General features: G+C 43.6%; 1 protein-coding gene across 2 annotated transcripts; it reads left to right on the top strand.

Annotated features, from left to right (window-relative positions):
- Positions 1-29,929: 29,929 nt before the first annotated feature.
- Positions 29,930-90,268, top strand: LOC117743209 (polypeptide N-acetylgalactosaminyltransferase 10-like). Of its 2 annotated transcripts, XM_034551035.1 has the most exons (13): positions 29,930-30,202; positions 50,901-51,020; positions 52,020-52,122; positions 53,236-53,374; positions 57,528-57,694; positions 74,074-74,259; positions 74,619-74,802; positions 79,197-79,314; positions 82,656-82,763; positions 86,648-86,869; positions 87,453-87,569; positions 88,822-88,971; positions 90,046-90,268. In XM_034551035.1, the coding sequence occupies exons 1-13, from the start codon at positions 30,044-30,046 to the stop codon at positions 90,208-90,210; spliced, it is 1,938 nt and encodes a 645-aa protein (XP_034406926.1). In that variant the 5' UTR covers positions 29,930-30,043; the 3' UTR covers positions 90,211-90,268. The 2 variants fall into 2 exon arrangements, with proteins under 2 accessions (XP_034406926.1, XP_034406927.1); XM_034551036.1 differs by lacking the exon at positions 50,901-51,020 and having other exon boundaries at positions 30,044-30,202; positions 90,046-90,210.
- The last annotated feature ends 38,707 nt before the right edge of the window (positions 90,269-128,975 follow it).

Below are 128,975 nucleotides of genomic sequence, written 5' to 3'. Positions count from 1 at the left end.
CAACAAGAATCAAGCAAGTACAATTTCTTCAATAAGTCACATCAACGCACACACACACACACACACACACAATGTACGTGACACATCGTCAGCCTCCTGCGATGAAAAACATTTGTATTGGTATTTCTAAGTGAGGCTTTTGTGTTTCTCGCGACACAGATGCATCATATTCATCTGTCAAAAACTCCCAACTGAGAAGAGAATGGGCAGACGCTACGAGCTTCCTTTGTGTTCGACTAGTAAACATTTGCCCAGCTTGTTTCTCCAAAAAAGAATAGCAATAAGAATGTGGCTTTGAGTGTTTCATCTGAAACAGTTGCAGACTGTTTGCTTTTGAGCTCATGATTGACAAGAGCTAATGTCATTGTATTAGTTGCCTAGCAACGGTGAAAAGACGCTGCCAGTGCTCCTGCCTGTGCAGACTTCTCGGGAATAAAGGCCGGGTGATGCTTATCCGCCCGTCTTTCTTCTTCTTCTTCCTCTCGTCCTTCCACAGGACATCTTGTAGGTAGCAACTAATTCCCTTCAGATTAGAACATCCATCACCCCCCCCCCCCCCGCTACTTATTCACCCTCTTTCTCCGTCTCGGTGTTTCTCCCTCAGTTCCCCAGCCTCCACGGTGCTTCTCTCTAAATCAACCTCATCAATCTACTGCAACAACAAAAGTCTCCACGGATCTTCAGAGACGGTCCACGCGATGCTCCGCTGCGCCTCAGACGGCGCTCAGCTCGACGCCGGCGAAGGATTCAGACGCCGTTCAGCCCGGCGAAACGTTTCTCTGACAGATGACGGAGAGCATGTTTCAGGCCAAGGACCCTCAATTCAAGGCCCCGACCTGGGCTGTAGAAAAGCTTATCTTGTGCCAGAGGATGCTGCCAAGGGGTGCGTCACGGAGACCAGAAGAACAAAAGCACTGGATGTGTGTGGTTTCCTTTAACCATGAACACAACCACCCCCCCTGTCTCAACCAGGTAGTTTCAGATGATGAAACCAAAGCACGCTTGTGGAGTTTGATGATTAGAAAACATACACACATTGTCATTGAGGTATGACTTGTTGGCTACACGTGTAATGCAATGTTGTATCAATGCAAACAGATGAGATGATAAGCAAAAAGAAAATGTACCACATGCACGTCAAGATTCCACTTCATGAACATAAGGAGACGTAAAAAAATAAATAAAAGAGGTGTTCTTAGCCGTCAGAAAATATTTTCCATCAAACACAGCTCTACATCTTTTTAAAAATCTGAAGGAAAACAATAAAATGAGGAAAAAATCTTTTCTCAAATTGACAAGACAAATGCAGCAACAAGAGCTGCAAATATAGATAATAATATAGACAACTCCCGAACCCAATCACAGTGGAAAAGGATTACATGCTCTAAAGGGCTCAAATTAAACGTGTACAGTGCACTAGAACTGCACACAACTCCGGGGAGCGCAGAGTAAGGGGTTACATTTAGTTTCTTAAATAATCATAGGTGTGTGTGTTTTGGGCATAACATAAATCAATCACAGTGTCCATATCTTCTTCCCTCTAGAAACCAGGTGTGCCCGCACCTGGCACATTGCTATATGAATGGCAAAATATAGATTCTCTGCTGTGAAAATCTATATTTTGAAAGGCTAAATGCCAACAAATATGGAATGAAGCTGAATATTTTGGATTAAGACATGCTTTTGAATTCAAAGATTTTAAATATCTATTTTGTTTCGAATATATTTGGACTTTTGGACAACACGCTCTGGAGTTATTCAAAATGTTTGGATCACATAAAACAACACTGGGCAGCCACTACTGGAATCTAATTCCACAAATAATAATAATAATAATAATAATAATAGTTCATCTCCAACATGTGCAGAAATACTGGGTCAAGTCTGAATGAATAGACATGCCGTCTGCCAATCCTATCAACATAATTAGACTGCATATGAGCAAATTCACAGATAGAAAGTTCATTGGAGGAGGAACGCCATGCTGCGTCAATGTGTGCGTATAAATTGAAGGAAAATACATTGACTTTAAACCAGATTTTTATTGTTCAACGGCGCAATAGCTTTCTGTTGAAGAGCAATGCGCCAACGATGCGCCTGACCACACCTCATATGGAAGTGACACCTGTCGTGCCTAAACCACTTGAAATGTGGGAGGGAAAGGTCGTTTTATGTGGCGTCGTATGCCAATTGACAAGTCTGTGAAGTCATATTTACAATCCAATTCCTCTGATAATTGAGAAGCAATTATTCTCTGATATTAAATAGGGCCTTTCTTTGTCTAGTTCTTTGTGTCTCTGGTTGCACTTCCCACACATGCACCCTTACTATTTGAAAATGGCCTCTGTAAAACTCATTAGCATGCATTTCATGCAGAAAGGAGAGAGAGAGAGTTAACAAAGACTGAGTAAATGGGCAGATTGGAGGCAGAATAGTTTATCAAATGAGCTGACAATGAGAGTTTCACCCGTCAACTGAACCGGGCCTCCAGCCTCGCAGGGATCCTGTGTGGAGCTGTTCACACAAATAATGCACGTCAGAGTAATAATGAGAAGAGTTGAAATAAAAATGATTACGTTTTGCAATCTATTGGTTTCGTGTACATCGACGCGAATTGTCTGCCTTCTTTTTCGAGACGACATTGCGCTACAAAAAAAGGACCGTTAGGTTCATGCATCAAAACCACTTTGAGGCACGCAGTCCTGGGTTTGTTGGACCCGTCCACCTCTCCTCCCCCAACATAAAGGCTCTTTGTCAATATTTATTACGACGTCCCTGGCTCTGACCGTTGCATAGTCACACGGATCCGTTTAATGTGTGTGTCCACCATGAAAAAGCATTCTAATTGACTTTCCACTGGCGTTGTTTTTTTTGTGCTGAGCGACACAAAATTTGTGTCCGCGAATGCAAAACCGAGAGATTATTTTACAACCTGTGTGCATTCTGGCTCATCCATAAATCCCGGGACCCCCACTGACTCGGACAGTCACATCCTCAGTGAATTATTTCCAGTTATACTATATTTGAACAACTCTATTGTTGTTGTTTTTTTAATACACACCTTTCACTTATAATAACACACTTGTCTTAACACTCTTTGTTTGTTTGTCATATTCAATTGGGAATCTTCATATTTTCTATTTTTTTTATTTAGTCTTTTACTATTGCATGTTTATTGTCAGGCACCAATCACCAAGCCAAATCCCTTGTACTATGTAACATACTTGGTAATAAACTATTTCTGATCCTGATTATTCTACCATAAACCATACCAAAACAGAATCACCTGTCTCATACAAAACTAAATAGGAATGAACAGCCCACACAGTCACACCTGTATTAGATAAGGCCTCCAAGCTGGAGGACTGGTCCTAATTTCACTGCGGCGAGCAGAGTATCTTCTGAGGTTAAAGTGTCGAGCGCTCAGGGCGACTTCAATCTGCCCCGGTGCCGCTGGAGAGCAGGAAGCCTCGCCTCTGCCCGATCTAATCTTCAATGTAATCTACGTCCCGACTGCTTTCCCAGCACCGCCGTCTGCACCCACTGCCCGATCCTCTCGGCAGCGGGGGGGGGGGGGGAGAAAAAAAGCACAGAAATGGTGAAAGAGGCTATATTTTGTCACTTAGTGCCCGGTGGAGCAATGCTTTTAAATTCAGACTGCCTGAAACTCGTAAACTTTAATACCAAATCTCAGTGTGGTGGGGTGGGGGGGAGAGAGGTCTAACGAGAGGGGAGGTTAGCTAACTCAGGATACTTCATTTTCGGCTCCGGTGCCGTATGTTTGAAGATAAACACAAGTGGGTCGTCAACCATCGGAGCTAAAAAAGCTAAGACGCAAAAACTTTGGAGAATTTTTAAAAGTTACATTTGAAAAAAAAAATACGATTTAACGCCGACCTGTAAATATCAGCTTGCAGAAGCTTGGCACTTGTTGGAGTAAAAAAGATGAAGCATCACAGTCAGTTGGCTCAAGAATGCAAAAATATATATATATTTATTAATTCTCAACCTGTAAATCATGCTGGTCCTTCAGGTGGCTTCAGAACTCACAAGCGGACACAGAATATGTGCATGACACTTTCTAGATACCGACGCTTTAAACTATGACGCCCTGTACGTCGGTTCTGGACGCTTCAGGGAACATTCATTACATGCATAGTGTATTTAAAAAAATAAAAATAAAACTTCAGTCTTGACAGTAAGTTAGTGTTTAGGAAACAAAACCACTGAGGTAGGCTGGAAAACGACTCATCACGTCACTAAAACCACCAATGAGAGACGCAACAAAACGTCAACATCTACTTTTAGTCTTGCACACGACGTATAGATGATACATTGTATACATTGCAGTCTGTATACATTGCAGTCAATTCAAAGAACTTCACTTTAAAAATGAAGAATTGGATCTCAGGGGGACGTTGAATTTGAATTTGATGTGAAAGGGAAAACCCTCAGCTGAAGCATAAACATCCACACGGTCGTATTCAGACAAGGTCGTCTATTATCAGCAGATTAAAGCGTATTAAAAAAAGCTGGACATTTCAAAGTGAGGACAGGCAAGATATTTAGTATCTTGATTGTGACTTAATTTAGATCGCAGGGCTGCTGGAGCGACCTCAACAAAAGCGACGATTTCATTGACATAAACAGCTCGAGATTTATAAGTGTTCACAGTGGCTTTAAATTGATAGACCTTGAAACTTTAATGGATTAGTCTCACTTATCATGCTGTCTGCCGGCACTACTTACCAAGACACATGTTTATCTTTGAAAAGGAGGGGAAGTTAGCGAGCTCTGGGTAAATTATTCAGACGTGGTGGGCGCCAGAGCTTTAATGGCCGATATTCAAGGTGATGGGAATTGAATTTCTAATGAATTAGTTTGACTCGGTGCATTATGGCGGTTTATGCACGCGGATGGGTCATGCGGGGGTTATCGAGACGACGATAAATCACACGGCGCGAAGACGTTCAAGGTGAGGGCAGAGCTGCTGTCCTTCTGGGAGGAAGGAAGGGGTCGAAAACGTTGCTTTTAAAACCTCACGTACCGTACCGACTGACGCGCCGGCACCCGGCGTGCGAACCAGACTCCCCCGATGAAACATGCAACACCTGCCAGAGAGACTCAGACCAAGGAGGTGATTGAATAAACGGATGAAACGACGGAGCCCACTTTTAGCTTCTCCCTTGGCAGCAGAACGCACTACAAAAAAAAAAGCGAGGGGTTACCGCCTAGCTCACGGCTAGTAACAAAAAGGGAGGCCACACATTGATCTCACAAAACGCAACCTGTTTATTGCCACGACAACCCAAAAAAGCTCCACGCAGCACAGGACAAGGCTGGTGCAGCAGGCCCTGCTGAGTGGGAGCATCATGGAGAGAGAGCGAGACACGCCCCTTGGTGCCGCATTTTATGCCCTCTCGGAGCTCCTCCCACCAGGAAGCCTTGTTAGGCTGCAGAGTGAGAGGGTCGTCACAGAGGTCAGAGCTACAAATGTTCTCCGGAAGAAGATGAGACCTCTTTTAGAACCCGACGCCGTCTCACAATGGATCGCAACGGCACAGCCGTGTGTTGTAGCTGAAGGTCAGCCGCACCGTGTCCCGTCCTCTAAATGCACATTTGTATACATCAGTTAACGTCAGTCAAGAAACGGTGCGTGGTCCCGTTCTCTGATCGAAAAAGGTTCATTCCATTATAGCCGCCATCCATACATTTTCACACATCTCTCAAAAAGAAATGTCTTCGGTGCTGCCGTGAACAGTTTTTACAGACTAAAGGCTGAATGATGAGCCCGAAGCTACTTTGATCAATTGTTGGCCACGAAAGTGCAAAACAACCAAATGGAATGAAGAGACCATCACAAATCACTGGCTGAGAGTGTCATTTGGGCAAATGTCCATTTAAAAGTCGAACATTCCTCCACTTTTAGCTCTTGTTTTGTTCATCACCAACTCCCGAGTGAAAGATTTCTAAACGGTGACTATTCACACCTGGGCGCCAATAAGACTCTCAAACCAAGTGATCTGGCTCTTTAGTTGCTAAAAGCAATGGTCCTGCAATCCTGAAGAAATGAGGGACTGCTTGGTAACTAGTATGATTAAGTGATGAGAAATGTATATATCTGTTTTCTAGTCATCTTTCTTTATTTACGATAGTTATTCAGGTTCTATTATTGATTTAATTATGGCGACGTTGCGGATTCTTCTTCCCTCAGTAACTACTCACAACGTTGTGGACTGTTTTTTTTTTATATGGTTACCACATGTTTAATGGCGGCGTCTGCAGGTTAGGAGGACACTAAAAGCATGGAAGCGGGATGTTCAGGGATGTTCAGAAAATAAAACATTATCACAAAGTGAATTAGCGTGTTAAAATGAGGCTGCATGTGTGCGTCATCAAACAAACAAAAAGAAATGGCAAATATGGATGTGAATACTTCTGCGTTCTGTTTTCCGTTTACAGAGTTCTGGAAGGCTGTTTTTTTTTGGGGGGGGGCTATTCCAGAAAAGTGCCTATACCAATAACCCAACAATATAATTTTCCTAATTATTCAAGTGTTTTGTCGTCCGGTTTTCTGGCTTCAAATCAGGCACAATGTTGTCCACAACGACGCTCACGAGTTCAATGCAGCAGAGCAAAGAAGCCCCCTTTTTTTTTTTTTTTCTCTCAAACAAGTGCAGTTACATGGTTTCATATCAGTGCAGGAGTGCTCTCTGTTTCCAATACCCTACCGAAAACAACATCAAAAACAGAAAATCCTCAGTGCACTTTGAAAGCGTTAAATCCGTGGAGATCTGTGCCGCCGAACACCTCTCGGTCCTTTTTTTCTTCCCCTCTCCTCATTCCTTCTGTCTCTGCAGTTACAGCGGGTTGTGATGCGTCTCCCTCTACTCTCAGGGCCCCTCTGGCGACCGGTTATCAGTCATTTATTCTCTAATCTCTCCATCCAGCAGCAGCAGCAGCCTTGGTCTGGCTCCATATGGCAGAGAGCGGAGGTGGCAGCTGGCCCTTTTTATCGCAGCGTCTAACCCGGCCAGGTTACACACACACGCCGACACACACTCGGTGGAAACACCGACATGCTGGAGGAAGAACAAGCGGTGAATAGACACAAACACACACACACACACACACACGTGAAAGTATCGGAACGCATTTGGACGGTTGGAAAAGAATCAACGAGGCTCATGGTACCAATACGCGTCATGTCAGCGGGCGGAGGTTCAGATATTTACATGCAGGACATGTCCAGGACCCGTGAGTCCGAGGAGAGCTGCTCGTCAGGGTTGTTGCTTTTTCCTTTTCTTTTTTTTTGCAACTGCTCAAACGAAAAATCTCTGAAACTCGAAACGTTAAGACACAAAAGAAAACAAAAAAAAAATCACTTCCTGTGTAAAATCTTCCAAAAATAGTATTTTTGCATTACAGTTTGACACACAAATGACACATAACTGCACACGTATAAAACACATTATCTTGACGTTTTCATTCCTATCATGCTGTAAATATGGACAGTGACCAGGCATGTTTATTCTCAATATATCATATATATATATATATATATATTATAAGAGTATCAGACACAATGACTTTGATTGAAGATGATATGAACATAGTTACTGTATACGTAATACAATATTGCAAATACAGTTCTCTAACACTCCAAAATTGGCTTCCATTGATGTGCACACCTGCATCATCAGTTCAAGCTCTGATTTCCAAGTGACCTAATTTGTTACAGGTGTTTTCTCAGGTGCATTCTGGGTGCCAGTGATTGACAGTTGAGTGAGGGTGTTTCAATGCACATTTGTTTAGCAATCAACACACACACACACACACACACACACACAAGCTTTACGTTTTAAATCATGTGTCAAATGTCAATAACTTTGTGTGGTATAAAAAAATATATATATATTTCAAACTTGGTGTAAAGCCTCTTTTTTACTTTGCCTAATATGAAAATATCTCAACAACTATTTGATGAACAGCACATTTGGTGCAGACATTGAATCACTCTCACATGGAATCTCAAATAGTTTTCAGTTTTCGTCCAACAGACTTAATAAACAAAAAAATGTTCTCACATGAAAAGAAACCTTCCTATGTGACTCGATGTCGTAGGAAGTCAGACTCTCTCTCTCTCTGTGTGTGTGTGTGTGTGTGTGTGTGTGTGTGTGTGTGGGGGGGGACTGCCCACCAGGCTCCATTGTGCAATCAAATCCCTTCAAGTCAGCAGCAGCCATCTTTTTTTTTTGTGTGTCCTGTTGTCTGAGTGGAAAAGCGATTTCTGAATGAGAATTACAGCACTGAGAAAGGAGAGGACCCCGGTGACCATCGCCCCTGTTGGTGTATGATAATAATAATAATGAGGGATAATGGACGCTTAGTCTCATAGAGCCTGATGTTTTTTGTTTTTTTCCACGCCTGACCAGCAGCTGTAAAAGGGACAAAGACCAAAAAAAGACCCAGATGGAATACACAGAATCCATTAAAGCCGGTCCCTGATCTGGACCGCGGCTAAACAGGCTGCCGGACTAACGGGATGGGGGAGGGGGGGGGGGCAATCAGCGCATGCAGTGATGAAGATACAGCAGCCGTTGTCATTTCCAACTCGTCACATGTGGCCCCTCGGTCAAGACCCCTCTCCGTGTTACTAAAGTGCGTATTTATTACATAACTCGGCGGGCTTTACGTTAAATGAAGTGAAGTTAACGTTCTTGTGGCTCAGGCGACACCCGGATGCTGCTTTTACATCCTCAAAGATGTCCACATTGTACGTATAATTATGTTTATTCCTGGGAGAGGGATCCCTCTTTAGAGATTTTTTTTTTTTTTTTTTAAATCTCTCACGTTGTATGCTCCAAAAGTTCAAAAGTGCAGCGATTTACACAGCGATTGTTGTGTATTTTTTTGTTTGTTGATCTCCTTCTCAAACACACATCAGATCAGAAATAAGATTTCAATATTCATGTAAAACAAAAAAGGATAACAGTGCACCTCCAAAAATTGCAGAGATTGAGATTTCCAGAGGAGCCACAGATAACCGGGGTTATGAATAAGAGGTTTCGCCAGCAAAACGCTGCACTTCAAATCCGGTGGGAACGAGCTGCTCGAGACTCCCCGGCAGAGCAGAGGATTGCATCTTTGAACACGTTACTACTTTGTGACTAAAGCGTCCCACTTTGCGAATCACTTCAATGCCGCCGACACAGAGACCTCCATTTGCAACAATCATTTTTGTTGGAGCAGACGTCCCCATTTTCAAAAAGGGTGAATATCTCGCCGTGAAATTAAACTTTTTTCAGGAGGAGGAATTCTCTTTTTCAAACGTGATTTTTTTATGCCTCAACGTCAAACGGTTGCGGCAGCTATCTAATTACTGCCGCCCAAAACCCAAAATATAAGAAAAAAAAAAAAAAAAGAAGACATGCATGTGAAAAATGTCTTATTCATGAACTCGTTGGACGCGCCGACGTTTAACACACGTTTCTGTGCACGTTTTAGATTAGAATTCAAAGTAAGAAATGAGGTTTCCACGCTTTGGTTTGCAGGAAGACTTTTGAAGGATTCTTTTCTTCTTCAAGTCTTTAATATATACCGTGAGTTTCATATCATGTTCTGCAGGAGAGTAAAGAAAATGCTGCTCTGCTCCTCAGCCTTCCATCACTTACACACAACTGACTTTTTTTCTTCTTCTTTTTTTTTTTTTTTTACAATAATTTCTCTCTAAATGCACAAATGCACGAGCGATCCAGTGTGCAGTTTGTTCCTCGCAACAAACACACTTAATCTGCACAAATGGTGATTGTTTCCTTGTGCACGTTTAAGCACTTTATCTCATCCAATTCTCAATGTATTCCTATCTTTGTCATTCTTTTGATTGTTGTATTGTTCTCTGCGTACTGGCATTGAATAAGTTATGCTCTGCTGAAAGCCAACATTTTACAAAGTTTTTGTAACATTTTATCAATCTGCTTTTGGAAACCTTTGTTCAAGGATAAAAACTAAAAATGGCGACCTTCCTTTATGAAAACACATAAATTAGAGGTAGAATTGACTCACATTTTATTTCTCTCTCTCTGCCTCTTTCTCCCTCTCAATTTTCAATTCAATAGGCTTTATTGGCATGTATGTTGCAACAACAATATTGCCAAAGCACCAAGACATACGCAAAAAATATACAATTCATATGGATAATAATAATAATAATAATAAGACAGAGAAATAACTACAGTGAAAGAAAGCACAGTTCTGTTTCTTGGGACACAATAAAAGGCGTGTGTGTGTGTGTGTGTGAGAGAGAGAGAGAGAGAGAGAGAAAGAGATGTTAGAAAGATCAAATGGAAGGACTGTATCACACCACCAATACTCTTATGAGTATATGAATATTGAGAATAAACATGCCTGGTCACTGTCTATGTACAAAATGTCAAGATAGTGTTTTATATGTGTGCAGTTATGAATCATTTGTGTTTCAAATTGTAATGCAAAAACACTATTTTTGGAAGATTTTATAGAGTTTTCAATCAAGTGATTTTTTTTTTTTTTTGTGTCTTCATGTTTCGAGTGTCAGAGATTTTTCATTTGAGCAGTTTCAGAAAAGAAAAAGCAACAACCCTGACGAGCAGCTCTCCTCGGACTCACGGGTCCTGGACATGTCCTGCATGTAAATATTTGAACCTCCGCCCGCTGACATGACGCGTATTGGTACCATGAGCCTCGTTGATTCTTTTCCAACCGTCCAAATGCGTTCCGATACTTTCACGTGTGTGTGTGTGTGTGTGTTTGTGTCTATTCACCGCTTGTTCTTCCTCCAGCATGTCGGTGTTTCCACCGAGTGTGTGTCGGTGTATGTGTAACCTGGCCGGGTTAGACGCTGCGATAAAAGGGCCACACTGTCCCTTAGGTTGTGGCATACGGGTGCAACAAGGTGGGCTGTTTTTCCTTCTCCCAGGAGGATTCTTAGTTGAGAAGATTCTCCCAGTTCTCTGAAGCCAGAGACCTGAAACCAGAGACCTGGAGCTGAGCCGGTCCAATAACATCCGTCTTTTTTCTGTATATTTATCCAATTTTAGGAGGAAGTGCATCTCTGTCTGAACCCCACCTGTCGAACAGTGACCACATATTCTGTTTTCTTTTGGTTGCCAAGATTTCTTCTGTTGCCAATTGGTGGTCACTGATCCTGTACCTGGTCAGGATCTGTCTGTCTGTCTGTCTGTCTTTCCTATAGCCAGGTGGTCACTGAGCCTGTACCTGGTCAGGATCTGTCTGTCTGTCTGTCTTTCCTATAGCCAGGTGGTCACTGAGCCTGTACCTGGTCAGGATCTGTCTGTCTGTCTGTCTGTCTGTCTGTCTGTCTGTCTTTCCTATAGCCAGGTGGTCACTGAGCCTGTACAAGGTCTTCAAGATCTGTCTCTGCTTCTTACCCCTGACAGAAAAGAGATATTCTGCCAGTTCATAATCTCTTTTTAGGGCCAGATAACATTCTAATCTACTTTGACTTTCAGTTTCTTTTTTCCAATGTTCCAAATATGTTTCTTTGCTTTGCTTTTATAATTGCGTTTACTCTAACTGGTGTTTGGAAAGCGGTGTTGGTGTGAGACTGGTCCAGGGATTTTGCTGCATAGGAGAAGTTAGTGTCGGCACCGACTGACTCGGGAGACTCTTTTCCGGGTTCAGCGCTTGGCTTTGGAAGGCTTTAAAATTGAGGCTGTCTTGTGAATTAGTTTGAAGGTGATTACAAAAATGTAGTGCTTGTTTGTTAATGTTTATTATAAGAGGATATCTGCCTAATTCTGCCCTACATGCATTTGTTGGTGTTTTTCTTTGAACGTTGAGGATCGTTCTGCAGAATTCTGCATGTAGGACTTCAAGTGTAGCTATGGTGAGTGGACTCTCTCTCTCTCTGCCTCTCTCTCGCCCTCCCTCCCTCCCTCTCTCTCTCCCTCTCTCTCTCTGCCTCTCTCTCGCCCTCCCTCCCTCCATCAGGCATGATTAATCGGCCACAGACGGCTGTTTACACAGTCTGATGGTTTGAACAGAAGGAAGTGTCTCTGAGGCAAAAGTCAAACTCTCCGCCTCAGCAGAAAGAGAAAAGACTCCGATAAGAGGAGATGAGAGGGAAGAGTTTAACTGTCCTGGAGGGGGTGAGTTTAGTTCCACATTTTGGATTTGTCAATTGCATTTAATTGACTTTAATTTCCTCACTTAGTTTCTTCTTCAGTACTTCTCATGAGCCCAATAAACTTTTTTCCCGTTGTATATCGTATCGGCTTCGCCCTCGCTATTGGCTTTCGCCACACGCTTTCCCCCCTTCCATCCACACTTGCGACATAAACCAGCCCATGAGGAGAAAATTGCTCCCCCACCGTGTCCCCCATCTGCTTTAAAAGCGTTACATTTCGTCCCGCCAGGAAGGCCATGGAGAGAAATCTGTTTTTTTGCGCATTCCTTGGTGAAACACTTTTTGAAGAGAGTCAGCCGTGCGTTCTCCGGCACCACAATGGGATTTCGCCGCTGATGCCGCGCACCCTCTGGCATTGGAATCGATCGTGCACGCCGTCTGTCTCGCACCGCCTGCCTTCCCACCGGAGAGAAGAAAAAAGCGCTGCAACTTGACAACCAAATCCCTCATTCACACCTGAAAGTCTCATCAAACGCCTTTCGGTCCAGAATCTGTTCTCTCGAAGGGGGTTCTTGTCGCGACCTCATCAAGATCGAGAAGAACTCAAAGAACACTCTGGGACACGAACACTGGTGTCCTGATTGAAAGTCCTTTTGGTTCGTTTGGCCCGTCCACCCACCACAAGTGGTCTAACGCAGCAATCACTCGCTTATGCATTCACATTGCAGCCAGTATAGACTTCATGGCGTAAAATCACTTAGATAAAGCAATGATGGCGCTGGTATTGCACGCTAAAGGGCATACAAATTGTACAAATTATATACAATCTCATCCTTTTCAGAGTTCTAATCCCTCTCATTGAAATTGTTGTCCAATGCCAACAATTGTTACCCGTCCTCAGACTTCAGAAATAAACATTTGATCAAACAACATCTGGAAATTCTGTTCTGTTGTCTTCAAATGTTAGTCTGAATGCCGTTTCGAAGCTCTCTCCCCAGACAAATGAACAACATTATGCTGGCAAAGTAAATATTTTCATTTCTATTTTTGCTCAAATATAAAAACGGGGAAAGAAATCTATATTTTGAGGTATAAGTGCTCAAATGCAGCTTCAAAATAGATAAATTACCAAGGACATTTCTCAATGTGTTTCGTAATGGCAGCTACATGTATATTGTACAGCTTTTCTTTTTTCTTTCGTCAATGGAGATTTATGAATGAGCAATCATAGGCAGAACAAATTCAATCTTTTTGGCACTCTAGATGTGTTCCTGGTTACACACCTGTGTTGTCACTTTTTTTTAACTATTCAACAATTTAAACATTACCTTTTAATCTCCGTTTGGGGCTGCGATTTATTAATGTATGATTTTTCTTCAATGCAGTTTCCCTTGTGCTCAATCCCAGCCCCGGCATTAATATGCTAAGTGTTGACATGTTTCTGCTTGCTCGCTGACTTGGTCTTAAAATCGCTCGGCATGAGAGAGAATTATTCATCAGACACCAGTTTCTCTGACTGCTTCCTCCTGTTATACATTAACTGTTGCATCATAAGCTGTTTGTGCAGTTTATTAGAGGAGGGGGCCGTCTCCTCTGTGTCTTGCTCCTACAAAACATCTCGCAGGAGGAGGAGAAAGGAACACCCTTCAAACTGGAAAACCGATCCACATGCCCTACAAAAAAAAAAAAAAGGAATGACCGTTCACATATTTTGTAAACCACACAGAAGTGTAATTCTATTTTGTCCAGGAAGGAGAGATAAAAAAATTTTTTTAAAAAAGCAGCCGGTGCATTTCTAGTCCATTTTTAGATGAGCTCTGAGATGAGTTTATTTCATTCACGTGAACTAAGTTGAGATACAATGCAGTTCTAATCAAAGAGTACGAGCCTATCTTTAAAAAATGCAACAAATAAAGCCACTTATATGATGTCATATCTCCAGTAAAAAAGTGAGCTAAACGTAGCGATCACAGAGAAACTAACCTCCTCACCACCACCACCAATACAATGGCACAAGAAGCCTTCCTGTTATAAAGTTTCAACCCATTCAATACTATTCACGATCAATGATCTACGAGTTCCAGCTACATTATCGATAAATCTCCGTTGGGCTCTTTGTGAACACCGTGAGGAGATAATTAAACTCGCACGGCACAGCCTGATGCAGCACAATAGGCTGCGAGTGTCTGAAAATGTGATTAATGATTATGATCTCCACCCGTGGTTTTATGTGTTGCTGATGATGGGAGGACAATCTTGATTGATAGAGTATTTGTCTCTAGGCAGGAAATGGGAGTTGAGGTACTTGAACCGGGAAAGGACGCCGTGGTCCGTAAGACGTTCTTTTTCTCTTTCGTGGGATTGACTGACATTTGCAGATTATTTGCGTTTATGAGCACATTTCTTGTCGTCAAGCAGCTCCCATTTACAGGATGACATTCAGATTCCTCAAGACGGCGAGGGGGGGGAAAGTCTTTCGTGCCAAATGCCACAACTTTGCTCAATTAAAAATCACCTTTCCCACTGGGAACCATGTCCGTTATTGTTGTTCTGCGCTGTGCGTGTTGTGCCATTTATTGTATGCGTTGTCTTCTACATGCATTTTAATCAACCTGTGAAGTCAATAGCAAATTACTTCATTTGTGGACAGCAAAGATACCGAGAATGATGGCTTTGAACCCTTAATATTTACTGGGAGTGATGTGAGATGCTGAGGGGTTTTAGCATGTTGATTATTGATATCCAGCTGTCAGGGTTTTATTTTTACTGCCAGCCTTTGTGCGGTCTGACAAAGCCCAGGTTTGAATTCTTGAGTGAAGAATTGCGACATAAAGCTCATAGATTCTACGTCACCGGTGTCGGATCCCCTCGACTTCCTCCCAGCTGGGTTGCCATCGGCGTTGTCGGCGTAGCATCGTCCATCGTTTTTTTTTTTTTCTCCTGTGGGAGCTTCACGGTGCAGCAGGGAAATGTGTTCATCCATTGGGGGAAATGACGAGGTTGATTACAGTTTCACACACAGGAGAAGAAAGAAAGAGACATTTAGCCAAAACGGATCATCCGAATCAGACACAAGTCTGTTTGAACCAAATTACAAGAACATTTATCTGTGACTTCAAGGTGAGCCTTGAACACTATTTTTAAAAGGACTGACGAGAATGTTATTAATTGAAAAGGTAAAAATCGCTTGCCCATGTTGGTGTGAATTCAAATCGATGGATTACAAATACTTTAAAGTTTAAAAGTCTTCTCCTTTGTCCTTCTTGGAGGATTGCTCATGGCCCTGTCTACGAAAAATGTACACCATAATGCGTTTTTCTTATTATTAAACCTAACCAAGGAGTTTTGAGAATATTAACCACATGTTTCCAGGTGTTTTTAAACTGCCAACCGTAATGCGGGAGAGAGCATATTCCTCAAAATGAGAACAGTTTAGTCGTGGAGGAACTTATACTTGGCGGGTGGTGGAAAAACAGGAGGTTGTTGCAGTATGATGTACTTTTCCAGTTTGTCTGTATGGACAATAAAGACTTATCGGATATATATCGACATTGTGACGTCTATATGGCCTCTATACTCTAAGCCCGTTAGAACACCCTTCACACTCCCCCCCCCCACTTCGTATTGTAGTCCGGCCCCGTCTTTCTGCGACCGGTGAGATGATGAATGTTGTTGTCATTTCTCTACAGTGCTGCAGTTCTGGCAGGAGGGGAATCAAAGTGAAACCCCCAGAGACCCGTCCTGCTCTTTATATCCCTGCCACAGCGCACACACACACACACACACACACACACACACACACAGCGACCACAGCATGAGAATCCCAACGACACCTCGTTCATCATTCAGTCAAGTAAATAGAAACATTCTCTTCTCGTTTTTTTTATTATTATCACATATTAAAACTAAAAGCAAGCATCAGCAGGCCAAGTCTCTGCTTGTTTGTTCTCATTTTGTTCACTTGCTTGTGTGGTCTTTTTCACCCCACTGTCTTAATGATAAACGGTATTGACCGTCTCATCTGTTTAGGCCCTTTGCAAGAAAGCCAATAAGTGTATTTACCAAGATATCAAACTATTCATAAAGGCCCCAACACAGCCACGTAGTTATGCTGCTCGATGAGAAGTCTGGGCAGAGCTATGAATGTATGTATTTGCACAACTTCACTCCATGAACTAATGAGAATGAGAGGGTGCAGAAGACGCCCGTCAATCACTGTCTGTACACGCCCACTCTGTGCCGGGGGGGGGGGCCTTAATCCGGGATTATATGTGAAAACACCTGTGTGGGGTGTTTAGGGGATTTCAACATCTGCTGACGCCAGCGGGTGGATGTTATTCCTCTTTAAAAGGTGACCCGGCAGACTGACCCCGAGCATGCGACCGAACAATTTGGTCTCGCTCCAGACTTGTCAAAATGCCGGCGCTTTTGGATCCGGAAAACGGACGCACGAGACGTTGTCAAGCGGGCCGGCAAAACCGATGTGGGGCGAGAGGGAGTCCACAAAAGGATGGGAGGAAGGGAGCGCAGGTGGACGGGGTCGAAAACAAACCCGGGAAAAATAAACATTGACATTTTTGTCACGTGACTCGCGAGGGTCGCTCGCCAGTCAAGTCGACGCCAAACCTTTTTCTTTTTTAAACTCAGGGACTGGCAGACCAAATGTCTCACTTTTTTCTTGTTTTATTTCTTCCTCATGTGCCGCTCCCCCCCCCCCCCCCCCCCCCCCCCCCCGCCATTTCCTGTGACGGTGTTGTTGTTTGTGTTTGCTGTTGGTCTGGATTGTATTGACGGGTGTTTTGTTTGTTGTGGCGAGGGGCTGGTAGGCGGTCGGTTCTGGCTCTGACTGAGCTTCTATCATCATTCACGGACCAGAGAAGACGATAACAAGACTCAGGAGTCAAATGACGACCGGACCACCCCCACCCCCCTACACACACACACACACACACACACACACACACACACACACACACACACGTACACACACGTACACACACATGCAGGAACTGTAGAAAATGGCTCAACACACTCCAGTTGGAGACTCCTTTTTAAACTTGTGTCAGCGACACCGAGAGGTTTTTCGAGTAAATCTCAAACTATAATGCCTCGAAATCCCGCAGCGTGTCATCAGTAAACTGCACACGGTTTACAAAACCCCGGCCCGCTCTGCTTTACACCAAAGAGATGAGGAAAGAGGGAAAGATCTAACGTTGTTTATTGCAGCTTCCTCTCAGCGGCGGCGTCACTTGCTGCTGATTGTGAGGCACTTTTTCGATTTTGATGTCGAGTTGGCGGAGAAGTGTTTGTAGCCGCGGCTATTCCTACTTTTCAAATGGGAAGATGTTTGTCCTGGGAGGTCAACTAAACGGGGTTGTCGGGATGTCCCGAGCTGTGTCCAAAACATGTCCAACTGTGCTTGATTTATATCTGATATTTAGTTTAATAACAAATTAATTGTTTGGAAGTCAACATCTAACAGGAAAAGATACGGTTTGAGGAATGTTGGACTGTGTGAAATTGTTAGCGTCTTCAGAGGGATGGTTGTAACCGAAGCGCACGTCTATTGACAAGATTGGTCTATAAAATCCCAAATACGGTTTAAATGAGTTTAAACAACCTGCCTACCAACCGTGATCTCGGTGCAAAACACGACACTTATACGGTTCCATTTGGATAATTGCAGGAGGTCTGATTGCACTTTGAGCATTTTTTTTTTTGTGTGCTGTAATTGTGATGCAAGTAACATCTAGTGTGCCCCAAGAAATGTGAAAAGCATATTCTCACCACCAGCAGCAGGCAGAGCATGCAGGATTATTAGACTGGGTGCAATTACTCCTAAAAAAAAGTTTTCTGTGAGGACCATAAATGTCCACGGCGAAGTTCTTTTCTTTTCTTTTTGACAGGACTAAAGTGGCGTTTCATTGTTGCGGGCGCCAGATTAAAGGTCAGGGGTTCATTCAACCAAAATGATGAGCACTGCTTCTCAAGATGTCTTGAGCGCCAAAGCTTTGGACTGACGGAGCAACATTGCCACCATCAGCACATATGGAAAGTTCTTATCGGACTGGAGACATAATATTTCACTAGCAAATGAGAAATCCCAACGGCAGAGGGGATAAATTAGTCTTTGGTTCTCTCTCTCTCTCTCTCCGTCAGGCTCGAAAAAGGGAAGTACAATCTAAATCCCTTTTGCACTCCGGAGTTTAAATCCTCTAGGACACGTCCCGGCTCCAAAGATCGTCTTGAATATAATGCGGCGCCTTTTTATATACACCCACGGTCCTTCTCCCGCTCTCCGAGCTGGTGTGACAAGTTGAGCATTATGTGACATCTCATGGGACTCGGGGAAATGGGCCACGCTGCAAAAAAGCAATATCGCGGCCGGCTATGAACACATCACTGATAGCCGCAGACTATCGGAGCACGTAGGATGCCGAGGGGAAATGATTACGGGATCAACATTTAGAGGAAGTGTGTTTTAGCGGCATCAGTGAAGGGGGTTCGATTAAAAGTAATATAAAGAACCTACAGTTTCGGGAGTGACAAGGGAAGGAAATTAGAAAGCTGTGGCCAGCAGACATTCCCAGAGAACTTATTGAAGATGACGATGGCGTCTGGAGTGATGAAAAGGAGCGACACCGAGACGACTAATTAAACTACGGAGGAGGACGTGAAAGGAAGATAAGATATTGGCTTTCAATTTAAGTTTGAGGGATAACATTTATGTTACAATATTGCCACTTTGGTTCTTGTACTTTATCACGCGCAAAATAGTTTTTTACAGATGTATTGAAATGGCATTAAAATACCATTTCTTTGTATTATATTAATTATTACTGATAAAGCTAACTTGATAAGGCTTTGATCATAGACAAAGACTTCATACTGCAGGTCTTCAAGAAAATAAAAAAAGCAACATTAAAGCTCCAATTTCAAGCATTGAGTGATGTCCTGCCACTTTAATTATGACACGTTTCAGTCATCAAAACAAATGGCACATCTACCTTTTTGATGGGCATAGTACTCTCATATTGTTCTGCAACTTTAAAAACGTGTGATCTGCTTGTAAATCGTACTAGTTTTGTACAACCGGCCCCTGACCGCACGGCACCCTCCGGTTCTGTAGAGTGAAACGTGCATTCTCTCTAGTGGCCAGCAGGGGGCGACTGGTTGAAAAAGAAGTCTAATTTGAAAATGACTCTACTTCTCAATTGATTTATTCCCTCAGTAAACATTGTAAACATGAGTTTATGGTCTCAATCTCTAGTTTCAAATGTTCTTTTATACAGCATGATGTTCATTCTGCGTCACGCCACCGAGAAACCAAATGGGGTCACTTCCATTCACTGGTTGCAAAAAGTCAAAGCCGGCAACAGCCGCAATCCAAGATGGCGACAGCCAAAACTCCAGGCCTCAAAACGTCAGGAAGTGTGATGAATATCAAAACATGTATTATTGTTTAAAAGCAGAAACTCTAAGCTATAAGCTTCTCTTGACAAATAAAAATGTAGTCTTGTCCACAATGGGAGGAAAAAAAAAAATGAACCCATTAATTTGAATGGATTTCGATTGGTTTACTGTTGTGGAGGTGAGAGAGTTTGATGAATGTGACTTTGAAAACTTTCAATCAATATGAAAATGTATCCATAAGCTGAACCACTGGACGAAGCCTGAGGGATCTGACTATCACTCATCCCCCTTTGACTAATTATCAAATACACACATACACTCTAAACTTTCAGAAGCCGGATTAAAATACATCACCTGTGAATTGTGCAGAGAGAGAGAGAGAGAGACTAATTGGCTCTCAGAGGTCGTGACCGTGGCAGGATTCTATCGACCAACATGAAAACCTCATAGACGAGGAGATAAGGACACGCCACTCCAGCCTCACCCGCTCACTGTCGGCCAACAAGGCCGCGTCCTTGACGTGTTTGTTTGTGTGCGAGTTTGTACAGAAAGTGAAGAAAAAAGTTGTCCAACACACACACACACACACACACACGTCCATCTTACAGTCGAATAATCGACCACGGGCCGACGTTTCGGTGATGACAAAAACGTACTGCAATAAATGTCCAAATCATCCTGATAATACTTGCAGGGGTTTTCTTTTGGAAATAAAAAGCGCAAAGAATAAAGTCTCCATCGCGTCATTTTCGTCCTTTATCATTTTAAAGCTTTTTAAAAAATATTTTATACATCTGGAAATTAGGTTTCCAGTTTATCCAAAATGAGGCCTATTTGGGATGCCATTTTTAATTTAGGTCCTTTTCATACATCGTCTTCCCAGTCACTGCTGGAGGATGGCCGTGTACTAAAAAAAGCCATCTGTAGCTGCTGAATGTACATAAACGTGACTTTAAATTTGTTAAACAATAAGATAAACCAAAAGCTGACAGAAAAATAGTTATCCCTCACCACTGACACCACCGCCATTTGGCCCCGCCATAGGCCAAACTACACAGTCGACTGGACATCGCTATGATTCATACTACTGTACGTTAAATAACTACAGTGGGTCTAAATGCAAACGGCGGCGGCTCGTAGTTGTCGGGATTCAACGGGGAGCAATCACGCCGGGTTTTTATCACTCGGGGAGAAACACTAGCGCTCTACATTTGATATATCAAATACAAAGCGACGAGCATCGATATTAAGTCTGGAAACGGCCCCGGACGCCTGCCGAGCTCCTTCGCCCGTTCAAAATGCGTCGCATTAAAATGTCACCGGAGAGGCAAAGTGCAGCGAGCCCGCGTGCTCCGTTAAATCAAACGAGCTCGGCCGGTGACAGGTAACAGCGACTGGCTGTGTTTGCGTTTCATTTAAGATCAATTTGCATTCCGCTATTTGTTTAAGTGCCTGCTCTTCCTATTTAAATACGGCAGTTGATATAATATTTCTCAGTCTGACTCAAGGGCATTGATATTTATTTTTTCAGTTTTGAAGCATTACACCCGGGTTTCTCGTTGCATTAGGAGCACAGCTCAGGAGACTGAAAACCAATACTGTTGATGTGTGTTCATAATGATGCACACCGTATTCATTTAATGTGTCGTGAATAATATAGATCAGTAACATATTTATTGGATTTTAAATTATTGTGTGATTGTATATTTATGTCTAGTGGATAAGAAGAGAATTAACATTTGTAGGTTGTCAGTTTTCTGTAAATCCGTAAACCCTCAACCTTCATTTCCGCCTGCCCTGTTTAAAGGATTTTATTGAATTTTGTTGTACTAATATACTGTATATGAATGCTTGTTTGGCAAAACACAGCAATAGATAGTTTTCTCTTAGGTTTGAACACGGTTTACAAAGGGGTCCAGACCTGTGCAATTACTCTTCTGTTTTCCCACTAATGGATTGTACCTCTTAATTACTCTGAAGCAATTTTGAAAACCCCAGATAAATCACACTACTACGTAATTATGTTGACATCATCCTGTTTGACTGAATTACGGGCTAATTTAATTCAAAATGTATCGCCTAACAATATCCCCACTCTTTTTTTGTTGTTGTTGCTATTGATGCTATCACTACAACACAACAATATCAATATTAAGATCTCAATCTGCAAAACCACTGCAAATTATTTGACTTATAAGACTACACAAATTATGTGGAACCATTTCTTTATTTCAGTGACAGTCCGACCCTGCACGGCACTTGCCGTGACACGGCACTTGTTATTTCCCCCAATTCCTCTGTGGTTAGCAGCTCTCTTAATTATGCTGCCGATTCTGTTAAACAATAGACTTTCCTTGAGTGTGGCCTTATGTGGTATTATCAAGGCGTTCATTTTACTGATTTACAATTCATATTTATGCACAAAGGTGGCATTCGAGTTAAGTTAAGACGAGAATATGAAAATGTGTTCTTGCATGTGGTCCGAACTTCCCATCCGCTTCTCGGAAACCTGTCCACAAATGTTGTCCTCTTTGTTTGTTTGAGTAAACCTGCAGTTGCAATTGTGCAAAAAAATTGGAGGGATTAATTTCTGTTGACGCGTCGATAAATTTCAACGTAATCGCTTCAGAGTTCTCCGGCTCGTAAACGCCAACGCTGATAACACTGAATCAAGCGAGCTAATAACAGGCAGTCCAGATGCCGCCGGTACATCTGGACTAGCACCGTGGATGGCGCCCCGCCGCGCCGCATTGTGACCGTGGAGGCTCGGGACGGTGTACATGCTAAACTCGCCATATGGAGCAGATGTTCCAATCGAATCGGGCACTTCTACTGTGGCCTTTTTATTGCATCAATATCGAGCAGATTATATGGGCTTAATGGACAGGTGGCCACACGGCAGAGCATGTGGGAGGTTTAATATGCCCGACTGAAGGCCGCAGGCATTCTTTGAACAGTCACTCAGTCTGCTAACATTTCATATTTTCACATTGCATCAACTTGAAAAGATGAGGCCTCTTTGAAATTGTCTTTTGTATTTCAGTAATATGAGCGTTTTGACAGAACATTTGATAAAGACTGGTGGTAAAACGACTTCTTTCACTTTGGCTTTGAGATTGATTTGATTTGGAGTCTGTTCGTCTCAGTACGCTGTTAATTAACACAAATGTGTGTCGCAGAACTTTTATATTATCTATTATTTATTAAGGAACCATTTGTTGGATGAAACCACCAAAGTAGTTCAAACTATCTCCACCTCAACCGGCTACAACATGTTGCTTGCTTTTTGTAGGAGTGTGATGTTATTATGAACTCAGCCTGTAAAAACACTTAATTATAGAAAAGATGAAGAGAGATTTTTGTTTTCAAACTTCATTCTAAAAGTCTACCTGAGCTGTAGCGAACAGTGTTCTTTTGCACCAGGAATATAGCATATTACGCCGAAAAAAGGTGAATGCTGCTTTATTAAAACTTTAAAAGCTTTATTTCACCTCACCTTGCTTGTTTTCCGTGACATAAAACTATTTGGCCAAACCGTAGAACCGGACATACAGAAAAACAAACTAAGAGCAACCATCTCCAAAACAACAGGAACGAAATAATAACCAAATTTAAACAGTTCGAAGCCTGCAAGCATGGCAGCACGGAGTTGAAGTTTGCATGAATACTTCATATACATATCTGGGCCCTGGTATTTAGACCTTCAAAGAATTTAACAAACCCTGATCCCCTGACTCTAAAACCAGCCTAGAGATCTTCAAGCAATATATTGTCACGCCTGGTGAAATAATAGGAATGTTCTCGCGTTTTCTCTCTCTAAAACTTTACAATTCATCGTCTCACCGAATCCTGAGGGTCTCTCCCGAATCTTGGTATCATAAACAAGCCAATTATAGGTCTTGGTCGACATTGATACTTGCATTTGACATTAGATAAGTAAAAAGGGCTTTGAGGCCAAATATTAGTCGCAATACCACTTGGATGGTGTTGCTCAGGACTCGCAAAGAAAGAGAGAACAATCCTCCCTCGTTCTCCTCGTCTGAGTTGTGAACAAATTCAATCCGTTCGACGGCCTGCGGCCCCTGAATTATGGATGAACCTCGCGAAGTGTCGTCGGGATGCTCGATCAACGTAAATCCCCCACCGCATTCAAACTCCTCCCCAGGTCGTTGAAAAAAAAAGGGGTCGGAAAATAAATTGAGGTAATTTGCAGAGAACATCAAGGCAAAGCGTCCTGTTAGCGTGCCTTTATTCCCCCGTCGGCAGACTAATGACCGTTGTGTGCTGGAAGCCATTAGCCGTGTTCATTCCGGCATCGAGTCCCTCCTGATAACAATGAGTAAGCGTCAGTCCACTTCAGCGGCCAGTTGCCGTGACGGTACAGTCTGGGTCAGGTAAATAAAAGCCATTGATTTGCGGAAAGATGTTTTTTATGTACCATTTATCGTCGAGTGCAATTACTAAAGATTTTGAGAAGGGAGAACAAAATTACGATGCCGCTGAAGGATGGGAAAATAAAGAAATTGTGAGGCTGTATGCTTTCAACCTCCTGATGATGAGTCCCATTACCAGACCTCGGCTATTATTTACCGGGTTTTTATGTTATTGTTAGCCAAGCTGCGATAAGGCTCAATGTCAATCTGTTGGGTGGCCCGTTGACAATTGGATGTATTGAGATTCAATCGTGTTCATATATTTCTGTACAGAGGATAAGGCCAAATGAGTTTTCCTGTCCATGGACAGAATAGAAAACATCTCTTGATCTACTGGATGGATTGGCACAACATTTGGTACATGAATTCATGGTTCCCAGAGGATGTATTCTGATGATTTTGACGATCCTCTGACTTTTCCTCTTGGCTCATGATGAGGTTCACATTTGTGGGTTTGAGTAGAATGTCTTCATTGGACCATCGGGTGGATTCCCATTAAATTTCAGCACGACATTCATGACTTGTGGTAACTTTTCATCAACAGGCACCCATTACCAAACGTTTTGTCCAATCAATGTTTATCACCACATAACAGCAAAACAGGCTGTTTTCATGCAGAGTTCGTAGCTATATCCACGAATATTAATTTGACCACCGTCAGCGCCGTGTGTGAACTGAGAGGTCAATGTTGATTTATTTATAACGTCACTTGCACACACAAGTAACGAAAAATTCAGTTATTATTTTAACCCAAACCACGATATTTTTTCTAAACATAACCAAGTTATAAGAAGCATATTTTGAAAAGGCCGTATGCACTGCAGGACTTTTGATGCACGAAACGTGATATTATAGGAACCGCTGTATGAGGATAGGTTGTAAAATGCCGAGACATCGCATTGGGAAAGGGCAGAGAGAAAATTAGGTTGGCCTACTTCCAAGATTGTTGACTTGCATTAGCTACATTTTCCTTTCTTTTTTTGCAAAAAAAGAGACAAATAACTTTAATTCTTGAAATTACTGGCGTTTAATTAAGCAACATTACAGGCAAACATGACTTCTCCACAATAACTAATAACACACACACACACACACACACACGACTGGCTGACACAACTGCAAACGATACGCAGAGAAAGGCAATAAGACACAAGCGGTAAAACAAATCAACGAGTTTAACGGACCCGATCGCAACGCACAGATACATTCGCTCCTTTTTAAAACTCATTACAACTGCAGCATATAATGTGCACTGCACCCGTGTGCCGAGGGCCAGTGACCTCAATAGCTCACCTGTGATTGCACATCAGCACTGAAATGACTCCACGGTTTCAAGGAAAGCACAGAACGAGTTCAGCCTGTGCGTCGACGGCGATGATCTGATGCTTTTTTTGTTTTTTTTTACTCTGATCGTCGGCAGAGAAGAGTGATATCGCTGAGCAGTTTGTCATGAAGGATGACCCGGGACTGGAGGACATCGGGAAATGTGTCACTCGAGCTGAATTCTATGTTCTGAACTTCAAGTGATGGGGGGGGGGAGTGGGAGCTGACAGGTTGTGTAAAGGATAGAGTTACATTGTTTCGTATATCTTAAGAAAAAAATACTCACCCATACTGTACTCAACATACAGTATTGATATTGCAACATTTTATAATCTGTTTTTATGTGGCCACAAAAGCATCCCTTTCAATTAGACTTCCATTGTATGAGATGGGAGCTAATATATACAGTCATTGCTCCATGAAAAACTGCATTATCCATTTCAGCTGAAGTTTATATGGACATGTATATAAGGCTTATTATGTAAGGCTTATATAAGGCTTCAGCTGTATGACAGTAGGACAAGTCAAGTGGAAACCTTCCAAAGTCAGAATCTCTCTTTCTGATTTTGTTTCCTTTCACATGTTGTTTCTTCGCTGCGTCGCAGCGGAGGGGAGCAGCTATCTTTGGCTGCGTTCGTGGGGGGGGTACCATTACACAAAAGAACAGAAAGATCGACAGGGGATACATGTCAAGAACGAAGGAGAAGCTGCCATACGACGGCAATGCAAAGCAGTAGACTGCTTCTTCTGGGTAAAAGAGTAAAAAACAACAACAACAACAAAACATATATGGGTGGGGGACTGCCAAAATGCATGCTGACTACCAGTCAGCATGCAGAATGAGGCAGAGTTTGCACAGAATGAAAATTCCACACACAAAAAAATCTTCAGTCAGCCATGGACGACCCAGGTACGGTTTGTCAACTGGTCGAGAAAAGAGGTTAGGAGGAAGTACGTCAGGCAGGAAACATAACTAAACGACAGTTACCGCATCCAGAAGACGGGAGATGAACAGGCGTCCCTGAGGAATGACCCCGCATGGCAAAATTAAGATTGCCCGGGCAGTGAGAGTACATCTTCCGTGTCCAGTCTGCTTGAGCTCGTGTCTCTCGATGAAGGGTGTTGCTCGAACCTGCGGTTTTGGTCTTGTCTGCTAGAGAACTTCTACGACGATCTGGTGAATTCCGAAATTTTTTTTATCAAGGCCAGCGGTTTTCTAGCCGCTGTCCTCACTCGTTTTCAGAGTTTGAGCAATCCTCAGCGCTGTCTGAGGCCACATTTACACATAGCCGGGTATTTACAGAAACGAATATTTCTGCCCCTCCGTTTTCAAAAATAACGTCGTACACACAAGGTCGCCATCATAACTATGTCAAACCTGTAGTCGGCAGGATAAAGACATGCAAACCAATCAGAATTCTCAAAACCAACAACAACTACGAAAGACACGATCAACTTCCTTTTCGTTGGTAGGCAATGTACCTACGTCTTGGGAGTATAGAAAGCTGAAGAAGGACTGCTGACCTCCGTGCAGTTCTTCGCCTCTGCTCCTCGATGTTAAAAATCAGTTGTGTTTGTAAATACAAACAGGCCAAAAGGGTTTGCATTAACGCACAAATGAGCACTACCTTGACACCATCCATGATCAGTAGCCTAAGTAAACTAACTGTAAACATAGGACGTGAAGCATTTTTAGTCGCATACTGTGACGTTTGACAACCTAAAACTCCGTTTGACCTAGTTCACACGCAAACACGAAAACAGAGTTTTCAGAAATCTCCACTTTGGCCGGAATTTTTAGAAATGATCGTTTTCCGTGATAAAACCTCAGTTTTTGTGTAAATAAAAGGCCAAAACGCATGACAATATATGCGTTTTCCCATCGTGTAAACGGGGGTCTGAGATCTACCTGGTTGCCGTGGCCGGCTTTGTCTGGGGGCGCCAAAGACTATTCCATTTGTTATACCGACGTAATAAGGTTATTGTTCAATTCGAAACAAGTCTCTCCTGATTGAATTAAATGCGTGGTCCGCATGTGGTAACGATGTAGCTACGCTGGTGACGGGCGCCAGAAAACACAGAAATGGAAGTCCACCATTGTGAGTGTGAGCGAGTGATGCAAAATACAACTTGGAAGTTCCATCTGGGGGCCCAGATTGTCTTGAGACATTTAATTTTGTGTATTTTTTTGCAGAATATTTCTAATTCAATCGGGATATGCAAAAATATGCTAGCAGTCCGACTGAACAAAGGCCTTTGAGATTAACGGCGTCTTTGTGTGTCAAAGTCCAGCAAAGGGCTTTTATTCAGCTGTTAAATGAACTCGAGCACAACCCGCATGCTAAATTGGCGTTGAGTGCACGTCCGAACACGAACGCGTGTTTCAGATTGCGTGCTCGGGCTTCTCCGCCAGCGCGGTCTCTGGCCGTGTTATTCAAGAACAGGGTTTCACGTTTTCATTTCTTTTTGTGTCAAAGACACACACTCCTCGGTCTCGACTCGCATTGATTTTTTTGCCGAGCACTTTTTAAATCCATAACACTGCAGGCTGCGTGCAGACGCATACGAGCCGTGGCGGTTTAGCGCTAGCAGGCAGCAGAATACTGACGCAACCAACACTGAAGAAATGAAAAATCACCGGGGCGGAGATCAGGGCAGTTCCCTCTTGTCATTCCGGACCGTTTTTTCTACAGCAAACCGACATTGAAATTCTCATTTGTTTCCAGGGTATCGACAGTAAGTGGATGTATTAAGAAATGACATGTGATAGGTTAATCAGAAAGCTCCCTGAGCATGTCACCTATTTCTTGCCTCATTACCAGCGAATGTGTTTCTCCCTTTTCTTATCTCTGTTCACTTCAACTTTTGTCTTTCCGGGCTCATCTCCTCCACACTTGTGGACACAGTAGATCATATATTCATATATGTAAAGGAAGAGAGCTGGATACAGCGTTGGAGGCGGGGCCCCGTTCATTCAAATTGCTCATTAATTTAAGTTCACCTACCTAGTTTAGGGTTTAGATGAAATCACCCAGATCTTCCGGCCCTTAGAGCGAGTGCACTTGTGTTTACCTTTAACCCCCGTTGTTCTGTGCTTACAATATAGATGTGGTGGCTGCTTGGATTTCGCAAGACACAGTTGAGCCGCCTCCTCCTCCTCCTCCTCCTCCGGCTCCGCTGTGTGGAAGGGACAGCAGCAGAAACCTGACGGAGCAGATGGTTGTTTTGGACCTCCCTGGATCAGTAAGAACTTCTCTGCAACAACTTTGTTTCGTTGACATTTCCAAAACGCCTTGAGCGCACTGAGAATTGTGGATGTGTTGGAGTGATGTATTTTAGGAGTGCTCGGTCAAAATGGTCTTCTGAAATGTCATACGTGTTTTAATATAAGTCAAACAGGTTAATGTTCATCAAACATAGAAAGGTTTAGGGTTTTTTTTTGTTTGTCTTTATTGAAAAATGCGATTTCTCAGCAGCAGGTTTAGCATTGCACAAACCAAAATGCAAATCAACCAGGTGTTGCGACAAAAGCCACAACAATCCCTCTGCAATGTTCCAACAGGTTTTTGTACAGTTTGGATAAATGGTGCCCAACTCCCCGCTGAGTGGGAACACAACACAGTCAGCATCTGCCTTTGTGCCTTCAGACAGCTCCTGAAATGTTAAAAGAGCCCTCGTGCAATCAACTGCACAAACAGTTTCATGAAGAATTCAGGAGGAACGATTTTAAAGGCGGCAGAAGGTTAAAGAGAAGAACGCGAAGGGGCATCTTTGTGAATCTTTTGAAGTCCCTGCAGATCATATCATTTCCACGCCCATTCATTCAGATTACCTTTAATTTATCACCTATGACATATGTTGCAGGAATACTGGTTTGTTTGTTTTTCTTCCCACACATTACACCCTCTATCCATGCAGAGGTGTCACCTGTTGGGTAGTTTGGACTCCACAATGTTGGTGATGGAGTTTGCGTGGCATAAGGAAGTGACATTAATGTATGCTCATTGAACACCGCGCTATTAAATGTTTGAGAGAAAAAAATGGGATCAGGCCAAACTACCCGTATGAAAATTAAAAGTGTCATATAGGAAGACAAGATTTCAGTGACATGATAGTCTATCCAATAAGATCTGACAGCAGGAGTTGAAGGTTTGAACCTCATTTGTTAACGACAACCACGGTTTATTATATTCATGAGACAATGTCTTCAAGTGATTCAAAATAATTCAAATCAAGTCGTTTTAATATGATATCACGCTCATTTGCCATTTTCCAGTCCGACTATACCGGGTATAGCCTACAGGTGGTCATGCATCTTATTAAAACAACGTTCCTCTTATTTCCGAGGTGCATTTGAAGGCGGCACAAGTCGTAAGCCGGTCGTGTAACTTTTTTTTTGGGTGATTTTTTTGTTTCACTTTCTCTGGCTTTTCTTTCATTCCACAACTCAGATTTACATTCCTTTAAAAAAACGGATTAAGTGCCTTTTTTTACATTGGCTGAAGAACCAGCAACCTTCAGTGTGAGGAGGCGAACGTTCGCTCCCTCTAGCGGCGGAGCTCGCAGCCGGTGGAGCGTCACAGCGCCGGTGTCCCTCCCCCCCCCCCCCCTCCTCCTCCACATAGTCACACAGTCAAAGTTGTCTCTCCGCTCGGAAAAAAAAAAGCAGGGGAGGGTGCGTTCAGGGTGCTCGCTAGTTTTTCCCAACGCCGCCGCCGCTGCTTCACTCGCGCTTCCTCCCGGAGAGATGAGGCGGAAGGAGAAGAGGCTGCTGCAGTTCGCCGGGCTGCTCATAGCGGCTCTCATTTTCCTCCCCAACGTCGGGCTGTGGTCCCTCTACAGGGACCGAGTGTTCGACAACTCGCCCGTAACTGTGGACGGTCCGGGCGGCATCCCCGCGATACAGGTAGGGGAGCTCGGCCCTGGGTGGCCCCGGTCTGGCGGTGATGTCTTCTGGTGGCTATGCACCTTTTTTTTCAGGGGGAGGAAGGTTGTTGCTCTCAACGTGTACCTACGGTGTCGATAACCGCTGGGAAAATCGTTCAAATGAGTTTCTGCGGGGTTAGCAGACATTTAAAAAAAAAAGATGTGCCCCCACCACTATCCGACGTTTACATTCACATACTGTGTGTGTTGTGATTTACAAAATGGACCGTCTTTTAGTAACTGTCCAAGCATGGCAGGTCATTTAGTTACGGTGGTCAAGGGGAGGAGAGGAGAGGGGAACAGGGAGCCACGTAGCTCACCCCGGAGCTGGGCGTCGCAACAAAGTTACAATAACACCGACTCCAGGAAGTTGTCTCAAAAAGGAGCGGACGGTGCTGCGTTCAATGGTTGACATGGTTGACAGGAATTACCGGTAAAACGTGTAACCCATGGGTGGCTATTATCTTTTTGACATATGCATTGTGTATAATTGTAAGGCCTGCAACTGATGATTGTTTACGTCATCAATTCATCTGTTTGTAACTTTTTTTTTTTTTTTAGTAGGCCAAAAGTGATATGCTTTTCTTTTTGTTCAACCAACAATACAAAACTTAATGATATTCACATTTTTTTTACAATTGTCTTTTATTGTTGATACTTTATGTATCAATTGTACTTTATTGTCAAGGATTCTGTTGGCGTGTTTCATTGACACAAATTGAAAAAGTCCACCTGCAACATGTGAGCTATTCATCACACAAATGCATATGGGTCAACAAAAACTACTGCGCCAAAAAATTAAAGTGAATTTATGTGATTTTTATGCATTTTATCTTACTGCTCATCTGGTCGCTAACTTCTTCCACAGCAAAGTTTTAGTTCCAGGTTTACTCGTCTATATGAATGTTACCTTCTATTTACCATATATTCATATTGTGTTTTTCCTGGTTTCGTACAACACAAAGATAGGCGATATTCCATTTCCTATTGCTTTGCTTGAGGCGATTAAGTGGCACTTCTTTTTTAAAGCGATTTGAACTCAATTCCAAGCAGGAGAAAGAATATTTCCGCACCTGCAGGAAATAGAAGTTGTCTCTTGACGGATTTTGGAATAACTTCATATTGGTTGATGCAATGGGTTTTTAAGGTTTCTCTCATTCTTTTTTGAGGAAAACAGATGCTGTGGCTTGAATTGAATCACCAAGCCAAAGTCTTCAAATTAAATAATGGGAGGCACAAGCTGGAGCTTGGTGTGTTGTCTTCAAAACCTTCACCTAACCGGACCCCTATTTGGCAGACAATAGTAGCTCCTCTCATTCAAATGGGGCAAATCCGCTGAAAGGAAGCTTTCAGTGGCGTGTGTGTGTGTGTGTGTGTGTGTGTGTGTGTGTGTGTGTGTGTGTGTGTGTGTGTGTGTGTGTGTGTGTGTGTGTGTGTGTGTGTGTGTGTGTGTGTGTGTGTGTGTGTGTGTGTGTGTGTGTGTGTGTGTGTGTGTGTGTGTGTGTGGTGTGTGTGTGTGTGTGTGTTGTGTGTGTGTGTGTGGAAGGATTGTGGAGATTTAGTGAGTGGGACCAAGTGATAGGCATTCTGGAATAACGTTTCAAATAGCTCCGTAAACAGTTCTTGTCATCGTCAATGCATCGTTCAGTCTCTAAATGTTGACGACGACAACAAAAAACCCGCCAACTATCTTGCGGTTATCAGCAGCTCCAGGTAATTTGCAGGCCGCACGCCGGGAACGACGAAGCGTTCGGCCCGGATCGCCTCCCAAGGATTACTTCTCTGGGCTCGAGTTTGGTATTTTGATATCTTAAATGAAAAGCGATGCGCTGAATGGGATGAAAGGACACCTGCAAAGGCTTGTGGCATATTAGCTGTGACCTCCAGAGCCGTTTGGCCAGAGACAAAACGGGCTGATGTGTGAAATGAGGCCAACGTTCTGCACTAACGGAGCATTCGACCATTCGAGAACAAAAAACAGCTGTTCTCAATTCAAGGTGACAGTTGCTGATGGCTACTCATCTGTCAAACAGTCATCCTTATTTCTATTTGTTTTACATTCTCAAACTTGCATTCATTCTAATGGACATGGTCAAAGTCTATGAGAAAATGGCTCTACTTCTATCTTGATTAATTCCCAAGGTAAAACATTGTCTATGAGAAAATGACTCTACTTCTATCTTGATTAATTCTTCCGGTAAACATTATAAACAAGAGTTTCAAGTCTTCAATACAGTATGATGTTTTTAATTTCGTAAATTATAGTCCACGTCGAGCAGCCCATAAAGCAGGGTGTGCTTTAAGGCGTTGCTACCTTGTTATTGACAGATTGAGCCCTGTACAACGTCCCTATCGCGTGGCCACTCCTCGGCATTCCAAAATACGGTCACCTCAGTTCACTTGTTCGCAAACATCAAGACAGCGACGACCAAAATGCCCAAAACTTGAGACTTGCATCTTGGGAAAAAAAAAAACTGCAGTTCGCAAAAACCAAAGAGACGTTGTGCCGAATGCAACCATTTCTCATAAGCGGTCTCTGGCTACTACACGTTTCCTCCCGAAGATTAATGTCATCTCTTCTTCTGGCAGCCGCTGTACATTGTTAGCATCTCCTGCACCTTCTTCTTCCTGACAACTGATGTCTGTCACGACCTGTGCCCGACCTTTTGTTTCCTAGATATGCAGACGTAGATAAGCAGCTAGAATCCCCGACCTCAGCACAACATCGGTGCGTCTCTCTCGCTCTCTCTCTCTAAAGGGGTCGGCCCCCCCTCCCCCAGGACTGTGCTAACTCAACATTACCCAACACAGTGGCGTGGTAGTAAAGTACAAGCTGTAATCATGTGACGCAGCCTGGATGAGTATTTCCCACTGCTCTACAACAAACAGCCCCGGAGCTTCCCTGCCGTGACAGTGACAGAGAGGTAATTTGCACATTTTCTGTGTCTTAATAAGGACGCCTGTTGAAGCGGAGGTGGCTCCGCATCCTGAGCCGTCTGCTCCGGCGGCTCAGGTTAAGTGGAGGTGAGAGCAGATGAGAGCTGCGGGTGGAATGAAAACATCAAACGGGGCACGTAGTCGGGGTCTGACAGCGTTGGCTGAGATTTGTTGCCCTATTGATTTTTAAAAAATTTCAAAGAAACATGCACTAAACACGTAAGACATGGACGTGTTTTTTTATGTTTTTAATATTTTAAACGTGGCCCATCGTGATGGATGAGCCGGATGTTCTGATTTGCGTAGAAGTCAACAGCAGAGCTGCGTGATCATGGCAAAAAAAAGATCCTAACCATGATTACTTTGGTCAATATTGACAATTCTTTACCGCTCATCGACTAGACACCGCCGTGTGTAAACAACCGTGACTTTGGTGTTCAGATAAAATGATAGGTCTGATACTGTTTGACTAAGACATTTGGCAATTTTACGAATATCACAACACTCACGGTTCAGTATCATGGTTTCAGTGCCGGAGAAAATAAATTGGAGCAATTTTAAACGCTTGTTTTCTGCCTTAACAGCTGATCGATTTGTTGCCATTTTGTCCAATACATCATGTTGTTGTTGTTGTTTTGTTAGAGCAGCTGATAAACAATAATCCACATTTTTTATGTTTTTAAAGTGGTTATTTGTATAAAAACACATTTCATATGAAAAGGAAATAGAGTATTTTTATAGATGTATTATAAGCCTCTTAGAGCTAATGTTCAACAGGTCATAATCACAATTCCCTCTCGTATCTATTTTATATTGCCGTGAAAACGTCTCCCGTCAAACCCTAAATTTCACAAGATCACACTTGAACACACCCACGTTAAAATGTACCTTCTTCGCCCAACACAACTTCACCGACTGGAGCATGAACGCATCGCAGTGCAACCCGATGCCACCTCCGTACGTTACCCGTTAGCTCCGGCGCTGCTAACGTAGGCAAAGCCGATTTCAACACCGATTTGTTGTTCACAATGTTGCTTAATCTGGGATTTTCTGCAGTCTTAACTTTATTTCACACTACGGCGGTTTAACCGTGTCCCCATTCTGAACTGTTGAGGGTGTTTTGGACCCATTCAACAGAACCAGTGCAGAAAACATTGATTGGTATGTACATTTATTTATATGGGTCACCATCAATTTTTTGGGGGGAACTTGTTGGCTAACTGGATGCAATCAGCTGTGATAAAAGTCCAGTAGGAAAAAGTGTGCTCTTGAAAGGAAAGTTGGCTGAGATTCACGGCCCTGTCAAAGAAAAATGATAATCATACAGGCTTCTGTACACCGGAGGCTACATTTATGAGCCACACACCTTAGGCTGGATTACTGTACATTCATCACGCTGTGACGCACGAACAGTACGCTCCCACACACACACACACACACACACACTTACATGTACCGCTTTTAGAGCCAGTAGAAGGTCGGTCTGCAACTGTCTGGTTTTATTAATGAGCAGAGCTCAAAGTAAACAACAAGGACATCTATGTAGAGCATCTGAGGACAAGGTGAAATCCCTGCTGGAAAACATACAAATACAAAAACATACAATACAAATAAGAACCTCTTTTAATTTCTCATCTCTCCCACAGGAACCACAGCTTTCCAGGCAAAATATAGACTAAAAAATACCCCCAATCTGATTTTGAATTCCCAGGCTGTCTGCTTGTGATGTATTGCTTGCTACCCCACAGTCACAATGCAAATCAGATATTGGTTTGACCCCCTCTGTCCTCCGGGGCTCTGGAGGCCTGGAGGAAGAAAAAAAACAACAAAAAACACATTGAAAGTCTAACATTTGTCCTTTTTTGAGGCAAAATAAACAAACGCCTTTTTAATTTTGATCTATTCCAAAAAAACTTTTTTCGGAAGAACTCATGTTGGCTTTAATTAGGCTGCAAGTGCGCTCAGACATGGTTCCATGGAATAATTTGCCTTATAGCCTACATTGTTATAATAGGAAAATCCAATATTTTCCTTCTAAGGAAAGACAAACTCCACCTGTAGATATGTATATAATGTTAGTGTTCATTATGCATTAATTTGACATTTTAAAATGTTGTTGTATTGTGAGACTAAATCTTTGAGAGTTTACATGTTTCCCATCATGCAAACTGAATCCCAGGAACCGAGCCAACGTAGCCGTATGAAGTCCTCTAAGTAAGTTTAGATTGACGCTCCTTCCTGCCTCGGTGCTTCAGTGTCGAACCCCCCCCCCCCCCTGCTGAGATGAATACAAGTTCAACCCCCTCTGATTCCGTGAAAAATCGCTCTTCTCTGCTCTGTTGACATCACGGAGAGAGAGAGAGAGAGAGAGAGGGAACGATGTTTCGTGCCAAAAAAAGTCAACGCTCGGGGGAACCGCCGACGCAGTCCAGAGTGCACGGGAAGAAACAAAATTTAAATTGAGTGGATTTAAGGCCCGCCTCTTGTGGATTGCACCAGGAAAAAACACTGAGCTCTCCTCAAGGCATTTAAAAAAAAAATAAAAATGTTTTCCCAAAATTGGGAATAAACTCAGTCTGCAGTGAATTTTCTACAAGTGAAGGTGGGGGGCTCTATGCAATTAAGAGAATTGCATCAACTTCATGAATCCTGTGAGGTCGAGAGCAATTAAAGAGGCTTTGTGAGTGGGTTTAAGACAATTTAACGTGGTTTGCGATAGCAGATGAGAGAGTTCATTAGAGTTTATTGCGCAGCACTGAGCTGAATGTTAGATTTTATTTTGTGTAAATAAAAAAATAATAGTCTCAGCACTGCAAGGATGTCCTCTCAATTTAGTCTGCCAGAGTGTTAAACCTTTTGGAGAGGATTAACGTCCACGGGAGGCGAGGCGGGGGCACGGAAGTTTGTCTCGTACTTTGAGTCGCATCATACTTTTAAACCAGGCGGTACACCAACACTATATCGAGCTAGTAAGAGTCTTTTCCCAGTTTTAAAGGCTATCTAGAGTTCATTAAAGTTTTCATTTTCTGAACTTACCAGACTGGTCTTTTATCTGCCTTTACCCACTTAGTCATTGTATCCACGTTACCATAGATTATTTATCACACACACCTCACAGCTAGTAGAGATTGCACCAAAGGGATCTTTTATCTCTTTTCCCACTACAACACCTGTTTTTTTTTTATTTTTCAGTAATGATGACGATGTCAACTTGAACTGATTTTGGAAGACGAATGAATGCAGTAATTATTTATTATTCTAACACCAGAATCACAAGTTGCCGCCCCGTATATTGCGTTTAAGACATTTGCTTTTATGCTCGTGGAAGTACGACCAGACGGAAGGCGTTCAGGTGCGAAATGCAAAAGGCCGAGAAATGAGCCCCGGTCACGGGGGGGTGGGGGGGATCTTTTAGAGAGACGACAGAGGCGCTGACGAGCCGTCGTCGCCGGTACCTGGGTCTGAGCTGTGGGCGAGACCGGGGAAAAGAGATTGTTTTAAAAATCTTTTAACGTGTTAAGCCTCTGGAAACGGGGACGGGACGGGACACTGAGGGATAAAAGTAATTTGCAAAGACAAGTAGAGTACTCGCTGCAGACTTAAGTCATTGCACTTTATCACTCGAGCTGAGAGAGAGGGAGAGTGTGGGTGGATGTGTGAGGAGGCGGGGGGGGGGGTGTTAGTGAAACACCTCGGGAGAAGGAGTCAGAGCGAGCGGGTAAAAAGAGTTGTTTGTTCTCGAGCCGGCTTTAGTCGGGGAGCGTTTCCTCCCCAGGTTCCTCGCACAAGGCAAGACGTTCACTCCGCCGCTGGCTGCCGCGCAGACTGAGCGCGTGCGGGAGCTGCTCAGTATGCCTGTCGGGGATCGGCTGCCCCAGATCAGTGCGAGGAGCCAAATAAGGGACAGGTGCAGCAGACAGCCCGCGGCTACGGAAGCGAGGAGTCAGGCTTTTAATTACAGCCACGTGGGTTATGGAGCCTGCTTTTTCCATTTAAAAAAAAAAAAATAAAAAAAATCATGCTCGGATGATTAAACTAATCCCAGGATGCCAATTTGAGGCCAAGCGTTGTGCCTCACGGGGGCCGGAGCCGCGTATAATGAATACGATGCACAAGATGCTGCACAGTCACACACTGACAGTGGGCTCCAGATTAGACCTGCGTGTGCCCAAAATCTGCATTATGCATTGTCCAGCGCTGTGCACTTGAGTGGAAGTGAAGTCGCGTGCGGGAGCTCAGCAGAGCTAAGAATATGATGCTGCTATATATTTATGCCGTGGCCATCGGTTTTCAAGGCGCAGTTTCCTGAAAGTTGTACCAAAAAAAATGGCGCCCAGGCGATGTTATCGGGGCGAGATCTGGCCCGTCTTGAAACTAATCAATTCTAACAAAAAGCATATATTACAAACCTTTTGGGGTTTGAGAGATGTGGACATTTGAGAGGGGTTCAGCTGCGTTAGCGGGATTGTAGCATGCAGGTTTTTTTTGCATCTCTACTCGAATTTAGGACAAAGTCTTTTTCTGTTTTTATATCTTGACAATTCTTTTTCAAATCTGAGCGCCACACAAAACTTCCAGGTCCAACACTCGTACTTCCCATTGGCCTTCTGTCCAATGGGAAGCTTCAGAGTAATCAGACCAGGTTGTCCCAGCTCCTCCGCTGCGTCTCGTGTGCACTAAATAACCCACTCCGACCCTCTATCAGCCGCTGGGGATCTCCATGAAGTTGGATAAAAAGGTCACCTCCGGTTAACTGCCGTTATTATTACCGTTAGTCATCGGATGTATTTCTGTCTAACCGGTGGGCTAATAAATGGACCTTGACTCTGCTTCACCTGGGGGGGGGGGGGGTTTGTTGTGTTCAGGTACATTTCTGTTAGCTGGGAGAATTGCGTTGGCTTATCACTCGCTGAATAACTAAGGTTGTACTTGACCACGGTACCTGAGCCATGAGGAACTGAAAGGAGACACACGCCGGTGTCCTTTCTGCTTTTTCAGAGAGATAATTCCGTTTTTCTTCTTCCAGCGCTGTGCTTTGACGCGTGAAGTGTGCGTGTGTGTGTGTGTGTTTTACTGGCAGTCCTCGCATTTAAAGGCAGTCCACTGTGAGCTTTGTGCATATGAGATTAAAGGTGTGTGTTTGTGCGTGCAGGAGACAAAGCAGGAGGTTTTCAACCACATCGCCCGCAGCAGCGATGTGGGAAACCGCAGACGTGGCACAGTCATGATGGTGACATCAGCAAAGCTTCATGGGAGAGTAGAGGAACACTTTGGAGTGTCCAAAGCGGAGGAACCATTTGAACCATTTAACAGGTCGCTGCCTCCGTGTTGCTCCTCTCTCTCTCGCTCCGCTGTGTCTTTATAACGGCCTCTTGACCACTGAGGTGTGTTCACGTGCTCGTCGTTACCGTGGTTATTCTCTTCTTCGGGGCGGGAACCGGAATCAGTAAACCAAAGAAATCTGGGTTCCCTTTATCGGGTTCAAAGCGTCACATGGCCCGTTTAACCCATATTAAATCCTCTTGTCCTTTTTTCTTTTAGTTGTTAAATCTGCATATAAAGATGCTAGAAGCTCCTATAATTCTGCTCTGCTGCAAATGACAGTAACCAATGGCAATGTTCAGAATTGCTTCAACCTTTTCATCTTTATTTGGTAAAAAATATACCCCAAATTTGCAGGTTTTATTACCGTCTGTCAGACGAAGCAAGTTGGAGACACTACTTGTGATTGGCATTCACAGTTATTTCTGTTTTTATTAAAACAAGAAAAGAAATGGAACTGAATATAGTAGCATAGGAAGAGGAAGAACTGTAGTACTGGTCCCCGTGCAGGGGTGGCCGTTGTGGATTGGTCAAATGAGCGACGTCCCGCTTCATTCATAAAACAAGTACGTACTCTTGTATTGACATTACAAGTTAGTCTTGGCTTTCTGGCTCATAAATAGATCACATGAGAGTTATGTGCTGATGTACTTCCATGGCGCTTATGTACGAAAGTAGGAAAAAAGGACTTGTACATTCTAACAAAAGAGACAAAAAGGTGAAGTTGTGCCAGAGCCCAACTCGGTGAATCAATCGCAGGTATTAGTCGACGTCCTAATCGATGCACCAGAGCAGCAGGTCTGTCGGGACAACTTCATGCAGTCGATATCAAAATATTACCCTCACTGAAGGACACAATTTAGCTTTAATTAGCAGCAATGAGATGATTAATGAAAGCGGTATCATTACCCATGGATTTTCTGCTATCAACAACAATTCAAGAAAAGAAAAAAAGAAAGTGCAGGTGAGGAGAGCTCACTTTCTGACGAGTTTCCAGAGCGCTTACTTTAATTATTATTATTATTATTTTGTACCCTATTTTATTCCTCTCATCGCTGTCGCCCGCTTCGTTCTCCGTGACGCGCAAGGACTTCTTTTTTCATTTTGAGAATTCAGAGAGAACTTGAGAGTCTCTGAGTCTCAAAGCGCCCCTCCCCCTCCCTTTTAAAAAAAAAAATATATATTTTCAGCAATTAAGAGTGCAGCCACAGCGGCACTTCGGAACAGCTGTTTGAAGATTTACGTGCCTCCCCACCCCCGGAAGAAATTGCTGCATTTTTTGCTCCGCTAGACCGCGGCCTCTCTTATCGAGGTACTCGCAGCAACAGCAGGTGATGTCACTGTTAGTATTTATAGGGCTTTGATCATTTCAGACGCACCATATACAACTCCCCACCCACCTGTCTTTGTCTTGAAACATATTCAGGGACATCCCCCCCCTACGCCCCTCCAGCTGTGTGGGTGAAAGGTACATTCTGTGTGTTTTTTTTCTTCTTTCTCTTCTTTCGAGGCGGTAGATGATGTAATGTATGAACAGTGTAGTTTAATGTCAACTCAGCTGCTCCTCTGCCGACGGCGTTGGACGTATTGTTGCGGTTTCCTTTTGTCGCACTGGATTACGCACTGCAACTATTTTAGGTGATTCAAAATCTAGGCCTCGATTAAGCAATACAAAACACCCCGCGTTGTGATATGTTCACAATTGCAACTTTTGTTCCCTTCCTCATCTCCTTTCCTCCTTCCTCAGTTGAAGAAAACATATCCTCTCGCCCGCTGCCAGCTCACGGCTTTCGATCTCAGATGCTATCAATACCAATACCGCTATCAGTTTGTGCGTGGGCTGTGCACTCTGATGTTATTAGATTGAATTGTTCCCTGATTGCTTTTTCCGAGTCAGCACATCCGGAGCAGGGTGGTCTGTGGATACCGACACACTTCAATGAAGAGGGGAACATTTGTTCATGCATGGCCCGGCTAAATATGAACCTGGGAGCTGAGATTGACAACGTGTGGGTGGTGCAGTGCGAGGATAAAGTTATCATATTTCATAGTAGCACTTGCATGACATTTCAAAAATGTTCTTGCTCTGCATTATGATATTTAAGTGTGTGTGTGTGTATATATATAATTTTTTTTTTTGTAGCTGGTCAGCAAGCAAACCAAAATTAAAAAAAACATTTAGCCAGGAATCTTTTTTTTAGAAAAACCAATACCTCGTTACGTATATAACGTTACCGCCTGAGCTTTGAATTATACCAAGGAGTATATTTTAGGCCATAACACCTCTTGCTTGGGACGATTCAAGACATTTACCAAAGTTACTGAGAGAAATTGTACTGATGTACAATGATGGCCCTAATAGACCTGAAGTAAACACTGAAGTGAAGTTATGTCGAGTCAGACTCAATCCCATGTATATTTCTAAAGCTATTGTATAAAAAGTTAATCAAATATAAAAAAGTTTTCCCATTTCCCACATTGCATCATTTGCAGTGTTTTGCGTATGAACCTCGAGCTTTGCAGGCGGCGACTTTTCCGGTGTCTTTAAACCGCCATTAAAGCTGTATATATGTGTGTATATATGTATATATATATATATATATATATATATATATATATATATATATATGGTGGATGTCAGCCTTCTAGAAAATGTGACACACACTGCTAATTGGTGACTCACTTGCTTAGCTGAAATGTGATTTGCAGTGTAGTTGCTTTCAACTCCCGATGTGTGACTGACGTGTACATTAAGCTCATGGCGAACGCGTCACGGTGCAGGGTGTGGGGGGGGGGGGGGGGGAGATAAGTCGCGTGCAAACTGTGCTGCTAACGAAGAGGCTCGAGATGTCACCGGTGTGGATGCGTTTTTTAATTGTACTAGCAGCGGGTGCAAAACTTCACAAAGAAATCGAAAGATTAGATTACGATCGAGTGAAAGGAGTTCATTGAGTGTTGAATGTTTGAGAAGGTGAAGAAGAGCTCTCAGTAGACATCTTCATCTGTTGCTTCATATCGCACAAAGTCTAAGTCTCCCTTTTCTGGAAAAAACTAAATGTTAAAATTATTCCTTAAAAGTGCAAAGACTGACAAACTGGTTGCAGTAAACTTACAAATGTGTGTCTTTAAGCGTTCGTTCTTCTGGATTACAAAAAGCAAACCCTTTAAAAAAAAAATAATAATAATATTTAACCTTGGAGCTACCGAGCCATGCAGAGGGTGTCAGATTTATGTGCCCAAGCCCTGATGGTATAGAGTCTCCTAAATAGCTGTACCACCCCAACATAATGAAGGTCAATGAGATTAGTATTTGTCTAAATCAAAACAACTTAACAAAAACCTCAAGAGGAGCATGACTTTACAAAAAAAAGGACCGTGGGCTGGTGTTTAAAAGTTTCAAAGAGACTGAGAAGTCGTTCCAATTTTTAAAAAAAACAAAACATTTTTTTGGGATTTGTCCAACGCAAAAGCAAAGTCATTTATCTGTGGACAAAAAAAAAATCTGAAAAACAACCTCAAGGCATGAAACACGTTGGCTGAATGAAGCCTGTGAGGTGTGGCTCAAAGCGCTGAAAGGCTGGTGAATTGACCATTGAGCTCAGTTTAGCCTGTTGCGTAATGATCAGGGCGGAGTAGCTGTCGGATGACGAAACATCACTCATTACTCAAACCTGGAATCCGTGTAGCGGCAGAAATATCGCCGCCCCAGACAGCAAAGCCTGGACAAATACAAACAATCTACGTGGCTTTCATTTTAATTTTAATCTCCGCTCGGATGAGTCATTTCTGTTTCTGCTGTTGGGTCTCGCTGCTCAGGTGAAACGGCGCTCGCCATTAATCTCCCGTGCCCGGCTGCGCCGAAAACGAGCCTTGCTGGATTTACAGCACGTTATTGCGTAATTCTCTCGCATCGGACCGCTGTCAGCTGAACCCCCGAGCTTTCGTGCCGTGGCCCCCGATTGTCTCCTCGTTGACAAATGGTGCTAATTGCCTTCCAGTGGAGCTGTTGCACCCCCCGTCGCTGAGCTCATTGATTTACTCTTCCCCAAACTGACGGTGGGAAAGGAGCGGCGGTGACGGGCCTTCTGGTAAAAGCTTGGACGACAAGGCAGCCGTAGGGAGGTGTATGGAGGGATGCTAGTAGGATTAGGGCCACTGAGATAACTGATTTTTTGCTGATGGTTATGTAAGCCACATCTGTCCACCGTCACATCTGTCCACCGTCACATCTGTCCGCCGTCCCTCTCGCCTGGCGGCGCCCGGTCCTCCCACGCTGCGACGACAGGATGAGACGAGGCTCTCGAGGTCTGTGTCCAGAGAGGAAGCCGGGGAAGGGAGGCAGGGAGAGGGAGGGTGGATGAGACGAGGCTCTCGAGGTCTGTGTCCAGAGAGGAAGCCGGGGAAGGGAGGCAGGAAGAGGGGGGGTGGATGAGACGAGGCTCTCGAGGTCTGTGTCCAGAGAGGAAGCCGGGGAAGGGAGGCAGGGAGAGGGAGGGTGGATGAGACGAGGCTCTCGAGGTCTGTGTCCAGAGAGGAAGCCGGGGAAGGGAGGCAGGGAGAGGGAGGGTGGATGAGACGAGGCTCTCGAGGTCTGTGTCCAGAGAGGAAGCCGGGGAAGGGAGGCAGGGAGAGGGAGGGTGGATGAGACGAGGCTCTCGAGGTCTGTGTCCAGAGAGGAAGCCGGGGAAGGGAGGCAGGGGAGAGGGAGGGTGGATGATACGAGGCTCTCGAGGTCTGTGTCCAGAGAGGAAGCCGGGGAAGGGAGGCAGGAAGAGGGGGGGTGGATGAGACGAGGCTCTCGAGGTCCTGTGTCCAGAGAGGAAGCCGGGGAAGGGAGTGCAGGGAGAGGGAGGGTGGATGAGACCAGGCGCTCGAGGTCTGTGTCTCAGAGAGGAAGCCGGGGGAAGGGAGGCAGGAAGAGGGAGGGTGGATGAGACGAGGCTCTCGAGGTCTGTGTCCAGAGGGGAAGCCGGGGAAGGGAGGCAGGAAGAGGGAGGGTGGATGAGACGAGGCTCTCGAGGTCTGTGTCCAGAGAGGAAGCCGGGGAAGGGAGGCAGGAAGCGGGAGGGTGGATGAGACGAGGCTCTCGAGGTCTGTGTCCAGAGAGGAAGCCGGGGAAGGGAGGCAGGAAGAGGGAGGGTGGATGAGACGAGGCTCTCGAGGTCTGTGTCCAGAGAGGAAGCCGGGGAAGGGAGGCAGGGAGAGGGGGGGTGGAAACACACTCCTTACTGCCTGCTTGTCATGTAAGAAAAAAAAAACAGAGCACTTCGCTCAGATGGGTTTGGACGGAGGCCAGTGGAAGCTGTGATCATGGCAGCGGTAACACGGCTGTAAATTAGTGCTTACGCCCACGAACACATCCATCACACTAGGCCCTTTTTTAAAATTCCATCTTTAACCAAAATATCACGCCGTAATGCTGAATATGTCGCATAAAGGTGCGCCGCACATCTGTCCCAAGTTCCATGTCTGCTAGTGCTGCATTCCTCTTGTATGGCATGGAGGAAGTTGGGGATTATTGTTTTTTTCCTGGAAAAGACTGGTGTAGGTGTGGCTCGGGCTCGCTGTTTTCCCTGGAGAATAAACACCCCGCGAGGGGGTGAGACTGTTCACACAACATGAAAGTCTCCACAATTGCCAGTATTTTTCTGGTGTCTGTGTCAAGCGTCCAAGAATTAAGCACAGTCAGTTCGGGGGAACCTGCAAGAAGGCAGAGCGGCGGCCATCTGTCGTGGCCTCGGTCCAGTCCGCCGTCGGGCCGTCTGTGACCGCAGCAGAGCGACGGGTAATGACTCCTTTTCGGGGGAGATGAGCCCGCCAGGCTCCTCGTCCCGGGAGGACTCGGTGTCTCGATCTCCGCCTGGAGACCCTCGACTCCAGCGGCCAAGGAGCAGGAGATTATTTTTCTTTTCCTCTCATTTGCCCCTTTTGACTTTGCTGCTGCTTTATTATTGTTTTTTTTCCTTTTTTCTTTCCCCGTGTAGCATTTTTCGCGAAAACAACAATAACTTACAACGCCAAAAGATGATCATTTGCCAGCAGAGCACTTTGGACGCAACGCTATGATTCATCCTAGTTTTACAGTTGGATCAACAGCTTGTTTGATCTGTGACTGGTGGAGTTGGTGGAGATGGAGGAGGAGATGGTGGAGGAGGCTGGTGGTGGGAAACCGCGTCATCGTCACTCCTATTTTTAGGAAGCGAGGATCGTTAACTTGTAGCTTATGTTTCTGTGTGACGAGCAAAGGAAGGCCAGGGCCAATTGACTTGACTGTGAAGTGCTTGAGGAGAGGAGGAAGAAGGGGAGGAGGAGAGGAGCGGCCTGTGATGTGACAAACCATTGTAGTCTGACTGGTCTGACTGACTGGTCCTGAATGGCCAGCTCTGTTCTTAACAGACGCACTGCTCCGCTGGTAATACCATTACATTACATGTCATACCCACTCTCCCACTGCGCCAAAAGCATATGGGTGTATCTTCATTTATGTTTGCTTGAAGGTGCAGTGTTGCGTGAAATTCGAGCAGCTACGACTTAAGTGTCAAATGTTTTTTTTTAAAGTGACCGAGGAGGGGGGGGGGGGGGGGGGAATTTTCCATAGTCCTCTTTAGTTGATCCAGAACTAAAATGAGGCTTCAGTTAGAAACCTCGGTGTGCTTTCAGTATTTGGGAGACACTCACTTGATTTTAACTGACTATTTTCCCTCACAGCTTCCACGAGAGGAAGGACAGGGCGGGATCTCTTCATGGAAAGTATGAGCAGGAGGAAGCAAGCGATTTAACTATTCCAATGTGGGCGCGTATTGTTCTTAAAGTACACGTGAACCTTTTCTTTACGTTCTCGCCATGAAGCGCACAGAGACCGGTGAGCCTTTTCCAAAATGTCGAGGCCCTGCTTGATGGGCATTTATTTTGTGCATCCAGAGGTCGGATCCAGAGGTCGGTGCAACAAGCAGGCGTTGGCGTAAAGCCTATCGGGGGTGCTTGAGGAAATACCGTTTTGTGGTTCTGGAGCAGAACAACGAGAAGAACCTGATCCACACCTTGTATTCACCTCCATTCCTGAACCACACTTTATTCATGCCGAATGGTTGAAGGTGACAGGCAGCGGGCAAGAAAATGAAATTGTAAACTAGAGGAAGAAAATCCCCTGTATTACTCTGCAGAGCTCTTATTTCTCTCCTTCCTTTCACCAGAGACGTACGGTGATCATTCACGGGTGACAGCAGCATTACCTGGGCACTGTACCTTTTTAAAAAAAAAAAATTTTTATATAAAAGAAGCAGCGTTCTGACAACATCGTGGCAGCCGGCTCGTATTTGCACATGATTTTCTGCCTGCGGTGGCACCGTGACCTCAGTGCAGTGGGCCCGAATGCAACTGAAGACCATGTTCTGCTCCGTTCGTCTTCTTTTTTTTTTTTTTTGGCCGGACCACATGCAATGATAAAGATGGCAGAAAACATCCATTTTCTTTTACCATCAGCTTTAACGACTTTCATGCATCGGGCCGCGCAGCTGACGATGGATAGCGATGGACTTACTACGTGCAGTAAAGTTAAAGTGGAGTAGATATTCTGTAGCTTGGAATCAAAGAAAGCGTGCCAAATGGAGGAAGCGACTTTACCCGTCGGTGCTGTAATACGCAACGGCCCACAACAGCTGCCGAGGGCCTAAACCCACAGCAGCAGCAGCAGCAGCGCCGGCAATCCCGACCTATCTGACTGAACAGCAAACGTAATCTGCTGTTGGGCAGATTAACAGAAGACCACAGCAGCATGGAAATGAGGTTAGGCAGCCGGGGTTTCAGAGAGGCTCTTCTTAATCTGCAAATCCCTCCATCGAGGTCACCAGGGGTAAGAAGTGCTGGACCCCCCCCCCCCCCCTCCAAATGTCCTTATTCAGGTGTTGTCTACATTTCAGGACAGAATGTGTCGCAACGACTCCGCAGTGCCAACGCCACTTCCTTTTGTCTGAATTCAGAAGACTTAAATCAGTATGCGCTCTGACGAATGAATGGCAGGAAAATGCGAAATGTGCTCAAAACTATTCATACCGGCAGTAATGCAAATTTCCCAAAGTTGCACAATCTTTCAAAGAAAAAGTTCCAATAGAGTCACACAGGCAACTAACTTTGATTCGTGTCAAACCAGAAAAATAATACTTGTTTCTGATTGGCGAGTAGATACAATGATGTAACACCTCACCACGCGGGAAGCGTCGCCTCTGTTCTGAGGTCAGTTTGTAATGTGCACTAAACTCCAGGTGACAACAACACCTTCTGCAGTTACTACCAACCGTTTCTGTAACTTTCCGGACGGCGATCTCCCGCTTCCTGTAGTTTTTTTCACTCCTCTCTCCAGTTCCCTACTTCCTCGTTCACGGCGGAGCTATTTCTGTCACTTTTCATGTGCGCAACAGGAAGTAACGCCTTCCCGCGGTTACTCCAGTCTCAGGCCGGGTGTACTGTGCTAGATGGCATGCTCATCGGACGCTTCACTCAAAAAGGAGAGGCCTGTAACTCAAGCAGAGAACAGCTCGTCCACCTTTTTTAAAGGTCGGCCCGCCTTCAGCGAGCCTGGGCCAAAGTTGTCTTGAGGAGTCGTGGCATTTATTCACCGACGAATAAAGTATACAAATGCTCATACTCACCATCACACACACACACACGCTTTTACACCATCGACAATCTGCCACCATTTTTAGAACAATGTCATTCCCTCGCTCCTCCCCCGTTTCCGTCTTTTACGGTGGACGCATTCATGCTGCCGCCAAAGTGGTCGAACGAGACGCCGTTCAAACTAGTTCAGAGTATAAACGTGGTCTTTTTCTGAAAAGGAAACCGCTCCCTGAAATTTCGATTCCGCCTCCCACGTGTTGCGCAAAACGCGGCCGCGCATTCGTCTGCTGGACAACCCCCCCCCCCTCGGGCCGGTCTCTTTTCTTGTGAAGACAGCGACCGACGGGCTGCCCCCGTGTCTCGCTGGTTAAACAGACCGTTGAAAAAAAGGCTTCATTAAATTTAATGAGGCTTCGCACGCCAAGGTGACAGGAGTGACGTCCTCTCATCTTTCTTCCGCCGCTTCCGTGCGTCGGGGTGGAATATTTGTCCCGCTAAGATAACATTTCAGGTTTTTTTTGTTTTATTTATTTATTTATTTGTGCCTTGTCATTTTTCACGAGACATTTTTTTTTTTTCGGAGGCCTGCTCAGTTAATGAGAGTGCGTTGGTCGGGCAGAGTGGTGTCATTCCTCCCGATGGCCTATCGCTGCGTTTCTGGAATATTAATAGAGCGGAAAAGTGAAATGAGTCTGTGGCCCCCGCGGAGCCTCGGCAACCCGATGATGGTGATTAGCGGAGGCGAGGAAGATTTCTTTTCAGCTCCATTTTAGCGAGTGACCAAATACACTTGTCCAATCCTCGCGTTATTTTTACTACATCACTACGCATATTTAACTCCATTCAAAGTTGCACTGTGCAGTTTGTACCGTTTTACTTTTTTTTTACACTTTTTTTAGGGGTGCTATTTATTATTTTTTAAACCGTGAACAGACAAGATTAGCTCCTTTCATTCTTTTTTTTTTTTTTTTTTTTTAATAAATGCTTCACTGACACCATTGGTCGGTCAACGGTTCTTATGGTCCCTTAAAGGGTAATCCAACATGTATTACAAGCAACAAAACAAAAAAGAGAGACAGAAGTTTTAGTTGCAGCTCTCATTGGTGCTTTGTTTTACCCCCCTCACGGGCATTTTATGGCTTGTAGTGAAATGTCTGCCTCGGGCTGCTTCATGTCAGATCATCTGGTTATTGTTATTATCATCCAGGACTGCTCGGTGGTACGACTCTGCAGATTGTAATATCTTGGCCGTCGCCTCGATAGGGACTTAGTTTCTCTGAGTGAAATGTGTCTTCTGGAGGGGACGGCTGCTTACGCAATCATGTCCTTCGGGGATGAATTGTAATCCCTTGACTTTTAATCCGAGGCCATCGTGACTCAATACTTGCATAACTAATGATGTTCCCATCAGCCATCAGCTTGTGGTTTGGGCTTTTTATTGCTAACCAGCAACTCTTACGTTGAACGTGGTAAACATTATACCTGCTGAACATCCTAGCATGTTCATTAAGAGCATGTCCGCAGGCTGCCATTCAGTCGAATTCAGTTTGTTTTGTATAGCATCATAAATTACAAATCTGCCTCAGAGGGCTTTACAATCTGTACACATACGACATCCCTGTCCCAGGACCTCACATCGGCTCAGGAAAAACTCCCCAAAAATAACCTTTCACGGGGAAAAAAGGGAAGAAACCTTCAGGAGAGCAACAGAGGAGGATCCCTCTCCCCGGATTGACAGAAGCAATAGATGTCATGAGTACAGAATGAACAGCGTTAAAGAGTTACACACATTTAATGAATATGAAATTATGAATAATGAGTAGTAGGCATGGACCACGATCCATGTGGCTCAAAGCATCGCTGTGCCTAAAAACAGCCTCACAGAACGAAACGTAATGTTTGATGAATAAATCTGTGTAATGCAATCTCTTCTGCTTGCATTCCTCCGATTTCACGTGTTTTCATGTTCCATCTTTAATCCTTAATGTTCCTGAGTAAATGTATTGAACACACACGTGCCGTCCTCTCTTTCTTCACGCCCGCGTGTTTAACGTCACATTGCTATGAATTGTGGGTAATTCCCTTTCACAATTAGTGCAAGTTAAGTCCGGTGGCTCTCGAGGAAGTGGTGTGTTTTTACTCGTCTAACCTGTTTTTTCTGACACACCAAGCGATGCACCCCCCCCCCCCATCTGCTCCTCAAGATATTTCCATCTCTTTTCATACTCATCCTCTTTGACTGTCGGTCTGAATAACTTCCTTTAGGTTCAGCGCCCGCCCCGGTTCTGCTTCCACAAAACTAAACATGTGCACACATTAGCCGGGAAGTTTCCCTCTCTCCTTGTCTTGTTTTTCAAGGTCTCGTCGAGCGGCTAGAAAGAAGAAAAAAAAAAAAATGCCCCGGAGGAATATCATGGCGACGTGTGCTGAAATTGTAATCGGGAGGAAATGGGGCGGCACAATATCGCCTCTTTTTAAAAAAAAAATTTATTATAAATTTTGCACAGATGGACTCTTGCTGCTTGTCAGGTCCTTGTATGACACACTGAGGGCATCTGCCTGTGACAGAAATAGGGGAAGGAGAGAGGTGAGGGCAAGGCAGAGAGGAAGGGAGTGCGTAATACATTTTAATATTTGGCTCCCATCTGTGTCTTAAGCTGAGGCCAGCAAGGAGATGGAATAATAGGTCAATGCATTCAGGCCGTCGCATCGTTCAAGGATCTCCCCGTTGGGTTTTACCTTGGCAGGAAATATCTATAGTTGCATTAAATAAAAGGCTTTGGTTAAAGAGATAACAAAAAAATAGTACAGAGTTATGTTTTTAGAGTGTGGATTTTAACCGAGGTCAAATTCGGACGGTTAAACTATTCAAGCCAATGCAGTCGGCAAACTGTGTGAAAAGTTACCGCGTGAACGTGATGCTATCAACTGCACACCTTCACCTGACCTTAACTACGGTGAAACTGAGCTGAGTAGACGTGGAATATCTCCCGTTGCCAAGTTGCATGCCAGGGCTGTCCTATTTCCTGGAGTAGGGGACATTTCCGTTGCACGATGGTGAAAATGGAAATCCTAGACCTGTATTGAAGAAGACTTGAAACTAGATCAGACCACTAACTCATGTTTACAATGTTTACTGGCGTAATACATCAAGAGATGAGTAATTTTCTCATCGACTCTATAAAACCAGACCTATTTGTTTTACCTATTTTTACAACCAGAGGAGTCGCCCCCCCTGGTGGCCATTAGAGAGAAGGCACGTTTAAGGCACTTCAGAATGCTGAGGCGGAGGCTGCTGCCTTATGGAAATACAAATGAAAGATCTTGTGGTTTTTCTTTTTTTCTTTGTTAAAGTGACAATGGTATAAGTGGGATAATGCCCTTGCTCGAGGTGTCCATAATCAGGAATTAATAGCCTTCCTTATTGTCCAATAAATCCTGATAATGGACACCTACTCGGGCATAAACTCAAAACCTCAACCTCGTCTTCACTGTCAGGGTCTAAAACTCCATCACAGTCACAAACCTACCAAGAGTCCTCCAACTGAATGTGTGTATCTGTGTGTGTGTGTATATACAGTTTATTATTATTCTGTGTCACATTCCTCTCAGCCAGCCGTCTGATTAATAATTCACAATATCTCATGCAGACAGCGGTGCCAGTTGTATTTAAGTGTTTCACTAATTGTCTCCTCCCATCAAGCTAATTATTTCTCCATTGTGCTGTGATCCTGTAATTCATGACGCCGAGTCACTGAAAGTCACTCTCTGTGTGTGTGTGTGTGTGTGGATTGGCTGAGTGGGAGATGAAGCGAGCCTCCGTCGCTTGTACGCCCGAAGACGCAGCGCATTCCTCCTCCGCGGAGCCGGCGCGTCACGCCATTGATATTCTCCTCGCAGGATCGTCAGGCCATGAAATGGTGGTGAGAGCACACTTGATGTGGCTAAAGTCTCAGGCTCTCGCCATCCAACGGCGTTGTGCTGACGCTCTCTGACACGGGTGCTGAGGAGAGTAGCGGGGAAGAGGACTTGTTGCGTGCACACTGAGCGTGGGAAAAGTCGGACGCACATCTGGTCCTTGTTGGGCGACTGTGGGTCAGTGGTTAGCATGCCCGTCTTTCAATCAAGGGGTTGGCAGTTCAATCCCCGCCCTAGTCGATGTGTCCTTGAGCAAGACACTTAACCCTGCATTGCTCCCCGTAGCTGTGTCTACGGTGTATAATGTAAAGTGTCTTTGAGTATCTTGAAAAGCACTATATAAATTAAATGGATTATTATTATTATTATTATTATTATTATTGAGATCCAGCTGCAAAACTGCTGCATTCAGAAGTTCATTTCTGGCAAAGAAAGTCATTGAATATGCCTCACGTCATCGACTCCGGCGGATTTCATCATTTCCAAAAATATTATTTTAGAAATCTTGGTCGTTGGAAAAAACGGATGCTTTTAGATTTTCTTATAAGCTTATGGAATGAACTTGAAAGCATCGATAGTAAATCACAATATCCATTCAATCACATTGTATCGGTTCATTTCTTTTTATCCCTTTTATGTCGTGCATTCACAGACACTGACATTAATGAGTTTTGAGATTTAAAAAAAAAATGTATTTCATTTTTTCACAGTTCGTGAGCTCTGTTTATTGTTTTGTGGTTCGATTTTTGTCACGCCCCCCCAAAAGGTCCAGCAGTGGCGCCTTTTTCAAAATTCAAAAGCCTTGATATGCCTTGATATGCCTTTCAATGCGCAAATGATCCTCTTGGACGACGTCGATGCGTCCACACTGCACACGATCGCTCCATGGAAATCAAGTCCAATCCGTCGATTTATGGCGGGTCTTTTTCAGGCAGCGCTGTCGATCGACTGCAACCGACCTGTGGTGTGGCCCTTTCTGAAACGTGCTCGTATGTTTTCCACAGGCGGTGAACCGGTTGGGGAAGGACGCTCAGCTGGGCCGCGACAGCGTGCAGAGGAAAGACTGGCACGACCATGAGGCGATCAAACGAGACTCCTCCCGATCCGGTAGGTCCAAACCTCCTCGTAGCCCCGCCCTCTTCACCTCTGATGTATTCTTGTCAAGCATGGAGGAGAACTGCATGACACATTCATCGTGTACACACACACACACACACACAAGCTTCACGGTTATGCAAAAGACCCCGTAAACCCCTAGACGCATTTGTTATTGCCTTTCTCCTCTCGAGGGTCTTATTGCTCTCCAGCTCTGCAGCGCCGGTGTAAATCTCTGCTCGGAGTGCGTTTCCGCCGTCATAAATGCAGTTTATATCTGCTACAATCACCGCCGACTCGGTATTATTTTTTTCCGTTCCCGGGAAATCAGCCTCTATAGAAAACAGTGTAAATGAGCGTAAATGGGTTCATCCCTGAAATGAGCCCTCTAAGGCTAAAATGTTATTTTCCACACTTTTTTTTGGAAAAGGGGAAAGTAGATAATTTCCGCCTGTGATTGATGATCAAAGTTTCCCTGGATCCCCTGGTTCTCCTTTTTTAATAAATGAAACAAGATGAAACTGTACAGATATGAAAACTTTCTCAAACCGTTAATTTTATCTTGTTTCTTGTTTTTTATTTTTTATTTTTTTTGTTCCGAATGTCCAAGCTGTGGACATACAGCGTTGTAAAGTCTCATATTATCACATTTCTAACTGCAGCTTTAACCCACAACTTGACATTGCGTATCGTTCTAACACACCGTTTTATTGTGAACATCTTTTAATACGACGTGTCACTTTCTGCTCTTATTACATTTTTCTCCAACATTGAAATGGACCATGTATTCCATTCATATTGGCATTATAATGTCTTTTAAAAAAGTCTTGTGAGAATAAGCTTGGAAACGCTTGGTGGTCCGCTCTGTACATGATGGGATCTTTGTTTGAGTCTTTGATCTGTGTTCACCCTCGAGAGCAAAAACCACCTCCTCCTCCTCCTCCTCTTCTTCTTTCTCTTTCAAATCACGCTGGGAATCTTTTTTGTCTCTCTTCCTTTTTGTCTCTAAAATGAAAGTCAAAGACAATGTTCTGAAGGGTGTGCAGGCTTTTGATAACCGGAACGGATACACTGAGGTGTCGCGCGTCCTCCTCATGAATGTTTTTTTTTTTTTTTTTACTTCAGGGAACGGCGAACAGGGGAAAGCGTTCCCGCTGACAGATGCTGACAGGGTGGACCAGGCCTACAGGGAGAACGGCTTCAACATCTACGTCAGCGACCGGATCTCCCTCAACCGCTCCCTGCCGGACATCCGCCATCCAAAGTGAGTCGTGTGTGTGTGTGTGTGTGTGTGTTTGTTTAGGGAGGGAGAGGGAACATGTCTAGATACACAGGTTTGGCCAAAGAACGAAGCTTTGGACACTTCACATGGTGGAAATGTTTGAAATTGGACCGAACGGACTCAAACATCACTGCACTCCTTCAGGGTTCCTGCAAGTGCACGAGTCTGCAGAGTCACAGGTGCACTCGCGTATTAGAGCGCAACTATGATGACTCTGGCCTGCTTGTTAAGTTAGAAGGCATCGCTCATTTTCAGATTTGCAAGAACTTTCATTAATGCTTTTAGGGAGATGTTGAATCACTGGTTTATTCTATCTGAGAATGTCAGGCTGAAACAGAGGAGTTTGATGATTGACTAAATATTGATGAATTTACTTCAATAAAGCTACAAAAAAAGTTGTTCTAATTAATTTTTTTTTCCGAAGTTTGATATTACGAAGCAATAAATGAGAAAAGCCGTTTAGTTTTAGTCCCGGGACTTTTCGACGAACTAAAAGGCTCCTTTAGCCCATTGTGGTCTGTTCCCATGGCGATATGGTTGCTGCTTGGTGTGCCTGCCTTTTTCATCTGAAAATCAAAAAAATGTGTATATAGATAAATATAATAAATTGTAAATAAAAATAATAAATGTGTGTATAGATAAAAATGTGTGTGTGTGTGTATATATACATATATATATATATATATATATATATATACACACATATATATATACATATATATATATGTATATATATATATATCGTTTTTGTGGACTGTGCAATGATGACCATTCACACAGAAACCACAACCCCAAAAAAAGCACTTCCTTTTTAGAATTTCCGTCAAAGTGCCCAGTAACATCAGTCAAAACCGCCGTTCTCCCACAAATAAATGAATGTCCTGCATTTGTACGAGCAGTTTCATCTGAATAGGGTGGGGGGGGGGGGGTTCAGAGGGTTTTTATTCCAGCCAAAGACTGCAGTGGGTTATCTCAGAGATTGGCACTCCATCAACCTGAGAGAGAGGGGGGGGAATAAATTAATTAATCCCCTGGTGCAGCCTTTGGTTGAATTGAAAACCTGCAGACTCCCAGCACTTTGCGACAGATGGTTGTTGTTCCCCAAAAAATAAGGTTGATTATTGGACAAGAGGCCAGCCTGATTGCAGGACCGGCCTGGGAAATCTTTTTCTTTCTTTCTTTTTTTTCTTTTCTTCCAGGAGACAGGAAGTCAAATAGCAGAAACAATTTAGAGTTTTCTAAACGCACGTATTTTATTATGTTATGGTTCGACTACGCTAAAAGGACGTCTTCTGTGAAGAGCAAAGAGCCTTTTTAGAATCGTCTTCAAAGCCGTAAACGTGGACGTGAAATGGACCCGGCTGCTGTCTCAGATGTTCCAGAACAATAAGAGTGACGAGGGCGGCGGTTTTCAAGGAAGGGGAGCAGGACGCCCACTAGTCGGAGGATCGGCGGTTCAATACGAGTTTACATTAGAGTCTCGTGGGCAGGTTGGCACCTCGCATGCCTCCGTCCATCACTGTACCGTATGAATGTGCGTGGGTGAATGTAGACGTCCAGGCTAAAGCGCTTTGAGGCGCTGAATCAATACAGCACATTGTATTCTGTGCATTGAAAACCACTTGCAGGCAAAAAGGACTGTGTGCAAAGCGCTGAAAGCAAATGGTCGGTGTCTTTGACTCCTAAAAAGACAGCTATGCCTTTTTTATATGGCATCAAAAGCACCAAGTATGACAAAAAGAGAGGCGATTTAAGTAATTGTGTCACCTTTGCCAGCAGTGACGGGACGCCGGTGGCCAATAAGAACGATTCTAGCTCCGACACCAAACCCCCACCCACCCCCTCCCCCCAAGCTTATAGCATTGTTTACACCTTTTGAGTTTTTCCACACTGAGTCGGTCCAAACTCATTACAACGAGCGCTGTTTGGAACAATGGTTCCAATTAACAACCTGCCCCGCTCTATTCTCAGGAGACGAGTCACATGACGACACCCATGTACTTTTTAAACCGTGTTCTCGACAGCAATTATCAGTGTCATTGACATCCCCCCCCCCACCCACCCCCATATGTGCCAAGGTGTGAAGAACTGATAGGTGTGTGTGTGTGTCTGTGTGTGTCACCGGAGCCGAGGGAGTTGTTTTCAATGAGTTGATGCGATGTTCATTGTACTCTATTCATTTTGATGTTGCATGTGTAGAGATGGACATTTAGAGGGAAGGTGAGGAGGTCACCAGAGACATCGGGGGAATCATCTTCTCGGGTTACCAAAGTCAGCTTCCACTAGTGTTGCTATGTGCTGTGACGCTGCTGGTTCACCTCCCGAAAGGTCTGAGTGCAGCACCGTGTTCAACAGCAGGCTGTGGAGACGCCGTGAGCCACACGGACCTGTGGCTGCAGCACAGGCTGCTGCCGGTTTCTTCCAGCTCTCCTCTGACTCATTAAAGAACAAAACGCCCGAGTGTCCCCTGGTGCAGCGTTTGCCGAGCTCGGCAACGCTATAAATATCGCCCGCTAAACCGATTCGGACCCCGCTGAACCCCATTCGTCACAGATCCGCCTTCAGCGCTCTGCCGCTACCTTCCTCTTGACCCCGGCGTCGCTTTCATAATAATAGATAGATGTATTTTTTCTCCTCCCAAGGTCTCCCCGGAACAACACTTCATGTTCTTTTGCTTTTTTTTTTTTTTTCATATTTATAAGCGTTCGATGACCTGACGAGGCCATCGAACGCTTTTTTTCCTCTCTCCACCCTGCGGTCGTCCCAGCAACCCTTCGCACAACATGCGCTGCAGCACATTATTGTCATACATTAACCCCCAGGAGCCGATCATTTTGTGCGCTCCGAGATTTAAATGAGACTTTTGTGATTTCCACATGCCTTCTGGACAGCGGCGTTTATTTGTCTTCTTCTCGTTATCTCGTTCGAGATTCGGGGGTCGAGCGACGGTTATTGGTGCGTTCATCATTACGCTTGGAGAACCCAGAAGAGCACGGACGAGAGACATTAGAACATTTGCTGAGGCTGCTTATCTTCCCGATTGAGCGACTGTATGTAGAACTTTGCAAAGAAATCCGGATCGATATAGTGTGGAGGTGGAGGTGGATGGTGGTGGTGTTCTGTTTGCGGTCTGCGTTTTGAATCGTGCTGAAAGTGAAACACAATTTCACATTACCAAATACTGTAAGATAAGGAAGTCTAGAAAGAAAACTGCCTCACTTATTAGCAGTCAATAGACACACTGAGAGCCTTTGCTTTGTGATTGTGTTGCGTAACACTTGTTAGACATGTCTTATGCAACATATCGACGTTTCCTTTAGAATCCAAGTCGGGTTCATTTGACCGTGTGTGTGTGTGTGTGTGTGTGTGTGTGTGTGTGTGTGTGCAAACGAGGAGTTTTTGAGATTAAGGACAAGGACATTATATAATAATAGTCCTTAATAAGGTTTACTTTTCTTTTTATTTCATTTTTAAGCATGCGTTGGGTTTTCAATTGAAAAAGCAGAGACAGACAGGGGCTGTGGGTGGGGGGGGGCAGGCAGGCAGGGAGGCAGGTGTGTCTGTTTGATTGGTCAAAGTGACAGCAGAGCGACGGGTGTCTGACAACCGGGTGTCACACCAGTCGTCAGTGGCCTCAGACCTCCCAGCGGCATCCATCCATCCGTTCATCCATTTCACTCTCAATCAAGAGAGAGAGAGAGAGAGAGAGAGAGAGAGAGAGAATATTAATGTCTCTACAGATTCCTCCCTCGACTTCTCAGAGAGAAAAGAGGTGGAAGGCTGGCCAGCAGGTGGTTTGCTTCATTACGTCTTATTAAAAGAGCAACACATTGTTCGGGGTTTGGCCGGTTGAGAGCACCGGTGGAGAGAAAGGGCAATTAGCATTTGGAAATCTGAATATTAAGAAAAAACATAGCATCAGTACAGCTGTGGCACATCCATCCTGACATGCCGTATGAAAATACGTTGAAATTGTGATCTGTTGCTGATTAATAAATGATGTCGGAGAGTGTGAACGTGTACCAAATTTCATAAGAACAAATCCAATAGTGGGGCCGGGCAATATATTATATATGAATATTTAGATTTCCTCATTCATCTTCACGTTGTTTCGCGTGTGTGTGTGTCTGTGCAGCTGCAAACTGAAGCTGTATGCAGACAAGCTGCCCAACACCAGCGTCATCATCCCGTTCCACAACGAGGGCTGGTCGTCGCTGCTGAGGACCGTTCACAGCGTGCTCAACCGCTCGCCCCCACAGCTCATCGCCGAGATCATCCTGGTCGACGACTTCAGCGACAAAGGTACAGAGGACACACACCTGACCTGCGCACACACACACACACACACACACACACACACACACACACAAGTCTAGGTGTGTGTGTCATGGGCAAACGTTGCTGATTTTGCCCATGACTTGGCCTCTAACTTCAGTTTGTTATTGCCCACTGACCCTCCCAAATAAATAAAGACGAAGATGTGAAGATGGACAATAAAATGGACAACAGAGTGAAGATGCGATACGTTGGCATTCAGAAGAACTCGCAGGTGGTTTTGAAAATGGTCTGAATAACTGCAGGACACGACTTCCTCTCACACACTGATGCTGTCGGTTAGAGTGGTGGTGGAGTTGTGGAGCAGTTACTGTAGTACAGCTGTATTTGGCTGCTGATGAAGCCAATAAAACACACATTCAGAGTATCTGTCCGATTTACAGAGTGCATCTACAAAATGCACATTTCCCACAAAATGGTCACTTTAAAAAAAAACAACATATTCTCCTCCTTTTAATCTTTGACTGTAGATTAGTTTTCAATACGTGGACGCTGGTGTTTGGAGCTAAAGGCTGCGGCAACCTCCGAACACATGGTGGGGATGGTGATGATGAGGGCGTCTGGTGACCCCGTCCAGCAATAGTGAGGTCAGCGAGAGAATAATCCACCCTCCGGTGCGGATTGGCGTTCTCACACGGGCGGTTTAATCAGTCCGTTAATGCGCCGCTTTGAACCCTTGCATAATAAATCGGGGGGGGGGGGGACAAGTGCAATATTATGCCGGGGTCTAAGCGGAGGCGGGGTTAGGAGATATGCATCATTAAGCCTGGATCATATAGCCACTGTGTGATGCATAACTTCCCGCTCACTTCTCCATTTCCATACATATTAAATATTCCACTAAAGATATTTGAAGAGAGGGTGGGGGATGAATATTTTTATATCAGACATCTAGAGGTGAAAATAGTATCTCAACTCTCAAAAGGATCTCATCATATCCTCAAATGTCACACAGCAGCGTTTGAGATGTATATATTTTTTGCATTCTAGTGTCATTTGCATCACTGTACGGCCTCATGCGATGGCGTGGCCCCTCTAGTGGGAGGCTGCGGATTCATCAATATATCTGCCCCGCCGCCTACAGGTTGCCTTCAGATGTCCTTTAGGTTGTTTTCAGGTTAGCCTCCAGGTTGCATTCAGGTGGCCTCCAGGTCGCCTCCAGGTGGCCTCCAGGTTGCCTTCAGGTGGCCTCCAAGTTGCCTTCAGGTGGCTTCTAGGTGGCCTCCAGGTTGCATTCAGGTGACCTCCAGGTTGCATTCAGGTGGCCTCCAGGTTGCATTCAGGTGGCCTCTAGGTGGCCTCCAGTTTGCATTCAGGTGGCCTCCAGGTTGCCTCTAGGTGGCCTCCAGGTTGCATTCAGGTGGCCTCTAGGTGGCCTCCAGTTTGCATTCAGGTGGCCTCCAGGTTGCATTCAGGTGGCCTCTAGGTGGCCTCCAGTTTGCATTCAGATGGCCTCCAGGTTGCATTCAGGTGGCCTCCAGGTTGCATTCAGGTGGCCTCTAGGTGGCCTCCAGTTTGCATTCAGGTGGCCTCCAGGTTGCCTCTAGGTGGCCTCCAGGTTGCCTCTAGGTGGCCTCCAGGTTGCATTCAGATGGCCTCTAGGTGGCCTCCAGTTTGCATTCAGGTGGCCTCCAGGTTGCATTCAGGTGGCCTCCAGGCTGCAATCAGGTGGCCTCCAGGTTGCATTCAGGTGGCCTTTAGGTGGCCTCCAGGTTGCATTCAGGATGCCTTTAGGTGGCCTCCAGGTTGCATTCAGGTGGCCTCTAGGTGGCCTCCAGTTTGTATTCAGGTGGCCTCCAGGTTGCATTCAGGCTGCCTCTAGGTGGCCTCTAGGTGGCCTCCAGTTTGCATTCGGGTGGCCTCCAGATGGCTTCATGAACTGAAGGAGAAGCTTGCAGCCGTGGGCAACGGATTTCTACTAAGCGGATGAAAAATGGATGTAACCGCAACCAGTGTTTGATTGAAATAGTTTAAGCATTATTGCCTTATTTTGTTTATTTTTTCTCTCTCTTGTTGACAAAGTCACCAAAGTGGTTCTGAGAGGTTCTCATATTCTGCCATTACTACGTTTCCATTTGAAAATGCATATCTTGTTACGTGGCCTTAGAGCACCGAGGACGGGGGTTCGCTACTTGATACGGTCTTGGCAGTCACAAGACGTGTCCTCCTCTGATTTGTCGCGCCCCGTGTCACATGACCGCGTCGTCGGTCCGAGAAATCTCCGGTCCCTCTTTTCACCGTTGCTCGTTCTTCCTCCTGCGGCGCGTAAGAAAATCGTGCGTGCGTGTGTGCTTGTGTGTGTGTGTGTGTGTGTGTGTGTGTGTGTGTGTGTGTGTGTGTGTGTGTGTGTGTGTGTGTGTGTGTGTGTGTGTGTGTGTGTGTGTGTGTGTGTGTGTGTGTGTGTGTGTGTGTGTGTGTGTGTGTGTGTGTGTGGTGTGTGTGTGTGTGTGTGTGTGTGTGTGTGTGTGTGTGTGGGTGGGTGGGTGTGGCAACTGTGGGCCAGTGATTAGCATGTCCGTCTTTCAATCAGGGGGTTGGCAGTTCAATCCCCGCCCTAGTCGATGTGTCCTTGAGCAAGACACTTAACCCTGCGTTGCTCCCCGTAGATGTGTCTACGGTCTATAATGTAACATGTAAAGTGTCTTTGAGTATCTTAAAAAGCGCTATATAAATTAAACGGATTATTATTAATAATATATATATTATATATATATATATTATAATAATAATAATTATTATTAATAATATATATATTATAATAATAATAATCCATTTGATACCACGGCCGTGGTAATGTTTGCTTCTCCTCTCACTCGGGTGCCAAAACACACCCAATGGCCGCCGTCAAAACCCACTCCGTCACTTGTCTTGATGACGACGACAACAACAACCTCTCTGATCTTAACCGCCGACACGAAGAATATAAACAATTTATTAGATGCTTCTTTTTTTTTTCTTTCTCCGAGTACAGGTTTCTTTTTTTTCCCCCCCGACGTGCTAATTAGCACCCGGTTTCGAAGTCGTGTAATTATAGCCTCTCTGCAGCGCGGTGTTGCAGGGAACAGCCTCTTCTCTCCTCTTTTTGAAATCATAATTAAAAAAAGCTATTCCTATTTGACTCAAAGACTAACCGATGATTTATATTTGCCCGGATGCTTCGGTACGCGTTCTTGAATTTGAAGTTCAGTGTTTTAATGAAGGAGGAAACTTTCCTCCTTTTTTTTGAGTTCTGCAAACTCTTTCTTTTCTTTCTCGTTTCAAGCCGTTTCACCTTCGACCGCGGTCTGAGTTTGAGCTGCGAGGCGCGCTGGCGGTGTCAGTCGGGGTTTCCGCTGCGCGGCGAGGATCATCAGATTCAAGGCGGGGGTCAGATGGCTTTCATCGGCCGTCTCTATATTTGTTTGCTCCTCACTGTGCCCGGCTTTCTCTAAATCTTTTTCACTTCACAGGCTCCGGTACGCACCGTTCTAAAAAAGTCTGCTTCTGACAGCTGCTGATTGATCCGGCCGTTAAATAAATAAATACAAATAAGGTCCCTTCAGAAGTTCTAGAGAAGGAGACTGGGTGTAAGAAATGGCATTCTGCAATGTAATGGACACATAGTTGTGTACCGGTGGTTATGAGTAGGAAGTGTTCAAGAGGGCGTCAATGTCCAAAAATGCGTCTTGTTTTGAAATCATGTTTTCCTATTAGGGGAAACCCTGTTTCCAATATGTTCAAATAACATGTCATTTACTTATAGTGCATATAAACGCCCCCACAGACGACGACGACAGGGGTGCAACGTCGTCACGGAAATTGGAAACTTAAACATGGTACATTTAGCTCTTCACAATATTTGCATTCGCCAAATTACACAATCTGTCGGATTGCACCTCCACACAATTTTTTCTGCACAAGCTGTTCGCCGTCAAAATGAGAAAAAGCGCACCTGTGAGTGATGATTCCTGTTTCACCCACATACGTACGTGTGTGTGTGTGTGTGTGTGTGCGATCACAAACTGAGGCAACATCAAGCAATATTTACATCCATATTCACCTGCTTTTTTTCAATAAGTATCCCCTTGTTAATGTGAAATGATCTCATCTCTCTCTCTCTCTCTCTCTCTCTCTCCTTCTCTCCTCCTCTATTGCCGCGACAGTTCATTCAGGCAGAACACTGACTCACGGAAAACATGCAAACACTGAAACCCGCTGTCTTTATCTCCTCGCCCCATCTTCCTCAATGTCTCCTTTTCTTTCCCCTCCTCTTATCTTTACTTTTCCTTCACGTCTCTAATCTCTTCTTTGTTTCTTCCCGTCTCCTTTTTGTTGAGTTTTCTTGATGTCTCTTTATCTTCAGAGCCTCTGTCTATTTCTTGACGTCCATCGTGGTATTTTTTTTGCAGTTTCTGTGCAATTTTAATTGTGGTCTTGATCTTTTTTTCGTGCGCCTTTCTTTTATATTTTACTTTTCATTTATCTTCACCTACTTTCTGTTTTCCTTGACTTCCATTTCAGATTTGTCTATTCCTCTTCTCTCTTCTTCACGGCTGACTGTCGTGACATCGTGACATCTATTTAATTCATTAACCTTTTTCACTCAACGTCCGTTATCGATTTCTCTTCCGTCTTTCCCTTTTTCTTCAAAGATCTGATCACAAAAGTTGCGAGTTACCTCATTAGTCGCGTCCCTCATTTTGTCACACTTGGGCTGCCATACATGTTAAATGCGAGTGTGATATCCGTCTCCAGGGATCAGGTGCTATTGACTGTGGAAACTTCACCCAGTGGAAGATTGTTGACAACAGTAAATGTCAGGTTTCTGTGTCGGCGCCTCAATCGAAGAGCAACTGTTATTTAGTTTTTATTTCTATTCCCACTGACATTTAAAAAATCATAAAGACAGAAATCCCCCCCCACAGTCGCCTCAATAGGAAATAATGTCATACACCCACGGCACCTGCTGGGTTCAGAATGAGGAAAACAAAATCCCTGCTGTCTCTATGATTTGTATTGCTCATATATGTTGCTTGTGGTCCAAATATGAATAATTTGTTCTTCTCCGGATGAAACGAAGCGCCATCAGCTGATGTCGGTCGCCAAGTGGAGCAGCGCGGAGAGTATCATGAGCTTTTTTAAAAATCCAGACCTGAATCTATATGGCAATTGGGAGCCGAACCATTTCGAACAATGAATTCCCTTTTCTTTTATAGATGGAAAAAAATAAATCTACCACATTGTAAGTGTGTTAAATTACTAAACACACTGTGAAATAGCTTCTTTACTTCCCTAAAGCTGCAATTTGAATATTTGTGTATTGACGATGGATGTAATGTGACGTGAAAGGAACCCACAGAGATGCAGTTCCCCTCAGATCTGTGGAGCAGTTTAGCAACTTGACTAAAAGTTTTATTTTTGCACCCCGCAACGTAACTGTTGTGGTTCATGCTGACCAACCTACCACGGCTATTTGAGTGTTTTATTTCTCGGCTGGTGGTCTGATTATCAGGCCGGAGCAGGATGAGGTCGCCGTTCAAAATTCACTGTATTTCAGAAAGTTTAATTTTGACAAAGTAAATAAACTATTCATATTTTGACAGCTTAAGGAAGAGTTGCAACACTTTAACTCATGGTTTCAACCCCAGATAAATAAGGAAATGCATAAATTGTGTTTGAAATATGTATATATGAATATGAATGTGTATATATATATATATATATATATATATATATATATAATATGTTTATATATATATTGTATGTTTATATATATCATATGTTTATATATATATATTAATATGAATATATATATATTATAATGTGTGTTTATATATATATATATTATATTTATACTATTATGTTTATAATATATATATATATATATATATATATATATTATTATATATACATATTTATACTATTATGTAAATATATATAAACATATTATAATATATATATTTGTTATTCTTTCGGTATTGTAATGGTACCACCTACTGTACTTTTGATTTGAAATATTCTGCATAAAGCAGCCAGATCGCGGGGGGGGGGTCACACTGATGGACTGTAATCAGCTGGTCGGTCGTGGCACACTAGGCAGCATGTAAACGTGTCCCACAAATGTCAGTTGTGTTCGCTCAGATTCTCTTCAACACACTGTCTGCCTGTGACATGCCGGCCCACAGAGCAAGTTTCCTCCGCTGTCGTCTGCCAGCGGCTGTCAACCAAACGCATAAATCGCCCCTCATGGCCAACGCAGACTAACCAGAGCATGTCGGATATTTCTGGACGAATGTTTCTACTTTTTAATAGAATGCATTCAAAGCAACATTAATGTTGACTTCAAAGTAAGCATTGGCTCTCCTCATGTTGCACCATGCTTTTTGACTGGAAACGCGTGTTTATTTGAGAAAAAAGAAAAAAACTAACGTGAATGAAACCGGCCTCGTTTTTGATCGCTTTCAAAGCCGGTATCTGTACGTGCTAATAAATAAATAAAAACACCCCTTCCAGAGCTGTGGTGGTGTGCGGCCTGCAGCCAAACTGAAAGTTCTTTTTTGTAGTAGAGATCTGTGGCCAGAGAGTCCCTACGGCCAACAATAAAACAGTCCTGCTACTCCTGCCACATGCTGACCTACGGTACACAGAAGCTCTCTTACCCCCCCCCAAAACGTTTCTTAGTTTACAGTCGAGCTGCCATTGTCGGTATGTCGCCATCTTGTACGTTTTTTTTTAAAAGGCCGCCAGCTGTAGGCTTCAATAACCATTTCTTAGTCATTGTCGGCAAGTCGCCATCTTGAACGTTTTTTTAAAAGGCCGCCAGCTGTAGGCTTCAATAACCGTTTCTTAGTCATTGTCGGCAAGTCGCCATCTTGAACGTTTTTTTAAAAGGCCGCCTGCTGTAGGCTTCAATAACCATTTCTTGGTCATTGTCGGCAAGTCGCCATCTTGAACGTTTTTTTAAAAGGCCGCCTGCTGTAGGCTTCAATAACCATTTCTTGGTCATTGTCGGCAAGTCGCCATCTTGTACGTTTTTTAAAAGGCCGCTTGCTGTAGGCTTCAATAACCATTTCTTAGTCATTGTCGGCAAGTCGCCATCTTGTACGTTTTTTAAAAGGCCGCTTGCTGTAGGCTTCAATAACCATTTCTTAGTCATTGTCGGCAAGTCGCCATCTTGTACGTTTTTTAAAAGGCCGCTTGCTGTAGGCTTCGACAATCTCGGCTGTGAGTTTTTACCAACACAGCACCACGTTTATCGTTGTGTCCCCGTGTAACAGTCGTGCATTGAGGAGATCTGTGCAGCTCTGCTTGGACAGCCTGGAGGAGTTATCAATGTCGTTGACTCATCAGACAGTATTGCTATCATTAATGTCACTAAAGATTCCTAAAATACCAAGAAAAAAAAAAGCTTCATATTTTCCTCTCTGGCATGTTATTGGACGTCTTGTCGCATGTGTTTGTTTGTGTTTTCAACTAGTAATTAGTTCTGTGTACTTGGTTGCCAATGGAATGAATGGGCACGAGAGAAATTAAGCAATCGAGACGCATGAAACAACATTCAGAGTGGGGTGAAAAGCAGAGGTTAGGAGCTTTTAAAGGGTTTTGATGTTTTTACGTCATCATTCCAATCATGTAAACTTAACTCAAATCCACTGCTTAAGTGAATGCACTTAGTCATCTGTGCTGATAAGACCCCATGAAGTCATAATGGCATTACTGTGCGAGAGGAGCGGGGGGGGGGGGGGGGGGGGGAGGGGGGCTCTGAATATCAAATACTAACCACTTAAGGGTTTAAAAGTTGTCTCGCTGGAGTTATTGCAGGGACATCAATGTGTTGAGGGATTTGCTCGGGGGGGGGGGGGTGAATAGCTGTTTATATAGTTGGCGTCAAGTCCAACTTTGACACATGGAGCTGTGCCGTCGACCAAGAGCGCGCTATGTTGACACCGCTGACCTTTACCCAAAAACAGAGGAGGCTCTTTGGAGCTCATAAGCTTTGCAGCACCGTCAACCTTTATTGACCCACACACACTGTTTTCACACCGCATGGGATGTCACAAATGCATCTTTGGCTTCAACTAAAGCCACCGACAGTTAGCCGTTAGCTCGTAAGGGGGAGCAGCTCACCGACTCGCCTTGCGAGCTGGAAGTAGTCCCTACATCACCGAATCTCCTGCAATTACACATCTGGTGAGGACCAGCGGGGGATTTCTGCTGCCCCCATTTTCTCTTTCACTTGCCATGGCATGATATATTCGATATCAATACAGGAAAATGAATATGTGTACTTCATGTTGTGGTTATGTTTCGGGGCGTTTTTTGTTCCCGTCACATTTTACTCTCTTTGGCCTCATTTTTCGCTGCTGTTTTTTAAGTCATGCACAATCATGGCTGAAGAACTCAAACATGTCCTTTTGGTGCAGTATAATAATTCAGTTATTTTATCCGGAATTGTGAAGAAATAAATGTATTTATCATCTCTATATATCTGACATTTTTGTGTAAACATGAGGCTGTAAAACATGAGGCTGCATGTTTGAAACTATTTACATATTTACAACCTTCTATGTCTTCTCGTCTTCTGCAATTCCGTTTTTGTCACATGACATTTGTTTAAGGCGAGTAAATCATGGCTTGCGATAAAAAGTGCAGAATTAAAAAAACGTTTACCGTCTCTGGTTTATTTACAAATCATATCCAGTGATATGGACCTTTTTATGCAACGGACTAAACTGGTTGCTGGGCGACAGAGAGCCGGATGACCCGAGCACAGAGCCACCACTGAAAACCAGTTGCACCCACTAAACCTGCCTTCGACTGCATGGGGGGGGTGGGGGTGGGGGGACAGGCTGAGAGGGAGGCGGGGCTGCTGACTGTGAGGGGAGGTCAGCTCACTCTTCATTAGGCCGTAATTGAATTTCCGCAGGCCCGCGCGGGGAGTAGGATGTTCAACCCTCTTGCTCCCCTGCAGGGGAATCTTGGCTCACTCTTCCCAACCTCCCCGATATACTTTCAAGGTCAGCTCAGCTGACGGGCTACTTTCTCCACGGACGTCTCCGCCTCGCCATCTGTCATCTGCATGTCTGAGCATGTAAGGCGACACGGGGTGCACGCGGCGCCACGTGATGCCGCTGGAAAGAGGGGCGAGATACGAGGAGAGTGCAGCTGACACGCTTTGTGGCAGTGACTCAACGGCGGTACCGCTGACCAAGCAAACCGGGAAGGTCGTTCATCAACGTCCCCCACCCCCCCCAAAAAAAAAAACAGTCATCAGAAACTCTGCTGCCTCAATTCAAAATGTAAAACGTCTCGTTTCATTATTTTTATTTTATTATTATTTTTTTTCAATATTTTCTAATTGGTCGTTTGATTTCTGACAGACGTAACGGATGGAATAATAGTGAAGGAAAGCTTCGTGTTACATTTAGTTTTCTTTTGTATTCATTCATCTGTCCAAAGCTCGTCTATGAGGTGCGTTCAAGTTGAGAATGACTTCTTTTCTTTCTTTTAATGTGCAACGTCTCCTGTTGGAACCTCATTCTACAGACATGACCGATTGGATTTGTTCATTCGCCGAGCAACGTCGCAATATTTTATTACATTGTAACGAGATAGTCGTTTTATTTCTGATGGTGAAAAAGAAAAGATTGAACTTGTTTTGTTTTTTTCTCTTCCCTTTTTAATTGGAGTGTACTTTTGAGATGATAGCTGTTCTCCGAGGAGGCTGACTTCATTAGCACCTGTAAGTGTCCAGGCATGTTATCGGAGAGGGAGAGATTGGGGGAGACGGGCACATTGGGTGTGGGTGGGGGGGGGGGGGGACTCTTCTTTGGCGACATTTTCTCGTCAGAAAATAATTCAGATAGTGAGATGTTATCCGACGTCCCGCCTCCCCTTTCCGACTCCAAAGTCATTGTCTCCCACGTACAGGAGCAACCTCTCGGCGTTGGACGTATTGTTATTATTATTGTTTCCGTTTCAATTGAAGTTTAAAATGAGAATAGGAATCTGCCCCCCAAGGAGCGTCGTTAGCGCCTGTGATAGTGGAAGTAACTGGCACCCTGCCAGCCTAATGGGGCCACTCTTAGTGCCAAAAACAATCATAAGCGCACGTTAACCATTAGGCACAAGTACGAAAGAAAAGGGGCAGGAAACAAGCGATGATGGGGGAAGCGGCCAATGAGAGACGGGGGTGGTGTTCGAGATAAAGACTTAATATCGTGTTAATACCCCCGCCCCCCCTCCCCCTGAGGGTTCTGCTTTTCAGGAGGAGGAGGCCGATGTTTTAGTAATCCGACCACACCGAGTGCCACGATTGATGACGGCTATGAGGATGGGCTTTAATGCACACCGAGCCGCACTTCTATTTCCTCTCTCTATTGCAGATGGTTTGGAAATCTCAATGAAGCTTTCTAGCATCAAAGATATGGTTATCACACAAATCCGTCTACAGCCATAAAGATACTGTAGGGCGGCTAAAGTCCAGAGGTAGAATCTCTTCGAAGTACAATAAGAGAAGAGTCTTTAACTTAGATAATCCAAAGCACGTGGAGAGGAGCACTTACATTCTTTACAGGAAGTCCCGAAACAGAATCTAAATCAGGAACGACTGATAGATAGATCCATATATAAGAGTTTCTGTTTGCTTTGAGTTCCTCAGAATTGGGGTCGGAACCACATGCTGGGGTTACAGGGTTGGAAGTACATCATCATTTCTTCATAACCCATTGATAACGACTTGATATCTCTTGTTATTATGGGGCCGCTTGGTATTTTGAAAACCTAAAACATTTTTTTTCCTTCTTTTTTTCTTCTCGCCCTCGCATAACAGAAGCTCGACGCCAGCATGTGTGAGGAAATTGGAAGTCGCGGGTCTGAGCCGGCAGGCTGCTGTTCAGACTCTGACGATGACTCTCAAGTACTAACAATCCCCACAGGGATATTTTTACAGCGGTACGAGTGCGGCTCGTCAGGATGAGGTTCTGGGGATTTAGAGTGAACACAACATCAGTGCTGCTGTGTTAACAGTGACTCTCTCTCCCTTTCTGTTACTGTTCTGTCTTTATGAAGTCGGTCTGTCTCTGTTGTATCGCTTCGCTTCATTTTGGGAATGTTACCCTTTTATTATCTGCAGGCAAATAGAAAACTCTTCTGAGCACCCGGCATTGAGCTTGAGTTTATCTTTCTATTGTGCACAACTATACATAGTTTGACATCCTTATGCCACTTTAACACTGGGCCCACAAGCAGTTTGAATTCAGGAATCCGATCCCTTATGAAACCTCATACGACCTTTACGACCTTATGGCAGCATTGGAAAGCAAATTGGCTTGTCTTGCACAGGGAATAATATCTATAAACCGATTTAAGCGTTCGTTCATACGTAGAATATGTAGGCGACGGGACACGATGTTGGCATCCTGGTGTCCGTTTGAAGTCCGAGAATTCATACGCAGCGGCCCTGAGAGCGCTGTGAGAGCGCTGGTCGTGCTGTGAAGTCGTGAAAACCGTCCGTCCCGCTATCGTCATTTTACGTCGTGAAGGCAAACTGCACATCTGTAAAGCATGTCTTTTCATCGCCTGAGTGGCTATTTAAGCTGCGTGCATATTTGTGTGACTGGAGAAGAGGAAGAGTGTGCTTTCAAACCCCCCATCCCCACCCCTCCCCAGACCGGCTTATATCATCACAGACTCTCCCTCGGCTTCCTTTTCTTTTTCTTTTCTTTTTTCTGTTGCAACAAAGCCGCTTCAAAAAAAATCCAGAGTCTGGCACGCGGCAAAAAGGCAGGACGTTCTGATGGAGTTCACGGCAGCAGCTGAACATTTTGGGGGAATAAATTAGCAGCTTTGCTCTTTGGTGTCGTGCCAAGACTTCTGGGAAGTAATCCAGCACCTCGGAAAGACAAGATTCGGATGCCATATTGGATCCGCCATAATTTGAGGTTAATTGAATTGAAAATCCCCCTCCGCCTCACCTAAAATGAATAAATAAATGCAAGTCTCCAGTAGGGGATGAAGAACTGTCCGTGTGACAGAAAATATAGCAGGTGTTTGATTATTCACGCCACCTGGTTTGGTGTTTGTGACTGAGTTCTAATGAACGAAGGAAAGATGCAACGCGTTCCCGAAGTAGAAACGGATGGAGGGGCGGCGAATGTTTCCGGTGTTCGGGTCGACGAGGTCCGCGACGGCGACCCGAGCATCGACGTCGTCTCCGCCCTCATCGTGTCCCGGACTTCACATTCTAATAATGACTAATGTGTTTGCGGACGTCGGCCTGCTCTCATTACGGTGATTTATGGCCCCGCCAATTTTTCCGTCAACCAGATGAGAGCCGTATTCCAATTTTATTCAGGTCAAATTAAGCCCCCCCACCCCCCCCCCCCCCCCCCCCCCCACCCCTGAATGTGCTGTACATACAATACAAATGTTCTTTGTTTAATCTCGCTGGCTGTCATTAGGAAGGTTATGTAAGAACCCTCCCATGTAGGGCAAGAGTGGAGTCTGAATCAATCTCCGACTGGTTAATAGCCACTGGGCTGATTTATTGTCGTATTATGAAGGTGAAGGCTCGCCCGTTCCTCCAAAGGTGGCACCGACCCTACGGAGGCCCTCAGCCTCCGCTTCAGTGTCAAAACCCTGCAGCACATATTTATTCTGGGATGAGTTTAATATAGAATAATTAGACCTTAGTTTTACAGGTGAATGAATTACTTTTTTAATTACATGTGACAAATTAAACGGGCAACAAAAATATGATTATGACTACGATAATACGGTGTAGATAGGTGTGCGTAAGCTAATTTCTTTAATTAAGTAGAATAAAGATTCAAAGCAAAAGCAAATTGAGCCGGCAGAAACAAACGACAACGTATAACACAGCCTATACTGTGGGCCGGTTTCCAACAGGATGTTTAAACACACCGTGCGGTCAGACAGTATAAAGAATACATCCTAATATTCTACCTTACCGTGGATTTGAACAGAGTTTTTTTTTTTTATATTTGCACAAAATGATGTTATAGTGTCTTGTGAACCAGTTTATGTCGTGTTTACAATATAACTTGGAATTTGGGGATGATTGAAGGCCGACACGTGTAACTTGGTTAATTTGAGACCGGACCTCTTCAGGCCGGCTGCAACCCACACGGGGTCCTTCAGGATTAACCAGCAGTGAATCAGAATCATGTGTGCACGTACGCTCTCGTCGTACATACATATTTAAATTCCAAATGACAGGATAAATATAAAAAGACATTAAAGACAACAGAGTAGTAACATGACAAAAGATGATCAAAAACAACAACATGTATGTACAATGTAAAAACAACAACAGTGACAATGAATTGGGGATGTGGTTCAGAAAGTGCAGAAAGTGGACCTAACAGTTTGATAGGCAGCACTCCTCACTCTGGTCTTGATTACTGCCATAATAATAATAATGTCAGATCTCATAGAGTCAGATCTGGTCTTGCCCAAACACTCTGTCTGGGACTGCCTTGTCCAGGGTAGTAATGGTGGGTTTTGGTGCTGTTGTGGTTTTAATCAGGCTCGTTTAAAAAAAAAAAAAAAAAAAAAAAAAAATGGCAGGTGAGCGAAGGGAAATAAGGATGGAGGAAGAGATCTGAGGACCTGCCGGCCTTTGTTTGTTTTTGTCTCAGCTGTCCGTCGGAATCGGGAGTTTCTCTCCGAGAGGCAGACGCTGCCAAACGGCATCAAAACAGGCCAAGGAAGAGCTGAGTGACGGAGAGGAGATGGAGAGAAAGAAGATGGAGAGGAAGAACAAGGGAGGGACATGAAGGAAAGCCAGAATGAAGCGGGAAGGAAACAACAGAGTGCACCGAGATAAAGTCTGTCTTTCATTGTAACAGCTGCGACGGTTTGAAAGGACCGTCGCATTTTCCTCCATCCTCTCCTCTGATATTCAGAATCCAATTAGGTGGTTGTGTTGGAGGGGGAGGGAGGGGGGTTGCTCGGTGACAGTGGCCCATTTGTAAGACATGCAATCAATGAGGAACACCAACAGAAGGGATATTGTATTAATGTCTGTCTGTATTCTGCAAATAATGGTCCTTTTTATTGTGAGGCCCTACACACTCTGTGTGTGTGTGTGTGTGTGTGTGTGTGTGTGTGTGTGTGTGTGTGTGTGTGTGTGTGTGTGTGTGTGTGTGTGTGTGTGTGTGTGTGTGTGTGTGTGTGTGTGTGTGTGTGTGTGTGTGTGTGTGTGTGTGTGTGTGTTTAAAAGCAGATGCAGAAATCCTAAAATACACGATTGGGCTGCTGCTAGTGTATGGTCGTGTGCGTGGGCGTGTGATCTGGTATTTTTTTGTCTAGAAGAACAATTTGCTACAAATTTTCCTGCACGAGTTAGTTGGACGGAGTAAATGTATGACGTCTTCGCCAGAACGCCATGTCGGCATCTAAAAGCAACAACGGATTGGAGAACGCTGCTGCTTCCCGTCGTGACTTTGAAGTAGCTCCATTGGTTTGAAAAATAAGGGTGGGTTTATTTTTATCAATATGATCAATAGTATAACCGAGCACTGCATGTATTGTGCTCAAGCGTGTCGCGCCGGGTATCCAAACGGGTTCTCACCGAAGGCCTGAATCTCTATTCTGAATTGTTTGCTTACAAAGACAGAGTTTTTCAAGGGTTCTTTCTTAGACTAATGGTTCCATTTCAAAAGCCTTTTTCATCAAAGGAGTCCTCCAGGGATCGTTCAGAGCACGGGTGTTCAAAGATCCTGCCAGCCCACTCATCCAAAAACTGTGATTGTGAACCATGATTGTTGGGGGTTTCGCTGCACCGCATCAGCACCGGCCCTTGAGGAGCCTCATGAGGACCAGTGATGCTGGAAATGGTTCCCAGGGCACCAGGCTAAACTGTGAAACCAAAGGTTAGAAGTACTCGTAGAACCCCCTGCGGAGGTTCTGGTTAGCGCTTTTAGAAAGGTGGAAAGGTTATGGATAGAACCTAAAGAGAAGGTTCTGGGTGGAACAATTACATAAGGGTCCTCTGGAGAACCTTTCAGAGGGGGTTCTGGGTTGAACTGTTCCCAGATGGTTCTTGGGTTATAGATTGAAACCCTCTTTAAGGATTACTGGTGGAACATTTATTAAAGGCTCCACGAGGAACCAAACAGGATTCTTTTATGGGCACCAGACTTTTTTATTAAATATTTAGTTTATTGCCGATGCGATAACCTCAGTTTTGAAACTGACTTTAAAGTGTAAATGATGACCTTTTTAATGATTAATCCCCCAAATCATAATAGTCATAATAATTTAGTGCTAATACCACTTCTGGCGTCGGGTAAACTCAAGCAGCTGGACCAGGGTAGAGGATCTGTTTCACGCGGTTTCTCTGTGACGGTTGACGACGTCAGACAACGAATGAAAGACGGCCTCCAGTCCGGCTTCCAATTTCTTTATTATTGACCTGTCAGAACTGACTTGATGTTTTGAGCAGAAAGATGTACAGGCTCCATTAGGGGAAGGATTGATTTCTTTCAAAGGCAGCTCATAGGAGAGGTTGGAGACGTATGGACAACCGTCCCTTTGATGGATTAATACATTCGCTCAGTTTTTTCGGCTCAACCTTTCTCTCTGTATCTCGATATTTTGTCACCTTCCAGTGTATCTGCTGTTTCTGCAGAAGGAGCGGGACATTTATCGGTTCCTGCAGTCGGAGAAAGACTTTGAATCACTTTTTAATCTGAACCGACGACCAAGAGTTTTGAAATAGTGTAATAAAAATGAAAAATGTACTCACTGACAATAAAGTGACCAGACAGAATTCATAATACCCTCATGTGGCATTATGAATTCTGTCTGGTGAAACGATCGTCAGCATCACTGCAACAGTTTTTTTTGTTTTTTTTAAGCAAAGGGCTTTATGACCACACATGTTAGAAAAGGGCTAATATAATGTCATTCCACACGGTTGGATTCTTTCTCTTTAGGGTAACATGCTGTCTAATGACTTCAGTAAAGATGTATATGAAAAGAATAAAGTCTAAGTGCAGAAAAGTAAGTGATTTTGTTCCCCCCAGTCTGGGTGAGAGTGGGTTGTGGGCCTACAGGGACACATTTCGGTCTGGAGCATGTGGCATTGGCAGATGTCTGGTTTGATGGCGGCTGATAATGGGTTAGTTTTCGTTGGATCTCCTTTTGTCAGAGAGCGTGGAAGGTTTTTTTGTGTGCCATTTTGGGGACAACTTACTGAAGAGCTGTCCTTTCATCTAACCGCGGGCCCCCAATTTACCCGATGAGCCCATTGTGCTCTTTCGGTGACGGTCGAAAACCATTTCGTAACATTCGGATGCGAGCGCCACTCTGATCGTCTCCCCGCCTCCATCTCTGTGCAGAGCACTTGAAAGTGGCCCTCGAGGAGTACATGGTGAGGTTGCCCAAGGTTCGCATCCTGAGGACCAAGAAGAGGGAGGGGCTGATCAGGACTCGGCTGCTGGGCGCCCGCGCCGCCAAAGGAGAGGTCATCACCTTCCTGGACTCCCACTGCGAGTCCAACGTCAACTGGCTGCCTCCGCTGCTGGGTGAGGAACACGAAAGCACGCGACTCATCAGCACTACATGTCCACAATAGCCCATTAACATGAATCCTTATTGTGAGCGTGTGATGATTGGCCAAATTTGCCTCATTTTGCAAAAACAAAAACGATATAAATGATATATTGCACGTACAAGAAAACAAATCTGATATTCATCTGTCGCCTTCATACCTTGCTGGGTGAAGGAAAATCTGCTGTTGATAATGTAGGAAAACATGTCTGTTTGTTCAGTCGGCCTTTTGGAAGTTTACACGTTTTGCATTCATCTGCCACCTTTGAAGACACGCCCATCGATTTGTCATTGACTGTCTCCCAACCCGTCTGCCTGCGTCTGTGTCTCTCAGACCGAATCGCCCAGAACAGGAAGACCATCGTGTGTCCGATGATCGACGTCATCGACCACGACAACTTTGGCTACGAGACGCAGGCGGGGGACGCCATGCGAGGGGCGTTCGACTGGGAAATGTACTACAAACGGATCCCCATCCCTCCGGAGCTGCAGAAGGATGACCCCAGCGAACCCTTCGAGTGAGTGCAGCTCTTTTCTTTCTTTTTTGTTGACATTTTTCACTTTTGCTCCAGGATTTTACCCCCGATTGTCTAAATTGTGTTTCCACATTCATACACACATCGACTGTTACACCTGCGTGCTGCAATGGCGGGGCTGCAGTTTGGGGCTTAGTAGTCTCCAAAGCATTAGACTACATTGACGCTTGTCTCCTTTTTGGCCTTCGGTCCACACTGAGCTGGCTATTTAAAAGTGACCTCCAAAACATTAGTGTGGACGCAAGAGGTTTTCGGATTGATCCGCCTTAGTGTGGATGTAATCTGCATTTGTTCTCTTATTCCTCTTTGGGGAGAAGAATAATGTCAACTGGCGTATTGTTCAGATCAGTCATCGTAAGACGGTGATACAAAACATATTGACTTATTGATTGTGTGTAATGATGTCGAGCAAACTTCCTTTTTAATTGGATAGAAGTGAAAGCATCTGTCGTTGGGGTTATTGGAAATGTGTTAATATTGACTGAGAGTGAAAGTTCTGTCTTGACCTAGAAAAACAGTAGTTTGATTTAAGCAAGGCGACGGGATGCAGTCAAAGGTTCATGTGTTCATAATGAAGTGTTTACACTGCTCCGCTAGCTGGAGGAGAAACTCTATTACGGCATTTGCAAAATGCCAAACTGCTGTCTCAAATGTGCGGATTTGCTCCTTTTCGCTGTTTCATATCATTGTTAAATGCTTATTAGGGGCTTGGGTCTATTGTTTTATTTTGTCATCTTGGGGGAATTGTGATTTGAGTTCACAGTTTGACATTCGAGAGAGATTAACTGGTAATAAGCATAACCACGAACTCTAACATTCTTACATCGCAAACAGGACCAATGGCTTCCTTGACAAGCAGCACTTTTATGGCAGGTAACCTTTAAGTAATGGAAGCCAGAATAAATAAACTATACCCAGAGACACATTTTGCCATTTGTAAGGGTCCCAAAAAAACACACTCCATTTGTGAGCCCGGGGGGGATTAGTTAGACAACGTGTCTCTCTTGTCTGGACGCCAAAGACTATGTGGGTGTCCTGGGAAATAGGTATCATCAGGCGGGGCCAGGCTGTGCTGCACGGAGATAAGAGACTAAAGAAGAAGAAATGAGCTGCAGAACAATCAGAATCAATCCTCATTTTGTGAATTAGTCTGCTCCTCTTTGCCCAATGAAATGACCTTCATCAGTGCAAATCCAATTTGAGTCGCAAAGATTTTCATTTTCATTCTGATGGACATTGACGCAGCGGAGAGAGAGGCACGGTGGGACGGCTAAATCCATCTCGGAGGTGTGTGTGTGTGTGTGTGTGTGTGTGTGTGTGTGTGTCTCATGCCTCTGTCACTGTCTCTTTTGTCAGTGCCCTCACCTCTCTCTCTCTCTCTCTCTCTCTCTCTCTCTCTCTCTCTCTCCGTCTTTTTCTTTTCTTTTCGCCGTGTCTCTCGCTCTCTCTCTCTCGTCCCTCCTCCGGGCTTCAATGTTTCATTTAGCAATAAGCTGCAAGGTGAAGAGACTGAAATAGAGAATATCAACTGGAGCATTTCTAATGAGTCTAAATTGTGAGTTGAAATGTTCACGGTGCATTGAGTTAAACCGTATTATCCTTCAGTGGACTAACACAGTCACTCAGGAAGACCAGCGGGGATTGTGTGTCCAGCTGGAGAAGGAATACCTGCTCCTGGCAAATGTTGTCAGAACATAAGCAGACCTACTACAATGTTGGCAAAGTAGCATTGCCAGATATTTTTATTTATGAACAAATAAATAAGTGATGAGGAGTGCAAATCTAACCAGACATTAAATCCCCCACCCAAAAAATATTTCAGTAAAGAAATTATTTCCTTTTTCTTAACCTTTAAAAAAATAACAATAAATGCCAAACTGTACAGTGTATCCGTTAAATAATGGCATATTAATCTAATATAACATAAATTCCACTGGCTGAAAGTAGAAGTCCGCAGTTGTACTTTCCAAATTCAGTTTCACAATGTGATTCCAAAGTGATTTCCTTCCCTGAAAGCCTAACATCAAAATGGTTAAGGAGGTAATTGCAGACACTACGAGCTACGAGATAGGTGAATGGGAGGATGGATGGATGAATGGGAGGATGGATGGAAAGATCGATGGATGAAAAGACAGGTGAACGGGAGGATGGATGGATGGAAAGATTGATGGATGGATGGAAAGATCGATGGATGGATGAATGGGAGGATGGATGGAAAGATCGATGGATGAAAAGACAGGTGAACGGGAGGATGGATGGAAAGATTGATGGATGAATGAAGAACCGATGGAAGGAGAGATGGATAGATGGATGGATGAAAGACAGGTGAACGGATGGATGGAAAGATTGATGAAGGACAGATGAAAAAGATAAATGGATCGATGGATGGAGAGATAGATTGAACGAGATCTAGCATATTTGTATAAATTCCATGAAATGCCTTCCAGCAAAACAATGTTTCCCCAAAAAAGCAGTTCTTGAACATCAGCTAAACAAAGCAGTTGCTTAGCAACGGAGCTGAACCAACAGCAGTAGGATTGCTGACTTTGGGTCAGTTTACTGCCATTTAAATGAAGTATCTTGCAGCTGGAGAGGTGAGGCCCCCTGGATGTGAACAGCAGCACATTACAAACTACCGCTCTCCTTCATTGCTGAAGTATATATCACACTATTATATAAAGAATATGTCAAAAGTGATAATATATCAAATTGGTGTCCACAGCAATTATTTGTTGTTTTTTTAATATTTAAATGAGCTGATAATCATTACAAACATGATTAATATGAATAAAAGTCAACAACAATATTGTGCATTCCTGTAGAATTAATCAACGTCATTAATACCCTCTCTGCTTTACAGATTGTCAGGTCAATTTCCTATAAATCTTAAACGAATAAATATATCAACTGAAGGAAATGAATCCGGCTGAGGCTTCGGGTGACATTATTCCAATAACACGTTGAGTAATAGAATAAGTATTTTTCCGTGATAAAGGGGAAAGTAAATACTAAAATGAATACACAAGATTGTCTCTTATATCAAATAAACAATGACTGGTTCGAAAACATCTAAATGTTCAATATCACTATTAAAAATTGAAATTCAGCCCTGTTAGCTGTAGAAGCTAAGCTAGCAAGACTTGTCAAAGCTAATTAGAGGTCAGTAATTACCCCCCGTCCGCCACCTCTGCTAATTACTGCTGTGTCAAGTGAAAACAGCAGCTTTCATAATCATATGCTTCCACTGTGATGAATTCTGGTGTTTTTGTTTCAACGTGTCACTCTTTTTCTCTACTTTTTTTTGTGCGTTTGAAAGCCGGCGTAAGCTGCCGGCGTCACGTGACGGTGATTAATGTCCACGTGGTCGTTCGCAGATTATAAAAGTCTCGAGGCAGAAGAAAAAAAACATCCAGTAATAATATTTAACCTTCATATGTAACAGCGGTTCAGGGACGTTAATCGGCAAACATTTGTAGCCTGCGGCTGCTGGTGATTTAGGCAGAAACTGGTTTGAATAATCCTCATGTTCACCAGCTTCAGCGCCATTTATTTTGATTTTGCTTCACACAACTCCATGAACTGGGTAACTTTTTAAATGTGACTATTCCCCCGTGGACAAATGTCCCATTTGGATTTTTGCAAGAATATCGAATAAGCAAGAAACACAAATACACATCCGGATCTTCCTTTTGCATTATTCCTCTCCTCACTGTTCTCTGTCTATTCTGACAGTCCAACATACAGTCTCTGTCCCTGGCACTATATTTACTTTACCGTTTTCATTTTGCCTGAAGAAAGAAAAAAACACAATGCAAAAAAAAATAAAATAAAAGTATTGTGAAATGCAGCATGTTCACAACTTTCTACATCTAAATCCCCACAATGCAATATGTCACATAACTGCCGGCGATGACGCACGTGTCTGAAATGTTGATGTACTGTTTACTATGAAGTGAACTGTTGAGTTTGTAATTGTACAATGAGAACACACACACACACCCACACACAGCCACCTGATAAGAATTAGTTGGTCAAACATAACATAACTCCACAATTGATATGCCACATATGACAATTTCACACGATCGTCAATAGAATCAAATGATGAAGGGATGAGACGTTGGACACATAAGGATGTACATTCCCCCCTAAAAAATAGTTTGGCAGAGGAACAAACCTTACTTATATATATATATACATATATAAATACAGTTTGTGTCTGCTTGTGTCTTAGTTTTCTTATGAAATCTTAGAAATGAGATAAAAAGATGGCGAGAGGAGCGCTCCACTAAAAGGCGAAACAGTTTGGTTTTCTTGTTCCTTTTGTGTGCCCGGTTGAGTTGGGGCGTGACCGTGTGATCCTCGCTGTCCCGCAGGTCTCCGGTGATGGCGGGTGGACTGTTTGCTGTGGACAGGAAGTGGTTCTGGGAGCTGGGAGGATACGACACGGGGCTGGAGATCTGGGGAGGAGAACAGTACGAGATCTCCTTCAAGGTAAATACCACCTCCTCATATAGGTAATAGTCAGTCTGTATAATTGTACTTGATGTTATACTATTATTGGATACATATGTAAACTATAATGAGCACTATGAACTATGGGTTCTTTGGTTAGAAAGCAATATTTAAATTTGGTGAACTTTCTTTATTGTAAGTTCCCTATGGGACAGTTGACTTTGATTCATTTATTGATTAGATTTCTATCACCATCTGCTGTGTGTTAAATAGTTTTTATTTGAATTGGCACATGCTCTTATATCTTATACGTACGTCCTGGTTTCTTCCAGAGCTCCTTCTAGTTCACGAGCAACTCCTCATTTAGAGCCAAGATGCATCTGAACGCGTCTATATTGTGACACTGTGTTGTTGCTTTTTAAGGAGGGAAGGAGGGTGCGTTCTGCGTGTTTCTCCTAATGATTCATTTGTTTATCCGCAGCTATTCAACTAAATAGCTGCAGAAAAAAACCCACAAATAATGTTGAGCCCATGAGACGTTCCTCATTACGGTTTCCGCTCTTGTTTCAGTCGTTTGAGCTGAACATACTGCGCAGCATGGAGGACTCTCTACATTAATCATACTCAGAATACCATATTAAATCATGCTTTTGTCTGGTGCTTCAGCATGAATTATTCTACCGCGTAGCCGTAACCGCCCGCGACTCTGCCAGCATGTTAAGAATGAGTCTCCCCGCCTGATGCCTCCGTCAGCGCTCTCTGGACGGACAAAAACGGCCCGTCACAATAATTTAATTCAGGTTTGAAGGAGTAAGGACTTGTGTCGTCTCACTCAATTAGGCACAAAAGGCCACTGGCGGGTAATTTGATTTGATTAGACGTTTGTATTATATTCACCTTCTGCTGCGTCGTCATAGTAATGCATTTGCGTTGTGTTACTCTGTCTTGCTAATTGCCTCCGGCAAGGAGGCTATGCGCCAGGATGACGGAAGAACAACTGGATTGTCATGAAACTTGGGTAGAAGGGTGTCGCGTGGACCAAGGAAGAACCTTCTACATTTTGGATTCTCCCGTTACCGTTCACGTACATGACGTTAAGAGTCTGGGCCGGGTCGGACGACACAAGCAAATATGGACGTGTCTTGAGACGAAATGGTGGCAGTGCTAGCTGCTAGCTGCTAATAGCGTCCACAGTGCTGACAGAGCACACGGTGTCAACCTGAGGGGGAACTGGGAACTACGCTTCCGGGCCGAGTGAAGCCGATGCGAAAGTGTCTTAAACCGTCAATTATCTCTCCTGGTCAGCAGGGGGCGACTCCTCTGGTTGTATAGAAGTCTATGAGAAAATGACTCTACTTCTCTCTTGATTTATTCCACCAGTAAACATGGCTTCAATCTCTAGTTTCAAGTCTTCTTCAATACAGCATGATGTTCATTTAGTAAATTATGGTCCATTTATAGTCAAATAGACCATAAAGCAAGGCGGGCTTACTTTGATTGACAGGTGGCTGACGCTACCAGAATATGGTCGCTTCCCTTCAACGGTTGCAAAAAGCTAACGTGGCGACGGCCGTAATCCAAGATAGCGACGGTCAAATTGCCGGACTCAAGGCTTCAAAACGGCAGTCCACAAAAAAAAAAAATGGGTGACATCACCATGACAACGTCCACTTCTTCCACGCAGTCTACGTGGCAGGCTGATATCAGCGGTAACTGCCATATGAGCGCAGTGCAGGCAGTCAGAAAAAAGTCAGATTAAACACGCCTACGCAAATGAGTCGAATACTGTCTTGCACCATTTTCATTGCATTTAATAACGGTGTGCATAACGTTGTAATTGTGTTTTTAAAAGAGATGTAATGCCGTCCCGTGCCGTGGTGACGTAGTTTTCCGAGTTTGAAGTGAGCCGATTGTGGCGGCTGTGTGTTTCGACGCGAGCGATGAGACTTTCAATTTAATCCGACCGGCGCTGAACTCAAACTCCGGAGCTCGCCTGCAGCGAGGCGGCCCTGTTATTAGGCTCAAGTGTTTCGGTCTGGGATGAAGACGATGGGAGGGATCGACGCAGCGGGTCAGAGCTTCCCCTACAGCGAGATGTGGAGAAGGGTGGATTCAATCTGTTATCCAAACTCGACAAGGAGTAATGGAATTGAAACGGAAGCCAGCTGATGTCCACTCTGGGCGATCGGGAAGGGGAGTGTTGCAGAATAACAACAGACTGACGGGAAATTAGTCCAAAAGGAAAGTCCATCGGGGGAACGAACAACATTTCCCTCGCGTTATCGACCCGCTGAGCTCCTGGCGGCCGGTCTACGTCCATCATCGGACACCCTGAAAAGAGACGGCCAAAGTCTCCAGCCTTGAGAAATGTAGATTATATCGAAAGCGGTTCTTTCCCAACTGGAACTGAGAGATTCTGGTCACGACAGGAGTCGGAGTGGCATAGCGAGGTGAGGGGAGCTTGTGGAGGACGGTGTGCTGCACAGGTGGCGAGATGGGTCAAGGTACGAATACGAAGAACCCAGAACACAAGCCTTGTGCTTCACAGTAAAAACATTGGATATGGTTCTCTCGCATAATAGAGAATACTGCACAATGAGTTGAAAAGGGGGTCAAATTGGTGATTTCCACCGACAGTTTTCAACGATTACTATTATTTGATAAAAAGCAAGACTCAGCTGTGTCACACTTTCAATGATGTCTGCAGTGCAAATGTGTATTTAATGTTTTTTTTATTTATCTCTAACACACTTTTGCTGTGTGACCTTCTGTTCACGATTATAAAGTAAAATCTGTCTTTGAACACGTCCACACTCACACACTCTGTGGAGTTATGAAGCGGCGCTGCCTTTCAGAAGTAAGCGTAACAAATCCAATTTCAGTCTTTGTCATCTAGCTGAACGTGATTGACTCGTTCCCTTTGATGCATTTTCCACAAACACGTGCACTTTGGAGTCATTTTTCCATCAAAGAAGATAACATCTGATAACATCTGCAATCCGTCAAGCTTTTTCTTTATTTAATCTAACCCAACATAACATCGATCCGGTCTTTAACACGGGGTCTGACTGTACCGTCTCTACTCTGACGGTACGCATTGCTTCATGTCCCTCCGCCATCCTCCCACTCCTCCCACTCCTCCCACTCCTCCCACTCCTCCCCTTTCTTTACATCCTGACCTTGTTCGCTCCGCATTGCTGTTTCCCTCACAACGTCTTCCCACGCTTCGCCTTTTTCTTTGTTTCATCTTCTCTGGATTTGTTGACTTCGTCTGATATTCACACGGTTCACTCTCACAAACGCCAGATTTGACCTGACATTGTCTCTTTTTTAATCACTGCCTAATCTATCTCTCTCTCTCTCTCTCTCTCTCTCTGTAGGTGTGGATGTGTGGCGGCCGGATGGAGGACACCCCTTGCTCCAGGGTAGGGCACATCTACAGGAAGTACGTCCCCTACAAAGTTCCCGGTGGGGTCAGCCTGGCCAGGGTGAGTCCTCGGCTCGTTTTATAGCGTGTTAATGTGGACACAAGGACGCCCAAAGGTGTCTGGGTTGTTGCCTTTGTTTCATGCTTTGTTGCAAAATATCTCAGCGAAAATGTTTTCCATTGAATGCGTCGAGGCAAGCAGCAATTAGCAGATTCTCTTTTTTTTCGTTCTGATGGTCGGAAATTAAAGTAGTTCCTAATCTGATCCGTGAATAGCGATGCCCGTGGATCCGCCTGAGAAGAATGGGCGCGTTTTGAGTCTTTTCAAATGTTTTGGCTACCTGAAGCGCCACTTACAAGACTTATAGATCAAAACCCAGTTGAGACTGAAAGGAAACCAAACTAGCACTGCATGGATGCACTCGCTCATTAATACATAACATCATAAATTGTAGATCAGGCAAAGTTATTTTACGGCTGCTCGTGATTCGATAACTTGGTGTCTTTTGGCTTTTTGTTTCCATCGACTTTACACAGCGGATTCTGAACCTTAGGCCCGCCCCTTATCTTTGCTTCAGCCTATCGGCACAAGGCTCCATCAGCCGTCTGCTGTCTGACTTTGCATTGTGGGTACAAATCAAACCCCCGTGTCCTCAATATATATACGACTTACAGTTCTCAAATGGCGAGCTCGAGATTCTTTTCATTCAACGTGAGCGTCAACACTCGACACCGCGAGAGGAATACAAAACAGAAAAGCTGAACATTATTCATTATGCATGACTCAGTTTGACACCTGGCTCTGTTTGTCTTGGCTGAATGTGTAATTAAACCTCGTGGTCTCTGTTTTCGCCTCGTCGGACTGACCATTAGCCCTCGCTGAGGCTGCGCTGAATGCTGATGGCGAACAGGCAGACGGATTAATAATAACGGCATACTTCCCCCTCCCCTGAGACCGTGAGGAATTATGAAAAGTCCCCTGCGTCCTTCCCTTTTTAAAAAGTGGACCTTTTTCCTTTGAACGTATTGTTTTAGTTGAGGGCCGTGTTTGTTGGGCATCAGTCACGAATGGATGAGACGGCACCGAACAACAGACGGACACCGTCAACGCATATATGTTGAGGCCTTTAGCAGCTGAAGAGCCAGAAACAGACATTCATATAAAATAGCCACGAATACGACCAAAGGAATAATGAAGGCGCTCCGTCACCTCTGGATGTGTCACGACAAATCTAAATGATGACATCATGGCAACAGATTTTTAACAGACGGGTTGAAAGACATGGATGATCCCCAGGGACTACTTTTCAAGGAACTAAAAAGGTTCCTTCTGCCCTTTTGTTGTCGGCCTGGGTTTCCATAGCGATCTACGGACCTGTGAAGATGAGGCAAATTGCTCCGCCGACGTATGGCAAAGCAACATGAAACGGATTGAGCGCTTCAAAAGGTTTCTGGTCCCAGCGGAGTCGTATTATGGAACATGTAGGAGCGGGTGCTTTTGAAGGTGGTGCTCAATCGGATTTATTGCTCAGGTCCTTTTTTTTTTTTTTCTTCTTCTTCTTCTTCTTTTTTTAATTTGGCCATTATCAGTTTCCAGTGATAACTGGTCCCAGTCCTGAAATGACCCCGAACAAAGACGTCACACTGTCAAACGAAAAGTAATCCAGTGAAGTGGTTTTGGTGGAAGCCGAGGAGTTGTGGGATCGGAGTGAACATCGAGAGTGACGGGTCGCATGAAAAGGTTGGGGGGAAAAAAGCTGCCCTCATATGGGACCACGTGTGGAAGTGGCACAAAAGATGAGATGCCTTGTGATTTGTGTTAAAAAAAAAACCCGATCAGAGTCGCGTATGCACCAAAATAATCATCCGCCTGCAGTGTGAATGAAGCCGAATAGTCCGTATTTTGTTGTCCGCTGCATTGACTTTAAGTCTATGCTGTTGTTTTTAAAAAAGAACTGCCCCACAGCTTTATGGGTATTCTGTCGTACTTTTCAAAGAGGTTGGTTAGTGTTAGATTTGGTGATGGTGCACCGTGGTCCAACGTCCTTTGCCTGAGGTGAATAAAACCCATGTATACATGTTTTTCTCAGTGCTGCTTCCATATCAAGATATCAACTGTAGATTTTGTGGGCATTTTTCATCCATTTAACTGTTTCATGGCAAGAAAAACATATATAAATAAATTATACATTCTTTCACTGAGTGTGCATGAAGGTCATTACACAACAAAGGCCCTCCAGACACATTCACATTGTGTGTGCGTGTGAGAGAGTGTTCCACATCTGTGAGCTAAGGAAGGAAGTACACTTCACCTGGGGAGCCCACTTTTGGCTTCAGGCAATGAGCACGGCTACAGAGTGTGTGTGTGTGTGTGAGAGAATGTGTATTCGTAGCTGGAGGGATTTTTCTTTCCCTTTTTTTTGCACAACTCATATTGATACTTTCCTGGGAGGCTCGCTGAACCTGTATTCTCATTCATTCCAACATCCATACCTCCAAGGCTGCGACCATCTGTATTCTCAGACACGCTCCTCAGGGGCCGACCCAGGCTCCGTCTTTATTTTTTAATTTTTTAAACCGCTCTGCACCTAAAAAAAAGAAGCTTCCGATGGATGGATTTCCCATTTCCTCGAGTGTAAATCTTTCATGTTTGCAATTGTCTGAGCTTAAAGGGCCGGTTAGAAGCTGTCTGCCCTGCAGTCATCATTGTTTACAGTTTCAGCCACCTGCTCATCATTTTTATTTAATATTTATTTGTTTGTTTTATTCCACTCAATTTAATTCCGAAATTAGATGCTTTCATAATCTTTCGCACACATTTTGGCCGACATAATATAAACGCAGTCATAAAAAGGCCCTGAAAGATGAAAGAAGAGACAAAAAAGTGCATTTGAGATACAAAGCTGATGCGAAGTGATACTGCTTCTATAAAAAAAAAAAAAGAAAGAAGAAATTCTGTATCTTCTTCCTCCAACACTCTATTGGAACTTTATGACGAATACACGGGAGTGAAATATCACGTCAAACACACACAGGATGTTACACACGTTTTCCGAGTGGTGCAGGAAAGACCAGGGATTCGGCTTGAACAATGCTTTTCTGTGTTTCCTCGCTCCGGTCCGACAAACCGGTCTCGGGGGTTTGCATCCCGCTCAAAATGAAGCAAACTCCTCGTCCTGATCGCCGTTTCAAGAGATGTAATAGGTCAGAGGGAAAGGAGGCCAAGAGACTTTTGTCTTTCAAGAAGCAGCCCTGTACATTAGCAAGTAATTGAGTTCTGGACCGAGGCGGCTTTCATGACCGGAGACAAGTTGACTTTGTTTTCTCTTTTTATTTTTTTTTCTCCTTCATCCCTCGCCTCCCGGGACCCGATGACGGATGCTGCGTGACGACCGGCCCTTTGATCGTGTTGTTGTGTCGGATGAGTTCAAGCATCAAGGGGCGGCGGGATGACGCCTTCGTCTGTGCTGCGTGATGTCCGGCAGCCCGGAGATGTGCTAACATGACAATTACATTTAGCGTCAGCACTCATTGGCATTCGTACCACATATTAACATAAGTAGAGAGGAGGAGTATCATGACTAAGATATCCTCCACGTGACTCTGACACTGTTGGTTTCAGGAGGGCTTTCTAATGCTGTCAAACTGGTTTTCTACAACATCTTTTATAGAGAGTTCACTACTCTACAAAAGTTCTACTTCGCCAAACAATTTTGTTCTTATTTTAGGACTGAATGAGCCGGATCGCTACGAAGATATTTTGGTCTACGTCTGTGACCCCAGTAAACCAGAACCTGTAGTCCCCCGTTCATTCTTTCTTTCCTAGCAGTCGTGGGAACGTTGCCGCTGTGACGTTTGCACTGCAGAGTCCGTTGTTTGTAGTTTGTCTTTTTAAAATAACGTGCGTTTTAACAAACCGGCTTCCCCCCACCCCTCTGATTTCAGAACCTGAAACGCGTGGCGGAGGTGTGGATGGATGAGTACGCCGAATACATCTACCAGCGCCGGCCCGAGTACCGCCACCTGTCCGCGGGGGACATGACGGCCCAGAAGGAGCTGAGGAACCGGCTCAACTGCATGGACTTCAAGTGGTTCATGAGCAAGGTGGCCTGGGATCTGCCCAAGCACTACCCTCCGGTGGAGCCTCCGGCCGCCGCGTGGGGGGAGGTACGTACGGTCGGTTCCTCAAACACAAGACTAAACAGTGGGGGGGCTCAAGCGCCTCTTTCTCTCTCGACTCCCTTTTTTTAAATGTCGTTTTTTTTCCCTGAATATGTTTTTCAGAGTTTCGATCTCTTCCTCATTGGTTGTTGTTGCATAACAGCAATTTCAGTCAGTCGTTTCGGAATGAAGTTGTGAAACCTAAATGTCAATATTTTGATTCATTTGTTCTTGTTTCATATGACATAAAAAAAATCAAAAAAATCACCATCAATCGTCATTTATCAAGCCAAGCTGTGCTCAAATGCTGTTGATTATTTTTGTTTTGATATTTTTATATATTTAACATCAGACAAAAGAGTCTGGATTATTTCTTCTAAAATAACTGATGAGGCTGTCGAGGAAATGTTGGCCAGTTGGCTCCGATAATCCCGTCTGTCCGCCGCCTGGAAATCTGCTCCGACTCCGCACTCGGGGAGGAGAGATTTACGCCAATCGGAGGATAATCTGAATGTTATCGCCTCCCCGAAATAAGCTGCCTCAACATACTTGTGCATAATGTCCTTTTTTGGGTCCCCGTTTGTGACAGATTCGCAACGTGGGCAACGGCATGTGCCTGGAGAGCAAGCACGTCGTGTCGGGGAGTCCCGTCCGCCTGGAGAGCTGCGCCAAGGGCCGGACCGAGGTGAGCTGGAGCCACGGGCAGGTGAGCGGCGAGGACATTCAAATGGCCTTGATCACATTTTCACAAGTGCGGGGAACATTCAGAAATGTACAGTCGGTCCTTATTTGAAGAACTTTGAAGAGTATTGAATAAAAATTATTTTGTAATTTTGTGGTTTAGGCGAGACAATTGGAGCCAATGGACACTCAATGAGCGAGAGACATAGAAGGGGGGGGGGGGGGGGGGGGGGATTCTCTGCAGATACACCACCACACACCTCTAGTGGGTCACGAGGATAATTTCTATAATATAACTTCAATAATAATTACTTCTATTAAATACTCAATACGTAAAATGCAGTAGACACGACTGCTTAACGTTGTGACGTCGTTGTCCGATTACAATCAAATGCGCGTCAGGTTTTTTTTTCCTTCTCTTATTTAATCCACCCGGCACATCTGGGTTTGTGTAAGAACGCCTCAAACATAACGGTTCATGGGGAACCAACGCTGAGGGAGTGGTGCGAATTTCCAAGAGGAATTGTGACTTTTTTTATTTCTCCGGCTTTTGTTAACAGATCTCTCCTCCGTGAATGTATTTCATCTCCTCGACAAGCGTCCGTGTCGAAATTAACTTATACCAGCGCACGAACGACAACACGCCGCTTCATTATCTTTGCATTGTTTCCAAAGGACGTCTTCACGCGGAAGATCTTTAAGCCGAGCTCATAATGTAACTTTAATGGATTGAACGCCTCCTTTTGTCCCCGCAGCTGAGATGGCGCGCCTCCGAGCTCCGGCACTTTAATTGCCTTAATCGGAAGATGCATTGTTAAACCTGTGTCGCAGTTGCAATCTGTATTTATCTCCAGCGAGAAATTGATTCGCTGTAAATCACCGGGGGGGGGGAGGGTCCTCTGGCAGCTGTCCTTTTTGGATTATTCATATTCTTCTACAAGAGGAGCTCATTCAGGAAGTCTTTGTCGCTCCTCCAGCTCACAGATTGACAAGATTGTTTGTTTGTTTTAAATTATTATTATTTTTTTTTACATTATTATTAATTATTATTATTTTTTATGAAGATGAACAGATTTCACATCTTTCTTCCGGCCACAGCTTCGATTTCCCCCAAAAGACTTCGCCGCCATGTTTTTCTCTACTCGCGGTCCACTACCCAGCCTTTTGCCAGTGACACACGTCTTCAACATCCACGTTATTCACGTCACATGACGCCGTCTGGGGCTTCTCAACAACTAGGATTTTTGTGCCCCCCCCCCCCCCCCCCCCCCCCGCAGGTGTTTACGTTCGGGTGGCGAGAGGACATCCGGGTGGGCGATCCCATGCACACTAAAAAGGTCTGCTTCGACGCCGTTTCCCACAACAGCCCCGTCACCCTGTACGACTGTCACGGCATGAAGGGCAACCAGCTGTGGCGCTACAGGAAGGTAACGGCAAAGAGTCTCTCTCTCCCTCTCTCTCTCTCTCTCTCTCTCTCTCTCGCTCTCTTTTTGTTCTCGACCCTCTCGTTTTTTTTTCTTCTCCGTACAAAACAACAAAGCTGATTACACAACTGCTTCAAAGTACACGACTTCAAGGCTACTTAATCATACTGTGAAGTTCTGCGCGTTTAAGCAGGCCCGACCCTCGAGCTGATGGATATTCAAAGGACCTCATTATGCTGCCGCGTTTAAGCCGTTAATAACAAAAACACGTTTGTATTTCTGCACCTCCTCTGGGATCTAGTGAGTCTACACCAGCTTCTTATATATCTGCTCAGTACATTTATGCATGTTATAAACATGTATTCATGGGGTATTCTGCTCAGAATGCTAAAATGGGTAAGATTAAAGTGTCGTCACCACACTGTGATGGATTAAAAAAAAGACTTATTTTATGCTTTGGGAAATCTATATACAGGTACGAAGTGGATCCCATCGACGTGTATTATAACTTTGACAAGTTTGTATGCATTTTATTAGATCTGTTAAACAAATGCTTGTTTTATAGACATGTCGACTAATAATTTCATGACCTTGTCTGAATCTGGAGCGTTTTGCGACACCAGGGATGGACCAGAATATTTGACTATTCACGTATTCATTCAGTTCAGATATTTGGTTTAAAATGTTTGGTTAATTTCTAACCGTTAGAAAAAAATTAATAAAGGGTTACAATGAGTTACATGGAAAATGTGCACTTTTTTTTCCCCCCCTAGCTAGCTATCCGACATATTACCGGCAACCGGCACCATTTATCCATCCACCACACTGACCGACACTGAATATTTACATATCTAATGCGTCAACACCTCGCTTGTTAGTGCGGTTGTTTCTACGACTGCATTCGGCATTTTTCTAGTTTTTTTCATCGTTAAGTGACCGTCGCAAAAGGAGGAGTGGCCTTGGCCGCCAGGTGACGCAATGCCGGTCGGGTCTATGGGGGAAAATATGGGAGGAAAAAAAAAAGCTTCATTTAGTTCACTTTTGACAATCCTCCCTGTTTCTCCCTCCGTCCTCCAGGATAAGAGTCTGTATCACTCCGTCAGCAACAGCTGTATCGACTGCAGCCCCAGCGAGCGGCGGGTCTTCATGAACACGTGCGACTCCTCCTCCGCCAGCCAGCAGTGGCTGTTCGAGAGAACCAACGGCACCGTGCTGGAGCGCTTCAACCGGGCCGCCAACTGAGGCCCCTCGGCAGCGTCCACGATGGAGAAACGAGACAGAGACTCCTGACGTGCTGCTGCTGCTGTAAAAAAAAAAATCTGGTTCCGGTTTACCCGGCGCCGAGGTGACAGATGTTTCTCTTTTGGTGGTGGTGGTGGGGGGGGGGGCTCGGACCGAGGCAGGACGGGATACCGTGGGGGTGAAACACGGGAGCTGGAGGACAGACTTGAGCTCAACTCTTGATCCATGGGTTTGCGATTTGAGCGTGAGGTGTGTTTGTTTCCGACGCGGCGGTTCTTTCTCAACGTCCCCGTCTGTCGGCCGGTTATCTGACGTTCTTCTGCTTTTTGTTTTTCTATTTCAAATTCTCTCGAGCTTTATCTATTGCCTTTTCGTTCCCTTTTTTTTTTCTTTATTTTTTTAACCTCTATTTCTCTCCTGGGTCCGTACGTCCGTCTCCATCTGCCTACATGATTGCACCTTTGCCCACCTTCTCCATTTCCCCTCTCAAATCCCCTTATGTCTCTCCAGCTCTGACAACCTCCCTGGGGCGGGGGGGAAGGGGGGGCTCCTGCTGAGCCAAAGTCATCCTGACACCTGGGTGAAGCCAGGCAGAACCACTCTGAAAATCACCTGGTGAATTGATTCTCCTTTACAACCCTCAGACCCCCTTTGGCCTGTCGTAGTCTGCTATCTGTGGGCTGAGCTGCTTTGAATGGAGCAGGTGGAAGTTGCCAACGAAAGTGCAACGGAAAAAGACTGCAACCCCGCCCCCCTCGCTGTATTAAGTCGTCCCTCGGGTTTGATTACTGTGCCCCACATTCCGCTTTCATTCCTCAGAGGCGAATGAGATCTGACGCCAGGGTTTGTTTGTTGACTCCTAAGAGTCGTCCCGTCCGTCGCCCCAAACCCCCCCCTTTTGATTTCTGTGACCCCTTTGCAGCAGCAAAGCCAGATGACTGGCTACATGACGTGATTCACCGCAGGGCCGCCGCCTCCCGATTGGCCGGCTGCCGAGCTGACGCATCACTTTAGAGTACAGTGGGGGGTTGGGGGGGGGGGGGGGGGGGGGGGGGGGGGAGAGGAGATGAATGGCTCGCCGAGGAAGCTGTGAGACAGAGACGAACGTGGGTTTAAAATGCATAAAGCACTTGTGTGGCAAATAAACTTGAATGAAATCTTTGTGCCTTGTTGGAAGAGGACTAGATGTGGATGAGTGTATTTTTCAGAAAGTGTGTGTGTTTGTGTGTGTGTGTGTGTGTGTGTGTGTAGGAGGGGGAGTGGGACTCTTTCCATTGACAATTGACTCAATTCAGGAAGTGACTTTCCTCGAAAAACTGAGACGCTTGTCTTTGAAAGAGTTGGACATGAATGATTTCACTCGACTCTTTGAGGACATCGAAGGCGTCGCTGGCTGTGAATAGAGCTAAAGATACTTTTTTTTTTTTTCCTCTACCATATTTTCCTCTTGCCTTGAAAAGTAACCTATAGCCCTAAGAAGACCTCTGTTCTCTTGTAATCACGATATGATGCTGTTGTGTCTTTTCCCACTCGTTCAATCCAAAGTACTTTCATGGGAAAGGGAATTGTTGTTGTTTACCACTTTTTTTTTTTTTGTATTGTTTTTAATCTCTGTTGTTTTCCTTTCAGTTTTTAATTAAATGGTCTTTTTTATCCTTCGTTTTTGATCCTATGGTTCAGCTGATGATGATTTAGTTTCCTGCTTAACGTGATTTTCCGGGATGTTCTGATCTGTCGCCTGCACCCGTTCTCTAATCCCATTTTGTGGAGCAGAACAATGTTTAGGACGTTCCATTTTAATCATCCCTTCTCAGTTAGATTTTAACAATCAGTTGTAGACCAAAACAACATGTCATCTCCTCAACATGCCTTAGTCAAGGTACTGTGAAGTCACTAATTAAGTCGTTTTGGACACATCGGTTTGATTAATTGACATTGTTCTGTGCCGGTTACATTGAAATATTGCAGATGATATGAAGGAGTGTATCGCTTATTAACTCAAATGTCCATCTTTATGTCCATCTTTTTACAGCAACACCTTTTCCATACTTAAACAATAATAATATAGCTTTGCTGATGTTCACAGCTTCTCCAAATGAACACTTAATTTACATCTCGACAGTGGGAAAAGAGGCGCTTCGGTTCCATTAGTGACGACTATTCTTTGAGGACCTTTTCGTTTACCCGGCGCCACGAGACACCGCAAATGTCCTCGCATGATTTCAGGCCAGTGATGGCTGACGGATGCTTCTGTGAAACCAATCAAGAACAAATACTATTGGGTTTCAAACCTGCAGGCGTGAAAAAGAACAGAAGGAATAGACTAATTATAAAGTTGAGAGGCAACACGTCGTGTGTTTCTCTAACCTTTGAATTGACCAAGTGTCAAATCCGTCAGTCACCATTTCATTCAAAGTGGGTAGGGAAAAAAATCCTGACTTTGCAATCCTGATAGGAGTTTAATATTGAATTCATGGTTTGTTTTTTTTCCTTTTTTCACCCGTACACGCATGGACAACTTGTCCAGCGTCAGATTGTGAGGAGCGCAGTGGGGATTGCTGCTTCAGACCACTTAATCATTAACGTAGCGAGGTTTCCACTTCAGGGCCAAACGGTACGCCCAGCTGACCTTTTGTTCACGCCCTTTTAAAAAAACAAACAAAAAAAACACTGTTTGCTTTTGCTGATCAATCACACAATCTGGACCGTGCGATCACGTGACCTCATCGCAAAGTGACTCTCGTGAACGTTTAACACGGAACACTTGTACCGAAGACGCAGGGCAACATTTTTTGGGAGGGGACCTCTCAGTGTTTCATCAAATGACAACTTGGGGATCGTAAACTTGTTTCCTGTCAGCTAAGCCTTCGATTTAAAAAAAAAAAGTGTAAGTAGTGCGTTTAAATATTCCGGATGAACCTCTGTTGACATGCCATCTAGTTTCGGAGCATTTTAAGCCTCTTTTGGCTCCGTTTAGTTTTGGTGTTGGGGCAGATTTACTGTGAGGCTTACTCCTCCAACCGGTCCCGTTTTCCAGCTGCAGCACGAAGCTGTTCTCACTGTATGTTACCCAGTGCCAAAGAGCAGACGGGTAAAGACATGACGGACTACCTGGTGAGACACTTAGCAGTTAGAAAGTGGCCAGCGAGTAGTGGCTCAGTAAGTAGGACGTCGTACACTGTACGTGGCTCACTGCTGGTTTACGGAGTACAGACGTCTTTTGGTAATTCCGTACAAAATTGCAAGTCTGTCCTCGCCAACAACTCATATGAACTTTAGAGAAGAAGAAAACAAATTAAAAACAATCAATAGTGTATTGCGGGAAATATAATTTATTTGATCTCTCTGTGGGGAAATTGGACACGACCATTGCCCAAGATGTTGCCGACTGTATCCCTTGAAGTAAAGTTGATTAATCGTGACCTTATCAGAGTACATCGTACCTTTCCATTGCACATGTAAAGTATGTTTTTATTGCATCAAACCGTTCTAAATGGGGCCTGTTTACATTTGCTTAATTCCAGCTTGTATCCACTGTGGTTGAGAGTATTAACACAATACTTTTTGGAGTAAAGCCTTTGTAACTGTCATCATTTTAAATTTTTTTGCTGTGATATAAAAGTACTTTATTTATTAGGGTTTACTCAAATTTCGGTGAGCAGTGTAAATAAATCATTTTATAAGCGCAAAGGTTTTTAATGTCTGCAGCTGGCGTCGGTCAGTCACACCATGGTGTGTGTGTTTGTGTGTGTGTTTGTGTGTGTGTGTGTGTGTGTGTGTGTGAAGGAAAGTGTACATTTTGTATCTCCATACAAAAGAAAAATCTCCCAATATTTTTTTCTACTGACAACGCAACTGTAAGAGTGTATTTAGGTATTTAACAAGCTGTACAATTAAACTGGAATTGTATGATATTTTTGCTGAAAATTGTAAAATAAAAAGGTTTCTATATTTGGATGAAAATGTGTCTGAGAAGATGAATTAAACAGTGAAAAATACAGTGATTAAAAACATTGCAACATGTTGGAAGAGCCGGTCTTAGTTTCTGTCTAAAAATTAAAAAAAATGTGCATGTTCACCTCCTTAAAAGAAAATAATAAAAAACTTCCAAAATTGCAAAAAGACCAATCACTGCGTAGACGAACCTCAAAACTGCAAATGGTTCAATTCAATTTTGAGGCCTATTGTATTCTACAGGAGGAAACTAGCAAAAGAATCAGTGTTGGTACCTTCTTTATGAAATGTCTGTTTCTGCTTTCCAAAAGTCTACAAAAGTACATTTAAAACACCCGAATCTTTAAAGTTTTAAACCCCCTGGTGGTCTGAAAGAACAATATTTCCATCACATTTCTCTTTGCTGCAGTGATGTTCAGGCGTGACGTCACCGTTGGGTTTAGAGGTTTAAAAGAGCGCCGTTAGCTCAACACTGTCGGCATTTAACTCAAAGCAATGCAACTCCCCAGTAGCTGATGCTTGACCTTTTGAGACGACCTTCAAATCAGACCACTCATAACAGCTATACATCAACGATAAATGGGTTGGGGCCACCTGGTTGGATAGACTGAACCCTTTAGGTCAAAGTTGTACTTCCGGCGTACGCGAGTTTCGGCGTCCGTTTTGGCTTAACGTGCCTCGTAGTAAAAGCCTTTGCACACAGGTCAAAGTCAATATAGTGCAACGAACTAATCTGGTTCCTCGCATGTTTCTTTAAATTTAACCAAGTACAAGGTTTCCTCCTCTGAACTTCGCCAGCAGAACATGAACAAGAGCTCCACGTGGAGACGACAAGGCACCAGCTGGACAGCGAGGCGGCTCATTCCGGCCCCCAATCGCCCCTTTAATAAATAACTTTCAGCTCGAACGCCGGCTCCCGCTGCTTCGTTTCCTTCCCCTTGTCACTTCTCGTTGAAGGTTTTGTATTACTTAAATCGCTTCGGTGACTAATGCTGCAAAAACACCCGCCCCCCCCCCGAACGTTAATCCCATAATCATTTCCCCTGGCAACCCGCTAACTCTGATAGCTTTCAGGTTTCGGTGATTTATTCGTGGCGGGAGCGATATTGCTTTTGCAAGTTGGCCCATTTCTCCCGAGTCTCCCGGGACGTCACATAATGCTCAAGTCGTCACAACAGTTCTGAACCGGCGAGGGTTTTGGTAACACCGAGAGGACCCCGAGAGCTCCGTGTTATCGGAGCTTTCGCACAATTACAAGGTCGCAGCAAATGGATAACAGTTTAACGGTAAATTGCTAATTAAATGGTATGTTTTTATTTGATTTTGTGGTGTTATTATTGAAAACCCATTTTTATTGTTTACATTTCTCTGAATGTGAGCACCGCCATTACGCTATCAGCAGGTTATTGTTCTGCATAATGGTTTCACCATCCGTATTTATTTTCGGTTAATTAGCAAATAATCAGCATTCCCTCATACTCATGAGCTGTAACTGAGACAGATCAAGCTATTGCATTAGCAGTGTTCAGTGAAGATACCCATTAAGTTTCTTTATTGGGCTCAGCTCTATTGTATGAAATTACATTATTATTCAATCTCTCTCTCTCTCTCTGAGAGATTCAACCTCAGGGCTCTGCGGTGACTATTATTGGCTGTCCTGCCATCGTGGGAGAGAAACAAAGAAGTGTAGGGTGGTGAAGAGGAGGAGGTGCAGGAAAGGTCCCACATACTCAAACTAGAACAGATAAAGGTAATTTAAGTCTTTTTTTTAATGCAACAAATTTCTTTCTTTCAAAAACTCCTCCGTCTGAATTCAACACTGACTTATCAGCGTGTGTGACAATCAATCAACTTGTCCTTGTCGAGGCGGTTGCTATGACGCTCGCCACTCTCAGACAGTTCTTGTCTGTACATCAGTTCGCTGTCATGCGGAAGAGAAAGTCGGTCATTCTGAAGAGCGACAGCAGGTTTCCTCCTCCTCCAAGTACCTGGATATTCTGCACACACACCGCAAAAGTACATTTCTGTCCATAAGCGGTGGACGTCCTTATCGATTCATCGTTCGTTAGAGCAAACGGAGGCAAAGCATCCCTGTTCCAGAGGAATAGGGGAACAAATGAATATGTACGCTAGTCCACATTAGAGGCCTCGTTTTCCTTTGGTTGGCTTTATTGTTCTCAGCTGTCCTCAGAACCGCTGACATCTGGATCAATATCCCCATTACCAACCCTGTCTCCTATAAAACTGCACTTTCAATCATGTTTCGAGGCAAACAACATGTGTTTTCCTTGATTACAGTTTCAGTTTTAAACACGTTGTACATTTTAACAAAACTAAACTACCTGGTTATGTTTAGTAAACCACGGCGACCATAATGCTGGGGCCACCGGAGTCTATCTGAACCCCGCTGAAGTCAAATTAAGAGGTTTTCTAAAAGGAAATCTGACGCTCAGAGACACTACCACTTTTGTCCACAGGGACCGCCAAAATCAGACTGATTTGAAAAGTCATTGTCGTAGCTTTAAGTTATGGACGTAAATTGTAATAAGTCCACGTTGACTTTTGTTTTCACACGGGACATGAACAGCGGCCTCATTGGTGGAAGTCCCGTGTGGCCTTTCTGGTTAGAAACACATCTCTGATATTTCAAAAAACAACGTGAGCCGGGAAAAAAAAAATACACAGCCATATGCTATTTTCTCCGAGAGCTCAACCGGCATTTGGTTAAAGCTGAACAAATCAATATGTGTTATATTAACGTGTCAAATGACTTCATTTTCAGTCCATTGTTTTGGTTTTACAGGCCCCAAGTTTATTGTTTTCGTTCACTCTTCCTTCTTTCATCAACCCTGTTTCCAGGCTGATTTTTTTCATCAACAAAAAAATCACAAATAAATCCATAACATATTGCCCGCCCAGCACCAGCAGGCACATAAACCTAGCGATAGCTGGAGAACATCGGGGAGCATTTAAGCGGCTAAATCGCCAGATATTTCCCTCGGGAGTTGGAGGAGAGCAACACGAGGAGCTAGGATAGTTGACATTGGACTCCCGGGTGTCGCCAGAAACCCCGACTGCAGATCAATGCTGTCGCTCTGTGTCTGCTGGCTGTGGAAGTGGGCGACTGTAAACGTGTTGGCCAGGAACAACTTCACAAGGTGAGAACAAGTGTTCCCACGATGTCGGCGCTCACGGCTCGTTGCTCTCCGAGTCTCAAACTGACCCGAGAGAAATAAATCAATTCACACATGTTGCATGTGTAGAGCGGGCCGCTCTCACTTATACCTCCGAGAACCCACGTAATCGTTGATGTGAAGGTCTGCCATCGAGATAGTGATGGAGCATAAAGTCCACGTGGATGCAGGTCAGGGTGGATGGGTCAAACCAATACAGGACTTTCAGTCAGGAGACAGCAGTTGTTTCACAGTTGATGTACTTAACTAAGTCATGTACAGTCCAAAAAAAATATTAGAATTCTTATTTTACATAACAAATATTTTAACACAAACTGTGTTTTTCCTCAACCCAACAGACGAGCTTGTGTGCCTGAACTCCACAGAGGCTCGTAGGAATAATGAGGACATTATTTCCGTCCCTCCACGCGTTTCAGAGAGACGTTTTTTTTTACGGTTGAACAAGCAGCTCATCACAGACAAGAAGGCCCTCGAGAGGCAAACGTGTGCCCTTTAACTCGTCTGTGGAAAGGACCTCGAAGATCCCCCCCCCCCCCCCCCCCCCCACGTCTTCAGAAAACACACCTAAAAGAGGACGGGATCACAAAGTGATGAATGAACAATGCGAACCAACACGTCCCGGTATAAACTAAACGGACGTTGACATTAATCGGTGACTTTCCTCCAATGATCTCTGACTGCAGTTCGGCTCCCGAGGTGAGAACGACAAGACGAGTGAGTTTTATATCCTCGCCATTGATTGGATAAAAGTTCAGAACATTTTCTTTCTTTCTTTTTTTTTTTTTATAGAATCATTACACACACACACACACACACACACACACCGGTATACTGATGAGCTTTCTTTTTTCTTTTTTCTTTTTTTGCTGGTTTCTTTCAGCTGGTTCTGATTGATTGTGATTCTCTCGTGGTCATCGTGGCCGTGCTGCATACAAAGAGCACGATGAGTCTCCAGCGACTTTGCATCGATTCTTCGTGATCGTCGTTCATCATCGTCCCCGGTCGCTTAAAGCGGCACGGTGGAGATGAAGGTGGAGCCGCAGCTCCCGTGGACGTGCACGTACGGTGCGAGCGGCGTTTTTTGGGGGGAGAAAGGGGCGTGACGTCTACATTATGCTAATGACTTGGGGAGCGAGTAATCCTTTTCCTCTGCATGAAAGGATTACGAGGAGGACTAGAAGTTTGACATTTAAATATTGCCGGGGAAGTGAGAAGATGCAGATTCACAGTTTCCCACCACACGGGTTACGTCTCCAGAGCTCAATCCTCGGCAACTCAAATATTACACGGCCGTCAATGTGTTCGGGCTCCGTCAGACCCCCGTTGCATCACTCGGTATCCGAGGCCTCGGGAATGAGACCTTCACTCGGACGTTCTCCAGCCCGATGGTCGTCAAATCCTCTGAATGTTGCGTGCCAAATTCAAATGACTCTCAACACCCCCCCCCCCCCCCACACACACACACACACACACACACACACATACAGACACAGACGGACCACGGCCTTCAAGTTCCTCTGAATGACCGTTCACATCTGCAGTATAATATTGTCTTATCAGATAATGTCCCTCCACTTTACATGCAAGATCACGGCAAAGAAAATGTAATACAAATGTTTTACCACGTTTAATAATTTAGTTTGAAGGCACGAGCCGGCATCCAAAGGACAGTATCGTTGGCCCGGACCGCGGGACGTTCCCTTCCACGTCATCCGAGTGATAATAATCTCTCAGATTTATGGGAGGACACCGTCAGATAGAAGCTTTTAAAGCAAATATAAATTGGACAATAGATACCAGATTGAAGCAGGCAAAGAGTGAGGGATGAGCAGATGGGCCGATCGCTGAGCAGAGGTGATGAGAGGAGAGATAATAATGGACAGAAGAGAAAATTAGATGTGGGCCGAGGGGAAGGAGAGGGGGGGGGGGGGGGGGGGGGGGGGGGGTAAAGAGGTCTGCTGCAATCCTCATTACCTGTCCACATTGTCCAGGTTTACCTGTGCAGGGTTGACACATATTTCTGGTTTGTTAGTTAAAGCGCTGCTGGATCATTTGCGGCAAATGAATAACGAGGCAATCTGAAGAAGAAAAAAATGACACGAGAGGTGGAAGGTTTCTAAAAAAGAAAAATATCCGGACGTTTAACTTCTTTTCCTTTTTTCGTCGAAAAAAAAAAGGATGTGATGTCACGGCTGATCTCATTAACCCACAATGCTCATCACTTAATCATGACGGGATGTTTATTTAATTTATTCAGTGGTTATTTGGAGTACCTTCTATATTCATGAATCAAAAATTGATAAGCAAGATGCTACGCTGCCCCTGAGCCAATTGTGAAATAGTCACACCCCCATGACCAGGAGGGATCTTCAGGTTGTTGTTTTTTAATCTCATCTTGATCCTCAGGTCTTATATGTGTCTTACATTTCCATACGGAAGTTATGCGTGTTATGATTGGCTGTTTTTGGTTTCTTTTTTAAAAACTAAAACGAATGGCAGCCTCAAAGAGAGTCTAGTCGAATGCACGAAGAGAAAGGAGCGACTGAGATCAGACGAATTGGAAGCGGAGTGCAGACGGCGGAGACTCTTAAGCGAACAGGACAACGCAGTCGGGGAGCGTGGTGGTAAAAAGACACAGCGAGAATGTAAGAAGACACGGGGGGGGGGAGACAAGAGGCTGATAAAAGTGACATGTCGAAGAAATAATGACGGGGAAAGATGGTGGCCACAGGTGGAGATCAGACGGAGGAATAGAGACGCGGGAGCATTTCAGGCGGATAAAGTATGAAATGAGAAGAATTCACCCAGACAGTCGACAATCGTTCCAAGAAAGAAAAAAAAGGGAGAGACATGTCGCTTTATTCGTGCTCGATTCGGAGTTACCGCTCATATCTCATTTCTGTGGACGACTATTCACATCCGCATCAGGCCGCGCGGCCCGATTCCAGCACCGCTATGGGAACTGACGGCGACACGTGTGGGGGCGGAGCAACGATAACGCGACGTGTCACGTTCGCCTTTTGTGGCTCCTGCGAATACGACTTGTGCACTTGCGCTCAAAGGCATTTCGGTTGCTGGTGTCGGCGACTGAATTGGAAGGGGGGGGGGGGGGGGGGGGGCGGGATCTCCTCGAGTGCCGAGTCAAGTCGGCTCCCCGCTTCTCCCCCCCAGCTCGCGTTTTTCTTTATGCTGACTCAGCTAAACTGCGGACTGTAACGCACTTGCCGGACAGGTGAACGATGTGAGGCTCAGTCGTGTTGCGGGGCCAACAAGGACAGATTCAAGGTCAAAGATCACGTGGCCATTTGTAGTGCTGGAAAAAAGAAAAGAAAAAACTAGCCCATTAACAATATTAAGAACCGTCGTCAACCACCATGGCTGAGAGCGATGAAAATTAATTGAACTAATAACTTTTTGGGTGATCTCTAGACTTTCTATGTGGTGCCGGCAGCTCAAAATGCTAATGTGACAGCGTGCGCTAATCTGGGGGGAGGGAATGTGATCGAATTTCAGCTTTTTTTCCGGGCCATCGAGACTGACAAATTGGAGAGTGATGTACATCATTACAGATGTGTGCGTGACAGTGACATAAAACAGTGAACAGATGTTGGACGATGCCATTAGTGTGTGTTGCCCTTGAGGAAACCAAATGTCCCCCGGGAGGCGAGATTACGCTCATGCAAACGTATCAAACCTTTTTGTTGAGTTTTCCTATCTGCAAGAGAGTCAAGATGTTGCCTTGTAGTCCCCACCTAGTGGCCACTATAGAGACTGCAGCTGAAGGCACGTTTGAGTCGACTTCAACATGCAGACGCTCGGTGAGGAGGACTTGTAGGGAGTCTGAGAACAGTGATGTGTCTGAAGGGGCTCTGTGTCTGATTGCCACTGTGGAGGGGTCTCGTCTGATGATTAGAGGCACAGCGAGGGGCCGCTCGCTCTCTGATGACCACATTGTCAGATGGCTGTCAGCCTCGTAACCCTTTGTTTATTGGACTGTCGGGCTGAAAGCTGTGCTGGCCGGACGTTGCTTGTCTGATCATCTTAAACCACAGGCGGGGACGGCAGTGAAGAGCATCTCGGCGTCACCACTAATTGGGGCACACATCATAAAAATGAAATCGGAATAATCATGAAACGATTGTCTCGCTCTACAAACGGCGACAAGCCGCCGACGTTTGTAGAGCGAGACAATCGTTTCATGTTTATTCCGTCTTGTTTCTTTCGCATCTTTTGGTGTAAAGCACTACAAAAACAAGATGGATCCTGAACCTGACTTTTACCGATGCCGTATTACAGTATTGCGTCACCATATTCATTTTCAGAAAATCTTAAAGTGGTTCTGCAGAGTTTTGTAATCTCGAATGCGACGTATTTAAATTGATTCAATGGAATTTGTTTCGTCACATTGCGCAATATTATTCAGGGGTGGTATTAGATTATTATTATTTTTTATTATTGTTGGGGTTTGTGGCGTATAGTTTGTGCTGAATTTGATTACCTTCCAACCTAATTTGTGAATTTGCTCCGTTAATTCCCCATATCGATGGAAAATTGAATTGTCCGGGTGTCTGCAGTTTGACCTGATCTCGACGTCCTGTCCTGCAGAAGGTCAAGTGGCAAAAAACGGATTATAATACCGTCGTTATTTACATTGATATTGTGCTGATTATGATGCAAATCAATGTAATGTGTTTACTTGATAAAGAGAGGTGATAGAGAGAGAGAGAGAGAGAGAGAGGGGTGATGGTGGATGACAGATCGTCTTTGTGTGGAAGCCGTTTGCTGCCGTTGGGGGATTCCCATCACGAGGTAACCCAGTAACTCTAAGTAAGTTCTGATACGTTTCAGTTTTCGGTCCTCATCAGAATCATGTTGCCGCGTCACAAATGTCTCGCAGAATTATGCTACGATGCACTGAAGTCAAAGGATGAGGACATTTAGAAATATTCTCATCAGCCTCTGGACACATAACAGCATTAATGGGTTTCGGTGCACCACCACCACTGGGGAGAAAAGCAACCTCTTCAGCATTGGGTTTCTAGAAAATATATTTGATTTTCACAGGGAAATAAGACATTTCTCCTAAAAACACTCTAGCGTTGAGAAGATGAAACCGTAAGAGAGACGGGTGCGACTACTGCAAATATCATGAAGAAAGAAAATGTAATGATAATGAAGACGTTCACGACACCTGAGGATCTTCTCCCACTGAGCCAATCAAGTTAGAACAAACACGAGCGCTGCAGGAAAACCTAAAACAAGGAAATGCAGGTGGTGGCCTCCAAATTTTATTTTTTATTTGCTGCAGATAATGTGATACTTCGATTATTAGAAGACAGAGGTAGTGTGTGGATATTATTTCCTTCATCCACGATCTATAAAATGTCATGAAAAAAAGACTGTTGACTATTTAAGTAGTCTTTGTCATTGAGGACACGACTTTAGGGCTCACAAGTGTGTCACGCGGAGGTTTATTCTCGGTTGTTGTTTTTGTTGTCTCCCACTTCAGCTTTGTTGTCCCTGTTGTTGACATGGCTTTCCTGATGATTTCATCAAGTAATGTGGAAAAGACTCAAATCCCCTGCAGAGACCTTTTTCTGCCCCCCTTTACCTTTTTCTGTTAAGGTAAACGAACACTGGCGTTGTCATGGTGACGGAGCGGCCATGAAATCAGCTGGATGGCATTTGATTATCCCTCCTTAAATATCTGTTCACGTCGTGTTAAATCTCAGAGATGAAATGAAAACACAACATCATATATATATATATATATATATAATTAAAAAAATAAATATATATAAAACATTACAATAAAAAAAAAAAAATATATATATATATATATATATATATATCTCACACTTGCAGCTCTGAGGCAGCGGAGGTCTGATTTGTCTCCAGTTCAGCTGATGGCTTCTGACACATGGAGGCCACGATATTGCTGTCTGGGTGAAGAGGATGTTTGTGATTCTGCATTTAACTTGATTATCTGAGCGCAGATATGAGGTTATTAATAAGAAGATGCCTTGGATCGGGGGATGTTGACAATAAAGACCTTTGTACTCTATTTGCAGCAAATTCAATTGTTCTCGTCCTCTCTTGGCGGATCATAGACGGCCTTCCTCCCGTTTCCTCCCCGCTGCCGACTGAATATCCTCATCAGCCTCTAAACAAATAACCGCATTAATGTGTTCGGCCGGCGTTTGTCAGGATGCGACGCTCAATGTCGAGTGAAGAGACAGACGGTCGACCCGTCGCTTACTGAGCCGGGTGAAAGCTGCGTAGTTTCTGATGACAGCAACATGCATCCTGATGCGTGCAACACCACCACTGGACAGATATCCACCTCCTCGGCATGGGTTTCTAAAAAAAAAAGATATATTTTATTTTCACAGGGTAATAAGAGAGTGCAAATCTCAATCAGATATGAGTCACTCTAAGTGCTTCGTAATCACGGCGAGTGGATTAATAAAACCGATGGATTCAACTTCACATCTGAAATTCAGCCTAAGACTTTGAAGGGGGGCAGGCCTTTTAATATGAGTGTCCAACATGGCCCTCGGGCCATAAAGTAACTACCGATATTGGAAATTGAACTCTGTGACCACCCTCGAATGTTCACGAGTCTTCCCGAACTTCCCGTTGGCCAGTCCGCCACCCTTGTCTATGCGATTTGTATTCAGTGGGAGAGTTTGTTGTGTTCAATTCAGAGATGGACAAGAGTGGAGGGAATGATGGATGGACAGAGAGAGGCGATGAGGACGAGGAAATCAATGGAGGTTAAAAAAAAAAAAAAAAAGGGATCGCCTGAAGTTCTATTGATTAAATTGAAATATTTATTTTTCTTTCCGAGCAAAGACCGGCATGTGCCGTGGGAGGACAGGGGGGGGGGGCGACGCGGTGCCGAAGTGCGAACAGAAAGGGTTTTAAATTGAGCCGCCATCTATTCTTTCATCCGAGTCAAGTGATGCCGGCCCACACCTTCGACGCCCCTCATTGTGTGCGTGACCTCGTGAGTCACAGCGAATGAGAAGTGAAGAGGCGGAGTTTTCCTGGTTGTTGTTTTTTTTTTTTTTTTTTGCACTTTCCGTGCAAACAGTTCAAAGTCGTCTCTCACAGACGAGAAACCAGCCCCACGCAGCCTCGCTCGAGACGCCCGTCTCCATGAAACCATATTAAGCCGCGATATGAACTATCACACAGAGGGAAATCTGAATAAAATGAACTCATGAATAGCAAACATTTCATACGTTCCCCCCCCCACACACACACTTCTATTTTCCCTGGAGTTTTTATGCATGAAAGCCGAGGCAACCGAGCACCGCTCCAGCAGGGGAAAAAAAACAAAAAAGAAAGTATGAGAATGATAATCAGATAGCTGCCGCAACGACTGTCTTGATTGGTTTGATATTCAGCTTTAATCACAGAGAATACCACATTAATTATTTATACATTTCATTCTTTTCTTTGTAGTTATGGCCTAAGAAATATTGAACTTTGGGAGCTGTGTAATTAACGGATTGCCATACGGCGCTCTGGATTCTGACGTGAGTGGGAGAGAGAGAGAGAGAGAGAAAAATCAAAGACGAGTAACAACAGATTTGCCTCCAAATGTCACCGCCTCATAAACAGAGATTAGAAAAGGAAAAGCCGACCGATATTTCAAAACATCACATAGCTGTCGGCGTCTCAAGAAAGTGGTCAGAAGACTATAAATGTGATGTCCAGTCCATTTGACCTCATATAACGGTTTAATAAAAGGGTTCTTTAATTTTCATCTAATTCTTGGCACAAAAACAAACAAGCGTATTCGAAGAGTGTCAAACTTCTTTACGGTATTTCGTGTTAAACAAATGGTGAGGCAAAGATTTTTCTTTAACGAAAGGTCAAAGGTCAGTGGTAGGACGTGACCTCTTGCCTCAGGCGTGAAAGTCACACATGCTGCTTGGCCGACCTTCACGCCCGAACATTAAACCTCACACCATTAAAAGCAACGTTTGTTTTCTTGGCACTGGAAGTAAATCTTGCATTACCTTTAAAATAAATCCCAGGACAAAATGCAGGTTCACTTAGAAAAAAAAAGAAGGCGTTCTCAATATTGGCATGAAAGGGGTCGTCCTTCAATCAGAGGATCGGCGGTTAGCTCCCCGGCTCCGCTTGTCTATTACGACGTGTCCTTGGGTAAGACACTTATTAACCCCTACATTGCTCGCGTAGTCTGTGCTTACGCTGTATGAATGGGTATGAATGTTAGACAGTCCTGATGGGCAGGTGGCACCTTGCATGGCAGCCATTAGTGGATGTATGGTGAAGGACTAGAAAGGCGCTAGCCCATTTACAATTAAATCCACTGGATGGAAAAAGAAGTCAGATGGTATCAAAAGTCTGAGAAAAATGGCCTTATTAAAAAGAAATCTATCAAATAACATTGCAAACACAAGTGTATGGCTTTAATCGCGAGAGCTGAGTTCTCTATCAGTACAACAAGATGTTCATTTAGTAAATCATGGTTCCATTTCCGAGTCAAATAAACCATGAAGCAGGGTAAGCTTTAGGGCGGGGCTACCTTGTGATTGACAGGGTCACTGCCACGGCGTCGTCTGGTCTGGGAATTGTCTGTGTTTTATTCTCCCAACTTTAATCCTTTCACGGCATGTTTTCAGTTCATGGAAGTTACAGAATGTTTTGTCTTGCAGGATGAGAGCATCAGGTGGTTTTTGCAAAGGGGGAACGTGGACCCAGGGTTCGAGACTCAAGTGGCGGATGCGGGGTGGACCACCTGACTAGAGGTGGGGCCGATGGACCTCACAACAGGTGCCTTTTGCTATTGCTAATCTTTTGTCCCTCTTCCATTGTAGATCGATTTGAACAGAATAAAGTTGCAATGAGAGAGCAGATGGAACAGGTCCCTGAAGAGACAGCTGGTGAACCAGACGACGACTCATCTGCTGACGACCGTACAACTGCAGGAGCAACACTGGTAAAACTTATAAAGACACACCGGGTTTTTTTTCTCCCGCTTCATTTTCCCGAAGACATTTTTTCTTGTGCGAATCGACCCTGATGGTCGAGTACGATATTATTTATTTTTCTTTGTTCATTTTTTGCTCGCAGAAGCGGCCAAAGCTCTCTGCCCTTGGGGAGATATTAGCCGAGGACAATTGAAGAAAGAAAAAACAGAGGCAGCATCCGCCCTCAGAGTGTGCTGGTGAGACCGTCAGCCAGACGTGTTGCTGAGGGAAACCTCCAAAGGCCTTTTAAGTATGCAGCAGTGAGTTTAAGGCTCTGACTTGCAACTGACCATTTGGGTCCTTTGTGCTCTAACATGTTTTGTCGAGGCGTCAGTGGCTCTGGAGGTAGACCAGTTTGATTTAGATTTTTTTATACATTTTAATTGTTTTTCACGACGTTGACAAACAACTTCAAGTCTTGAGGTTTATTTTCTCACGTTGCACAGCTGCTTTGAGTAGAAAAATGCCAACTTAAATGAATCCCACATTTGCGAAATTAGTTTATATCTTTTATACATTTATATATTTATTAAACTGTTTTGAGTGAGTGGAAAATAGCAAAGTTAATTTTACATAAAATTATGTAATTTTTCCTTTCGTTAAAATGGATTTCATGAAATGGGTATCTAAAACCATTTAGTTCAGGTACCCTATCCGGCCATAGAGGATATGCCATTTACCCCAAATAATTAAGGAACACCCTAGAACCATGCAATGCTTATCAATTTAGCTTATTTTTTGCTATTTAAAATGAATAGATAAAACACATTCCTCAACCTTTAAAGTAAATCATTAAAGAAAAAATATTTTGTACCCTGAATTACATAATTTATAAGCTTAATTCACTCCAATGTTCTGCTCATGCTCATCTGATGCTTCGGCCGTCTCAATTAGTTGAATCGAGTTGTGAGTTTACAAAGTTACAGCTCCTCTCAGATCTGCGGCGGAGGGATACATATAAATCTGTTGATGTCATCTGGCTTTTCCTACTGTAGACATTTGTGTCGTGTTCTTTTTATTGTACAGACAATAATATGGCCCTGGATGTATTGTCAATAAATGTTCAATTGCTTTTTGTCTTAATTCTTTGAGTAATTACGAATATAATAGGATGATATTATGATATAATGAGTGTTATATAATCAGGAATTTATGGCTGAGATCCCCGTGACATGCTTCTGTTAATTGATGACTTCTAAATTGCCCGTAGCGTGGTTGTCTGTCTCTATATATGTCAGCCCTGCGATAGTCTGGCCTCCTGCCAGGGTGCCTTCGCCCAACGTTAGCTGGGAATGGCTTCAGGGTTAGCAAATCTCCACGTTCAGACTTTGGTTAAGGGAAGAGAAAGATTGTGCTTTTGGTTAATTGTTTAAACAATAAACACATCGATAATTCGAACAGGCACAAGTAATAATAAATAATAAAAATAATGTGACATGGTTATGGAATGCAACAAAGACATACGAACTCTAAACTTAAGAACGGTTTCATGGGCTAGAAGGCATTGCTTAAACTGAAAGCGATTGTCAACCCGCGTCTAAATTTAACTCGCTTGGCCTCGGAGGCGGTGGAACAGCTAATCCTGGCAGCTGTGATGTCACCCATAATTTAAGCCTCACACAGCCAAAGCCGTTTGTGTGGCTCCGGTCAGCCTGCCAGCCGCTTCCCAAATTGATGCATAAGCTGCGGTCCAGAACAGGGACGGTCATTACGGTTATTAAGGATTCTGTGTTTTCCATTGTGGTGTTTGGTCTTTGTCCCTCACAGCTGCTGGTCAGTAGGCTGGATGACCAAGACTCCCCATTATCCTCCATCCAACTCGTGTTATTATACACCAACAAGGATTTTTGTCCACGATGTGCCCGTGCTTCCTTTCTCCTACATTTGCCACCTAACCCTCTTTTTTTAATATAAAGCTGTTGACGTTTGTAGAATACGTCTCGTAGCACAACACATTACTGAGTATGGGATTCTCCGGTTCCCCCTCACGCTAACGCCGTTAGCTCTGTCAGCGTCTGCGCCGTAGTTTGAATGGTTAGCGCTGTTAGCTATGAGTCGCCGACATGTTGAGAGCTGTTGAGAGGCAATCAAAAAGCTCCCAATCCCGGATCTTGCACCTTTTTAGAAAGTGATTCAATGCAGTTGTAAAACAAAACATTCTATCCTTTTGGAACATAACGTTCTCTGAATTCAGCTGTTAGTTTAAAATTCCCACATTTTTTGGACCCCCGCCCAGGTTTCCCCTGAACATGTGCTCTTTCATTGGCTCGCGATCCCCGACAGGTCCGGTATTTAGCCTGCTAGGTGGTTGGCCGGCCCCTGGACTCACGTCTTTGAACGACTAACGCCGAGCCAACGGCAATTTGCCTCTGATCTGGGGCTTTTGTTGGGAAGCTCCCAACAATATATAAATAAAATCTGTGAGTGAAAGTTCAATGCTATAGTCTTTGATCTACGCTAGCCGTCTCCGAGGGCTTTTTATGTGTGTGTGTGTGTGTGTGTGTGTGTTTGGAGGAGCTGAATCTCTCCATCAGTGAAACACCACACAGAGAAAAGTGGACAGAAGCAGCGTGTCCACCTGTTCATTCAGGTTTGGTGCTTATAATAGCTTATAATAATAATAATAATAATGAATTGCATCATGTTGGCATTTTACAATACTCCATGTTTTGTTTTTCGGAGAGCATCTTTTCCGATCCAAAAATGTAATTTTGCACACAAACTGAGTTGTTAAGCATTAAAAATCAACAGGTATTGCCGACAGATGTCTGAAAACGTTACAATTCCCCAAAGAACGTACGGGATATTGAGCCAAATGCAGTAGTTATCTTTAGTTGCCCTGCACCAGGAAACTTTTGAAGGTGCTAACTTATGCCCATCTTTAAATGCACATCTGTGATCAGAAAGGCTTAGAAAATAGAATATTACTGTTCGTTCCAGAGAAGACTGTAGATTTTATATAAATGAGAAAGCAAAAGGAGAGAGTATTATATGTGACAGTGATTCATTTAATACTGCATGCAGACAACACTGATTCAAGAATGTGTTCTCTTCAATGTATATATGTTACATATATTACATTACATATTATTTAGCTGTCGCTTTTATCCAAATTGACTTACAATAAGTGCATTCAACTATGAGTACAAACTCATAACAACAAGAATCAGGAAAGTAATGTTTCTTCAAGAAAGCCAAACTACAAAAATACCATAAAGTAATACCATAAAGTAATACCATAAGTAATACCATAAAGTAATACCATAAAGTAATACCATAAGTAATACCATAAAGTAATACCATAAAGTAATGCCATAAGTAATACCATAAAGTAATACCATAAAGTAATACCATAAGTAATACCATAAAGTAATACCATAAAGTAATACCATAAGTAAGTGCCATTCACTGAAGTGCTAATCTGTTTTTATTCAAGGTATAGTGTGAAAAGATGTGTTTTTAGTTCAATATATATATATTATTTCTTTCTTTTCTTTTCATTCCCGGTGGGGGAATAATGAGAGGCACCTTCAAAGATACGTGTAATGAAGGTGTGAGCTGCACTCATAATCCTCCACAGAGCAAAGTAAGAGGTGCACTCCCGTTGGCGAGCGCGTCTTTCACTAAAGGAAACTAAATACCAGCGATGAAAAGAGCACAACAATAGTACACACACCACAGGGCCCTTATATCCAGAGCAACACTATAATATGGTCCTTCTTTTATAGACGGCACACTGCAGCCTTTGCATACAACTAATTATGGATTACACAATGGAGAGGACGACAAACTAAATGGTGCAACAGACATTATTAAGCTGAATAACCTGCAATTACTTATCAAATCAATAGCGGAATAAAACATCACCGAAGCGGAAACAGATGTATCAACAGAATAAACTCTATACAGCAAAAGACAACACAATAAATGGATTTGCACAACATGCAGTGTGCATACACACACACACACACACACACACAAACAATATGCTACGTTGCCTAGCAACATTGATGTACTCCCCTGGAGAATATCAACCGAGTGTGTCGTTTGAGGCCTCGACATGTGATCTGTGATCCTCTAGAACCGGTCCACCGGTGGGAATCCACCATGGGCACCTGTTGATGATGTATCATGGGTGTGTTTGATTTTATGCACTTAATGAGCTTGCAGGACGGTATGTTAAATCAGTGATTGATTACGATTAGTTACGGTTGACTTTTTCACGTGACTTTCTAAAGCGGATGTGACTTGAAACAATGAAACAATTGCTTAAGTTCAAGGAAAATTACTCTCTTTTTTTTTCATTTAATGCTCAGAGTGCAGAAATATCACCTTGTTACAGTAACAACAGTAGATTTAAAGCGTTACTTCCACAGCTGTTAAGTATGATGCAACCAGATGGTCGCTACTTCAGACTAAATGGAGATTTCACGGAGGCATAAAAAAAGGCTCCTCATTAATCAATTCTGTCTATGAACCAACATTTTTTTTTTTTGACAATGAAAGCTCATTAATCAACACACATGTCTTTAATTTGTACAAAGAACACATCCTACTGCCACTTGCAAAACTACAAATTATCATCGTCTCACTTTAGTGATTTTACAGAACAAATCAAACAACATAGAGCATGTTAATTAGATAACTTTAGATGTGCTTAAAGGCAGGATTTGCTCCTAGCTTCATCTTGTCACATTAGAGGCCATTCAAAATCAATAAAAAGTCCTTGCTTAATTATGCCATTAAAATGTCATAAAGAAGTCATAGTATAGAATGTGATAAAAAAGGAAAAGTCCTAATTATATATGCCATTAAAGTCATACAAATGCCAGTAAAGAATAATTATCATTATGTATGTTGAAAAAAGCCAGGGAAATGTATAGTATAGCATGTCAAATAAGTCATAAATAGTCTCAGTATGTTCTTAAAAGTCATAGTGTGTGGTATGTCGAAAAAAAAGTCTGAAAATATTAATTGTATAATGTGTAAAAAATAAATAAAAAAGGATATAGTATAAGTCATATTTTGATATGTTGAAAAAAAAGTCATAATATAGTACATTGATATAAGTTATAATACGGTATCTCCAAAGAAAATGCACAAAATGTCAAAGCAAAGAATGTTGAAAAAAGTCACTAAAAGTTATAATATAGTACATCCTAAAAAGTAATTGTATAGTGTGTAAAAAAAATGCAGAAAAAAATATTTGTATTTTAAAGTCATGTTATAGAATTTCGAAATAAAATATAAAAATTTGGATTGGAGGTTCATTCATACATTGTCATTTTCATGTAATGTGTTTATGTAACTTTGTAAATGCTGTTCATTCTGTACTCATGACATCTATTGCTTCTGTCCATCCGGGGAGAGGGATCCTCCTCTGTTGCTCTCCTGAAGGTTTCTTCCCATTTTTCCCTGTCAAAGGTTATTTTTGAGGAGTTGTTCCTGATCCGATGTGAGGTCCTGGGACAGGGATGTCGTATGTGTACAGATTGTAAAGCCCTCTGAGGCAAATTTGTAATTTGTGATATTGGGCTATATAAAATAATCTGAATTGAATTGAATTAAATTGAAAATCCATTGTCGACTAAAGTCATAAAGTATATGTTTTTATGTTCTCCTGCCTCCTTTTTGTCGCTCCCCCTCCCGTTTTCTCTCCAGGTGCTTCTTTGATGATTGCTTTCCGTTCATGCAGTCCAGTCATGTACATCATTGGCTTCCACAGACTTCGGGTGGCCAAGCCGGGGACCTCAATTCATGGAGCGAAGTCTAAAGAAGAGTTTGTGCACTCTTTGTATTCTCTATTTCAAAAAATGTGTTAGAAGGTTTGTGATGGGAGGTTTAGGACTGTAGGTGAGTTAGGGTACACTTTTAGTAAAGCTATTTATAGATAAGCACGTTACTTGTTTGTTTTCAAAAGTAGGAATTATCCAGGGATAGTTTTGTTGAAATAATTTCTATTTGTTTGGCACAAACCACATTTCCCAAGTACCTATGGAAGTAAATCATTTTTTATTCTACCCAAATTATTTTGTTGATGTGTTGTATTCACCGGGGAAGTAAACGTATAGTAAGTAAATGAAGGTGAGTCATAGAATAATATGTAAAATATATATATATGTCAGAATAATGTCAAAAGACATTATTCAGTATTATATGTTGTAAAAAGTAAGTCAAACTATAGCATGTTGAAAAAAGTTTTACAATAGAAACGGTTCTACGGTTGTACAGTATGTAAAAATAGCCAAAAAGCTACAGCACAATAAAATCTCCAAAAAGTAATCCTAGAGAATGTAAAAAAAAAAAAAAAGCCTGGATAAAAATCACCATGGATACCTGGAGGAGAGACAGCACAACGCTGGCTCCTGTTAACACCCCGTGGTCCATTGCACTGGATTTACTTTTGTATTTTTTAATATTTTTAATTGAAGCATTTGACCAACAATACAACTTTTGCAGAGAAGATTGCTAATTTCCTGTTTGGACTGAAATGTTCAACCATCAGAACTTAGTTTTTGTGTCTGTATTTGTGACCCCTGGTGAGAATGACCTGAATCCAGCATCACACTGGGTACAGAAAGGTTTTATAGGTTTTTCTTTATGTTCTTTAAATCCTCAGTTGATTTTTAACGCGTAATCACATGATTTAACAGAACTTATTTTAGCCAACCCACGGCTCGTAAAGAGTGATTTTGTGGAAAGGGTTGTCCTATTTCCAAAATAAAGCCATAGTCGCCCTGCGCCACAATAGAAACTATTTTTGGTAAAAAAAAAAGTGAACACCACCACCACCACCAGTCTCTGAATAAATAAAGGAAATTGAGATAAAATCCCAACAATCCACAGTCCTTTTCAATGAGCGGACATATTTTCTTTGCGTGGCCGACTGTTCTAATCCCTTAAACCGGAGAATGGAGGTGCTTTCACACCTGCTGTGTTTGGAGCGTTTGAGTGGAAATCCGAAGCCATCTGGACAAAACTCGAGGACGTGTGGTTCGAACGTGCCGTCATAAAATCCACACAGACGACGCGTGTTTGTGGTGTGCTTCGTGCTGTCATCAGAATGATTTACATTACATTACATATTATTTAGCTGACGCTTTTATCCAAAGCGACTTACAATAAGTGCATTCAACCATGAGTACAAACTCAGAACAACAAGAATCAGGAAAGTAACGTTACTTTAAGCGTTAAGCCAAACTACAAAAATACCATAAGTAAGTGCCATTCAAGTGCTAATCTGTTTTTTATTCAAGGTATAGTCGGAGAAGATGGGTTTTGCTCAATTACGAGGTAGTCATGGTCATAGTCGTTGTGCTTGGGCCAACGTGATCTCCAAGAAATTTGTGAAATTACCATATGAATGACCATGCTTATCTATCATTGCACTATGTCCATTGTTTTTTATTATATTTTTATGAAATATCCCACTATTGAGACCCGAGCCCAACCGTGTTGTGGCCGAGCCCCATTGTCGAGATATCCGAACAAAAAAGAAAGAAGGGTGTCCGGATTAAAAAGCAATTCCACAACTAAAAACCCTTTATTGCATGACAATGGGCCCCATGCGAGAACCAATCGTACGATCAGAACAAAAGTGGCTTGTACAAAGGCTCTAAGAGAAACGTGGCCACATCGGCCAATTTATTCTGTACATCTGTACCGACTGTGGGTCAGCGAATCCTAGGATGGTCGGAGAAGTGCGTCTGGCCTTCGGTTCCCCGACAGCTGCAACTTTAGCCGTTTGCTTCCCCGTCCATTACTCCCCGAGGAGCTGCAGCCGACCTCTCGCCGTGCTGTTGTGTATCATCGCGTGTTGGTGGGCGAGACACTGTCGCCGTCTCCCAGGTTACATTCGCTGGTCCGTGCTCTTTTCCACAGGAGGACCGTCGTCTATCAGTTGCTTCGTCCATTTATTTTGTTGCCGGAGCCTCAGAGGCAGCGGAGGTGTGAGCGTTGATGCATGAAATCAGATGGTATGAAGTTTCTGTCCTACTTTCTACTTCTTCCCTCACCTGCTTTCACCTTTAAATGGCTTCATGCCCCGTGTGAGTTATACTCAAACCTGATAACAGCTGAGCACCAAACCAGACGTGCTGCTTGTTTTACCATCCGTCCATTAAAGTTGAAGCTCTCACTCGCCTTGAATGGCCTCTGAGAAAATGAAATTCTCAAAAGGCTGTTATTGGTTTCTCTGTGATATGACAGGACAACGAAAGTCTTAAAAACCAGCCAAGTATTAAAATGGCCCAAATTCTTTGAAAAACTGGTTCTGTATTTGAGCATTTTAAGTCAGATATTGATAAAAGTGGCATGAAATAACTCTTTTGAAGTGAGGTGGATGAAGATGCATCAAGTTTTGTGTAAAATGGATTTACCGCATAATGAGTTATCACTTTACAAAGTTACAAATTCTGATAATTAACCCTTTCAGAGCTTGGCCCCAATGGAAGTTAATCTTATGCTACAGCCTTCCCCATTATGTTAATACCCTTTCACCCCCCTTTGTCTGCATCTCACTACTGCATTTTATTTATTTAACGTTTATTCTAGTAAACTATCTGAGCTTTTTGACTGTTTTTTAAACATTTTAATTAATGTTTATATATATATATATATATATATATATATATTTATATATATATACAGGTGGCTCAAACGGAAATGGCGAACCAGTCGTACATGAAGGCACTAACTGATTAAAAAGGGGGTTACCAACATTCTGCTCCAATTCCAGTGTTGCTTTCCAATTTCCATTTATATGTTCAGCATTTTGTCCAAATACCACCGAGCATTTTTCTTTTCGAAGCCAAGTAAACTGAAATGAGCTATGATGGTGGGACTCGGCCAGAGAGAGAGAGAGAGAGAGAGAGAGAGAGAGGAGAGGCTCTACTTGTGAGAGTGGGGGTTGAACATTTAAACTTGGCAGACGGCCTCGACAGTTTCTTCTGGCATTTTTATCTCTCCGTCTTGTCTCCCACCCCACCACTCTGTGTTAAAATGGCACGATAACATATTGTGAGTGGGCGGCAGCAGGCCGCGCGCTCCTGCTATTGCCGGCACTCGCAGCAGCGACACCACGGCGAACGGGAAAAAAAACGTTGCATCTGAAACTGATCAGCTCTCAATTAGTTCTGGGTTTTGGTACTTTCCTCGGGGTGATTTTGGGCAAACGTGGGCAACAGCATCTCCTCGGAAGTTGCCTGCCCATTGTTTTTACTGTAGCTCTATGAGTAATGAGGCTGAAACATGAGCCATGAAAATCAATAAAGAGCTCCTTCTGTGGACACTGACAAGTTGTTATTTTCTCTATTTAATTTAGTGAAAAGTCTGGCTGCTTTGATCAGCACTTTCAGACGTCAACGCGGCAAAAAGAACAATCTTTCACTTATTTGCGAGACACAGTTAGTTAGGGAATGATGAATTAGAGGTGATACGTTGTGGAACTGTTACTTAATGTCGAGACAGCGGATGTAAAATGGCTGCAATACAAAGAAAACAAGGACAACAATCACATTAGAACTGGAAGTTATTGTTTAGGTTAAGATTAGGTCCAACGTATACAACAAAGTATACAAAAAGTTTTTTTTGCAACTTTATTATCAGCTGCAACAGCGAGTGGCTATTATTGTTTTGACCTCGTGCGTGTGTGTGTGTGTGATTTTGGCATAATGGTCCACGAGACGTGTTATGGGAACTATAATTGAAGCACGTTTGAAGTACTTAACCATGTGTGTGTGTGTCTGTCTGTGAAAAGATTCTGTGAAACACAAAATGTGTCACAACCATGCGAGATGCAGCTACTCAACTTTGAAAAAGGTGCGTACGTAAGATCAAAATAAAGACTGAGGTTGAATACGGCTGACGTCCAAGCAAAACATGTACTTTGTGCAAAGTAAATGGTAAACGGACTCGTACTGGTTCACTGTAGCTCTTTTCTAGTCTTCCGACCACTCAAAGTCTTAATGGACAGATGCGAGTACCTTTCTAGTCCTCTGACTATACAGAAAGCGGTTAACCCTAAATATTATTCACCCTTTCACATCCATTCATATACTGAGGGCTGCGGCTGCCATGCAAGGTGCCACATGGACGAGCAGAGCAGATCAGCTGATTGAAGGACGACCCACAGTCGGCGCCTGGAAGTAGTCTAGTCTACTCTAGTCCAGCCTAGTCTAGTCTAGTCTAGTCTAGTCTCTTGCTGGAAGTAAGTCGACTGCTACAGTTACTTTTAATTAGCTATTTTTTTTCTTTTTAAATAAAAGGTGCTGCAGTGTCAAAAGGACAAAACCTTGACTTTGTCCTTTGTGTCTTAGAGAGCTCGGTTCGGAATAAAATTAATTAGGAAAATGCCGTATTGATTGTGCAGTCATTCGGTTTCGGCAGCAACTAATTACTTTTTAAAAGTTCCCAAACTTCTATTATGCTTTTTTGTTGTTGTTGCCAACCCTGAATTAATGCCTATGCTTTTTTTATTAGATGGAGTGTGTTGATGAAAACACAAGGTTGAGTTTGGATAATTATTCTGGATCATCTTGGAAGCCAAAATATATTTTTCTACTGTATATTAATACCGATAGATTATTACAGTCTTATATCCGTAGGCTGGGAAACAAAATGGAATATTGAGCAGCACAGAATGTGTTCATTATCGTGGGGAGAAAAAAGGTGAACCCCTGTACTGGAGCTCCACATTTAGGCATTAACCAGGCTTTGAACATGTCATACAGTACTCTCTCTGTTTTGGTCTGTTTTTCCTGCATTTGGATGATTTCAGACCGACCTCTTTCCCTGTAGAGTTCCTATACGTGTATAGCTTGGTGAACTAGTTGCACAAAGCACCAGCAGGGTAAATGCTCCCCAACCTCATTCAAAATGTATCTGATGCTCCTCGTAGTCAACACATGGTTAACAATTCAAAAAGTATGTCTAAGTACAACGTAGCACAAGTACGGAAACACCTTTTTATAATACACACAACACAACTTTGGTACTCAAACACTGGTGTCTATACTCGATAGTCCTGTGTCTGCCCCGATCCATCCACCTCCCCCTTTCCAACCTATTCTGGTCCTCATACTCTCGGTCATCACACTCTGAGCATCTTGTAAAGACGAGGACGGCTTTGCATCGTAGTTAGTTGAAGGCCCGAATGCGTTAAAATCTGAGGACAACGCCTTTTAACACAAAATGAAAGGAGTCCACGTCACGATGCCATGTGACGTAGTATTAGACGGTGACAAAAGACTTCTTTCATTTGACCATACAAAGAGGCAACCGAGTATTTAAAGTTGAAAGACGGGCTAAGCAAAACAAAAAAAAATGTGTGTCTATGTACGTGAATGAATAGATTATATTCTGTGACTACAGACCGCTGTGAGACTGGGTTGCTTTGTGTGGCGGCATCAGGCGGCGGGGGTCACGTTGGTCACTCATGAGAAAGCAAGTGCATTAAGCCATATTTTAGCACATTTTGCCATGAATGTGAATTTATGGAACCAATTAATAGCAGAGACATGGTGCTTTAAGGAGTTCATATTGCCATTTTGAGCACTGCACTGTGTTCATCTGAAAATGTTTAAATGGACAAATTTGGAGATACATGGTTTTCTCGGGACAGATACCTTACCCCTCTTACCTTTATATCATTTCAGCATTACCTTGTGGTCATATTCAAAAAGCCAGGAGCAAGACAGTAGATTAATTGTTACATCAAAACGAGATAATCAAAGTGAAATAATTATAATGTCTGACATGATTTGACGCGTGGTCATTATTGTCTTTTTTTATACTTTATTTTGAAGCAGTGTCATAAAATGTACATCAAACACAACACATTTCAGCAAATGCACTCTCTTCCTCTCTACCATCAAAACATATCAAGTACCACGCACGGCTCCTCTCATCCTAGAGCACTAAAGAGAAGAACAATAAATGCCTTCATCCATTCTAATGATCATCCTGCTTGTGCTGACATCCAGTGGTTGCTCCTTCTTTAGTAATAATACAGATTTGCATTCTAAGTTTAAGCAAAAACTGAAACTAAAAAGACATTTAGTACATACATACCGTATACAATGAATGGTGCAGTGTGGAATTGGCACATAGCATCAGTGTGAAGATGCTCCTTTTCTCCTTTATATGTAGAAAACAAAAAGGGGGGCTCCCACATCAAACATCTGACCAAGCAAACACAGTTTGTCCTTTTTGTCGTGTCCCCCCCCCCCCCGATCCAGTCAACCGTGTCCAGCAGCAGAAGATGATCAGGAGGAGGTGAATGGTTACTGCCCGGAGCCCCTGAGTGCCGCGCTGAGCAGAAGGTCTGACTGAAGGAGTGCCATGTCTTCTCCTTGTGGAGCTCACTGCAGAGAAAGGGGGACTAAAAGAGGGACGAGGCTTAGCTTCTGTTACATTTTCCTCTTTTAAAGTACAGATTACAGGCTGGGTTCAGAGAGGGCTATATACTTTTTTTTTTGTTGTACTAGATCAGGGTTGTGAGAGATTGCTTGAACGGTGGGTCTCTTGTCCGGTCCTCTCTTTCTTCATCATCATCCAATCAAAGCACAGGCAAGAAGAAAGGGACACGGGAAAAGGCTTTTAATTAAAGATGTAAGCAAAGCTCAATGGAGCACATTCTGAGCGTTACATTCAACTTGGAGGAGATATGCTTAAAGGAGAGAGGCCGGTTATTGGTGCTCCGAGGTGAACAAAGTGACTGCTAATGAATGGCGTGAATTCGCCGGATGCGTAGTACGATTAAGAGCACGAAAGCAAAGGGTGGGAAAGAGGCCACTTAAAGAGCTGAAGTTGAATAGAATTTTTAAAAAATGCAGCGGCTGTTTGCTCCTCTTTGGAGGTTCAAGGTGGAAAAGCAGACCAAAATAGAGGGCTACATCCTGCTGCTCATCCTGCCCTGCGTGTCGCTCAGTGAAATCAGCATGCAGGGGGAGCACATGTCGCCCCAGAAGATGATGCTGTACCCAGTTCTGAGCTTGGTCACCATAAACGTGGTAACCATCCTCATACGAGGTGTCAACACGGTGCTGTTTCAGGACAGCCGTGTTTCTACCATCTTTGTTGGAAAAGAACGTGGTTGCGATCAGAATCATTTGTGCCGCTGGAAACAAAAATATATATAAAAATGAAATGTACTTCGGGCACCTTGGAGTCTGGGAGTAATGTGAGTTGTTGTCACAGAGAAGGCATTCTGAAGAATGATAAGTGCAAGAGAAGATGTGAGGAAGAGATCTGGGCACAACTTAATGGTGAGGAGAGACCTTGAGCTTTGATCTTTAGTAAGACACTACTTGTTAAACATCAAAGCTACAAAGTGAAATGATCTTTCAATCTGCGCAGCATTTCTGCAAAACAGCCGACTGAGTGACTCATACACATTTCAAATTGGAAAATGGGACATCCTTTGTAGTTTTCTTTTGGTGAAAACAGAGACTTTCACTACCAGAGCGTTTCATTAGTGTTGCAGACGGAGCTTTAAATACTAACAAAATCCACTTTGAGGAGTGACGGGTTGTGGTGGATTTATTTTTACTGCGTCATAGAAATTAGTTTGATGTGTTTAAATACATAATGGTCTATACCAAGAGGCCTGGTGTTATTATTACATTACACCCTACAATCTGAATGTCCTGAACTGAAAAAAAATATTGTGGAAAAAAGTGAATGTAGGAATGCAGAAAATATGAAAAGAAAAAAAAGTTTCATGTAACGATGTAATGTTTCCATCATGTTTTCCACCATTTGTGGTTTGACTGCCGCACCACTTTTCTTACTTTTTTTAATACATCATCTCGTTAATTGGTGCCACCAGCTCCTCATATTTGCAGCTGTGTATGGATGCCATTAATCCACATTTTCTTTTGCTGACTTTCTATAAGTTTTGTTGAAATGTATGCTTCATTTGGATGGAAACCAGGCGTACGATTCAAAAGCTTGATGTGGTCATAGGGTTGAAATGGATGGTGAGGACTGACACTGCTGTTTATTTTAACAGTCAACATTGGTCTCTTCTAACCAAAACTTCACTATCTACCAGAAACCAACACCAAGGTGTTTTTGTCTCTAAATCTAACCAAACCTTGGAAGACGCTGGTCTAAAACAATGTTAATCAAAATACACTGTAACATTTTTTTTTTTTAAAGAGTCGGGTTTGCAACTAACCTGGGAGCTGTATGCCGCCAATTTTTCTCTTTTAGTTTAGAGACAAAACAAATGCACACGGTGGCTTAAGAGAAAATCAATAATGAATTCAGGCAGTAAACTGGGACTGCGCAGGATTTGTAATCACCGGAATGATTGGCAGGTGCTGGTATTCAGACATGAATAATAGGTGGAAACCATTCTTCTGCGAGACTGTTCTTCTCCAATAAAATGACAGCGATAACTTTTGAGTTCTCAAAAACGTCTTCAAATTAGATCCCTGGGACCACCTGGAGCTCCCGAGAGTCAGGCTACTGCGGAGATGCTAATTGGGCCTTGTCTGTCTCCCTCTGTCTTCCATCCACGCGTCGTCATGTGTGGGATGATCAAGGTCTCAATTACAGCAGGCTCGTGGCATGTGGGAGCAGTAGGGGTGATAATGATGCTTGTTTTTTTTTTTTTATGGGTTCAAACCCGAGAAAGGAGGTGAGAAACCAAAGCGCACTGCGACAGAGGAATTGTAAAAGTTCACGTGAAGCAACAACAACAACAACAACAACAACAAGCTACGGCAGCTAACGAAAACGGCGAAGGGTTCAAACTTGCTGTTCAGAACAATTAGGGCCGTTTGTTATTGGATTATCAGAGACCCAGACATAATGTCTTTTACGGAGACGTTCAACCTCGTTAGAGTTGCATATTGTACAGCTTCCTGAAGCCGATAATGTCAGTCAACATGTTGTGCTTTTCAGCTCGAGAAAATGAAATGGAAATGTCTGAAATTATGGCGTAAAGCACAAGAAAGGGCTGGAATAGAGTCAGGGTTACAAATGTCAATGCTGTTTTATCTATATATATATATATATATATATATATATATATATTGTTTTTAACCAATGCTAATGTATCTCTATGGATGGCAGTGCAGGTCTGTCAGTCAGTCTGTCCACCGCCATTATCCAGACTGTAATATCTCAGCAACTGCTGGATGGATTGGATCCATCTGCTTTTCTTTACAGCTTAAGCCACATTAGTCGAGTTGGTGAACCTGTTAGTCAACAGCCTGTTAGCATTGCTATTGCTAGCATGTAGCTCAAAGCATTTTAGCCTCCAAAAGCTGTGAGTATATATAGACGGAGTCTTGTTTAAAGTTGATCGGATCCTGTTTGGGATTTCTTTGGCCGTCACCATTTTGGTCTTTTGTATCAAAAAAAGTTACAAAAACACCAAAACGTTGAATAAGAATTTTTTAGGTGACCAAATACTTTACAATTAACTATCATGAACTGAAAAAAACTACAATGACAAAATGAAAGTTTTAAGACAAAAACGCGTTGTTGCATCTTGTCAATCGCAATGGTAGCCCCCGCCCTAAAGCACACCCTGCTTTATGGACTATTTCAATCTAGATGGGACCATCATTTACTCAAGTAACATAATACTGTATTGAATAAGAGAGATGGAGACCATAAACTCAAGTTTACAATGTTTTGCTGAGGGAATAATTCAAGAGAGAAGTAGAGTCATTTTCTCATAGACTTCTATAAAACCAGAGAATTCGCCCCCTGGTGGCCATTAAAAAATAATGCCATTTTACGGTGCTTCCGCTTTGGCTTCACTTTTCAAACCGGGAAGTTGCCGCCTGAATACACACTGACCAAACCCCACAACTCCAATGTATACTGAGAGAGGCGGCATATACACGCATTTGCACAGACTGCAGATTGCAAACCTCTCTCTCTCTCTCTCCCTCATATAATACACTTAGGTATGACATGAAAGACTGTATTGTGAATGCTTTTGTATACGCTTCATATTAAAAGGTCTTCATTCTATCAAACACTAAATACAAAATGCAGCAGATGGGTTCTCTGCTTCCATTACTGCTACCGAGAAAGTTAATTCTCTGAAACTGCGGCTCGGCTCTGTCTTTGGAGATCACAGCTGACGGCCGACACTGGCTGACTGCTGAGGTCTATTAAAGTCTCTAATGCACCGACTGTAAACCCCTGATGGAGGACATGAATAAAGCAAGAAAGGTAGAGGAGTATACAGACACAGGAGGACAAAAATTGAGAAACTGTAAAGCAAAAATGCATTGATTTAATAAATTGAACGGGTGATGCGTGTGTAAAGAATCCTGCTTAGGTTTAATTAACAAAACCACTCAGTTAGGTTTAGGAAAAACATCATGTTTGGGGCTTAAAATAACACACATAAGCAACATTGTAGTTAAGTAATCTCGTGCAGACGCTAAATCTTCCTGCACATCTCCCTGCTTGTTTGCCAGTAATCACCCACTGATGCTTCCAAGCCACCAGCTTAAAGCTGATTATCGAGGCTGGGGGAAAAGACAATGGTCATGATTAAAAAATAAATTAAATAAAATACGCCAACAATGACTGAAGAGATAGGACGTGACCCACAGACTCCAGACATGTTTTCTATCAGTCTTCAAGAGCTGCTTCTAAAATCCAGATGCCTTTCATTAACCCACTGAGCACACCATTTCCGAGCACCGAGTACTCTTATGGTTTCCTCCAAGGCTGTTTATAAAATCCTGTTTATATCCATTAGACTTCCTTGTGTCATCTTCCTTTGAGGCAGACACACCAACACAGAACAGGCAGAATAAATAAAATAAAGTTAAAAAACAGGAAGAAAGAAAAGAGAGCAAGCAGACCAACAGCTCCTGGCAAAGCTCAGCAGAACAGCCAAGAACTACAGTAGCTGTTTGAACCTGTGACCCAGAATAATCCCTTTAGCTGCATGAGTGCGTAAAGATGGAAGGGGGGTGGGGGAACAAAATAAAAATCCTCCTCATATCGGTGTGCATATCAGTAACTTGTGTTATCATAAAGTACGGCTCGTCTTCAGGGCCCGGGACACTGTGCAACACTCATCAATTTTCATGGCGTTTTAAAGCGACAGCGCCGTAAAAAAAAGCATCCATTTCACGTCGCTGTGGCTTTTATTTGGGTTTTGTGTGATTAAAAAGGTCTGCGGCGGTTGCCGAGTGATCATAGAAGTGGCTTTTTGGCTGGAAAGTTGCAGATTTTAAAATCGGTGAGCTTGAATTTGAGTTTAATTTAATTGCATGGAATTCGCACTGTGAATGCATTTGTGAATCAAGGATGAATAAAGAATACTTATAATGCTTTGCGTTAGCAACACAATAGTCCTGCGTCTCTTTTTCCAATTAATTGCCTAATGCCTTCTTTTCCAATTAACAACAAAGAGACGCAAAAAAGACGATTTTCAACAAACAAGTGCTTGCGGAGAAGAAGTATGGACGTGGTTCAGTACACATTCGGTGCATTTACCAGTTCTCAATCTGATATTTAAAAGAGGCAGAGAAGTGTTACAGCAGAGTAAAACGTGTCCTTGAACTACAGTAGGAGTCAGACAGAAAGTGGTACCGTTGACCGACATAAATAGACGAACATGCATTAACAACGATCCATCAGTCTGGTATTCAGTCTCTGAATTGTGATCTTTTATTCAGCGCTCCTCAATACATTTCGTTCTTGTCACGTTAACTGAAAGAGCAGGTTTATAATACAACTGACTCCCAGCTCTGAATAGACGAACGAATTGCAAATTCAGTTATGGGCTTCATTATATTTCTTTACATCGCAGGTTATCGCTTCATCTCGGACTATTTGCTAACACGCTAACTTTATAGGATATATAAACATGTTTACAGGATGTTTTTTTCTTTATCTCTAATATCCCCGTTTGTGACAACTGTACGGGGGTGACATGTTATACAACTCACCCGTATAAATTATACAAAATGCATAATTAAGGGCATTGACGCTTTGAGTGACGGGTGGGTGTTATCCCGGGTTGGAGCCCCACTGATGATGCACCTCTTTTCCAGTTTGGATAAGCCAGGAATGTCATCACTGTCCATATCTTATATGCAGTCTGTCAAAGATCCAGATGTTATTGCTCGCTCGTGATCCAAAAATGCTGTTTTCTTCTTTTTTTTAAATCTAAATCAGCTCATGCAGAATAACCATGCCTCTCTGTTGTGTTTGTACCCCTTCGGAAACATTTTATTCATTCTCATTTTGGTGTCGTGATACAGGTCCACTGTGGATTTAGCTTTGTTAGGTAAAATATATATATACATATAGCTTTTTTTAGTGTTTCAGAATTCGTCCAACGGATCCACATCCACATGCTTCGCAGCAGCAGAGGTGGAGGCACACCGGGTTTGCAGTCTGGATTCCCCAGACTAAAGCCCCTTCCAGATGGCAGTATCCATCAAAGGGAGGCCTGTAATTTCATTTCACATGATGCACATCAGTAATTTCAGTCAGTCATCAAAGCGGGTAAATAATTAAATAAAGCACAAAGTTAAATTTGAGGGATCATTTCTCACAAGTTTTGTGAGTTACCATTTTCCCCGTTCTATGAGGTCCATAAAAAGGCTGCCTTAAGGCTGCCGGGTCACACCACAAAGTGGCCTAGGGAAATTAATCAGGGCATCTTTGCAATACATTTGGCACATTTGGCACAAGCCTGAATAATACTGCACATGAGGGGAAGCTCAGCACCTATTTGTCACATCATGACTGTCTCAATGGCCTACACGTCTTTTGATAAGGAAGGACTAATACGCTGTGAAACAATGGGGCACTCAGTCAACAATGAGGGCGTTCCACTACTAAAATGAAAATTACCGTGACGATGGTCAGTCAGCATCGTCAGTTTAGATTGACGATTCTGTTAGAGGAGGTTTAATAAACCCTGAAGATTGTATAAAGCTTATAAGCTACAGCTTCCACCATGTTGGAGTCTGAAGCTTTAAGGTCAGCTCGGTCACGATAGCCGTCACGAGATTATTATTGATGATCTTGGTTTGTGGTGAGATTTTTTTGCGTGTCTTTATGTAAGATGTAGGTTACTGATGTAGAATGTAGGTTACTGATGTACTGTTGATCAGACCACAAATAAACGATACGGCAGAAAACGATACGGCAAAAAACTAACAGCAAGAACCAGCTTTGCATCGAGAGAGAAAATAAGTAGTGTCTTGTATGCTACCCCACAAGCCCAATCGAGATCAATTACATCTACTTGATGGAGGTGAGCCATTACAAATACAGCAAGGCTGCAAACAAAGGGGACAAAAGGGGAAATAATGCATGACCTCACCCAACACCGGGAACTTTTCTCATTCTATTGACATGAATGGAGTATAATTTAAAATGATCAATCCAATTGATTCCTCTTCAGTCACTGCAGTTGTCTGCCATCTCAGACAGGCAGCCTTAAACCTCCTAAACGTTTGGTCCGTTTCCTTTGCTGCCGATGCCATTGATCACAAATGGCACAAGCAGCTTTTTGTACAATTTCATGCACAAGCTTGATACATTGACCAGTGTTTGAAACTGTTTGGCACTTGTGATAGAGATGCCAGGTGCACATTTCAGTAATTGCCGTAAACACCAGATGTCGATCTGAGCAGTATCAAATGACACAAGGAAAACCAAAGCAGCATGAAACTGCAGGTGATTTCAGCTCCAGAGGAGTACTGACATGTATAATCTGGACATGATGGAAACGCAACCCGGGGTCTTCAGGTAATAATTTCCAATCAGCAGACCCTCTCCCAGGTGGTTGAAGCGTAAATAGATGAATCTCGATCCTTTAATTTCATGAGCTGCTGTCAATTCCCCCCCCCCCCCCCCCCCCCCCCCCCATGAAAGCACCTGTGTGCTGCGTTCACAACATGTGAGCAACTGAATCGGAGCCGCTGGAAGAGGAAAAAAAAACATCCCTCCCATGACACTATTCATAGAACAATGGAACATAAGGTGCTCTCTGATTGGCAGAGCGGAATATGAACTCTTTACTGGGGTACCAAAAAACGTGTGCCAGGAACAAACCGTTCTGAAGACCTCCGCCGAAACATATTTCAGGCTGCAGCACAGGGATGAACCACCGGCTGCATATTGACGTCTGGTATCTTAGTGTACCCAGTACACACAGTACTGTGATGACTGTCGTTCTCTAAAGACATTTGGAAACCCGGTTATTTACTCCACATTTTACAACCTGTGCTATCATGGCCTCGAAAACACAGGTGTTGTCAACTGCACACACACACACACACACACACACACACATATGAATACTTGCTGTGGCCACAAAAGGTCTCACTTCAGTCACATCCCCAGGCATCCCTGAGCTGGCCAAGATACCTACAAATCGATCGAGCAAACAGAACCATGAAATGATGAATGAGTTTGAACAGAAGCTTCTTTTAATTAATTTTTGAATTTCTTTTAAACACCCAGCCACGAGAACTGTGATTGGTTGGGCGAAAACATGTATTTAGGAAAAAGACCTTCAAAAGAAAACACGCTGTGACCTAAAAAGAAGCAAATAACGATTCAATCAAACAGTGATTCAAGGTTTATATTATCTCAGGAAGGATTCAATGTGCCACAGAATCTCATGTTGAACCTACAGCAGCTCTTTAAGTGGAATTTGTACTGGAGGGTAAGAAGCTGAACTAGGTCTAAAACATGTCATAGCAGCATCAAAATGACTATATAATACATCACAATTGCCATGGCTAGAGGCATTATGTTTTAGTGCCGTCCATCCTATGTCCCATTCTTATGGAGCAAACGTTTACCTGGACTTTGTCAAAGGTCAAGGTTACTGTGACTTCACGAATACATTTTGGGACATAACTCAAGAGTTCATATGCTAATTATGACAATATCACACAAATGTCTTATAGAATAAAATGAACCACTCAGTTAAGTTAATTTAGTTTTATAACTTCATCAGTTATAAAAAGCCAAAGTCGGAGGAACCCCCGCCATCCACATCAGCCTTTTTTAGAGGGCCAGGTCGTATCACCTTCTTCAAGCTCCCTCTATCCCAGAGACATCTCACTTTGCCATATATTTCCCCCAGATTTCATATTTCACATTCCCATGCACGTTTATCCCAAAATCTGTCGCTTCCTCCGGTTTCGGCTTTTCCCCCTCCCTTCCCCCACTAGCCTAACCCATCCCACCTTAAATGCTTCCCTCCCTCTCGGACGCTATTGCTCCCCGAACCTGCTCCAAGGAACTCACAACAGTCAAATTCGCCTCTTCTTTCTCCCGGGGTCGTGACATCATCTGCTCGGCCTTTCCCCGACCGCAGGCCCGAGTTGGACGACTACTTGTTGTTAATCCTCGACCTGGACTTGAAGTTTGGCAGCAACCTTTTTATACATACAGTATGTTATAATTTGCATCTGAAGCTGCTGGTCGCCTGCAGCAGTTCAATCAGGGAACATACTGGGGAAGACTTGGTGTGAGACTAAGTGGGGCGCACTGTCCACAGACGTGGATGTAAACTGCAACTTGACTCGTTGGCGGAGGCATACAACGTTTGGGCTTTTTTTTTTTTGGAAGATGTAGTGTTAGTCAGATCACAGACAAACGAAAGGATGACACTGAGTAAATGAGGGGAGAAACATAATGAACGTATATGCAGGTCACAAAGGTGCACTGATTGCATTCACACAATCTCAACGCAGCTCTCTCCACCACCATTATGAAAACATCACACAAGGTAATATCTTTTCTATGAGGTTACTGTCTATTAGGTACATTGGCTTATAAACGTTGGAATTTAACATCAGAAAAGAAACAACCTTAGAATTAGTCTAATGTCTTTCTCATTGATGTCTGTTTAAAAATCAGAACTTAAAAAATGGGATTTAAAATGGGGATGCCATCCTCTTGTAGCAAGCTAGCTCCCTGGCTAAAATCATGATAGAGGACATTGGCTAAGTTGTACATGATGTACATTAGTCAAAAGATTATTACATATTTAATAAATATGAAAAATAAAGAACATAGGTGGACTTGGATCCCTCGCTACTGATGGTGTGGCCAAAACAATACAAAACTAGGGACCGACTTGTGATTGGATCACACATGCCAGATCGGGTCAGGGGCGTAAAGTGTGGCAGGCGTTCTCAGCTCTCTAACCCCCGACTTCCGGCGCACTTGCTCTGGCCACGCTCATCTTTAAACTCAGCCTTCTTTTTTTTCACTTAGCGAAATGTTTGGTAACTCAAACCTTTATTTGATCTCAACTGCACATATATCAAATTGAATCGCTGCATCTTGCACAATTGGTAATAACCCCAAATCAATTTGTCTCAGGTAATGAAAAATGACCTCTGCGTGATGGTTGATTAACCAAATGTTGGCCTCCGTGAACAACATTTACCATTCTGGTAGTGGCTCAGTCTTATAAGCCGCTTTATGCTCCAATGATTTGAAAACTCCCGTGAGAGCAATTTGGGGTTAGAGGTTATGTTCCAGGTATTTGTTTACCTCGAGTAGCTGGTAAACTACAAAGCAGCAGGCAGGCCAGATAAGGCGGGTAATAATTTCATCAGCCGGAGCCTGAAGCTGCTGTTCT

This window comes from Cyclopterus lumpus, chromosome 14, assembly GCF_009769545.1.
Source record: "Cyclopterus lumpus isolate fCycLum1 chromosome 14, fCycLum1.pri, whole genome shotgun sequence".
Taxonomy (NCBI): Eukaryota; Metazoa; Chordata; class Actinopteri; order Perciformes; family Cyclopteridae; genus Cyclopterus; species Cyclopterus lumpus.
Note: the sequence above shows the minus strand (reverse complement) of the source record. Positions and strands in the feature narration are given on the sequence as shown.

What these genes read in the sequence shown, in the direction of transcription:
- LOC117743209 (XM_034551035.1), top strand. Translation starts at nt 30,044, where the DNA reads ATGAGGCGGAAGGAGAAGAGGCTGCTGCAGTTCGCCGGGCTGCTCATA. An exon ending in CGACGACTTCAGCGACAAAG is followed by an intron (nt 57,695 to 74,073) that starts GTACAGAGGACA and finishes ATCTCTGTGCAG; the next exon opens with AGCACTTGAAAGTGGCCCTC. An exon ending in AGTACGAGATCTCCTTCAAG is followed by an intron (nt 79,315 to 82,655) that starts GTAAATACCACC and finishes CTCTCTCTGTAG; the next exon opens with GTGTGGATGTGTGGCGGCCG.